At 42.6% G+C, this 144,179-nt stretch overlaps 2 protein-coding genes across 6 annotated transcripts; one reads left to right on the forward strand and one right to left on the reverse strand.

Annotated features, from left to right (window-relative positions):
• The first annotated feature begins 10,630 nt into the window (after positions 1-10,630).
• On the forward strand, positions 10,631-70,021 carry CCDC186 (coiled-coil domain containing 186). 4 transcript variants are annotated; one of them, XM_073354304.1, is made up of 17 exons: positions 10,631-10,770; positions 11,343-11,437; positions 33,141-33,855; positions 36,443-36,569; positions 39,942-40,070; positions 41,102-41,314; positions 43,320-43,439; positions 44,908-45,033; positions 45,394-45,492; positions 46,398-46,484; positions 49,468-49,610; positions 56,447-56,702; positions 57,830-58,019; positions 59,481-59,561; positions 60,910-61,120; positions 63,797-64,016; positions 65,857-70,021. In XM_073354304.1, the coding sequence occupies exons 3-17, from the start codon at positions 33,158-33,160 to the stop codon at positions 65,938-65,940; spliced, it is 2,784 nt and encodes a 927-aa protein (XP_073210405.1). In that variant the 5' UTR covers positions 10,631-10,770; positions 11,343-11,437; positions 33,141-33,157; the 3' UTR covers positions 65,941-70,021. The 4 variants fall into 4 exon arrangements, with proteins under 4 accessions (XP_073210405.1, XP_073210404.1, XP_073210407.1 ...); XM_073354303.1 differs by lacking the exon at positions 11,343-11,437; XM_073354306.1 differs by lacking the exon at positions 11,343-11,437 and having other exon boundaries at positions 44,908-45,012.
• Positions 70,022-105,943: 35,922 nt separating this feature from the next.
• Positions 105,944-116,676, reverse strand: ADRB1 (adrenoceptor beta 1). Of its 2 annotated transcripts, none has more exons than XM_073354309.1 (2): positions 115,252-116,676; positions 105,944-106,357 (listed from the first exon to the last, which is right to left on the reverse strand). In XM_073354309.1, exons 1-2 carry the CDS (start codon positions 116,545-116,547, stop codon positions 106,349-106,351), a joined length of 1,305 nt encoding a protein of 434 aa, XP_073210410.1. In that variant the 5' UTR covers positions 116,548-116,676; the 3' UTR covers positions 105,944-106,348. The 2 variants fall into 2 exon arrangements, with proteins under 2 accessions (XP_073210410.1, XP_073210409.1); XM_073354308.1 differs by lacking the exon at positions 105,944-106,357 and adding an exon at positions 112,586-113,526.
• Between the last annotated feature and the right edge of the window lie 27,503 nt (positions 116,677-144,179).

Consider the following 144,179-nt stretch of genomic DNA (forward strand, 5'->3'; position numbering starts at 1 on the left):
TGACCTGGTGCCGAAATAGGGATACGTGTGTGTGAGACGCTCTGTACCTCGGGGGAACACCCTGCACCCCCATGTTCATCCTTATAATATGATTGTGTGGTATCCAATGCAAAGTTTGTCATGTTGGGTGTCTTCAGAAGGGTCATGATGCACTGAGCATTGTTGTTATAGTAAATGTTATAGGTTGTAATTTCATGTATATAGTTCTGAGAGTGAAAATGTGTCCTCATGGCTTAAAACAAGCCCAGGCAAAACTCTCCAGGAGCAGAAGGGCAGTTCACACCTCATCAGGGCATGTATGGGACAAACCTAGCCTAGTCTCACAGGAACAAAGGACACTGGCCTAGGCAGCAACAAAGGATCTATATTGGACTTTTGAGTGAGTAGCCCCCCTTCCCTCGGTCAGTGGGGGAGCAAAGCCAAGAGGGAAGAAAGAACATGATAAAAGAGAGAGACATTTGCCACGCTCTCTCTCTTCCACTTCCATCTACAGACACCACCACCAAGTGACTGAAGCACTGATCAAAGGGGAGAGCCTGGCTGAAGGGCAACCAGCCACCCTGTGGTGAGAAGCATCTAAATGTGTAAGGGTATTGAAAGTGTTAAGCTCAGTTTAGAATGCGTTTTGCTTTTATTTCTTTTGACCAAATCTGACTTCTTGTGCTTTTACTTATAATCACTTAAAATCTATCTTTTGTAGTTAATAAATGTGTTTGTTTATTCCACCTGAAGCAGTGCGTTTGGTTTGAAGCGTGTCAGAGACTCCCGTTGGGATAACAAGCCTGGTACATATCAATTTCTTTGTTAAATTGACGAACTCATATAAGCTTGCAGCATCCAGCAGGCATAACTGGACACTGCAAGACAGAGGTTCCTAGGTTTGTGTCTGGGACTGGAGATATTGGCTAGTGTCATTCGGTTGCACAATCCAAGCAGCAACTGGCCAAAAGGGCTCAGTCACATAGCTGGGAGCAGCTTACATGCTAGAGGCTGTGCGTGAACAGCCCAGGAGTGGTGATTCTCACAGCAGAGCAGGGTAATGCTGGCTCCCAGAGTCGAGGATTGGAGTAACCTAGCAGATCACTGGTCCAGATAACACCAGGGGAAAGTCAGTGTGCCATCTGTCGCCCCATCGCAGTTCAGGAGCCCCATTGCTGCAAAACCATCCACTATGTCCTGCACATTGCCCAGAGTCACAGTCCTTCGTAGCAGCTGCACAAACACCGTGCACGCTTGCATCACGGCAACCCCCAGGGTAGATTTCCCAACTCCAAATTGATTCCGAATTTATCGCTTTCACACAGCAATCACCACTCACTCACCACTGTCAGTGCAGCTCTCATTTTGGTGTCACTGAGCTGGAGGGTAGGGGTGAGCTCCACACACACATCCAGGAATGTGGCCTTGTGCATCCGAAACTTCTGCAGCCACTGCTCATCATTCCATATCTGCATAGTGATGTGATCCCCCACCAGTCAGTGCTTCTTTCTCGGGCCCAAAGCCGGCACTTCACTGTCTGCAGCTGTTCCGTGAATGATAACAACAACCAGGAATTGTTTCTGTCTATGCCTCACATCAAGGTAGCCGACAAAGAATTGTCATGTTCCCTGCGGCCCCTCTGGTGGCTCTGCAGATACTGCAGGATTAGGCACCCATGCTCACAAAGCTCATCACAATAATGCAGAGGTGTGCAGGAGCCAAGCTTCTCACACAGATGACGGACCTTTGGGTTTGCAAGGCTTTCGAAAAGAGGCGCAAAACATTATGGGATGCAGATAAAATTATGGGATGGAGAAAACTGCATCATGGGACATTGAAATCAGTGACTCCTGTGCAACTCATTTCCCCCCATAAGGGATTGCAAACCCTTCCCAAAACAGCCTGTGCCATGGGCAGCTGGTGACCTGGCCACCGGGGAGGGTAACCCCCGGTCCCTCCCCTTGTGCCCGAGGCCCCGCCTCTCCCTTTCTGCCCCATCTCCCTCCCCTTCTACCTCCCCCTCCTCCACAGGAGCCCAAAGCACCCCCACCGCAGCCCCCCAGCCCTGCAGCGGATGGGCGAGGGGGGGGCAAGGCCCCAGCCCCAGTGCACCACAGCTTCAGCACCCACAGCTCCTGGGCAGCGCAGCCATTTTGCCCCCAGCCCCAGGTGCCTGGGCAGAGTGGCTGCCGAGCCCCGGGGGTCCAGGCGACCCAGTAGCCACACCCCAGCCCCGGGGCTCCAGGCAGCCCACCCCAGAGTGCTGGGCAGGCGGTGCGGCCCAGCACCAGCCACCGGGCAGCCCTGTGTCCCTGCTAGATTGTGGCAAGTCGTACAGTGGGATGGCTACCCACGGTGCACTGCTCTCTGCATCAATGCAAGCACTCATAGTGAAGACATGCACCGCCGACACAGAATGAGTAATGTGGACATGCAAAAGCAATTTTATTACTGCGGTGGCTATGCGTAGATGTAAGTTAAGTCAGCTTAATTTTGTAATGTAGACTTACCCCGAGTCACCGCTGCTGGTAAACTGATATTATCTTTTTGAAGGAAGGTTATTACAAAAGGTAACCTTATTTAATCAGAGCTGGAATCTGCATAGTCCTACTATAGAGCTGTGGCAGTGAGCTATAGGCAGTTGCTGCCATGGTCTCTGCAGTGGATTCAGTGCTGCATCACTATGAACTCTTTCTGCTCTATGAAAGAGGGACCAGCAGACCAGTCAGAGATAATTTAATGTCACCTTCTAATTTTCAGCACTCTGTTTATGTCTGCCACTCCTAAGTTTAGGAGCTGAAACTGAATTGTCTTTATTTTCAATGAGAGTCTGGTTGTCAGGGCACCAATTAAACAATACATTAATCATGCTCCATTTGTTCAGCAAAATTATTGCAGTTGTTTTCACTCTGTCCCTCCAGAACATTAACTGAGTTCTATGAAGGCTAAGGACATTCACTAGCTTCACTATTAGCCACACAATGTGCCGTTGGGATCACACTCGGCTGCGAATGGAAGATCAAAGTGATTACTTTTTCTCAGATGTTGGCTGCGGAGAACTTTTGTACCCATTTCCCCTCAGGCATTAGATTTCAGTTGAATCTATAAAAGTTGCCGTCTTGCTCAGAACATGTTTGGGCAACTTTGGGTTTCTTCTTAAATTGGATTTAATTGGCTACACTCCACAGCTGGTAACCCTGTCAGCCGCCGGGGCTAAATGTTACATTTCAGCAGCAGACTGCATGCAAGGGTGTTCCAATAACTAGTATTTTGTCTGATAGCACCAATAAAATTAAGTGTCTGTCAGCATTTCAGCTGCCAACCTCATTTTATATGAATTCAGAACTTTGCTGTAAAAATGTGTTTGCAACATGAAACTTAGGACACAGCGTCTTGACCTAGGAGCACATTTTGTTCTGAAACGTTTTAAACAGATTTTGCACCGTGCGCTAGAAAACGGTGCTGCTTTGTCTTCTATTTTCAATTCATTTCCTCTCTTTTCCCCCTTTCCTTTGTTCTTTTCCCCTTTCTTTTACTATGCAGTATTATTTTTTTTTATTTCAGCTCAGTTTTTGTTTCCCCTTCCTCTGTCTACACAAGATAAGGTTGTACCCGTTTTCCAGCCCCACTGCAGCTTTGCAACGATGGTAGTGTTAATGAAGAAAGGCTGCAGGTGTTTTCAGCACAGTGTCCTGAAATCCAGGTCTACACACAGTTCTAAGAATGCTTCAGCCTGGTCTACTTTAGTGTTTACACCCTTCTTTTTATGTGGCACTCTTCACCATAGTATCTGAGCACCTCGCAGTCATTAATAGATTTTACCCTCACAATACCCCTGTGAGATAGGGAGGTATAATCCCCCTTTTACAGATAGGGGATTGAGGAACAGGCTGAATTAAGTGATTTGCCTAAAGTCACAGGAAGTCTGTGGCTGAGCCAGAAATTGAACCCAGGTCTTCTGAGTCCTAGTGCAATGTCTGTTCCCCTAGTACAGACATTCTTCCTTCACCTCAATGCTCCTATCACCAGTAGATGGCAAGATCCAGTGGTGACTCTGTGGGAGCTCAGAGAAGAAAAAGCTTGTGCTGGTAAACTTCTCCCTGGGAGGGTTGATCCAATGCCATGTCTCAATCAATTTACTCATCAGTAAAATAGTGAAAATACTGCTCGATAGTTCAAGAAGGGTTTTGTTACTTATGCTACACTACAAATAAAAGGTGTCTTCTTAACTTGGGTTAGCTAAATCCATATTAGTAGGGTGACCAGATAGCAACTGTGAAAAAACAGGACACGGGGTGGGGGATTAGAGGTGCCTATATAAGAAAATGTCCCAAAAAATGGGACTGTCCCTATAAAAACAGGACATCTGGTCACCCTACATATTCGCTAACCCAGGAATGGTGGCAAAGACATATCAACTTAGCTTATAACTTAGGTTAGTAGCTTGAGTACAACCCAAGGCTGCCCTGTAGGTCTCAATGAGTTAAAAGCTATTTTAACCTGAGTAAGTTAAACCAGGTTACATAATCTAAGTTAAGAACACACCTTTTTTTTTTTTTTTTTTGCAGTGTAGACATATTCCTATTTGTAATGTACTCTGAGTTCCTCTGATAGAAAGGTCTATAGCAATGCAACATATCATTATGTTTTTAGGTAAAGAATGGAATTATTGTGTAAACATCTTTTTGGCTTGCCCCCTCCCCTTTTTTGTTTCCATTTGATAATAAAACAATACCCCTAAGCCAAAATCAGCATCATCCAAAAATGATTAAGGGATAAATCCTGCCCCCTTCTCTGCAATGCACAGGGCCCTTGTCTGCTGCAGAACAGATGTGGTTCCATTGTACAGGGAGAGAGCACATGAGTCTTTTACACTGTAAATTCTCTGATTCAGGGATTGTCTCTATAACTGTTTGTACAGCACCAAGCATAAGCAGTGCTATCGTATAAATGTTTATTAATAATAATAACACCCTATTGTCCCCTAATCTAAGGTTCTCACAGGTGATTTGGGAGTTATTCTAGCCCTAAGGCTGTAGTAGAAGCCAGAGAGAGCAGATAGGATAGGAAGAGAATCCTTTCTGCCCATTAATCCTACAAGCTGCCTTAGTGTGTGCCATCAGTAAAGGGTCCTAAAATAATTTTGTTTTAAATATCCTTACTGATGTTACAAATGGATCTTGGGATTATTGCAATTTAATAATTTAGGCAAATATTCTCCATTCCTAAACTAAAGGCACTGACATCCCAGTGAGGGCAGCATTGAGAGAGGAGTGAGAAGCAGAACTTAAAGGAGCATTTCCTGGTTTCTAGAAGCTTGTGGGTGGAGTTTCTTATAAAGCCAACGTTCATTTCAGGGATCTGTAAGGAGACCTTTATGGAGCATTTTGTGGTTTTCTAACATTTGAGCTGGGTGTTTTGAAATCCCACTTTCCAGAAAAATGTGGGGAGGAAAAAAATCCTGTTCTACCACAGGTTTCAGAGTAGCAGCCGTGTTAGTCTGTATTCGCATCCGATGAAGTGAGCTGTAGCTCACAAAAGCTTATGCTCAAATAAATTTGTTAGTCTCTAAGGTGCCACAAGTACTCCTTTTCTTTTTGTTCTACCACAGTAACTTTAAGTCCACCCTAATTAATTTTTTTAAAGACTATGTATATGGTACATTTAATTCCAAAGATTCCTAAAATTGTTCATTTCAGCTTTGAATTACAGGAGCTGAAGAGAACCACTGACTTCATAGGTATATAAAAAAGCAAAGGAACTATCTGTTTTCCTACTGTAACATTTAAGAAATGGATTGTTTTTCCAGCAGAGAAGAAGCAATTGCTTCTTCTGCCAGCTTCTCTGTTATGGTAAACATAGGTATTTTCCCTTAGGTAGTCAGCCAAGGTAGGTTTTTCAATTTATGTCTTCTTATAATTAATAAGTGCCATTTGTGTAGTTCCTTGCATTCCAAAAGGCTTTGTGGACCATATGAGAATCCTTTTACCTGCTACTGAAATGCAATGCAGACACATTTAGGACTGAATGCCAAAGCCATTTTATCGATCTATCTGCTAACCTAGGATCCTATCTCTGATCTTACACCAGTGTAAATTCACTGGATGAAATTCTAGCCCCCCTGAAATCTGTGGCACGCTGTCATTGACTTCAATAGGGCCAGGATTTCACCCACTAACTTCAACTGATTTACACTTAATTGGCATCAATGTGTGAATCAGGCCTAGAGACCTGTGAGTGCATGGGGACTGATTGTGGGGAGTGGATATAATTCTCTTTTAAGGTGAGGATAAGCTACTTTTATTATTTATTACTTAGGCGCTGATCCTGCAAGGACCTCTGCATGGGTGCCTGTGTAGCACCACATCTAAGTAAATGAGGGTCTGCTCATGCAGAGCTTCTTGCAAGACTGGGGCTTTATACAACACAATACATGTATCACTTGCCCAAAAAATACAAGTTAAAATGGGGGAAAAGGAAATAATGATGTAACACAGAGGAGTCCTGGGAAGAGACTGATCTTTGTTTTTTAACCCCAGGCACCTGACGTGGGCTAGGACTACAAAAAGGTTATATATGCCAATAGCCACTGACCAGTTACAATTGGTACTTTGAAATACTACTTCTTTTTTTTTAAAGCCTTATGCAAAATTACTGTAAGTATGTATACCTATGTATGAACAATGTTATCAATGCTTGCTATTTGGTGCTTTTCCTAAAGCCCCCATTGCTTGAATAAAAATAATTGCATGAGAATCTCAGCTTTCTTTCTTTTTTTTTTTCCAAGTAAGTTTCTAGCCCTTATGGCTGCAGAGAAAATCTTGATAATGTGAAGTGAGTGTACCCTAAAGGCTCAGAAATCAGAAGGCAAATAAAAAGACTCCTGAATGGTTTAAAAAGCATGAGATTTTCTTTAAAAAATCATACAATCTTGTGATTTTTTTTTGAGCCCTGACTTACGGTTTTTAACGCTTGAAGTTGGCAATATTGTATACACACAGGTTTAACTTCCCATATGGGAGTAGTTCCAGAAAACCCAGCGTGACACTGGCAGACCAGGTGTCAGCTCATGCCAAAGCCCCAGGTCAATTCCCTTGTGTATTAGTATAGATCAAACTAATTGTTAAGTGTATATGAATGTATTTGGTTTTTAAATGTCTTGAAAACTAAGGGGATGTTACTTGCATTGTTTTCACTTATCTGTATCCTGTTATAATGTAATAGCAAACATTTACATTGTGTATACCCCTGTAACTAAATAACCCATCAAATGAGCCATCAAATGAGAAAAAAGCCTTTGAAATGCAAATGAAGAACTTTAACAGAAAAATGCAAATTTCAAAGCAAGTGGTCACTGTGAATGATGATCGGCGGTCAAAGACTCAAAATAGGCAGTCAACATTCCTCACTCTCCCTCATCAAAGGAAAAGCCCATGTGGGTAGTGACACTGTCAGCTTGTTTTCTGTGAGAAGAAGCTATATGAATGGATTAAAGGAAAGATCCCACATCTCTGGATTGTTTGGATTCTGACAGGCAGAATGACTGAACGAGGAGACACATCCCCAGAGTTATTCTGGGTAGCCCTTAGAGACTTTTGGGAAACTGGCAGTTTATTACATTGCTGCTACTATTTGGAATTACAAACTGTGACTCACCTGTGCCTATATTTTACCTGCTTTAACTTCGCAATAAAGCTCACTTCCTTTTCTTAGCTAATAAATCTTTAGTTTACTATAGAATTGGCTGCCAGTGTTGTCTTTGGTGTAAGAGCTAGAGTACAGTTGATCTGGGGTAAGTTACTGGTTCCTTGGGACTGGAAGCAACCTAAATGTTATGTGATCTTTGGTGTAAGTGACCATTTATCACTTAGTCCAATTTGTCTGGATGGCAGGATAGAGTGGAGCAGGGGTCAGCAGCCTTTGAGAAGTGGTGTGTCAAGTCTTCATTAATTTAAGGTTTTGCATGCCAGTAATAAATTTTACATTTACAGGGGCCCCCAATGGAACCCCAGATTGGCAGTGGGCTGAGCAGGGCCCGCAGCCAGGACCCCAACCGCAGGCGGCTGGAACCCCAGACCAGCAGTGAGGTAAGCAGGGCCAGCAGCTGGTATCCCAGGTCGGCAGCAGGCTGAGCGGGGCCGATGGCCGGGACCCCAGCTGGCAAGCAGCCGGCATCCGGAACCCCAAACCATCAGTGAGCTGAGCTGGGTGGCAGACAGAACCCCAGACCAGCAGCAGCTCACCTGCTGCTGGTCTGGGGTTCTGGCAGCTCCTGCCAGCTGGTGTCCCAGCCGCCAGCCCCGCTCAGTCCTCTGTCGGCCTGGGGTTCCGTTCACTCAGGCCAGCAGTGGGGCTGAGTGGGGCCGGCACCCTGGCTGGCAAGGGGCCAGCAGCCGGAACTCCAGACCATCAGCAGGCTGAGCGGGGCCGGCAGACAGAACCCCAGACCGGCGGTGGACTGGGGTTCCCTCTGCTGGCTCCTGCCAGCCGGCAGCCGGGACCCAGGCTGGCAGCAGCGTGCCAGTAAAAATTGGCTCACGTGCTGCCTTTGGCATGCGTGCCACAGGTTGCCGACCCCTGGACTGGAGCATCTAAGGGGACTGTCTGTGATGCCATGGTAAGAATGGTATGGTGATCCAGTTCACATTTGGTACTGGCTTGGTGAAATCTAATTATAGAACATACCACCAGTTTGGGGTGTCTTTCCTGTTTTCTGACAGTCTTCCTTGAGCTGAGCCACTCCAAACAGCCTGACACCAGCAGAACTATTTACATTTTCTAAAATTATTCACAAGACAGTGCAGGTTTGGGGGCATAGTATACATGTGTCTCTATATACATATATAGAGGAACCATCAACATGTGAACATCCTAACTAGCCTTAAGTATCTGCATGATATTATATTTTTAAGCTTTGTCCATCTCTCCCTCTATTTCTACCCAATTGTTGCTACCACTAGTTGAGTCTTTGTCTGTATTTTAGGTCCTGATACTGCAAACATTTACACACATGCTTAAGTTTACCCAGTGGAACTACGTAAGTGCATAAAATCAAGCAAGTGTGCCAGCATTCGAGCCCTTGACTAGAAGCCCTTTGAGTCCCTGGGTCCACATCCCTTTTTATTTTCTGATATCTCTCTGTATGGTGTTAGCTCAATTTTGAGCACTGAGTGTATACATAATATAAAAATAATAATCATAACATGAAGAAAAGATAAGACAGGGAGGCTGAGGACTGAAGGCAAGATGATCATACAGGCACTTGGGAAGCTAATGGAGGTGACTTGACGGGTAAGTTTAATGTTTTAGTTATAGAATATATGTATTTTTTTTTTAAATTCCGGGTACAAGTTGCAACCCTAAGAAGGTGAGTATTCCTTGAAGTCAGCATGATCACTCTTTAATTAAGATTTGCAGGTTTGGAATCTTTGTAAGCTTGATTATAAATAATTAAAAATTGGTGGTTAGGGCACCAATCTAGGACTTGGGAGACCTGGGTTAAAGTCCCTGCTTTACTATCTGGGCAACTCACTTAGCCTTTCTCTGCCTCAGTTATCTATCTATGAAATGGGGATAACAATATTTCTCCATCTCACAGAGGTGTTGTAAGGATTAATTAATTAAAAATCGTGAAGTGCTTTGAGATCTACTGATCTATATAAGAGCCAGGTATTATTATTCTACCTAATTTCAGAATGGCTATTAAACCTCATGCTTCAGGGCCCAAGCCAATCTCTAATCGTAAGACACAAGGTATGGGTATGGGACAGGTTTTTCCACATCTGCCTACTGCAGGGTTTTTACACCTTCCTCCGAAGCACCTAGCACAGGCCACTATTGGAAATAGAGTATTGGACTAGACTTTAGGTCTGATGTAGTCTGGCAATTCCTACGTTCCTAATACATTTTGTATACTTTTTAGGCCCCGATTCCGCAAATTACTTTGTATCTGCCCAACTCTGAAGTCAATGGGCTTACTTATAGTTAGGTGTACGCTTAAGTAGTTTGCTGAAGAGGGGCCTTAGTTTTCACGAGTGCACATTGGGACTGTGAGATCACATAAACTAATAATGCAGTAAAGGCCCCTGGAGATACTAAACAGCAATAACAAATAATGCAGCAAAGGAGTAGGAAGAAGGCTTGGTCTACACGGCCAACTTATGTCAGTGTAACTGCGTCACTCAGATTTTCCACACCCCTGCACAACCGAGTTACACTGACCTAACTCCCAGGGCAGCCAGCCCTGTGTTGACAGGAGAGCTCCTCCCACACCTACTGCCTGGGGGGGGGGGGGGGGGGCTAAACTACACTGACGGGAGAAGCAATCCTGTAGCGCCCTGTGAGTGTAGACGAGCCCCGGGTGGGAGCTGTGGTCCCTCCTCCAGGAGGGCCTGGAGCAGGTGCCAGTGGGAGGCATCCCTCCGTCGGATTCCTGCCGCCCTTCATCATCCTCATCACTGCTAGCGTCGGGCCTTGTGAGTAAGAGACGGGGAAGCGCCGTGCAAAAAAGGTGGGGCAGGGACACAGGAGAAGCCTTTCCGCACCGGCAACAAGCGCCTCCCCCGCCCGCCCGAGCCACACAGGCCGGGCCCGCTGCGGGCAGAGCGCCAGCGCCAGCCCCGCCTCCCGCCCACCCGAGGCGGGCGGGCCGTCTGCGGCCGCCATCTTTGTTGATGTGTCAGCGCCCAGCTGCGGCCGGGAGCTGCCGCAGGAGGAGGAACAACGCGGGGGCCCCCGCCGCGGCCATGGAGGCGCTGCCGCCGCTCTGGCTCCCACCCTCCTAACAAGCGGGTAAGAGGCCGCTGGCGGGGGACCGGGAGGCTGTGGCCGGGGTCAGTGGGACTGCGGCAGGGAGGGTGGAAGCGGGGGTTGGCTCGGTGCATTTCAGCCCCCTGTGCCCCTGCCCAGCTCTCTCCGTCGGGTGCCGGCCCTGGCTGATCGCGACCCCCGCGTTCGACTTGCTTCGCTAGTTCGCCTCCCTAGTTTGCTGCTGAAGAGTTTTAACCCCTGATGCTTAGGACGCTATCCTCCCCCCCCGCCCGGAAGAGTTCGCTGGGGAAGCCTGGTGTGGACAAGGGAGCTAGGATCATGCTGATGGTTTATGGTTGTCCCCCTTCTCTTGTCTAAAGATCTCGCAGCACTTTATGGCCAGGCTGGTTATTGACGTTCCCCTTCTGCCTGGGAGTTAGGGAATCCTTACTGTAGCCACTGATCCAGGGGCGCACGCAAACAGAGGCCCCAAGTGACGGAGGAAGAGAGGACCCAGGAGTCCTGACTTTCTTGCCAGTCAGCGTTCTAGAGCTGCCTCCCTAGGTGTTAAGGTGACACAAGTACTTTTCTTTTCTTTTTCTTTTCTTTAATAGGATCGTCACCGATGATCCTGGTGTGCAGCTGCCTGCTGGGTTGTCTGACAGTTTAGTGCTTTTATTTCCTTCTCCAAAGTACCAAAAGTGATTAGGTAATAAAACTCTAAGGAGCTTTGGTGTTTCTCTAAACACTGGTTTCAGAGTAGCAGCCGTGTTAGTCTGTATTCGCAAAAGAAAAGGAGGCCTTGTGGCACCTTAGAGACTAACAAAATAAATGGACACAAATCAGATGTCAAGAATTATAACATTCAAAAACCAGTTGGAGAACACTTCAGTCTCTTCGGTCACTCGATTACAGACCTAAAAGTTGCAATTCCTCAACAAAAAAACTTCAAAAACAGACTCCAAGGAGAGACTGCTGAATTGGAATTAATTTGCAAACTGGATACAATTAACTTAGGCTTGAATAGAGGCTGGGAGTGGATGGGTCATTACACAAAGGAAAACTATTCCCCCCCCACCCCCCTTCCTCAGATGTTCTTGTCAACTGCTGGAAATGGCCCACCTTGAGTATCACTGCAAAAGGTGTCCTCGTTCTCCCCCCCCCCCCCAGCCGCTGGTAATAGCTCACCGTGTTTCATCTTTTCTATGTATATAAATCGCCACACTGTATTTTCCACTGAATGCATCCGATGAAGTGAGCTGTAGCTCACGAAAGCTTATGCTCAAATACATTTGTTAGTCTCTAAGGTGCCACAAGTACTCCTGTTCTTTCTCTAAATACTGAGAGCCAGAGCTGCCCCTAAATGTACATTGAAAACTAATAATAAAACAGCAAGATTTAATGATTGCTTTAATAATAATAAAATATTAACTGTGGTTATTCTGTACAGTGGAAACTACAGCAGACAAAATTTACTTTAGGCTTTTGTGTGTGGTCTTTTCAATTGCTAGTTGCTATGAGATTTCAATGAATCTGTTGCAAAGGAATCCAGGTGCAGGTAGCTGTAGTTGGAGTGACATCAGTAACTTGTGGCCTCTGTGGGAAAGGGTCAAGTTTAGGAGAGGGAAAAAAGCAAAATGAAATTGAATACAAGGAGGTTAAAGTCTTGACTAGGCAGCTTTATACCATCTCCTCATTCAGAAGCTTTAAAGTGTCTAGCTCCTGCTGTGTATCATCTGATTTTCCCCCCTCATATTTGTTTTTTTCCCCCCTCTGTGGAAAGTATTGATTATATTTTTACTGTCCTAATGCATAGAGTGTACAAAGCCTTCCCATTGTTTCTGCGGTTTGTGCTTCTATTATACACTTGCGGTTTTTGTGGTAAAACTATGTGAAGGCTATGGAATAGCTGACATGAAGGGATTTTTTTTTTAACCTTGCAAGATTACTGCAGTACAATATGTATTTTCAGCTTTTATTTATAAGAGCTGTCTGAAGTTCCAGGTTTAAAAATGGGAGGTTTTACAGCAACTCAGGCAAGAAGAAAAATTCTGTTTGCGTAGTCCATATTTTTAGCTCTGATCCTGAGAAAGCAATCTTCACTGGTGGATCCTTTAAACCCACACAGAGTTCCAGGAACCTCAGAGAGACATTTTGAAGATCTGGGCAGGTTGTGTTGCAGGATTGATTTTACACATGAAGATCCCAATCTGCCCTTTTATTTCTTTTTAATACAGTACTCTTATTTTTGTTGTTTACTTTTTCTTCTAGTAGAATTTCCTTTATGAAAGGTAAAATAATACAGTATAATACTAATAATGCAGCACCCATTAAAAAAATCCGAAAGTGCTTCATAATATCAAATTTACAGATACTAACTTTAAAGGGACATTATCCAGGTGAAATCTAGTTGGCTTCATCAAAATAAAATAATTTTTAAAAAGTAGTTTCATTTCCTTTGAGTCTTCCCTGCTAACTTCTTGGATAGAATATAGTCACAATTTCCTGCTTTATTTAAAAAAACGTATATTTCTGTGCTGTTGCTCTCTGGAAGACTCTCATGAACAGGGGAAACTGATAAACTGACTCTTCATGGGAAACAGTGAAACTGGCTATGCAGAAGTGTGGACAAATGTGCACTCAGTAGTGGCTTTTAAAATGTAAAATCTCATGTGCTCGTGGGAATTAGGATCACGTTTTCCTTCATAGGTTCGTATAGTTCCTAACTCCTGGGAGCACATGAGATTTATATTTGAAAAGTTAACATTAAAAGAATATTGTGTGCCCACTATACTTCTCATCTTTAACAGACCTCTATTAATGAATTTACCTTTAAAGCTTATTCACTCATCTGGGTCTCCTGAGCACTGATATTTTGGTCCCATCCGCACTTTTAAAAGTTTGCAGGGGGACCTTGTTGTAATATAGAAATGCTCCAGCACAGTAACACATGAGTCTGACTGATCAGTATATATGGAACAGTACCATATTTCAGCTGTTCTTTAACTTTGGATTTGCAGGGTTGTAGCAACTTTTGGAAACTCCTTTAATTAAAAACCCATTTTAGTTCACACTGGCTCAACCCATGACTTAGTTTTCAATTTGGTCTGCAGACCTCTGGGAGTCTGCAGCCTATGTCCAAGATTTCTGCACTTCCGTTCAAAATTTTTTAGGGGTCTGCAAATGAAAAAAGGTTGAAAACCACTGACGTAGCCAACTCAGGGTGCTACAGTGTTTTAACTAGCAATGGTCTGGGGGAGCTCTCATATAGACAGGTTACTAGGAGTTAATTGGCACTTCAGCAGGCAAGTCATCCACCCCTGCCCAGAGCGGGTCTGGATGACGTGGTAGCTAAGATGCTGCTACTGCAGCAAGGCTACACTAGGGCTGTTGCCAGTGGAGCTGCACTGGTTTGAGACGTGGGTGGCTGAACAGTACAGAAACAACCGGGTTTAGTTAGGAATGTGTCAGTTTAGCTAGGAGGGTGCTAAGTCTTTTCTACACTGGGAAAATTATGAAATATGTTTCTGCACTGCTGCAGCTCCCCCAATGAAGGATTATTTATCTGCTTGTCCCTCCCCTCCCCTTCCTTTTGTTAGCAAGCCCTTAGAGCTTAAAGGCTGTTTTAAAACCCTGTGTAAAGATTACTGGTTTTGGGCCCCAGGCCAGCCCCATTGCTGGGACTGTAGGATTCCGCCTTCCCCTCCCCCCGACAATTATGAATAGATCCACTTTGACCATCGCATGTACAGTAACCTTGGAACCAGACAGACTAAATATTAACAGACTCTGGTTGCCCAGTGACTTGCATTGTAATTGTAACAAATCTAGCCCCAGTGGTAAACCTAACCATGTTCAAGTTTTATCTTCAAGTTGAGCTGTGATTGGTTTCACTGCCAAAACATCAATCAGATCACAATATGAAGTCTTTGCAGGATACGGGGAAAAACTCAGAGGTACTTCAAAGGAATCATGTAAAAAATACATACTAAGGTAATGCACAAGGTGTGACACAAGCAAAGAAAACCCAGTTAAAACAGCATATCTTGTTTTCCAATTCCTTTAGAGTGAGTCATAGTGGTTTGAAGATATACAGTCCTGAGTTTTGCACCTCAGTGCTGAAATGGAGCAACCTGCAACCATTAAATATATATAAATAGCATTAAAAACAATTAAATAAAATGATAGTCTGATACTCTAAATTTCCTTGCTTTTATGTACTCTGCCAGTCTACCTTTATCCCTCCCATCTCCTGAAGCTTAGTGCTCATAACACAGTGAGGCTTTGTCTACACTGGGTCAGAGAGCTGTGTCAATTTACACTTGTGTTTAGAGCACTGTTACAGCCTTAATACACCGTAGACTTTTCCATTCCTGTTACAAACAGATTTGTGCCCTGACCACGGCTGCAATCCTCTTTGACTTTCCCTGCGTAGACAGGCAGCCTGGAACACAGTTTGGTTCTACCTCCATGAGCCAAGTAAGCGATGTTTGAAGTAACTATGATTAGGACTAGTGTCTTATAGTAGCAATTTTTGAGAAATCTCCTACTTCTGCCCTACCACTGAAGGGAGTGCTAGTGTAGATAGAGCTCAGGTGGTTTTACTGCCATGTTGCCTAGACCTGCACTGTCTAAATAGTAGTAATGGTAATAAACTACTTGTCTCAGTCAAACAGGGAAATAGAAAGTTATACTATATTAAGTAAAGACCTTTAAAACACAGATTTTAAACATGGTTTAGTTCAAGCCAAACCATGTTAGAAACCATCTTATCTGTAACCATGTTGAGCCATGTTTGAGTTGAGCTTTTTTTAAGCACTTTTCCTTAATGGTGCTTAAACACATGTATACCAGCACTGAGAGGCATATTCTACTCCTGTTGCGTGCACAGAACGTATCATTCTTATCTTATTTAGTAGTACACAGAACTAAAGTACAACTTTTTTTTACATGGTGTCTTCTATCCGTACTTTGTTCTGAAACAGTGGAATGGAACTTAGTACAGGATTGCTGGCTTTATGTTGGAAATCAGCAAGCAAAGTGAACACCGCCAAGTGGTACAATAATATGATCAAACTAGCTGTCCTAGAAAGAATTGCTTGCAGTACAAGAGGCAGCAGAAACAATTTCTTTATTTTAAACACACAGGTTCTCAGACTGCTGTTCGTGGACCCATGACTGGTAGCTAGTTGATCAGAGTTGTCTCTCTATCTTGTTTCAAGCTTTTAAATTCCATTAAAACATCACTAAAATACATTAAACACTTTCCCCATATTATCCTTCTGTGTGAGCAATCACTATAGTTGCCACAGGGATGTTACACAATTAGGGCTAGGAATAAGTGGTCCATTCAATTTTTGAGTGAGCAGGAGAAGTGGTCCATGTGGTTATAAATGGGAAAGAATAATCATGGGGAAATTCTGCCCCCCCCCCAAAAAAATTCTGCACACAATACAGTATTTTAAAACTTTACATTTTTTTTGTCAAAATAACACTATATATAATCACTCTAGTTTCAATTATTTTTATAATTTATTTAAAAATAAAGTCAGAAACTGTGTCTGTAACAATACAGACACACACAAAATTTTCCCCCCAGGAGTAGAGAGTTAAAACAACCCAGTTCCTGTTTCTCTGCTACCTCTCCCCTGGAGTCCAGCTCAGGGCCCAGACATCTCTCCAGATTCCACCCCACTCAGACACTCACCCCCCCCCCCCCCAGAGCCCACCTATGGGCCCCTTCTCCCCAGGCCAGATACTTGCATGCACCCCCTACACCCCTAGAGACCAGGGACCCAGAGGGAGAAACAGCCTGATCCTATTGGGATCCAGGCTTGTGTGCAGTTTCCTGCACGCTTCCTCCTGGGCGTGCCAGGAACTGCAGCTGCCCAGAACCCTTGCTGCTCTTTCCTCCTTCCCCTGGTAGTGTCTTCTATTTGTGAGCTGGGCTCTGCTGGGTCCAGTGGCCCCTAGTGGCGGCCATCAGCTCAGCAGCTCAGTTCTGGAGGTGCGGGGAGTAAATTCTGCACAGAACATTAATTTCTGTGCAAATTCTGCAGTGGTGCAGAATTCCCCCCAGCAGTAAAAGGAGGAGTGCATGAGATTCTCTGTATTATTAAGCTGTCCATGCTACAAAATGATTGGTCTCTAGATCTTTATGATTTAATGAAGTTCTCAGTCAGAAATGGGTGGCTCAATTATATCTATAATAAAATATTGTGCATTATTAGGTTAGCATATTTTATTATCTCTGGGTATGTTTGGAATTCATTATATTTGCTATAGAGTTAACAACTATTGTGATAAGAAAAGGAGTACTTGTGGCACCTTAGAGACTAACAAATTTATTTTATTGTGAGCTTTCGTGATGCATCCGATGAAGTGATATGTAGCTCATGAAAGATTATGCTCCAATAAATTTGATAGTCTCGAAGGTGCCACAAGTTCCCCTTTTCTTTTTGCGAATACAGACTAACATGGCTGCTATTCTGAAAACTATTGTGATATCATTGGTCGCTGCATAATTTGGGTCACAGCAACTGATCTGCACTAGCATTATTACAGAGTAGGGTTTTGTGCTTGTTTTATAAAGGGCAGAAGTTTGTGTGTGTGTGAGAGGAGGGAATCTTGAACCTATAAGGGAAATTTTAGACTGACAGAACATAATTTCCCCAAGATGACAATTGGCTAGAATCCTAGGAAACTATACTGGTAAAAAGGCAGTTACTGCTATAACTTAGGTATCTCTCTGGAATCATTCATCTATCTTACTAACCAAAATCAGTGTTGAGACTGGAGCAGATGCAAAAGTGCATGATTTTGCTGCTGAAAACATGCAGAAAATTGAGTCATCGAGCTGATGGGAGTTCCTGGCCAGTCTAGACACAGAGTTTATTGGTATGATAGTTAACAAGGTTACTGAAGACAGAAGCCGGTCTAACTTTTGAAAAGCCAGTTGGCAATCGAGCAAAACTCTCCTTGACTCTGACTGTCAATTTACTTACACTTCTGTAACCTCATTGCTATTTGGTGTTTATCACTGCTACAACCACAATGATGCCTATCCGAGTCACTGACTCAATTCCATCTTATCTGAAAGTATCCCTTTTTACTCCCCTCTTTTCTAATATTGCACAGTCCTTTGCCCTGGCCTCCCTGAGTCCCATCTCTCCAGATTGCACCTGCCCTTTCACATGTACCAAAAATCCCATGATTATATGAGCATCATCCTCAAACAGCACCCACTGGTCCAATATTCATTTAAGGATCTGATTCCAACCCTCCCTTTGTTGTTAAAATCCTCCATAGACTTTCTGTAACTGACTTCATGGACCTTTGTTTCTTCTTTTGAACTTCTAGCAGCAATCTCTCTTCTGTCACTCTGCACATGCTCTGACCATAATTGTCAACTCTGTAGCGTATATATAACTAGCAGCAAGCATACTAGAGAGAATAAAATATGCTAACCTAATAAAGCACAATATTAATTATAGCCATAACTGATGGACCTGTATGAGAGGCAGCTCCTCTTTATTTCTTGTCATGTAGAACACAATTTCTTTATTTCTCCAGTTAATTGATTCCCCATCTCCTTATGAATCTTGGTTGAAAATACATTTTTCTCACTTGCCTTTACTGCTTAAATTCTCTCTCATTTACTTCTGGTAGTATTGTTTAATTCAATAAAGTGTATTGTGATGCAGCTTGTATGAAAGACACCATGCAAATTAAAGATGTGTTGTATTATTGACTTGGAAATAGAACAGGAAATCTAGTTGTCTTGATCTATGCAATGAACATAAAACAGTAACTGAAGATATCCTGTTCTATTAAAAAATCTACCCTCCCCCTCTCCAGACTGGTGGAACGACTGAAGTACAAAGACGTGTTCAGTCCTTTTACTTTCAGCTGAGTAAATGCTTTGAGATTTGAGTAACAACATAGCTGTCATATAATCCAAGCTGCAAGAGCTCTCTGTTCAATTTTAATTGTTAGACTGTACTATGTGTACAGTACATGTGTCATAAAGCGTGCTCTGATGACAAATGCATATCTATACATTTCCTAGACACTGACTGGGCATGCTGACCTATTTCTTTCCCTAATTAAATGATTATAGTTAGTGACCTTAGCCCATGAGACCCATGGTTTTAAATTAAAGTTGAATTTTTTTTTACCACAAATCACATAATTATAAAAATTCAGAATATTTTGTAGTATCAAATCATTATTCCTTTAATACTACCCTAGTGTAAAACTGTGTGATGAAGTGTAGACCATGCCACATTGCATCATGTGGATTTGTTTTTCTAGTAGTTAGTAACTAAGTAGTTAGTAACTATTGAATTAGTAACAAAGTAGTTTCCTTTCAGAGTAACAGCCGTGTTAGTCTGTATTCGCAAAAAGAAAAGGAGTACTTGTGGCACCTTAGAGACTAACCAATTTATTAGAGCATGAGCTTTCGTGAGCTACAGCTCACTTCATCAGATGCATGCCGTGGAAACTGCAGCAGACTTTATATATATACAGAGAATATGAAAAAATACCTCCTCCCACCCCACTGTCCAGCTGGTAATAGCTTATCTAAAGTGATCATCAGGTGGGCCATTTCCAGCACAAATCCAGGTTTTCTCACCCTCCACCCCCCCCACACAAATTCACTCTCCTGCTGGTGATAGCCCATCCAAAGTGACAACTCTTTACACAATGTGCATGATAATAAAGTTGGTCCATTTCCTGCACAAATCCAGGTTCTCTCACCCCCTCATCCCCCTTCCCAAAAACCACACACACAAACTCACTATCCTGCTGGTAATAGCTCATCCAAAGTGACCATTCTCCCTACAATGTGCATAATTAAGGTGGGACATTTCCAGCACAAATCCAGGTTCTCTCACATCCCCCCCACCCCCATACACACACAAACTCACTCTCCTGCTGGTAATAGCTCATCCAAACTGACCACTCTCCAAGTTTAAATCCAAGTTAAACCAGAACATCTTGGGGGGTGGGGGGGTAGGAAAAAACAAGAGGAAATAGGCTACCTTGCATAATGACTTAGCCACTCCCAGTCTCTATTTAAGCCTAAATTAATAGTATCCAATTTGCAAATGAATTCCAATTCAGCAGTTTCTCGCTGGAGTCTGGATTTGAAGTTTTTTTGTTTTAAGATAGCGACCTTCATGTCTGTGATTGCGTGACCAGAGAGATTGAAGTGTTCTCCGACTGGTTTATGAATGTTATAATTCTTGACATCGATTTGTGTCCATTTATTCTTTTACGTAGAGACTGTCCAGTTTGACCAATGTACATGGCAGAGGGGCATTGCTGGCATATGATGGCATATATCACATTGGTGGATGTGCAGGTGAACGAGCCTCTGATAGTGTGCCTGATGTTATTAGGCCCTGTGATGGTGTCCCCTGAATAGATATGTGGGCACAATTGGCAACGGGCTTTGTTGCAAGGATAAGTTCCTGGGTTAGTGGGTCAGAGGCTCGTAGAACCTCTCCAGTCGGAGAACACTTCAATCTTGCACTATAAGGTGGGTAGAAAGCTGGCTAAATTGTCGGGCTCAACGGGTAGTGATCAATGGCTCCATGTCTAGTTGGCAGCCGGTATCAAGTGGAGTGCCCCAAGGGTCGGTCCTGGGGCCGGTTTTATTCAATATCTTCATAAATGATCTGGAGGATGGTGTGGATTGCACTCTCAGCAAATTTGCGGATGATACTAAACTGGGAGGAGTGGTAGATACGCTGGAGGGGAGGGATAGGATACAGAAGGACCTAGACCAATTGGAAGATTGGGCCAAAAGGAATCTGATGAGGTTCAATAAGGATAAGTGCAGGGTCCTGCACTTAGGACGGAAGAACCCAATGCACAGCTACAGACTAGGGACCGAATGGCTAGGCAGCAGTTCTGCAGAAAAGGACCTAGGGGTGACAGTGGACGAGAAGCTGGATATGAGTCAGCAGTGTGCCCTTGTTGCCAAGAAGGCCAATGGCATTTTGGGATGTATAAGTAGGGGCATAGCGAGCAGATCGAGGGACGTGATCGTTCCCCTCTATTCGACATTGGTGAGGCCTCATCTGGAGTACTGAGTCCAGTTTTGGGCCCCACACTTCAAGAAGGATGTGGATAAATTGGAGAGAGTCCAACGAAGGGCAACAAAAATGATTAGGGGACTGGAACACATGAGTTATGAGGAGAGGCTGAGGGAGCTGGGATTGTTTAGCCTGCAGAAGAGAAGAATGAGGGGGGATTTGATAGCTGCTTTCAACTACCTGAAAGGGGGTTCCAAAGAGGATGGCTCTAGACTGTTCTCAATGGTAGCAGATGACAGAACGAGGAGTAATGGTCTCAAGTTGCAGTGGGGGAGGTTTAGATTGGATATTAGGAAAAACTTTTTCACTAAGAGGGTGGTGAAACACTGGAATGCGTTACCTAGGGAGGTGGTAGAATCTCCTTCCTTAGAGGTTTTTAAGGTCAGGCTTGACAAAGCCCTGGCTGGGATGATTTAACTGGGAATTGGTCCTGCTTTGAGCAGGGGGTTGGACTAGATGACCTTCTGGGGTCCCTTCCAACCCTGATATTCTATGATTCTCTCTGGTCACGCAATCACAGACATGAAGGTCGCTATCTTAAAACAAAAAAACTTCAAATCCAGACTCCAGCGAGAAACTGCTGAATTGGAATTCATTTGCAAATTGGATACTATTAATTTAGGCTTAAATAGAGACTGGGAGTGGCTAAGTCATTATGCAAGGTAGCCTATTTCCTCTTGTTTTTTCCTACCCCCCCCCCACCCCCCAAGATGTTCTGGTTTAACTTGGATTTAAACTTGGAGAGTGGTCAGTTTGGATGAGCTATTACCAGCAGGAGAGTGAGTTTGTGTGTGTATGGGGGTGGGGGGGATGTGAGAGAACCTGGATTTGTGCTGGAAATGTCCCACCTTAATTATGCACATTGTAGGGAGAATGGTCACTTTGGATGAGCTATTACCAGCAGGATAGTGAGTTTGTTTGTGTGGTTTTTGGGAAGGGGGGTGAGGGGGTGAGAGAACCTGGATTTGTGCAGGAAATGGACCAACTTTATTATCATGCACATTGTGTAAAGAGTTGTCACTTTGGATGGGCTATCACCAGCAGGAGAGTGAATTTGTGTGGGGGGGTGGAGGGTGAGAAAACCTGGATTTGTGCTGGAAATGGCCCACCTGATGATCACTTTAGATAAGCTATTACCAGCTGGACAATGGGGTGGGAGGAGGTATTTTTTCATATTCTCTGTATATATATAAAGTCTGCTGCAGTTTCCACGGCATGCATCTGATGAAGTGAGCTGTAGCTCACGAAAGCTCATGCTCAAATAAATTGGTTAGTCTCTAAGGTGCCACAAGTACTCCTTTTCTTTTTGCGAAAGTAGTTTCCTTGTTTCTGTCAGTTGTCAGGTTCTTGATACGTCTTGTAATGCAGTTTTTGTGTATTGTAGTAGAGTAACTTTTTAAAAGGTAGTGGAAAATATATTTTTAATTTTACAGTAAGGTGTTTATAACAGGATGGTGTAAAGGACATGGAATGATATTCGGTACTATGGTATTACTAGGAGAAAATTTCTACATAGGGCTAATTTATCTGAACAGTTATGGGCTTGCTAATAATACTTAGTGCTGTTAATGAAGGTCTTTGCACATAATCATTTCCAGTCTTATTTTGAATATTCTATGTTGAATTTTGTATGTTCAGCAAGAAAATTCTAAACAATCTTATACACTTTGAATACTTTCCATCCAATTAATCTTAACAGTTAACGCTTTTTTTTTTTTCAAATAAACAAATCCTTCACCCTATTCTATATTACAATGACTAAAGTATCTTGTCATTTGTTAGTATTTCCATTTGGAGTAGGGGGTTTGATTAAATCAGTTGTACTCAAGATTTTTATTGCTCAAAACCCTTGAACGCAAAAACAGCTTTATAAATAATCCCATAGATACTTGTCCACGTTTTTATTTCTGGTAATCTAGAGGAGTTGGAAACTTCATTGATAGGTTTTTCCTGGTGATGGAAGCTGTAGTGTAGACAGGTCATAGGAGTTGGATGATCTGATGTGGTAAATACGTGAACCCTGTCTACCCTACAACATCCACTCTAGATTGTACTGCAGCAGAAAAATGTTTACAAATGTTCCCAGTGATCACTGTTGTTTCATTAGCTTTAACAATTGTTTCCTTGGCAAAAAAGTGCTTTTATATAGGGGCCCATTTGTGCAGATCATCTTACAGGATTGAGGCCTAATATCAGAATGGAAGAAACAAGTGAGTGTAGCAAATGATAGGGAAAAAGAAGGTGGGAAGAAAGTAAAGGGTTAATTATAGCAATAAGACCAGTTATTCAGTTTAGGCATGTGCACATCGTAATGGGACAAAAAATGATTCATAAAATAATTTATAACTGGCGCTTGTTGCAGACATCACAGTAAAGAATAATTTTAAGGAGAGTTTGCAGGTTCATATAGATTTATAAAACTGACATATTTTAACATGAGTTTTGGAGAATTAAGTCAGTAAATGTACAGATAAAATATTTTCTAAGTGGAATAATATCTTGATAACATTCAAAGTGTAGCTTGCAGACATAGATAAACTACGTTCCATTTTAACAAAAAGAGGCTGAATTTCAGCTGAGGATGCACTTGGAATCTTGTGACCTGACTTTCAGAGGTACCGAGCAACCATAACACACAGTGAAGTCAATGGGAGCACTGGGTGCTTAGTACTTTTGAAAATCAGGCCACTTTGTTCTTTTCCCTAATTAACAAAGGTGACGTATAACAGGTGGAGCAGAATCGGTCAAACACATCTACTTATGCTTCATAGCAATCCTCAATTTGTGGGTGGAGTTCGTTCTCTCTCTGTCCCTGTCTCTCTCTTTTTTTTTTTTTTTTAATTTGGAGTAGGAAATTGTGTTGCAACACCATATGACCCGTAACCATGAGTTTTCAAAGTAAGCGCAGTAATACATGCAATTTACTCCAGGAAATAGAAGTCATATTGCTTATATTTGCTAATGGAAGAGTCAGGAAAAGCCATGAATTCTTTCTTGTAGCATCTCTGATTCTAGATGCCTTGTACTTTTCATGGGAAAAAAAATCTTCATTTATCACCCTACAGCCCACTAGCAATCATGGTTGTCTAGATTTATTAGATTTTATTAGAATTGTTTTTAAAAGTATGGTTAAGAAAATTTGTTATTTGGGGGGGTTGGACCAGTTGCCCACAGCTGATTTCCTGTAAGAGTGAAACCAGTGACAATTGGTTTCAGCTGCTTTGAAGGGTGTACTAGTCCTGTAGTACTGTGTCAAAAGCAACAATGCTGAAAAAATAAAGAGAACTGTACCATGTCCTACACGTAATGCAGCTGATTTTCCTTCTTGATTCAAGTTTGCCATTTGGCTTCCGGACCAACTTCTGGAAGTCCCATCCAAAGCAGAATTTTACCATTAATTTTACATCACAAGCCTGCCTTAAAGAATGAGTAACTTTTATTTTTGTTGGTGTGGTACAGTACTTGATATGTAGAGATTACCAAGAATATCTAATAAAAGAAATCATGCAACCCATGCTCAAAAAGGGACTCTGGCTTCTGTTCTTCAGCTCAGTAAGGCTAGGTCTACGCTAGAATTTCTTTATATTTCCTTCTACCGCTGTTGCAGCTCTGTCAGTAATAGTAACAGTTGGAAGTATGAACCAGGCACAGGTCTTTTAACCACCTTGTTTAACCACTAAGGGCTGATGATATACTTTTTGTAACTTATCCCAGTATAGTTTGTTTCCCTTTCCGTATGGGGATGGCTGTATCAATATAAAAGTGTTTTATGTGATAACTACATCCATGCTGTGGCGGGGAGGGTTTGTAAAAGTTTCAGTTCACTGGTGTTCTTAAAGTGGTACAACTCGTGTGGTTAGACAATTGTGCTCTGGATTCAGCTTCGACAGTATTTGACTGATATGCAGGTCTCATGCACCCAACATCTTTGAGTACCATTCGTAATTCACATAAGCAGCGTGAAGATGCTATTCTTTCCCTCTTGGCGATATGGGGAAAGGTGAATAACAATAACCTTATTATTGGGTTCTGCTGGCTGTGTCCTGATGAGCAGTGTTATGAGTGAGTGTTATGCAGACCAGATGAGCGTTACTGGAGTTGGAGGAGCAAATGGACCTGACTTTTATGCGTGCCACTAATTCCTTGCACATAAAGGAGAGGAAGTCTGCACCACATAGCACAGACAACCAGTTCTTTTCTGTGGAGCAGACAGCTGCCCCACAACCCTGGCCACTAATTATAGAGAAAGAGAAGAAAAAGTAGATCTTTCTTCCACTCATTAGTAGGAGGGAGAGGAAGAGAAAAACAGAGGGGTAAAACCCCATTTTTTCCAGATGCCAGTAGAGGGGAAGGACCCTACCAACCAGGAGGGAGAGAAGATTAATAGTCCCCTCTCCTGGTGACCAGCAGAGCAAGCTACACATTAATTCACTTTTATCTATTGTATGTGCAATTCAGGTTTTAAAAATATCTCTTATAGTCTGTCCTCTAATTTTTGAGCTTGTGGGGTTAGCAATATGGAGGATTAGTGGAAGTTGCAGAGCATTTGAAGGATTACTGCTTAGAGGTGTTTGCTTTGATATTCTATGATGAATTTCAAGGAAAATGACCTTGACAAAATACAACCTATAAAAGCTACAGGAGCAGTAATAGTACAGGAAGATTTCTAGGTTGTTGGTCAACACAGGTTTGAGGAGGGACCATGAATATAAAGAAAGATTCTAAATAGTTTAAGGACTTTGCTGTTTAAAATTGGAAGGTATAAATGAGTCCCTCTGAAGAAATCTTGAGGTAAGGTGTGGTCTACGCACCGTTTTTGTACCGCTTTAACTATTTTGGTTAAATTTTTGTTGAAATAGTTATCAGTACAGTCCTTAGGGTAGATGCAGGTGTTCCTGTACAGAGCATCTTTATACTGGTATGATTTTATCCATGCTGGGGAGAGTTGTACCACTTTAATCACACCTAGTTAAAACAGTACAATTTATATTTAGACAAGGACTAAGAGTTTCACATGAAAATTGCGAACCGTCTGCTTTATTGCCATATCTAGAGTGAATAGAATATATGGAAGGGTAGCAGGGGGTGGCATGTGTTTCTTGAGGAGTAGGACATTAATATTTCACTTCCTGTAAGAGGTGTCTCGATACTTTCACATCTCCAGAGTTTGAAAGAATATTGTATTTTAGCTGACCTGTGCTCTGAAGTCTGTCTGGTGGTTGCATGATGGGCTAATACATTTAGCAAGTTGACATTTGGTGACAAAGAATTGAAAATAATCTTTACTTTACCACTGCAAGTTAAAGTTGAATCTCTCCAGCCTAGTATGTCATGCATTATTGTGGTTCTAGACTAATAAATTAATCAGAAGTTTAATTTGAAAACATTTTAAAACAAATGCTATCTGCATCATCTAGTCTTCAGTGAGTGAATTTCCTTAAGCTTATTATTTTCTGCAGAGACTTGCAAAATATTTTTTAGTTTAAGTGTGATCACAGATACTCTCCTCTTGTAGTAATTCAGCATGATAAACTTATTACTGTACTATGATCAGTCTCATGGTTGTGCATGCATGTAACTTACTCTTGTGCTCTTCTTTACAATTTAATTTTTCACCACAAAATAACATTAAAAATCAGTGTCTGACAGACATTGTTTTAAAAAACCCACCAAATCCTCTGCTTATTACATTTCTTAAAGTGAAGTTAACAGAGGGCTGTATAATTGGTTGTCAGTTTGCAAGAGTATGGGAGTGAACCCTGGATAAGAACCAGAGTTGAATAATTACCTTGGGGTAGATCAGACATAAACGGATAAACAAGGTAAGGGTTTGATTCTGCAGCCCAACATGAGTCACTTTGCAGATTGGATCCATACTGTGCGGATCAGGCCCCTACTTCGTTAAATGATTCCAATAAATATATTAAACTTCTTCAAAAAATTCCCATGTGGATTTGAGGGCACTTCAATCTCGGCAAAAGTGCTCTGGGTCAGACAAAAGACTAGCAGAAAAATAAATATTTTTACTTAAGTATTTTCTAAATTGACACCTTCAACTTGGAAATGATCTTGTCTGAAATTTTATGCTTGGTAAAGGCCATGGTCCTGCAAATGCACAGATGCTTAACTTTTAAAGATACCGATAGTCTCATTAACTGTGGACGCAGGGCCATAGTTACAACACACCTGTAAGATTACTGACACTGAAAGACACTAGCAAAACACTTCTTTTCAGTTTGTATCATCAACTTCACTGTTTTTCCCTTTATATAGTCAGTTTCTTGCTTGCTGAAAAGACTGTGATAAACATTAAAGAGGGAGCTGAAAAACCCTTAAACTTTTTTTAAAGGAAACGTAAAAAAAAAAATATATACACTCTGCAAAAGGCAAAAAATGCATTATTTAAATATTCATTTCCAAAATATTTAAGTTGACAGTGTCCCTTTAAAAGTTTTCCAGCTGAAGATCAAAACATGACCCTAAGATTTTAAACCAGTTTACTCTGAATATTGTGTCAAATGCTGAATCATAAGAGGCTATATAAGTGGTAATCATAATATTAGTCTATATTTTTATGATCCAATTTACAAGGAAATAATGAAAAACAAGGTTCCTCTTCATCAACCTTCAGAGCAGAATTAATAACACACATCCTTCAGCTTTCTAAGACCTTGTCATTGGCTAGACCCATCTTCCCTCCACCCACTTCCAGGTCTGCTTTTCCCCTAACATTCCTACAGCAGATTTCAGAGTAACAGCCGTGTTAGTCTGTATTCGCAAAAAGAAAAGGAGTACTTGTGGCACCTTAGAGACTAACCAATTTATTTGAGCATGAGCTTTCGTGAGCTACAGCTCACTTCATCGGATGCATACCGTGGAAACTGCAGCAGACTTTATATATACACAGAGAATATGAAACAATACCTCCTCCCACCCCACTGTCCTGCTGGTAATAGCTTATCTAAAGTGATCATCAGGTGGGCCATTTCCAGCACAAATCCAGGTTTTCTCACCCTCCACCCCCCCCACACAAATTCACTCTCCTGTTGGTGATAGCCCATCCAAAGTGACAACTCTTTACACAATGTGCATGATAATCAAGTTGGGCTATTTCCTGCACAAATCCAGGTTTTCTCACATCCCCCCACCCCCATACACACACAAACTCACTCTCCTGCTCATCCAAACTGACCACTCTCCAAGTTTAAATCCAAGTTAAACCAGAACATCTGGGGGGGGGGGGGGGTAGGAAAAAACAAGAGGAAACAGGCTACCTTGCATAATGATTTAGCCACTCCCAGTCTCTATTTAAGCCTAAATTAATAGTATCCAATTTGCAAATGAAATCCAATTCAGCAGTTTCTCGCTGGAGTCTGGATTTGAAGTTTTTTTTTGTTTTAAGATAGCAACCTTCATGTCTGTGATTGCGTGACCAGAGAGATTGAAGTGTTCTCTGACTGGTTTATGAATGTTATAATTCTTGACATCTGATTTGTGTCCATTTATTCTTTTACGTAGAGACTGTCCAGTTTGACCAATGTACATGGCTATTACCAGCAGGACAGTGGGGTGGGAGGAGGTATTGTTTCATATTCTCTGTGTATATATAAAGTCTGCTGCAGTTTCCACGGTATGCATCCGATGAAGTGAGCTGTAGCTCACGAAAGCTCATGCTCAAATAAATTGGTTAGTCTCTAAGGTGCCACAAGTACTCATTTTCTTATTCCTACAGCAGAGTGTGTCATGAATGCCAAAAAAGTGTTACTCATTTTAGCAGGCAGCACAGAACTTATAAACATAGGGACGATTCTTGTCTCGTGGGTATATTGCTGTGTATATTGAAAAATTCAGTCCTGCACACACTCGTGTAGCAGAAATGCATATGGACCAATTTATCAGAAAAGACATCAATGAAATACAGGACTCAGTGTAAACCCCCAAAATGCTAAATCTAAACCATGAGATTAAACCAAATTAGTACCTCTTTTCCTCCCCTTGCTTCCCACTCTTCGTATGTGCAAACTGTTCAGATGTCATTGTCCTCCTGGCTGCCCTCACCACGTTGCTCCTGCTGGCACATTTTACTTTGAAGGATGATACCTGGGATTACTATCAGTAACAAAAATTGTTACATTCTTGCCAGTGCCATCCTCTGGTACTAACAAAACAAAACCAAAAAAAACCTACGTCTTCCACCTGCTGCAACTATAGTTTTACTCCCTCAAAGCACAAAGGCAATATTTAAAACATATCTGAATTGTGCTGCCCCGCAAAATTAAATTTTAAAGTTTTGGAAATACCGTCAAGTGACAGAGGAAAAATATTTGCAAGTCATCTCTGGTGCATGCAAAATATGTTGTAGCATTCCCACCAAAGTAGTAGTTTGCAACACTGAGTTAGTAGTGTTACCAACCCTCTCAGTGGTGTTTTTTTTTCCCCTTAAAGCTCAAGCTCCTGGAATCATGTGGTGATGAGACTCTCTGCTTTCATTTATACAAAATAAGCCAGTTTCTAGTCCTCATACTTAGAGAGAAAAGCTTGGAATGTGAACCCTAAAAACTCAAAAACCAGAAAGCAAAATGTAAACTTAAAAATGATGAAATCATGATTTTGAAGGCCTGACTCATGGTTTTTGACTGCTTGGATTTGGGAATACAGAGTTAGTACTTATGGCTATGCTATTGTCTGTCAGTATGATGGAGAGAGGGGTGTTTTACTCCTATGCAAATCTTATTCATTCTCTCTCTTGTCCTGTGCTGAACTGGTGACTATTACCTTATAGCAGGGCTATGGTTTTGAAGTGGAAGGCTTAGACTTGTCTGCACTCCACGTACCACCTATTTTTTTTTAATTTTTTTTTTTTTTTGGTAATTTGTGTCTGAAACTCTCATTTGGTCTGTTTACATCAAGTCTGGTTGAACTGTGTCCATGCAATGCCTCCCCCCGGACCCCCCCATGCAGCTCATTTGAAACCACATTTGTGTATCCCCACCATCCATGCTGCTTAATCCTGTATGGGCTGCGGCACAGAGGCAAAAGTGCTGGGAGGTTATGCATGGAAAGCGAAATGTTGAGAGAATGCACTTTGGAATGCCCTATGCTGTAGAGAACTGGGAGGAAGGAGAACTGGTCAAACTAGTGGTACAGGCATGCTTGGAGGGTTCTGCCAGAGCACCCAAGTGTCATGGACTAGTTACAGGATCTAGGTATCTGGCAAAGTCAAAACATGGTTAGCTGCCATGGTTACTAATAGACTTAATCATGTTGTGTGCTGACGCCAACTAGAGATTAACCACGCCACTTTCTTACACCGTATACAAATAAATGCCACCTCCATCGCTGTCGATAAAATATTTTATCTTGTCATAAGCTTGTGTCAGTGTTCTGTTTTTCCATAACCACGCTGACATCTGACAACCTACGTTAGGGCACAGTAGAAAGCATCATAGATATTAGCCAAAATGTCAGGTTTGATTTAACAAAATTGCTACTGCTAGGCTAAGTTTTATTGAAATTTTACAAACTGCATCATTACCAACACACTTTAGTTGATAAAATGGTGACTATCTCTTACCTTAATTTATAAGACCTGTAGCAAGCAATTGCTTGAATAATTGAAAGAATATCTGGTGTATTCTGCCGTATGCATGTTCGAATTTGTTGTCTTGTTCTATTCATTTGCAAAGGCTATTTTACATAAATAGCAAAATAGAGCTGGGAGGGTCATCCATGCTTATGTAAACATATTGGATGAAAGTTTCTGATATGAAGCTCAGCAGTGAAATGATGAAAAATGTTGACATTTGTTTCTATTTAAATGTTAGCAGTTGAAATGGAAAAAATTAGTTATCACATCCTATTGGGGTCTATTGATTCCACATTCATCTTGGGCTTTCTCACAGGTCACTTGCTAGTTTGAACTAGAATAAGTGCCGGATACTCTGAAACTTGAGGTCTTTAAATCAACATTTGAGGACTAAAGTAACTGAGCCAGAGGTTGTGGGCCTATTGCAGGGGTGGGTGGGTGAGGTTCTGTGGCATGTGATGTTAAGGAGGTCAGACTGGATGATCGTGATGGTCCTTTCTGGCCTGAAAGTCTGTGACTCTGAGACCTGGGTCAAGGTAGGGCAGTAAAACTCCTTATGTAGACTGTTATTTTGGTATGACTTCCTTTTTTAGGCCTGGTCTAATCTACCAAGTTAGATTCACGCAAGGCGACTTATGTCAACCTATTTGTGCATATGTCTATGCTCAAATTTGTCTTTTGCTGATATAAACGCCTTGCTACAGTGATGCAGTAACATCACCTCCCCAAACAGTGTTGAGGCATGGTCAACCTACTGAGGTCAATGTAATGTGAGCGTAGACACTGTGTGACCAATGTTGACCATAACAGTCCTCCAGCAGTTGTCCCACAGTGCCTGACGGTGACCGCTCTGGCTACAGTTGTGAACACCAGTGCCCAGGGTCATGGAGGTCAGAAGTCACTTCCCCCACACGTTGTTTATTTTTTAAATACTTTTTCCTGATTGCCCACCTAAGTGAGCGCACCTAGCAGCTCTCCCTTGTTGTGAGCAACTGTCCATGCCAGTTACATGCTCTAGATGTGCAGTTGCCTGGAGTAGACAGAAGTATTGGGTCCCCTGGGTCTCTGGGGAGACAAGACTGTGCAGACATAGCTGCAGCCCAGTTGCAGAAATGTGAACATCTATGAAGAGATTGCATAGGGGATCCTGGTGGAAGAATACAACAGGAATCAGCCCCAGTGCTGTGTGAAAGCAAAGGAGATGCAGCAGGCATAGTTCACTCTTTCATAGTGCAGACTACATGGTAATAGTGGCTTGTACGCCACCTCCATTCAGTCGTGACTGCACAGACTATATCCCTGCCTGCTTCCGATGATTTAATCTTCAGCAGCTCCAGAGCATTGCATCTTGTGTTGAAAGTGACGAGAGGAAAGTGTTTTGCGTCTCTTTTAAAGGGTCTGAGAAGTGAGTTGTCCTTTTTGAAAAAAGCTGATCGTTGTTGTCTTCAGTATATCTTTTCTCCTATGTGTTCTGTTCCTGTAACTTGCTATTCTCCTCAGGCTTCCCTATCTATGTTGTCCAGGCATCTGATGCTCTCCTGGTGTGCTCCTCCTCTGATATTGTCTCTGTCTGCCTCTCTTTCCACTCCCCTGTACGTTTTCCTGTTGTTGGTGGCTGGCAGCTCCCATGCAGCTACTGGCTTCCATCCCTGGGTAGTGTTCCTGTCTCCTCCTAGTAGAGACAGCTGGGCAGGTGGCTCCTCATTGTTTCCAGCTGCATTTACATATTATAGTGGAAAGCATTAATGGTGGCTGTGGATCACAGACCTGTTAAAGTTGATGGGTATATTAAGCACCCTTAATTCAAGCTAAAAGAGAAACCAATTAGATGTCCCTTTGTTTAGTGATAGCTGAAGCCATACAAGCTACTGCTCAAGGTGCTGGCCAGCATGGCAAGGGCTGAAGAGAAGCTACCCATGTGTAGCCTAAGGGGATTCCTTGGAGACTGACTGACTGAAAATCCAGTAGCTGGGCATTGATCAGTTGTAGCTCCATGTGGGGAAGAAGGTGAAAGGAACCACTCCAGTTTTCTGGGTCTAGAGACCTCCATACATACTCAAGGGTCACAACAAGCAAAGAACTGATCAGTCAGTACTTGGTGATGAGAAACTAGTGTACGTATGTGCGCTCACTGAGTGTGGAGGAGGAAAAACCTGTGGACCCCCTGAAGGATTGTTATGAATGACTGGTGGTTTCCACTCTATAGCAAGAGACCTTGTACTCTAAGGCATCATTGTTGTGAGTCTTTGAATCATCTTCATTGGCAAGCTTAAAATGAAACCTTTACAGTATTTTATTCTTTGAAAGCATTGTTTCTGCTATTTTTATCTGAAAGTAGCAGGAAGTGCTTGGTTTTTGTTTTTTAAAAACACAGTAGAATTAACAAAACATTTGCCACCTCTACAGTTTCCTCCCTTCAGACTGCAAGAGTTACTGAAAGGGAGAAAAAAAACCCTCTACTACATAAAAATTAAGTTAAATTTCAGTGTCTGGTATCCTCCCCCCGTCCCCTGAACTTCTTTTTTTAAGTAAGAGATTTATAATTGTTGGAACAGTGAATGTTCAAATGTTTAGCAGACAAAAACATTGGCTAACCATTGGCAATGTAAACAAAATTATTCTCCTTCCTCCAGTATCTGAACTTCTAACCAAGTATTTTTTCCTCTCCCCCGTTTTAATCTTGACTTCTTGAATGTAATATATTGTCCAAATTCTCTTTCTAGATTCCTAAAACGGAAGGATGGAAGAGTGTTTACCGGAAATACAGAGCATACTGAAGCCAGTCAATCTATCAAAGGAAGACAATACACCTTCCGGCTCATCAAGTAATGAGAGCACAAGCAAGACTTCTGAAGTGAAGGACTGCTCAGATGTTGGTTATACTGGTGATGAGGATTCCAGCTTGGAAAGGGAACCTAAATTGTTGGCATCAAACTACAATGTACCAACTATTGATGTAAGAGGGGATGGAGCCATAAGTGAAGCACAGGAGCTGCAGCTTTCACCTGATTGTAGTGGAGGCGGGGATTCCTGTGCTAATACATGTTCTGAAAGGCAAGTAGAAGACTCTGTGAATGCAGAACACTTGCCTGGTGAAGATTTTGAACAACAGGTTTCAAAAAGTAATGGCACAGAACAATCCCTAATGGAAATCCTGCAGGAGCTAAGGGAGGAGTGTGACTTTACGAAAAAATCTAGCAATAGAATCTATTCTGAAAGCCCTTATGACACAGACTGCACCAAGAAACTTATTTCCACAATACAACAATCATCATCACAGGAGGCTTTGCTAGAAGAAATAGAATCTGAACTGTTAGCTACAGATTTTACAAAAGAGCGTAAGCTCCCAAATGGAATGAGGAAGGGTGAACATGCCTTAGCGACTTTTGAAAAATGTGTGCAAGATAAATACGTCCAACAGGAGCAAACGATAAAGAAGTGAGTATCTAGATTAACCTCAGGACAAATAAGTATGTGCAACAGTATCCTTACTTGTATATTGTGGAGTTACAACTTCCATGTTGTGCAACATATGTGATCTTAGTTGTTGCTGTTAACCCTGTCATGATTTTGGCTTATATTAGCTCTTTTTAAAGATGTTGTGTAAATGAGGTTTTTTATTTATTTTACAAACTCTATAATCATTCTAAATTTAATTTACAAATTTATACAATGAGTATACATAGACCTCTAACTTCTTGTTGAATGTGGCATGAACTGAACAGACATTTGCTAATCCTTAATCTGAAATCCTTGGTGAGTTAGCCTACATTAGTTAGAATTCCTTGTTAACTCCATCAAAGTACTGGTGACATGAATCCTTTGTCAAATATGATAAATTAATCCACTCTAATTTTTATTCAGTTTCATGCTTATATCTCCTCCAGAAGAATTTCATCAGCTGTCCCAATTGTTAAACCAGTTATGATTGTTAAATTAAAGTTTCCTCTGCCAGTTTTTGAGATGGCCAAGTTTGGATTTTAAAAAGAAGGCTTGAAAAGAAAATCTTTAATTCAGTTCTCATAAAAGTATGAAGCAATTAAGGGATTTTATTTTTATGCATACATCTTCAAGCATCAAATAACATTGAAATAACATCTGGTAACACAGTAATAAGTTACAGGAAAGCTTTTGAAATTCATAATTTACTGTATATATACAAAGTTTGCTACAAGAAATTTTTGTACTCGAATTGTTAACTCAGTTTTACTGAACGAAGATTGTTCAAACACTCTTTCAGCTCACTGCTTGAGTTCTTGGTTCTCGTTTTATCTTTCATATTGCTTTCTCTGTATAACATGAGGGGCATTTGGTCACTGGAAAAACCTAACCTTCCACTTTAAACTCTTTTTTCTGCTGACAGGGCTGGAAGTGAAAGTGGCTTTTATTTATATGTCTCTGTATTTTTTGTGTTAACTTCTTGTGGGAGGAACTGTGATACCACAGTAATGGATGACCACATTAAAAAAAAAAAATCTTCCAGAGAGAACTTCCCGTTCAAAGCATGGGATTCTGGAGAGATCTGCTATGATTTTGGTAATCTTGCTATCAGAAAACATACTAAGTGTAAAAAAACGGTGACTTTGTGAGTCTGGCATGTGTACATTATGCATAAAGCCGTTACAAAGAATTTGGGAGTGTTTTGGGGAGTGGGAGTTGAAGGCAGTGGGTGTCTAGATGGTAGTAATTCCATGGTATTGTGTACAAACCAGTTAGCTGGGTTTTACCTGTTTGTTTACTGTGCCCCTCATTTGTAAATACTTGATTGTAGCAGATCAGTCTTGTGTACTGATCACTGTCTTAGAGATGCAGACAAACCAGTACTGCTGCTACTTCTGCCTTTTATACCCTTTCCAAAACAGTGAGCCCTGCAACTCCCTCCACTCCCCTAAGTGCCTTGAAGTTAGCTAACCTGTTTAGGTGTTTCTGAAAATCCCCCTTGGTGCCTGTCTGCATCTTTAGACTCCTAAGTACTTTGTAAATTGGGCCCTAAGGCACTTTTGAAAACTTTACCCCTGAGTTTTAGGTATAACTGTCTTCTGTATCACTTCTGGAATGCTGCAGTATGTAGCCATAATCATCAGCACAAATATGCTATCATTTAGGCTACAGCTTTGATTCAGCCTTCAAACTGTTATACTGTAAAGCAGAGGCTCTCAATCTTTCCAGACTACTGTACCCCTTTCAGGAGTCTGATTTGTCTTGTGTACCCCCACGTTACACCTCACTTGAACTACTTGCTTACAAAATCAGACCTAAAAATACAAGTGTCAGAGCACAGTATTACTGAAACATTGCTTACTTTCTCATTTTTACCATAGACTTAGAAAATAAATGAATTTGAATATAAATATTGTACTTACATTTCAGAGTATAGTCTATAGAGCAGTATAAACAAGTCATTGTCTGTATGAAATTTTAGTTTGTACTGACTTTGCTAGTGCTTTTTATGTAATCCGTTGTAAAACTAGGCACATATTTAGATGAGTTGATGTGCCCCCTGGAAGACCTCTGCATACCCCCAGGGGTACATGTACACCTCTTTGAGAACCACTACTGTAAAGGAACAAACTATTTTAAAACATTTGAACTACCTACAGGTGGGGGAGAGAAGATGATCTTGTGGTTAAGGGACCTGACTGGGTGCAATTTCTTGCTGTGTTGTAGGCTTCCTGTGTGACCTTGGGCAAGTCACATCACTCTGCACAACCGTAAAATGAAGATAATATCTGTATGTTTACAAATGGTTGTGACTTTACACTTACGTGTTGGAAGTACTCTAGTGTCATGGTGATGGAGACCATGCAAGTAATCACTTACATTAGTGCCAGCCACATTGTTAGTGTCACGTCAATTGCTGCAGTGTAGCTAAGGCTCTGTCTGCAGTTTTGTAAAAGCCTTGCCTATAGGGGTGTGCAACAAAGCTGTTTTGGGTTGAAAAGTACCAGTGCCCAATTGCTTGGATCACTTTTCCTTGTCTTCCACACAGACAACAAAGCAAAGCAATTTTATTTCATCTTTACAGATTGATTAAAGAAAACAAAAAGCATCAGGAACTGATTTTGGATATTTGTTCAGAAAAGGACAAGTTAAAAGATGAATTGAAAAAACGAACAGAAACAGAAAAGCAGCACCTCAACATTATTAAACAGGTACAAATAACAAAAGAGCTGACTACGCTGTCTAACCTCTCATTGGCATGTACGTTTAACTGCCACTGATGTTAGTTGGAGTTTCTAGCCGGCATTGTGTGTGTGCGCGCGAGGGAGGGAACAAACTCCCAATGCTAATGTAGCCTAGGCATTTGTTGACTCATTCTTCCATCCCACAAAGCCTTATTAGTTTGTTGAAAGCATTTACTGCCATCTTTGGCCTCGAACCACTGAACTGTTAAGCCTGTAGAAGTCTAATGAAGTCCATGGGAGTTCCTCATGCTCAGCATCTCTGGGTGCTGGGCTCCTTGGGCCCAATCCTGTAAATGCCTTCAGTTCCCATTTGACGATGGCTGGATGACTAAACGTTAGCAACAGGAGTCCTACTCAAATTGCAAAACGCAACCTTGGCATGCACTGTATACTGCAAAAAGACAAGGAGGACTTGTGACACCGTAGAGACTAACCCATTTATTTGAGCATGAGCTTTCGTGAGCTACAGCTCACTGCATTAGATGCACACTGTGGGAAACCACAGTATTTTCCGCAGTTTTCCACAGTGTGCATCCGATGCAGTGAGCTGTAGCTCACGAAAGCTCATGCTCAGATAAATGGGTTAGTCTCTAAGGTGCCAGAAGTCCTCCTTTTCTTTTTGCGAATACAGACTAACACGGCTGTTACTCTGAAACTGTATACTGCATTTATCTGAAAATTATATAGCCATTTGGGCCTGCCAATTTTCTGTAGCGGATGTGTCATGTGTGAGGCCACCTTTAAAGGTTATATATTTGTTTAAATACTGTACTATATACAAATTGCCAGCTACAGATAACTGTATATAAACCCAAGATTGAGGGCTAAAGTTACAACTGAATCTGGGAATGCTGCTGCTGTTGACCACTTAAGGCAGGGGTTCTCAAACTTCATTGCATTGTGACCCCCTTCGGACAATAAAAATTACTACATGACTCCAGGAGGGGGTACCAAAGCCGGGGCCAGAGCTGAAGCCCAGTGACTTCAGCTCCAGGCAGGGGGCCTGTCACCTGAATCGTTATACCCAGGGCTGAAGCCCTCAGGCTTTGGTCCTGGACCTAAGCAAGTCTAAGACAGCCCTGGCAACACCATTAAAACGGGGTCGGGACCCACAGTTGGACCACTGACTTAAGGCATTGTTGCAATTGGTGATGTTAGAAGAATCTTAACATATATTAAAGAGTTGCACTCCCTTTTGGGACCAGTTATTGTGTGTACATAGACAAAAGGGGAATTTTCTACAGATGTCTCCACAAATAACTTACAGAGAGTCAGAAGAGATGTAAACAGTAATCTGTCCTCTTTCCTTTTTGTTAGTGAAAATGAAAAGAAACCCCTAAAGTTGAGAGACTAATTAGAAAAAGAGAAAAAATCTCTGATATATAAATATACTCTAGAATAGACACACTCTTCAAAAGAATGCTATTTAGGTATATATGTTCCATATAGATAATTATAAGAACAAATAATGTGTGGTACTTCAAGTTACTGTATATGACCCAGGCATTTTCAATATAATAGTTATTGAGAATTGTCACAAACCAAAGAAACGTACACTTGGTGTTTACTGGCACAAAATATCACTAGCGTGGCATCCTTTTGAATGTTATTACACGTTTATAGGATTATTTTGCTAGTGCTACTGCTGTAAGGGTTGTTCAGGCCTGTGTTTATAACTTGACATTGAACTTGTTCTGTGGTGAAATAGTGTCCCAACTAATTTTTATATTTTAAAATCAATTTTAATGTTTTAGTCATGCCATAGATCTGATTATTAATTTCTGTGCCACACAGATTGGCAGGAGACATTCTCAAGTGCTGCGTCAAAGATTTATACAGTACTTGAATGCATTGAGGGTACAGAAGCTTTGTCTGCTTTCTGTGTATCTCAAAGCTTTTTTGAAAGTACATAGCATGGTTGGAATTGACATTTAAAAAACATTACAAGTTGAATGGAAACAAACGTCTGTATAAACCAATAAATGCAGCTCACTCACTGTCCCTTGCTCATATTCCCCAATATCACTCAGTGATTGCATGAGTATCTTGGATTTGCTATGTGACATTTCATACCATATGGGCTGTGATGGAAAGTGCTAATGATAAGTGGGCCTTTCTGTTACTACTGTTTAATTCCATTTGTCAGTTAAGTCAGACCTTTAACACTTTTAATATTGCACACTTTGGGATGATTACAGAAGAGATTACTTTAAAGAAGTTATTCAAGTAGCTTTTTGATATTGCATCTTGAAATGGAACTTGGCAGCAACTAGATTCATGGGTTGCAATAACAGATTTAGGGATGGTTTTTTGTAGTTGTTGCTCAATGAATTTGTATACACGAAGTCCTTAGATAAGTATTTCCTTAGCTTGTCTGACGTTCAGCAGAGTAAAATCATACGGCTGTAAAATGTGTTCACAACCGCAAGCAAAACCTGCTACCGTATATGCATGCTTACACAAGTGTATTAAGTTTGTTTGTGTTTGTTTTTCATGCTCACAGCTTTAGAGGGCAGGATCAAATCCTTGATGTGGTGACAAAACTGTCTTGTCTTATTCTTGCCTTTTGGACATGTATATCTTTATAGGCAACTGCATAAAAATGTAGGACGTAATGCCGAGCTCTCAGTTTTTATTCTGTCCTTGCTCAGTGAAACATTACCTAAGCAAAGAAAGCATTTATAACAGGGGTGGCCAAACTTACTCATCCTCTGAGCCACATATGACAATCTTCAGAATCTTCAGGGGGCACACCTGCCAGAACGCGGGTCTTTAGCCCCACTCCTGCTGAAGCCCTGAGCCCCAATAGACACACCCTGTGGGGCTGAAGCCCCAAGACCCCCCCCTCCGTTGGACAGAAGCCCCTACCCTACCACCCCTCTGCAAGGAAGAGGTCCCGAGCTCCCCCCTGCAGTCTGGTAGGTGGAGACTGGTCAGGGGATGAAGTTGTGGGGACGGGTTCCGCGCACCGTACTTCAGCTGTAAAAGAGCCACATGTGGATCACGAGCCACGGTTTGGCCACCCCTGGTTTATAAGAACCTCAAAATTTGACCTATTTCTCTTTACCTTTTCACATAGTAATTTATTCTAGTCCAGAGGTTATGCTTAGTGTGATGCAATCAGCCCTTGACAGATGATGATCTCAGTTCCTTTCATCTTTAGTACTGTAATACAAAAGCTGGGCTGTTACTAGTGAATGTTGCAGTTTGATTAGAGTTTGGCAAGTGCAGTACATATTTTAAAAATGCTGTAACATCTAATTTGTAAGAAATAATTGTACAAAACTTGATAGAATCTTTACTGACTTCTATAATTATCTGCTAATGTTTTCTTTACAGTTAGAATCAAGAATAGAAGAGCTTAAAAAAGAAGTTAAAACTGCTAAAGACAAACTTGTAACACAAGATGCTGCAGTCAAAAATACTATTCAGCAATTGCATAAAGAGATGGCATTTCGTATGGACCAGGTAATTTTGAATTCCTTTGAAGTTTTAATAATTAAATCTCTCATTAAAGAATTAGCTTGCTGTAGGAAACATTCAGCAGCCTGAGCATTGCAGTCAGTAGATATGTTGAAAATTGATACACCAAGGCTTCCAAACTTTTTTTTTAATTAATAGGATTCAATTATTCATGCATTTTGATGGTTAGTGAGCTTTCAAGTATTTGTAACCTTTTGTAGAGCCACTAACACTCACATATGCTTTGTCTGGCCACGCTCTTTCATTTGTGTATTTATATGTAAAATAATAAACCCTGGAATGATTGTTTCCCTGTAAATTTTAATTTGATCAACATTTACATTGGTTTTGAATGGAGGGAGAAGTCCACAATTATGCAGGCTTACCAGTGAAATCTGATCTTTTCAAGCACAATTAAAATGATACAAAGAAATAATATTTTCACCTCATTTTATGTTGCTGGAAGGTCATCTGTTTTCTTCCTTAAGATTTAGCCAAGTCAGATGCTTTCTCTGTGTTACAAGAATTTTAGAACATAATTTTTGTTTTCCTTAATGAAACAATATTAGCAATATCTGGACCACAAAGTCTCTATGTGAGAAATGATGTACAGCTGAATAGTAATTGTTAAATTATTTAGTGGAGGGACAATAACTGGGGAATGGAACTGGATATCTGCAAAAATATTTTTCCACTTAGGAGTTATCAAGTGTATATTCTCCATTTTGGAGTCATCAAATACATTCCAACTGCACCGGCCTGCTGATTATGCAGCTGAAGTAAAATATTTAGCTTTTAGCTTGCAAATACTTAAACACATCAGTTACAACTCTGAGTAGTCCCATTTAAATCAGCAGGACTGCTCATGGTAGTAATGTTAAGCCAGTGCGTACCTTGCTTGCAGAATTGGGGACTTTAAGACTTGCCTTCAGTTATGTTTTAATTACTGTGTTGGAGTACTGTGAGTATCCATTGTTCATGTATAAAAACTATCATCAGTGAAATGTAAACTTACGGCTGAATTTAAATTTTTAAAGGCAAACAAGAAATGTGAAGAGGCACGCCAAGAAAAGGAGACTATGGTGATGAAGTATGTTCGAGGAGAAAAAGAGTCTCTAGATCTCCGAAAGGAAAAGGAGTTACTGGAGAGAAGACTAAGAGATGCAAATAAAGAAATTGAAAAGCACGTGAATAAAATCAAACAACTTTCTCAGGAAAAAGGAAGATTGCACCAGCTCTATGAAACCAAGGTACTTTTAAAGAAATGGTTAAAAGCACTATTTAAATAATCAGGAAAACACTTATGTGTCACCTTTCATTTAATAATTGTGATATCTTATTACGTTCCCTTTTACTGTGTGGCTGCGAAAGACCCATTTTATGTCAATATATTATTTTTGGGAGTGGAGGGGAATGAGATTTTATTGTCATCTTCCTGAGATTCCTATGTGTTCTTCTGAACTGAAGTTTGTAGCATGCTAACAGCACAATTTTCTTTTTGCAGCCATTATATTGTAGATCGTCACTTCTATTACAAACAGTGAAGATTTACAAACACTGTAGAATTTTGTTATATACTTTTTTTTCTTCCCTTGTGGCTGTCCATACTGGATTTTTAAAATAGGCTGAGCCATCAAAGCCTGCACTCCTTTTTGGAAGTCAGTAAGAGCTCTACACATGTTGCAAGAACTGTATCAGGCCCTTTCCCTTGTACTCTTCCACAGGATTGTTTGACTGACTGAATTTTGAGGCATCTGTGCAGATATGTTCCTTAAGTACTAAGGTTCAGCAAATGCTCATCACAAGTGCAGTGTCAAGGCAAGAGACACACATTTAAACTACCAGCGGTCTAAAAATTTTGAAATGTAATAATTGTTTAAATTAATGGGAAAAAAAACAAACAACCTGATTTTATGCTCATGAAAGATCCAATATTCTCCCCAAAACGGAGAGGGTTCAGACTACTCTGATGGATTTGATCATGATCATTGCTCCAAGTGATCATTACTTACAAGAGGAAGAAGATCAAAAGAACCATCTTATTGAAACTTGAGAACTTTGGTTCCTGGAGCATAGTTTTTATGTATGTCATTGCCATTCCTGCTCCTAAGAATTAAGCAGATTGGAATGGACAGTGTGACCTGTTCAGGTCAGCAAAACAAAACGTAGCTGGTAGGTCTAACTTCTAGCTTAACGGTCAGGACAACATTGCTTGGAGACTTATATTAGAGTGATTCTGCTGCCCTCACATGGTGCTTTTGTAAACCTGTTTTTAGTTTAGATCTGTTATTTCAGAAATATTATTTGGCTGCTGGGATTGTATTATAATGCACGGGTTTTTTAATTGCAAATATTAGTTTGTAGCTGTTGGTATCTAAGGTTATCTCAGTAATATGCTTTGCTGATTAATACCATTCGATGTTCACTTGAAGAAAAATAGAGTGGTGGTTTGTGTGGTGTACATTTTTTTGGCCAACAATCACTGTTGCCCTTCACCTTGTGTAGTCATTTACATCAGTGCAAAATGTGTCAAACAATAGCAGTGTGATTTGATAGTGTTTTACACCCACTTTGCACTGATGTAAACAACTATATTTAGGTGCAGCCTAACGATACCTGACCTATTATAACTGGCACCTATCTAGGCAGTTGTCCTCTCATTATTTGAACAATTTACACTTCTTTCCAATAATTGTCCATTTAGTCAAATATCCAATGTACACAATGCTTCTGTCAGAGTACCCACAGAAGTCAGTAAACCTCACATTTTCTGCTATATCCTCCTACAATTTGACCCCCTTCCCCAAACCTGCATCTTTCCCTTAAGCCTGCAAAAGGAAAAAGGGGCTTTGCCACTTGTCCAGAAGATCAGTATGTCTAATCTGTCATGGATCTATGCAATTCCAGACAAAAAAGTCCTTCTGGAAAACAGTCTGCTAGAAACTGTCTCAGAATTAATCAAGGTTGCTTCAGATAGAATCTCTCCTCTGATCACAAATGTGGCAACAACACACATGGACAGAGAGGCAGTGTCTTACTGGGGGCCCATAGACCTAGACAGTTAAGGCTTTAAGACCCAGTCCTGTAAACCTTTAGCGTGGCTAACAGTATGCAGCTTTTTGCAGGTTTGGGGCCTTGTAGATGAAATCTATTTGTCACTCATGTATGAGGCTAATTCTATAGCTGTATAAAAATTGGGATTTAAAATCAATAAAATGTAATCTGTGGATGTTTTTGTTTGTTCCTTTTTTTTAGGAAGGTGAAGCCACTAGATTCAACAGAGAAATAGAAAAATTGAAAGAAGAAATCAATTCTCATATCATCAAAGTAAAATGGGCCCAAAACAAATTGAAAACTGAAATGGATTCACACAAGGTTAGTAAAGCAATACCATGAAGTAAGATCATAATGAGTCCAATATAGTTGCTATGCCATTTTCTTGCTTAGTAGCACTAAAATGATTAAAAAATCATTGTTTACTTTTTAACTTGATGGATTTTGGAATAGTACTTTAAAGATAGTGATATTGAAGTGGAAAATGTGAAAGGATGGATAGAATATATCAGTGTTTCTCAACCTGGGATGGATTTAGGGTGTAAGTGCAGGGCCAGTGTTCGGGGGGGGCAAGCAAGGCAATTGCGTGGGGCCTCACGCCGCAGGGGGTCCCGCAAAGCTAAGTTACATGCTTCAGTCCCAGGCAGCGGGGCTCGGGCTTCGGCTTAAGCCCACCACCCAGGGCTGAAGCATCTAACTTAGCTTTGCAGGGCTCCCTGTGGTGTGGGGCCCTGGGCAGTTGCCCTGCTTGCCATTCCCTCATGCTGGCCCTGAGTATTAATTATTTACTTCATTATATTTAAGGTAAGGGGTTACAATTTTTTCAAGTCTTAATAGTGAGGTCACTTTTTTAATTTTATTTTATTTATTTTTAAATCCGAGGGGGTTCGCCAGCACAAAAGATTGAGAAACACTGGAATATATCCAGGGTGATTTCTGCTTTACTCTGATTTGCAAGAGTGCTTTTAATTCAGTCTGTCGTAACACAGTGTGAATGACACATCCTACAATCCTCGCTAAGAATTTCTTCTCTTGCTTCTCCTGAACAAGTCAGTTCAGACTGTGTGCACAGTCTAAATCACAAACAGTAACAGTCTGATTTAGGGTGACCAGGCAGCAAGTATGAAAAATCGGGACAGAGTGTGGGGGGGTAATAGGTGCCCATTTAAGAAAAAGCCCCGAATATTGGGCTGTCCCTATAAAATCGGGACAGCTGGTCACTCTAGTCTGATTGGAAAAGAGGAAAGCAACTGGACATGGTTCCTTGCACTTGGTTCTCTTTAAATATGTATATTGCAAAAACAGAGAGAGCTGAATTACCACAAGGACAGAGAGATGACCACTAGATCCTCGCTCATAAGAGCTTACAACTGTGATAGGACGAAACACATTGCTGTGATTGAACAGTAAAGTTTTCAGTTACATGATTTTTTGTGTGGAGATAATGAGTCAGCCACTACAGGCCACTTTGTTTTTTCAGTGCTACCAAAGGGAGCCTTCAATGTGGCTCATGGAAATATGGCTACAGGAACACAGTGGTAAAAGCAGATTTTCCCTTGAAGTTTTTGAGTTGTGGTGTTGCCATTCTGGAGAGCCATAAACAGATGATTTAACAGTTGGTGGTGCAGCACTTTCTAAGCAAATATTATGATTCTCAATAAAATCATTAGTCGGAAACTCTATTAGAATTGAAAACATTTTGCTGATAACTCCCTTTTCCCTGCTAATTCAAAATCTTGCTCTGTGACACTCTGTAGGTTCAAATAGTTATTCATGGTTTATTTTCTAGGAAACCAAAGATAAACTCAAAGATGCAACCACAAAGTTAACTCAAGCAAAAGAGGAGGGAGACCAAATACGGAAAAACTGCCAAGAAATGATAAAAACATACCAAGTAGGCATACTTTCTCATGAGGTGAAATTAACATGTTTAACATCTGATTTTTTGTTTCTTATTTTCATCTTAAATTGTAATAAAGTGAAAAATTATTGCATGCATGCATGCCACGTGAGATGTTATGCCATTAAATGTATAAATGTCAATGATTAGAGATAAATAAAAAAAATTAGGGAAAAAGTGAGATCTTGAGTCCAGTTTCATTTGAGTGCAATGTGTTTTTATATGTTCAAAACTACTATATATGGTGGTACAAATTACAGATAGTGATAAGAATGTGTGTCTTCTGTGTTCATAAAATAGGTAAAGAGTTTTTCTTTTAAAAAAGCTCTATAATTAAAATGCTCCCTTTTTTTTAATTTCTTCCAAATCAACTAGGAGTCAGAAGAAATTAAATCAAATGAATTGGATGCAAAGCTCCGAGTAACAAAGGGCGAACTAGAAAAACAAATGCAGGAAAAGTCTGAGCAGCTGGAGGTAAACTGTTGTTGTTGTTATAGGCAGTATGACTAGGATCTGTTAATACTAGAGTACACTCCCTTTCAGAACCTGGCATTAAACCTAGGATTCCACGGGCCTTGTCTACACTTACTGGGGATTGACGCTGCTGCGATCGATGCAGCGGGGGGTTGATATAGCAGGACTAGTTAAGACCCATTAAATCGACTGCAGAGAGCTCTCTGGTCGACTCCAGTACTGCACTGGAACGAGAAGATTAAGGTAAATCGATGGGAGACTGTCTCCTGTCGATGCAGCATGGTGTAGATACCGCAGTAGGTCGACCTAAGCTATGTCAACTGTAGCTATGTTATTCATGTAGCTGGAGTAGCATAACTTAGGTTGACTTACCACAGTATTGTAGACAAGGCCTGAGTCTTAACATTCCTTTTCTGTCTAACAAATAGCTATGGAGCCCTCTGGCAAAATGTCTCATCCCCCTCTAGTGGCAGGTTGACCAAGCCTAACTACTTTCAGCTGCTACCATTTACTGTTAGCTCAAGTGGTAGAGGTCTGTTTGTGGATGAAGATATCCCTGTGCTATTTGATGATCCATCTTGGAGTTCAATGTGATTCAACATGATGAAACATCTGGGGTTTTTTTAGTTTGCCTTTTGAAAAAACCCTAAGAAATTACATCCCCAAAAAATTATGTTAAGAGCACATTAAGGTTGCAAAGTTAAGCACATGTATTATGATGCAGTCATTAGTTACATGATCACATACTATATCTTGCACAGGACTCTGGGCTGATATTTATTAAACCCAGGCAGTTAGGCAGGCAGCAAATAAGTTCTCTATTGGTGGGTGTAGTCTTACAGTGGATGAGGGGATCCTGTGCCTCCTAAAATGACAGTGTTCTGATGCTTTGTCCCTTTAAAAAGGTACACTATGCCAAAATAAAAGAACTGGAGGACCTGAAGAGAACATTTAAAGAGGGTATGGATGAGCTGCGTACACTAAGAACAAAGGTAACTAAAGAGTTCTCTCTTGCCATGAGACTGAAGGTGGAACATAAGGATTTTGAAAACAGATCCTATTGTATCTGGCTAGTTTACATAAAGAGCAAGAATAATCGTGATCTGGTATAGAGATTTGTCAGCATGAATTCAGGATGGCTGCATTACTCCTAAGCATCTGTCATGGAGGTTGTGGAAGACACAGATTCCATGACTTCCTGCGACCTCCATGACTTCTGCAGTGGCCAGTGTGGCTGACCACAGGGTCACCCAAGCAGCTGGCCCTGGGACCAGATGCTCAGGCGGCCCTGGGAACAGCCACACCAGCTGCTGTTGGAGCAGCTCTGCAGCCAGCTGCTCGGGCAGCCCACAGCCAGTCACACCAGAAGCCCCGGGGCCAGCCGCACCGGCCACTACTCTGGCAGCCTCAGGCAGCTGGCCTCGGGGACCACCGGAGCAGCAGTCTTGGGGGCGGCGGGAGCTGCTGCAGCTTGGTGGCTCCCAGCAGCAGTCCTAGGGTGGCCAGAGCAGAGGTTGGCCCAGGAGCTCCCCCATCCCTCCCCTGGCGGGCGGAGCAGCGGCTGGCTCCCTGGGATCCCCTGCCAGAAAGGGAGTGGAGCAAGTTCTTACCTTTCTGCTGCTGGATGTGGTTACTATCTCAGTTTCCCCTTCTGGAGCTGTCTCATTACTTTAGAAGGCATAGCTCTCTGGGGGGACATAAAAGTCCATCCTTTCTGGGGTATCCTGAATCCCAGATCAACAAGTAGCCACCTGGCCACAAGAGTTCATTAAGCAAATTTCCTCCTGATTATGTTCCATCGACCATAGTCTGTTTCAAAAACATAAAAGGTTCCAAATATCTGAAATAGCTGAAGATCTGGCCAGAGGCTACATGATAACAGGCTGTCTCACCTGGGAAAACCTAACAAATTTCCCCATCTAGATTTCATGGGGAACAGATGACATGGATGAGGCTTCCTCCCTCCCCAACTGGGGCCCTGGAAAGGGAGCAAGTACTTGCCCTGTGCTTGCCACAAACACGGCTCAAATGCCCAAGCTCGCTCATTTCACCCAGTGGGGAAAAAACAACAACTCCAAACAAAGCCCAAGCCCAAAAATAAATGAACTCTATGTCCAGGGTTTCTTCTTGGGTAGTATTAGTCACTTCATAAGTTTTTGTCCTGGAGAGACCCATGAACAGCCACAGTTCTTCTCAAAGTTTCCCCCTACTATCAGGAAGACAAGGGTTTATAGAGTAGCCTTCTTTCCCAGCATGCCTTGCTGCCCAGGTTAGACTAGAGGCTGTTTTTAAAAGAAAAGGAGTACTTGTGGCACCGTAGAGACTAACCAATTTATCTGAGCATAAGCTGTAGCTCACGAAAGCTCATGCTCAAATAAATTGGTTAGTCTCTAAGGTGCCACAAGTACTCCTTTTCTTTTTGCGAATACAGACTAACACTGCTGTTACTCTGAAACCTGTTTTTAAAAGGCCTGTGTACCACATTTCAGGAGGATAGAACATAAGAATGGCCATACTGGGTCAGACCAGTGATCCATCTAGCTTAGTATCCTGTCTTCTGACAGTTGCCAGTGCCAGGTGCTTCAGAGAGAATGAACACAGCAGTCAACCATCAAATGATCCATCCCTTGTCTCCCATTCCCAGATTCTGGCAATCAGAGGCTAGGGACACTCAGAGCTTGGCGTGGTATCCCTGAGCCATTGGTGGACCTATTAGCCAAGATGGTATCTTCTTTGAATTTATCTAATTCTTCTTTGTATCCCGTTATACTTTTGGCCTTGACAACATTCTCTGACAATGAGTTCCACAGGTTGTCTGTGCATTGTGTGAAGAAATACTTCCTTTAGTTTGTTTTAAACCTGCCGCCTGTTAATTAATTGGGTGAGCCTTGGTTCTTGTGTTATGTGAAGGAGTAAATAACACTTCCTTATTCACTTTCTCCACACCAGTCACGATTTTATAGACCTCTGTCATGTCCCTTCTTAATTGTCTTTTCCAAGCTGAACAGTCCCAGTCATTTTAATCTCTCCTCACATGGAAGCTGTTCCAGACCCTTAATAATTTTTGTTGCCTTTCTCTGGATCTTTTCCAATTCTAATATATCATTTTTGAGATGGGGTGACCAGAACTGCACATAGTATGCAAGGTGTGGGCCTGCCATGGATTTATACAGTCGGCAATATAATTTTTTCTCTTAGGAACCATCAGGAAAGGGATAGATAATAACATTGTGTTGGCTTTTTTGACAGCAACTGCGTGTTGAGCACATGTTTTCAGAGTACTATCCATGTCCATGGTGGGGCTGTTTCTGTATGTACCTCTAACTGCAATATTCTGATCATTGCACATAGATTTTTTCCTAGTGGAGGTGGCCCAGAGGTGTTCTGACAGCACAGTATATTGCCATGCAAGAGATCAGAGTACAGCTGCATTTTCAGAGCGTACTAGAGGCTGCACACTAGGCCTCTGAGAGCTCGTGAAGAAATGCCACACATCACTGATGAGCAGCCCATCTATCAATCTGTTGGCCAGCTCAAGAGCAGCATGGACTAGCTCTGTAGGCAGAAGCATTCAGTTCTTAGACAGAAGCATGGGTGAGCATGATGAGGGTTGGTTGTGGTAACTGTAGGAAGATGAAACTGCAGCTTGGCTTTGGTCCACCCATACGTGTGGGTTTATGAATCTTTTGGAGGGGGATGGTATTATCCCTCTTAAAGCTTGTACGACTTGACTATTTTTAGAAGCTAATTCTTATAGTTGTTTTGTTTTTTTTATGTGACTGAACTGTTCTCTGTTTTAGCTTTTGATCTGTGAAATAGTTTGCATCTGATTTTATACATTGCTCAAAAACAGGGAGGGAGTACTACCGTAACTGTGGTTAGAGCTTTAGACCTATTGGATGAAACATACTATCCTCTGAAGTTTGGCAGGAAAATAACCAATTTACAATTAAGATTATGTTCTTTTGCACTTAGGTAAAGTGTCTGGAGGATGAACGGTTGAGAACAGAAGATGAATTATCAAAGTACAAAGAAATTATTAATCGGCAGAAGGCCGAGATTCAGAATTTACTGGATAGAGTGAAAATTGTAGATAAGCTGCAGGAGCAACATCAAAGGTATAAACTAAAGGTTTTAAAGAATTTATTTGATTATATAGATTTATGTTTTGGGCCTGGAGCATTTCTATGCTTTAAAAGTATTGCTGCCTTTACAATGTATTGGACCTCAGAGAATCTGTATCCTCTCTCGGCTGTGGCGTGTTCCTCATAGAACCTTTCTAAATTATTTAGTCTTACAGGCACCCAAGAGCAATACTTTGAAACCTGACAGTTCTAGGGTTAACTGATAGCTGTAACGAATTACCTTTGAAATAGTACGGGGCAAAACTTAATCTCTGTGGTAACTCCATTGACTTTGGTAGTATTCCAATAGGGATGAATTCAGTCACTGGTCCCTAATCATTTCACTAGATTTCAGTAGAAGTGACAGATATGGTGTACGGTGGATGGTAATAGGTTGTGTCACACCGGTTTTTACTGATCGATGCTCGTTCTACTGCTGACTCTGGACAACCTCCATTCAAGGAAATCAGCCAATGCTCATTTTATTGAAGGGATGAGAGAAATGGAGCTAGTGTCCCCAGTGTTTTGGAGATAGGGAGGGGAGAGGTTGCTGAGCTGGGAAGATCAGCCCTCTCTGAATGTGATGGATACATTCAAGTATTACAAAAATACAAACTTAACAAATCTTCTTTAACATATGGTGCATTAAATATTATTAACTAATACTTATGAGCATTTGTGTCACTAAAAACCGTAGCATCTGTTCAGCTGTAACAAATGCCATTGCTTCAAGGAAGTGAAGGAGCAGACAAGCTGATTCTCCCTTCACTTGCACCAGTTTGACAGTGGTGTAGTTTATTTAATTGCCATGTAGCTAATACAGATTTACACCCAGTGATGAGCTGCCAGAAGTTCAAGAACCGGTTCCTTCACTCGCTCTGGGTCTTCAATGGCACGTCCTTCAGTCCCTCCGGGTCTTTGGCAGCACTGAAGGACCTCCTGCTGAAACGCCCCCGAAGACCTGAAGCGAGTGAAGGACCCACCGCCGAAGTGCTGCTGGGTCAGTAAAAATTCACATGGGAGCCTCCACAGCTGAAAGCTCCGGCAGGACGGACAGGACGATCCCGCGGGCCACATCCTGTCCATCCCACCTGAGCTTCCCCACCCCTTTAACAACCGGTTCTAAACCGGCTTCAAAATTGAACAACCGGTTCCAGCTCACCACTGTTTACAGCCCTGTAAGTTAGAGGAGACTGTGGCTCATGGACATTCCAGAGCAATGTCAGAGCATAATCCTATTTCTATATGGTACATGTGAACTAGAGCAAAAACACATACTATCCATTTTCATGGATTCTGACAATGTTGCATTGGAGGCAGATGACCATCGTTTAAACAAACGCCCACATGTGCCTGTGGAATTTGTAAGCAATTTTCATTTGAGGTTGAACAGCATTTAATCAATTATCTGCTTTCCTTATGGTTTATACAACTAAACGTTTTCAGTTCCTTATATCAACCTTGGCTCCTATTAACATCATGGCATCAATCTTTTCGAGAAAACTGCAGTCAATCAGACGACACCTTGATCAATATCAGTTACTCATCAACTACAGGAGGGCTAATACATTTTCCTCCTCTGATGATGATGATTGAACAAATATTTGACTAGGAATTTCATTAGGTTGGGTGGGAGGGAGAATGGAAAGCGGGGCTTTCTAATTCTTTGCATTTTAATTTACATTAATAATGTACTATCCCAGGGGAGGAAAAGCCACACACTAAAAGAAATATCTCTGTCAAAATAACTACGTTTCCAGAGACTCCGCCTACATGGCACAAAGTGGAGGTTTAGCAGCTTCATTGCTGCCTTCCACCACAGGGTCCCTTTTATAACTACACAGGGCAAAATACACGTTGGTCGGTGCTGTTAGTGCTTGGTCTCGAAGAGGCCAACCCTGCAGTGACAGCAATTGGAGGTGGATGGCCAGTTGCAGTATAGGGGACATCTGCTATTATAAAAGTAGCTAGAGAAAGCTGTAGCCTTGCTCTGAATTTTCTTTTAGTCACCTTTTCCGGTGTATGTCTGAATGGAGGTTGTATAACCACTGCTCTGTTTTGAAAGGATAGTGTTCTAAATAACACTTGCATATTCTGTATAATGAAGTTGCTGGATGCAGGGTATTCTACCCTAACATGCCCAAACTGCGTCATGATTTGTTTGTTTGTTGTTAAGCGTAGTGAAACAACACAGTTCGAAATGTGCAATGGGAAAACAGCCTCTCCCAAAGAGTATGGGATGAACTGGAAATATAAATGGGGTTATTGTAAGGAAAATAGCTGACATCAACCCAGAGTACTGCTGTAATTCATTGTATGTTTTTCTAAAAGGGCAAACAGTATATTTGGCTGTATTCACATGGAAGAGAATGAGACAAAGGAGGGAATAAACGATTAACATTCCCTAGCTGGAATACAATACCAGCCATACTTTTGTGGCCACCAAACCAGCAACATGCTACCAGTCACCATACTATGGCCATAGAGAGGGAGCAGCTTATAGCAATGTGGATAATGCCAGGTGTCAGCTATATAGTTTTATAAGAGTTGGGCTTCATTTTCAAAATTATGAATAGGTGTGGAGAATGCATTTGAGTGCATCCAAAAATGGATAAGCATGTTAGCCTAGTGATTTTATTTCTTCTTTAAATGCAATGTGACTTGAACATCTTAAAGTAACCTGCAGAAAAATTTTTAAAAATGGGTTTGCACCTTTTTTACTGTTTTATGTGATATAAGAAGTGCATGTAACTTGGTTTGGGTTTTGACTTGCTCTTTTCTCCCTTAGTGGGGAGAGAGGTGGTATTTTTACATTAGTTCAGGTCATGTCCAGGCTAGATTTCTCTCTAGTGGCTGGAGGACTCGTGAAATAATATCACAAATGCAACTCCGAGGGGAAAGGGATATTTAGTATGTTCCTAAAATTTGGTTTTGGCATCACTTTAGCTCCAATGTCTAACAGGTCATCTTCACTGAAGATTCAGCATCATGCCCCTTCCATTTAAAGTGTGATTGCACGCAATACACATGACCTACTCAAGGGAAGGGATGGGGAGGACAGTGAAGTTCTCCAGAAAAGGCAAGAAAGAGCAAACGTGACATCATTCATATTTCTATGGTACAAAACAAAACAAACTTTAAAAAATACGCTAAACAAACAAAAATAAAATAAAGAAGTGCAACCCCATTTAAAAAATATCTTTTTGAGGTGTCCTTTGACATTGTGGCTTAGATGCCAGTCTCCTTTTGGGATTCTCATGAACATTTGTATGTTGTAACCTTAGATCTAGTTTTGAAGAACTGACAAAAAAATCACAAATTTTGTTTAGTCTGGTATTATAAGAAAACCAGCACAGGCAGGGAGCGTTCCTTAATGCTGAGATCCAGTTCCTGGGGCAGGGAGAAGGAAACCAGTACTCTGCTGCAGAAGTCTCGTGTTCTCATTGTCTCAGTGCCAACCTCCTCCCTACGAGGAAAGGCCTTTAGTACTCTCGTGCTTGAGGAAGTCTTCATTGAGTATGGTGGAGGTTTCTTCCCTTCTTTTTGTAAGGGAAGTATGTGCTGCTGACTGATGAGAAATGTGCCCTAGTAACCCAGAAAGACAACTCTGCCTTGTTTGAGGTAGCGACATCAGAAGTAGAGGTCATTTTACATTAAGATTCCATTTATAAATACTTTTAAGTATAGTACATACTGGAGTAATGTGTGTCATAGGTGGCTTTATAAATGCATCAGTAGAAGGTATTAGATAGTTATAAGCACCCTGGTGGACTCTAAAACAGTCTGACAATTAAGCATGTATTAACACATCTAATCATTCATTAACCTTCTGTAAACTATTTATAAATCAAACGTTTGTAGAAAATGTGATCAGAATAGAAAAGTGACTTCTGTGAGAAAGCAAAGGTGTTTCTATTAAATATACCTCTTAAGAGCAAGGTTTTTTTATCTCCTTTATTAAAGAAGTTATCAATTACGTCAGGATGATCTAGTGCTGTGACTTTTTTCTCTGTGGAGGTTAACTGGAATTTGGAAACTCTTGACTAATCTACCTGATGAAAGGAAAACTGTCTGCTTTGAAAAATCATAATTCACTATTAGATTTTTCCTTTAGTTGGGATTAGAATGAAATGAAATACTTGACCACGTAATAGTCAGTGACCTAAAATTAGGTCTGTCCTAATGAAGAGAACAGCCTATGTCTTAACTAGGTTATTGTGGAGGATTGTTATGTAATAGCTGGGTCTAAAAGAATTGTCAAATACCATATGAACGTGTGGCAACAAATCACTTAGGCAGGTTTAGGGTGTATTTGTGGTAACAAAAAAAGCATGAAAAGATTAGGGGTTTTTATTTACTGAGGATGCATTTATGTAGTAACTAATATTTTCCCAAAAGGTTGTTATGAAAGTTTGTGAAGAAGTTTTGTTACCCATTGATTACAAAGTAATGTGAGACACAATGGATTATACGGACATGGCAGGCAAAGTATTAAATTGATATAAATCAGAATGGCCCTGTTCCTAATACACGTTTTCTGCTTCCATAAAGAGAGAGTGTGAAAACATTCCTGTAGAAAATTCAAGCTCGTTAACTGGGAAAGGCTGGCAAAAGTAGTACCTTATAGGGCTAATGCTGCAAGTTGCTAAATGCCTCCTGCAAAATTCTAAGTGGTTTCACTTCATATTGACTTTAGATCAAGCCCTGTGACTTCATACAAGTTTTCAAATTAATCTTCTCATGCACTCCTTTTTATTAATGGCGAGTGGTGAATACTCAACCATCTAGCACAGTCAAGGAGCATATTGTAGTTGACATCTTAATTACAAACGAAAATTAAAGAAAAATACACCACACTATAGTCCCCAAAGACTGTAAAGTTAAGTCCAATAAATTGGTTAGAATTGAATTGAGCTACAAAATTTGGATCCAGATTTTTTTGAATCCATCTTTCCAGACTTCACAAGGTGCTCAGATCTGGGATTTTGGCCTAGTCTTTATAGAAAATAGGGGTCAGTTGCAAACCTTGGATCTGAATTCAGATTCTAAATCTCCCCAAAGTTTGGGGTGTCCTGCTCTGAAGTTTTGGTTTAGATATGGGCATGCAAACCTGGCCGTGCTGTGGCCCCTCAGAATAGACAAGGCTAGTCATGGGAGCTAGGCTAGGGGCCATAGAGAATGCACTGGATTCGTCTTATCTTCCAGGCATCCTCCACCACGTTACAAATGGAGCCTTTGCGGTACTTTGAAACTGGTAGAACACTTTGGCAGGGGGAGGCAGCCACTTGAACTCATGGGGGTGAATCCCCCATCAGGGTCGACTCAGTATTGTAACAGTATTACTATTATAAAATGGAATTTTCAAATTTATATAGCTTTCAGACTCTTCTATTTACTAGTCATTATTAGGGATATGATACTGCTGAGGGCATTCTGTGCCAAACAATTAAAAATTCTGCACCAAAAACATAAAACATTCTGTGCACAATATTTTAAAATTCTTCAAGTTTTATTTGCTAATAATTAAATGCAGAGGCTCCAGCATGGCAGTGGAGAGCAAAGGCCGCTGGCTGCACGAAGATGGGAGATCATCTTGCAGCCTCCCCAGCACCCACCCCGGGGACACGGACTCAGTGGTGAGGCTGTGCCCAACACTGACACAGCACAAGGCCTGGGCCTGCCCCAAATACACCCTGGGGCCCTGGCCCTCTGCGCCAGGCGCACCAGGTGTGGGGCAGGCAGGCTCAATCAGGCAGGATCTAAGTGTGGAGCGGCTCAGTGTGGGGGGATGCCACTGTGTAGCGAGAGGATTCTGTGGGACAATCTGGATGCAGGCAGCTCAGTGGGGAGTCAAGCTGTGGGGGAATCTGGATGCACAGAGGCTCATTGGGGGGGGTTTCCAAGTGCAGGTGCAATGGGACTCTGCAGGGGCTTCCAGGAGAAAGTGGTTGGGGCTCAGTGGATGGGTCTGGGTATCTCAGCAGGGGAGTCTGGATGTGGAGGCTCAGGGGGGTGGGGCTCGCCAGGGTGGGGCTTTGAGTGCAGGGAGCTCAGTGCGGGGTGGTCTGGGTGCAAGGGGCTCCAGATGCAGGGCTGAGGTTCAGTAGGGTGGAGTTAGAGTATGGAGGGCTAAAGGGGTTTTGGGTGTACGGGGTGAGGGTTGGCAGGGGTGTCTGGGTATGGGAGGTCTGGATGCACAGGGGTTGGGAAGATGGGGGAGCAGCTCCCTGTACAGTGATCCCTCCCCCTGCAGCTGAGGAGTAATGGGGGCAGGAAGCAGGGGAGGATGCTGAGCTTTCTGCAGCTGGGGGAGGTTTCTGGGGATGGGTCTGACACAGGCCTAGTTACTCCTTGCAGGGGAAGAGGAAGTCCCATCCCCACCTGCCTCCACTCCAGCAGTGACTAGCAGCTGATCCCGGCTCAGGGTAGGAACCACTGGCTGGGGTGCCCTAAACTTGTGGTGATTTACCTCTCCGCCAGCTGCTCCGGGTGCCTTAAATGATGTACCTGCGTAGCTAGGGAGTGGTGCGCGACTGCTCTTTCAGCTTCCCTTTGCTTCCCTGTCAGAAAGTCATTCTTCTGCAGGGAAGCAAAGAAATTTGTGCGGGACGTGAATTCTGTGGACGTGCAGGGGCACAGAATTCCCTCAGCAGTAATATGATTGGGATCACTAACAGCTTGGAGGTAAGAAATATCTTTCAGATGTTGTTACAGATATGAAATGGATTGAAGTTTGAAAGCTATTTCGTATCTGTGATAAATATTTAGTATTTTCACATTTGATATATGTTTTAGGGGTGACTTGAGGTTAAATACATTTGTTTTGGTAGAGATGAACAAGAAATCGACACCTTGAAGGAAGAACTGGACAGTCTGAACTCTCTGATTACTGATCTCCAAAAGGACATTGAAGGCAGTCGGAAAAGAGAATCTGAGCTGCTTGTATTCACTGAAAAGCTAACGAGTAAGAATGCACAGCTGCAGTCTGAAACCAACTTCTTACAGACCCAGCTCGATAAGCTTACCTACAGTGAAAGAGAGTTACAGAGTCAGCTGGAACATGTGAGACAGACTAAAGATGATCTGGTGAGTACAACATGCAGATGGATTTTGTACTAATAGGTTATCTGATCAGGGCTGGATTAATGCAAAGGCTCTAAGGTCTGTGCCAAGGCTCCAGCTCGTGGAGTGTCATCTTGAGTGCAGAATTTCAGTTTTCATTTAAAAGTTAGTTGCTAGCCCTTGCAGTTGTGAATAAAAGCTTGGAAATGTGATCTGAATGTAACCAAAAAGTTCTTCCTGAGCCTGTAGACTCCATAGAACCATAGCTTTGACGTGTGAACTGCCCTATATGTGTCAATGGAAGATCCAGTGCTCTGGGAGAGGGACCCTGTTGCTTCTCCTGTCTCTCTAGGAGGCAAGAGTTGACTTCAGGCTCCGTCATTTAGGTAGATGAAGGATGGGATCTCAGCACAGAATTAGGGCAGTGGGGGTGGAGTCATAGCAGGAGGCCAATGTCATGGCATGCCTAGGGCCCAGGACTGCCTTAATTCAGTTTTATACCCATCAGGATTTAACTCAGATGTGAAACTGACTCTGCAAACCATTCATGTTTAAAGAACTTGTTTGTTATATAGGAGACTAGAATTATTTTAGGCTGCTCCCATTGTCCAGAGGTACTCCTGTAATATTTAACAGTGTAATTTAAATAGGCCCACTCTGACTTCAGTAGGACTACTCACTTTTAGTGTAGGCATTTGCAGGATTGTAGCTTGATTTTGTGTATCAAGTGTGCCACAACTGGAGGTCCTTTCATAAAATGACTTTTTAAAATCAACCTGGAGCAGCCTTTGTGCTTGTATCTGTATGCTCCCATCAGTTGTAAGAATAATTTTGTGGCTATAATAAAAATTATTACTAATAGCCGCCTCATGGTTCTATTTTACTGTGTGCAGATATATTTTGAAAAGTTACAAACTGGATTATTTTTAGAGTTTAAATCTTATTCTGTACTGTGCTAAATTCTGGAATAAGTAGTACACCCTGTTTACTGCCTTGGGCTATCCCACACTGGTGGTATTTGGCTTAATTAATGGTTCATAAAATGATGTGAAATTCTCAGATGAAGGGCAGGTGCAAAGTGGTGGTGATGTTGACGTTAAGCAGATGGTTATGCCTAGTGATTTTAGATGGTTTTTTTATTGTAAATTCAGGCAAAAAAACTGCAAAAGGAGGAAGAGCTACATAAACATGAAGTCCAGACACTGCAGACAGACTTGGCTTCTCAACAGAAAGAACTAACAGCACTGAACACCCAAGTAGATGAATTAAAAGACGAGTTGGTTACTCAAAAGCGTAAACATGTGGCAAATCTTAAAGACCTCACCAAGCAACTTCAGCAAGGTGAACCCCCCCCAAATTAGTCTTGTGTCTACTAGAGTAGTTGTTCTCAACCAGGTGTCTGGGGGCCCCTTGGAGGGACCACGAGAAGGTTTCAGGGGTCCACCAACCAGGGCCAGTGTTAGACTCGCTGGAGCCCAGGGCAGAAAGCCGAAACACCACTTTATGGGGCTGGAGCCCAGGACCCTGAGCCCTGCCACCCGGGTCTGAAGACAAAGCCTGAGCAACTTAGCTTCGCAGGGCCCCCTGTGGCGTGCGACCCCAGGCAATTGTCTTGCTTGCTACCTCTGAATGCCAGCCCTGGCTTTTATATGCAGAAAACTAGTTGTTGTGGTACAGGTGGGCCGTAGAGTTCGTATAGCATGTTGGGGTGGGGGAGCTCAGAAAAGATTGAGAACCCCTGCACTAGAGTGTACTAACATACTCCTCCTCACGCCCTGCATATGCAGCTAGAGAAGGATTCCTGCCTGCATCCATATAGTCTGTTAGGGTGCAATCCTTGCAGGCCTTCTTTTTATCAAATCGGAGATCGAATCTCATAGGCAGTAAATTGCATGTTACGTGTGTGATTTTCAAATGCTGACTTGATTAAAATAGAAGTACTGGAAGGGATCTACACATTCTTGGTATTCAGCTAAAAGGATATTCTATGAATCAAATGGCATGGGACAATTGAGACTTCATCCATGGTAACCAGATACATGTGATTCCTTATCATTACACAGAAGGCTATTCAAGACACATCAGAAGCTTTCTAAATGCCAACTGTAGCCAGAATTATTGTTGGTGGCATTTGTAATTTAATTTTAAGGAAGTGCTTCATCTGTTTAAATATATATATATTCATACAGAGACTGATTATTAATTTTGTACTTTCAGGAAGCTAACATTAATAATTCAAAAGTGCATGTGCTCTGAATTTAGAGTGCAGTTTGGCTTAATGAGGTGTTTGGAATTTATGTGAAAACATAACTCTTATGTACTATTCATATATTGGGAGAGGAAGTTCTGTTTACCTTCTTATACAGGTATGAACACATGTGCTCATACTTCTTCTCCCAGCACTATTCAACATCTGGGCACAGCCACTGTAGTGATAGCAGTCACGGAATAACTGATTTCCACAGAGCAGGGCTGTGTTATGTCATTCATTAGCTATTTAAATAGCATGCCATATCAATAATAAAGCATGGCTTAAATAGTAGTCTCAAGACAACCCAGTGCATGGAGTTACCTCTTCACTTGAGGACTGATCCAAAGCCCATGGATTTCAGTGGGCATTAGACCAAGCACTTAGTGATGTTCACATGGTTTGTTAGTCTGTAGTATTCTCACATGTATGATTTGGCAATTAAAGAAAATTGTCTCAGTTCCTGGTGGATTGGGGTGGTGTGTATGTGCGGGTTCCATTTTCTTAGGATTTTTTTTCACATTTTGGTAACCCTCCTCATGTTTTCTTGTTAGCACGAAGGAAATTGGATCAGATTGAAAATGGCGGCTGTGATAAAGAAGTTAGCAGTATGGGGAGTCGTTCCAGCTCATCAGGTAATGTAACAAATAACAGTTCTGCCTTTACTGTTCAGTTTTAATAACTCAAACCTATTTTACTGCCACAGATTTAGGGTGTTTGTGTTTTAAATAGTTATTAGTTATTTCTGTAGGTTATGTACTTCTGAGCAATGCTTTTGTTAACACTTCAACAAAACTTTCTCCTGTAGAACACCAAGACTTATGGAATATCGTCAGTCTTGGTAGCGAAAGTCCTGGAGTCTGTTTTAGTTTGCTATCCCCCTTTTCTTTTTTAGTTTTGAGATACATAGACCTGATAACTGCAGTGTTTGCCCAGTAATCCTTAACTGAGAATCAATTTATGTATAACCGAGTAAAAGGAATATCTTTTTCATGTTGCAAAGTCTGGGGAATTCATTGAGGTTCAGGAACTTATTATAGATATAGGGGTCTCAGGCCTAATAATGGCACTTGTTAATATAATTGTAGCCACGTGTTCTTATTATAGACAGTCTAGCTTTTTTACTCCTATCTTTTTGAACTTGCTGCTTTTATGTTCAGAGGTACCTTAGATGACACTTAAATGTAGCCAAAGGCAAAGCAAAAATCAGTAGTTGTCTCCATTATTGTTTAATTAAATTGCACTAATTGACAGTTGGCACTGTGTAACGGGTAAATCAATGGGCATATTTACAGGCACCAGTGTGCTTGTCAAATTTATTCCTTTATTGTTCTACCATGAAGAAAAATGTTTGTTTTTTCTGCTGTATCATTGGCATTTATTTACCTGATCGATATCACATAATTTTAAATTAGGTTAATTTATATCAAAGTTGATGCACCTTTAGTCCATAAGGTTGTGTTTGAGATATGTAGCCCTTTCTTTTCTCTTCGTAATCCCTCTCCATCCCCGTCACTTTTAAAGTTGCTTCCAGAGCTGCTCGGTCCTTCTCCTGCCATCAACCCTGCAGCACTCTTGTATTTAATAGTTTCACTGGTCTAGCTGTAGTTTTTTGGTAAAGGTTTAACTATATCCATGTAGAACATAATACAATTAAGTTGATCCAACTCTCTAGCGTGGGCAGTTATATCAGTATAAAGGTTCTTGTACAGAAATAGGCTATAAACTGATGGAAGCACCTTTATTCCGCGATAGCTGTGTTTACACTGAGGGGTTTACCATTGTCTGAACCTATATAGTGAAAATGGTACTGTAGTTACGTGCAGCTACTCCAGGAGTAGCTAAATGAGATCAATATTTTATGAAGAAAATATTTGGGCACAGTCTGGAGCTATTGATTTTGTGATGAGATGGACTGGCTTACTTGGCAAGAAGTACTTCATTATAACATACACAGTTCTAAACAACGTCACTGTTTGGTAGGGTCCCTTAACGCACGAAGCAGCAACGAAGATCGCTCGCCTGAGAATACTGGATCTTCAGGAGCTGCCGATAGCTTCCCAGAAGTGGACAAGGCTGTCCTGATTGAGAGAATAGTAAGACTACAGAAGGCTCATGCTCGGAAAAATGAAAAGATGGAGTTCATGGAGGATCACATTAAGCAACTGGTGGAGGAAATCCGGAAAAAAACCAAGTATGTATGATATTTGGATCACATAGTGTTGGCTCTCAATGACTGTCCTGCACTGGAACACACTCTCTTACATAACACACACAATGTTAACTTGAGATAGAAAAATGTTAAATGATAAAACATCTGCAACCACAGCAGACCTCAGATTTTAATGTCCACCTTATTTTCTGTGAACAGTTACTAGACTATGCAGCACCAAGTGGAAGGCCCTGGATCTGTGGCTTAGTCCCCTTTGCTCTTTGAACTTGTCAGGAGCTGTCAGTGCTGCAGGTTCTCACCCTGTCAACAGTGCCTCCGCTTTAACAGCGACTCCCTCTGGCTGTTTGAGGTGTGACATTGGTATAGAGTCAAGTTCTTCTCTCTCTCAAAAAAATGTTTTGTGGTGCATCGTTTCTATGCTGAGAGGTCCTCTGTTGATACAGAGTCTAGTATAATTCCTGATGGGAGCCTTTAGGTGCAACTAGAATACAAATAATAAATGATGATTGATGCCTACTGTAATAAAATATCTGAGCCAAAGCCTGTCCATCTTTAGTATACGATATAAGATTTCTCTTCTCCATGCTGTGCAGGCTATGGGATTTCCTGTCATTTAGCCTACTGGCTAGGTTCCTGTCTAAGGTCTGCTCGTTCAGTATTGCTGGGGGTCATAAGGAAGAAGTTGGAGTATACTCTGTTTTGAAGGAATGTTGTTTGTATTAAATCTAACCATTACCACATGCAGTCCTCTCTTATGGTGATGCCATCTCATGAGACGGTCTCTCATAAAAGATCGTGAGCTCCCTGGGGTAGGGACCCTCTGTAGTGCCAGTAGAGTGCCTTGTAACGCAGGGCCTTGATCCCTCACTGGGTTCCTTAGGATCTACTACAACAGAAATGCTCAACAAGCGGTCTCATTCAGACTGTGACAAAGCCAGACAACTACTGATAACTTTGGCACTTCAAAAACATACTAAAAACAAGTAATGTGTTTGGTGTCTCATGTATGAAAACACAGGCTGTTCTGAAAAGCAGCATGATTTAAAAGTGACTAATTAGAAAAAAAAAAAAAACTTTCAGAAACCTAATGCAATTTTCTAACTCTCAGTAATTACTGCCTTTCATGTAAATTGAATGAGTGCAGATTCATTCTGTGCACGATGGACAGTGCTCACCCAATAAGCAGCTACTCGGTATTTTGCTTTATCCTCTCTGTTCAATGAGTGCCCCAAGGCCTTATTTACTGTACCCTATTTAAACCCTGCTCTGAGGACAGAATTGTTCATTTTCCTCATGAGCTTTTCTATGGGGTTCATCTCAACAGTAGCTGAATACTTCATAAACCTCAATAAGTGTATTTTTACAATATCCCTGTGAGGAGAAGGGATATTATCCCCCTTTTACAGATGGAAATTGAGGCACAGAGTAAGGTTGAAAGTGTCTACCAGTCTTAGTGTCCAATTTGAAAAATCAGACCCTAGTGTTTGAGTACTTAGCATTATACAGCACTTTGTACATTCAAAGCACAGCTACTAGTGACTTCAGTTGCAGCAGTGAGTGCTCAACATTTCTGCAAATCAAATTCAAAGGTTTCACATAAAGCATCCAGGAAATAAGGATCACACAGTTAGTAATGGTCTGTGAAAAGTGTGATTAAGTGATTTGCCCACCATCACAAAAGAACTCTGTGGCAGAGGTAGGGATAGAATCCAGTTATCCAAGGATAGCATCCAGCTGCCTTACCTATGACACCATTCTTTATCTTCCTGTCATCCCTTGCCTCATTCACTGCTCACCTTCCAACTTCACCAGATGACAGGGGTCTCTTTAATTACACAATTCTTATTCATCTCCAGAACATCCACCCTGTGCACGCAATGAGGCAGGGGACTATAGAAGAAAGTCGTATGTGATCATGTAATTAAAGACTACATTATAATGCAGAAGGGGTTGAATTAAATTTGCACAGGCTTGCAACTTTTTGGGATCTGTGACTTGTACTTTTGAGTCACTCAGATGCTTTGCAAAATCCCACCCTTGAATATTTCTGCTAACAAAACTGACATTTTTTCTGGAAATGCTTTGGATTCTAGTCAGACTACATCATAAGGTTCTGTCTCCAAGAACTGTTACAGTTGCAATTCACACCCTTTTATTATTTATTTGCTTTTCTCTAGCATCTGGATGTCCCACTCATGGACTGGGACCTCATTGTGCTAGGTGCTGTACAAATATAAAAAACAAAGATGGTCCCTTCCCTAAGGAGCTTAGTCCTTTGCTAAAGCGGTGGCCTTCAGTACCAGGGTTGGTTTTTGTCACTAAGTGTGTTTTTGGGGTGAAATCCCAACCCCACTGAAGTCAGTAAAAGCTTTGCTTTTGACTTAAATGAGAGTTAAAGATTTCCAGGGTCCACCCAGAAGGAGAGACCAAGGGTGAAATCCTATTTTGGGTGGTGATTGCTGTTAATATGTGAAAAAGGAGATGAATCTGTGTGTGGCAAGAAATGGCTTCAGCCATCTCCCTGTCTGAATACACCCCTCTAAGCCTTGGAGCTTTTGTATCAGGTTTTTGCTCTTGACATCATGCATGTGAAGATCTGTTTTGTTGTAACCTGAATATAGTATATATACCTCCCGCAAAGAATCCTGAACCATAACTCAACACCTGAAGTTTCACTTGGATTTCTCTTTTTTCCAGAATTATTCAGAGTTACATTTTGCGGGAAGAAGCTGGCACACTGTCCTCAGAAGCCTCGGACTTTAACAAAGTCCATTTGAGCAGGCGCGGTGGCATCATGGCATCCCTGTATACATCGCATCCCGCAGACAGTGGGCTCACATTAGAACTCTCTCTGGAGATAAACAGGAAGCTACAGGCTGTGCTAGAGGATACTTTATTAAAGAATATTACACTTAAAGTGAGTACCTATGGTAGCCTTTCATTCTATGAGTCAAATTTTTTTTGCTCTTCTCAAATAAATACTGCCCTGAACACACAACTACCAAAGAAGAGGTCTCTCTAGAGATCATCATCATAGTTTGTCTTGGAACATTGACAGTGAGAGAGAGCAAAAATATGCTCAAAAGACAGACGTTCTGATTTCTGTACAAGTTGGAATTTTGTGTGTGTGTATTTCTTAAAATGGGGATGATTCTTCTACCACTAGGCTCATGATTAACAGTTAGTAAGGAATGTATCTACTGTAACTCCTCACTTAAAGTATCAGAGGGGTAGCCGTGTTAGTCTGGATCTGTAAAAGCAGCAAAGAGTCCTGTGGCACCTTATAGACTAACAGACGTATTGGAGCATAAGCTCTTGTGGGTGAATATCCACTTCGTCAGATGCATGTAGTGGAAATTTCCAGAGGCAGGTATAAATATGCAAGCACTTAAAGTCATCCCAGTTAACATTGTTACGTTGCTGATCAATTAGGAAACATGCTCTTTTAAAGTTGTGCAGTGGTCCCTTATAACGTTGTTTGGCAGCCACCTGCTTTGTCCACTGCTTGCAGAAAGAGCAGCCCGTTGCAGCAAACTGGTGGGGGCTTGGAACCAGGGTGGACTGGCAGCCCCCCTATCAGCTCCCTTAAGTTCCCTGTGTGGCAGCGGCCCAGCAGGCTATCAGTTGTCAGCAGTTCAGCTGTCCCTCCTAGGGTGACCAGATGTCCTGACTTTATAGGGACAGTCCCGATTTTTGGGTCTTTTCTTATATAGGCTCTTATTACCCACAATCCCGTCCTGATTTTTCAAACTTGCTGTCTGGTCACCCTAGTCTCTCCCCCCGACTGCCATGTGCTGCTCCTGCCCCTCTGCCTTGGAGCTGCTCCTGGGAGCCTCCTGCTTGCTATACAAGGGGGGTGGAAAAGAGGGGGCTAATGTCAGGGTGTTCCCCTGCACTCCACTTACCCCATCTCCATAGAACAGGTGGGTGGACATGACAAGGCTCAGGACGGAGGGAGGCTTGCTGGCAGCAGCAGTTGTCTCAACTTGCTGATCTACTTAAAAGGGCAATGTACTTAAAGTGTGGACAGCATACTTAAAGGGGCAATGCACATCTCTGTCTGCCATGCTGTCTCCCCTCCCTCCATTTGTGCTGCCTTGTAGAGCGTGAGGCTACATTAACAACGTGTTAACCCTTGAGGGCTCAACTGAGTGCTAGTTCATCATTTAGCAGTAAGGCATTCCCTGGGAAATATCCCACCCTCTGACTTCACCACCTCAATCAAGCTTCACAATCATTGCTGTGTACTGTATTAAATTTTGTTTAAAACTTAATAGTCTTTTGTCTGGTGAAAAAAATTTCCCTGGAACCTAATGTAAACCCCTCCTCCCCCCCCAATTTACATTAATTCTTATGGGGAAATTGGATTTGCTTAACATCGTTTGCTTAAGGTTGCATTTTTCAGGAACTTTTGCATTTTTTACTACAACGTTAAGCGAGGAGTTACTGTATAAGCTGCTCTCTGATTCCATGTCTATCTTTATATATTGATTAGTTTTGAACTGAAGCAGTATACCTTTTCAGCATGCTCAATAGAATCCTAAAATCTATAAGAAAGATACTGTCCTTTAGAGCATCACATTCACTATTAATGTGGGGAGAGAAGGGTTGCTCCCCCGCCTTTTCACTGCCAAGTAAGCATGCTATTTTCAGGTAGCAATCCACTCATATTGATGGCAAGTGGTAATTTAAATTCAGTATTGTATGGTGCATCTACTGATGTTTTCCTCTTATTGTTCCCTTCTCTTTGTTCAAAGGAAAATCTGCAGACACTAGGAACAGAAATAGAACGGCTTATTAAGCACCAGCATGAACTGGAACGGAGGATGAAGCAAGTGTAACAAACTATGGAACAGTCAGAACAAAGAAACAGGTGCTGCAGACTGCCATTTTGAAGTTTCTCCTGTAAACCGAGTGTCAACCAATGGCAGGGCCTAATCCTGCAGACCTTTAACCACACAAATTGTCCTTCTGGACGGGAGAGGCTCTGTAGGATCAGGTGTGAAGGGTGTTTTGCCTCAGCCATTGATGAACTTTACTGTAGGCTACGTTCTTAGAACTCTTCTTTGAAATTAAGGCATCCAGATGCTTTGCGGTGTGCACTACATGTAGAGTACATTTCAGTGAGATTTTAATTTCTGCACTGTGCAATTAAGCAGCCTGCTAATGATAAAGCTTGCAGGGGAGAAAAATTGATTTGCTGTGGAACATATCCAGTGCTACTGAGCTTCCAGGGCTTCCAGAATCTTCTTCCCTACTCTAAGTGTTTGATATATTTAAGTTGATCAAGCAATTAACATATGCATGGGAAAGGGGCTTTATAATTAACTTTTGTAAAAATAATTAAGGACATGATGCATATTTTACCACTGGACAAAAACTTAATGGCTTACCTAGAAACTGAATATGAATTGACTTTTGTGGGGGGTAGGTAAACTAGCAAGAAATTAGAATGAGAAACTTCTGCTGCTGATACTAGGCATTTTCAGCTATATCAGACTGTATCAGCTCACCAAGTCTTTCATAAAATCCACATCTCTGGACATATGAATCTGAATAACTTTGAACTCAGGTAGATTTTGTAAAATAAGTTTGATTTTCAATATAAATTAACACAACTTTTAATGTGTGTGAGTTAAGTTGTCCATTATTCATATACATACTCCCTTATTCCAAGACATTCCAATCTGTTAAAAAAACAAAACCCTCCCCCCATTATGTTTAGTCATCTTAATTGTAAGTATAGCCCAGCTAGTAAAACTGACCGTAAGGTATATTTAAACGGTGAATTGAAATTTATTGGTGGAACTGTAGAAGCTGAACAAACATCACACTCTACTTTACTAATGTGAATTAGTCTGTCAAAATGACTTAACTGTGACCATCATTTGAAATGTCAGGTGATATCTCCACCCTTCATTCAAAGTGATGGGGAAGTAACAAGAATGGTGTCACCTCGAGGCTGAGTCACAGTATTTTCTACAGTGTAATATTAGAAAAAGGTAACAGATGGACTGGAATGGTTCCACTCCTACAGTAAATGCGTATTTTGTTGAATTAGTGCCCATGTAACTAAAATGCCTGAGTCAGACCAGTTCATCTTGTAAATATATTTAGGGTTTATACTGTATTTATTAAATATTTGCACTTCCTATTCTCATGAAAAGTATTTAGTGCACATGTACACTCCACAATTTAATATTACCCGTTTTAATTTGAAAGGCCACTTAAAAACTTTATTGCAGTGTTGTCTATTAATCTTTTAAATGTTTCTATACCTCCTCACCTCCTACCCCCTTACTTCATGTGCAAACCGAGCTGTAATCTGTAAACACAGGGTAAAAGTTACCAAGGGATCTAAGTTATGTAGGTGCCTATGTATTGTCAAAAGCCCTTAAATCACTTTAACCCTTCTGAAAGTTTTATCCATGAGTGCTTAACTTGGTCTATGAGAATTCTGATTCAGTGAGATTTATTCCTACATGTAAAGTTAAGCAAGGTATGTAAGTGTTTGTAGGATCAAGGCCTGGTCTGCTTAGAGTTCCTTATGAGTCCTGAATAACTGTCATCTTTACTTTTTTTTTTTGAGCATTTATTTGGAAGAAGGTAAAAACTATTGATTCAAAACTTGGAGTTGGGGAAAATGTGCCCCAACTGTGGCTCTCAACCTTAGTTGTTTTTTTTAAATACTTTTTTTTCAAGATCTAAGAACAAATGAGGCCAGTGATGGAAAGCTTAGCCAGCCTGGATCAGGCTTACCTCTCCTTCATTAAGTGAGTAGGAAACTTTGTTAACCTCTGAAGGAGAAAATCCTAGTTCCATTGATTTCAATGGGCATTGTGCCAGTGAGTGAAATTCTGGCCCCTCTTGAAGTCAGTGGACTAGTAAGTGTGTCTGACTGAATTAGACCCCACGGCAGAACAAAGTTTTCAGGAACAACGGTCACATCTCCAAACAACAAAAGTTCTCATACCTACATGTACCAGATCTGTTTTCATGCTTTGAAAAAAATAAACTGAATGTTTCCACTGTTTAATCTGAAACCAAGCTTGCTATTTGCTGGAGTATTTAATATTAATGTAACCTTTTAGTGTGGTGTTCTGCAGCTGTTTAATGTGAACGTAGAAAAGAAATGTGATGCAGATGGGATAAGTGCAATGATATTGTGGAAATTCTTACTGCTTTATGGCATTGTGTCATTCCAGCTCTTAAATGATTTTAGAGCACGCTGTTATCCTCTTGTCTTGCTGAAAGGTGCTGCTTCCTCTGTGTTAAACACTCACATTCACAGGGTTTTTTCCCTTGGTTGTATAAATTGTATATGTAGTGGCCATGACATCCTAGTGTTCATTATATTCTAGTCAGATGTTTTGTATAGGCTTTTTCTTTAAAGTCCCTGCCACAGCCAGAAATGGCACTCCAGTATTTACGTTGGTGCCTATACACGTCTTTGCCATCATACTTTTGACATGATGCAGATTGTTGTAGGAATAATTTGTTAGTAGTTTTGCTTGACTGTACAGATGTCAGTTTTCTCATATAGAAGATGATGCTGCAAATTAAGAGAAGCTTGTATTTTCCTCATGAATATTCTTGTCTGACTCCTATGCTAGTGTTTTCATGGTATACTGCAAGGATTGGAATGATTTCTTTGGTGGAGGTAAAACATTTTTGTTAACAGCCTCTTCTCAAGGGGAATAGCTTTAAATCAAAGTGAAATCCAGCCCTCTATGGAATCAGCACAAGGCCTGTGCAACAATTGTATCCAGTTGATCCTTGTTTGGGGAACTGGAGTGTTGCATCAGCTTTGTGCTGGCTGCTGCAGTGATAAGTATCAGCCAGGCTCTCAAAGATGGAAGGAGGGATTTTTTTTTAAATAAATTCAGTATGTTGAATTCTAGGAAGTATAGTAGGCTAGTGTTTTCAGAAGGAGAGACAGGCTATTAGGTGCCCACTGTCCAGTGAAATTTAGTGGTACTAGGTAGTTAGCTGCCTCAAGTTTCTTCTGAAAATACTTATCTAAACCTTTTGCTAGTTGCACGTATGGGCTGAAGGAGAATTTGCAATTTTTTTTTTTTTTTGGCAACACATCCCACCATCCAGGTGGATTGTGGTTTCAGGTCCTAAAGAAAATTGCTTCTGGCTGCCTAGCTGTGGTGGTCTTTCCACACCATGGAAAATCCTATTCCAGATTAGGAAGTCAGGCCCATGTATCTGAATGGCACCCTGTATGCCAGACATCAGTTATCCTTTCCCTTTTAAATCCACTTAAGTGTATGCAAGTTTTTTTTGTGAACAGACTTTTCTAGAAAACAATGGGATATGGTTTATTTTCCCAAAATATTTTTTGCTCTGCAGTTGCTTACTGATCTTTGCTTGTTGCTGGCAACATGCTGAAAAAAGTAACTTTTGAAACTGGTTCGGCACAGCAGTAGAATTGCTGTGTTCTTATCTAAAACTTTATACCCACTACTTACTTTAGGAGCAGCAAGGCAGTTCAGCTGTACAGGTGTCTCCATAAACTGTCAATAGCAGCCACTACTTTTGACTTTTTTTTAAAACTTGACACATGACTATGCTATTAACTATTAGTAACAGTAGGTGGCGTAAGAAATCAACCTTTTCATGCCCATCAAAAAGATAGCTGAAAATGTTGCCAAATAAAGAATTTTCAGTTATGATACAAAATGATCTAGTTATTAGATTCCCCCCAAGGGTTTTATTTACTTACCCATTCTCTGTTGATGGTGATGATGTTCAATCTTCCAATATGTACATATGTGTATTGACAAAGATACTTTGACTATTGATTTGATTGTTAATTTTGTAGATACATTTCTGTATAAAATGAAGTTTTTCAAGACATGACTATACATTATGTATATAGTGTACTTTGAAATAATAAACATGAAAATATCTGAATGCTTGTTTTCACATGTCACATCTGGGAAATACTTGGTATGAGGAAGGCTTAAGGCCCAGATTCTCAGAAAGGGGAGGCTCCCCAATTCCAGTCTTTGCTTTTGTTGCATGTTTCTTTATAAGATGTGAAACTTTGAGTAACATTTTGGTGATGGAACCTATGATATGGATGAGAGTTCAAGTTGTGCAGGAGAATCTAAACATGGTTTTAAATCAAGTGATTTTTGGATATCTGAGACTCATATGCCCAGAGCACAGATATTTCCAATTACATCTTAATTTAAGGGTGTGGGGGAGTGTGTATTTGGAGCTCGGACAGTTATATGGTTACAGAAGGCTGTATTTTGTACCTCCCTGCAGCACCTCTGGTATCCTTTTTATTTACATGTGGCTTATTAATATCACCTAGCTGTTATAGCTCCTATATTTCGGAGAGGCCATGCAATACCCCTTGCAAGAGGTAGCCCACATCCTGGGCCATGCCCAGTTCCTTTTCTCCAGCGTGGGAGTGTAAATCTGCCCAAAATGGGTAACTGATGACATGAGTTGAGAACAAAAATGATGAATGACCCAAGGGACATGGAAAGAAATTACTGAATTGCTGGGAGCCTAGGTAACAAACAAGAGAATTGCTGATCTTTAAGTATAATTTGGATTGCATTGCTATTACTGAACCTGGGGAGGATTACTGGTACCACTGAATGTTTAAAAAAAAAATCAATGGTTGTATCTTATTTTAGGCAGGATTGAGTGGGCAAAACGGGAGGAGAAGCAGCACTCTGTCAAAAATGGCATTAGCTGTTTCCAAGTCACTGACAAGCATTCAAAACCACTTTCTTCCAAGGTTAAGGATGAATGTCCTAAGAGATAAAGCTCAAGATGTGGTATTAGTGTCTGCTATGGACCACCAAATCATAGTTCAGAAAGGATGACTGCCTCCTTACACACCTATCTGTAACATGAATGATCACAAGAGGGGACTTCAAATGAAGTGACTTATGGTGGAGGTCTCATGCTGCCAGTACTAAAGACATCCTTGGAATTTGTAAACATAGATGACAACTTCCTAACTCAAGAAGTGTTGTAGACAACATGAGGGAATTCTGTAGTAGACCTTGTTCTAAGACATATAAAGAGGAACTGATCACCCAACTAGAAATGAACCATAGCTTTGGTACAAGTGATCATGACTTGGTCATGCAAGCAGACTAGAGTCCAGACCAGTAATTCACACACACACGCTGCTTTAATAGGGCCAATTTCACAAAACTTAATTATGAGCCAAATGAACTAGGAGGAATTTTAAATAAAAAGTGAATGAGAATTCTCAATTATCTAAGAACTTACTAGATGCTCAAAAAAGCCACAATTCCACAAATGTCATACTGGTTAAAAAAAACCACCTGGTTTAGAGGCAAAGTGAATGCGATCAAACAATTTAAAAACAACAAAATGAAAGAGGGGAAGTTGATAGTGAATATAAATCAGAAGTTAGGAATTGTAGAAAATAGGGGAAGTCAAAAGACAGGGAGAAATCTATGGCCAGCAGAACTGAGGAAAAGAGGTGGGTTTTTTTGTTTAACATACATTAGGAACAAAAAATCCTGACAGTGGTATTGGTCCATTACTTTATGGAAATGGTAGACTCATCAATAATACAGAAAAAGCAGATGTATTCAATAACTCTGTTCTGTATTTGGGGGGGGGGAAAGTATATAGCTTCATCATATGGTGAAGATAATTCTTTCCATTCCACTAGAATCTCTGAACAGTGTGAGACAAGCTATTAAAATTTATATTTTAAAAAAGTCCGGATAAATTGCATCTAAGTTTAAAAAACTGGCTGAGGAAGTTGCTGGATGCTGTTGATGCTGATTTTCAATAAGTCTTGACACACTGGGGAAGTTCCGAAGAAAGCTAATCTTGTGCCAATATTTCAAAAGGCTAAAACAGGATGACCTGGGTAAGTATAGGGCTGTCAACCTGACAATCAATCCCAGGCAATATAATGGAGTGGTTTATATGGGGCTTGATTAATAAAGAATCAATATAATTAATGCAAAACATGGGCTTATGGTGACTTCTGCAAGACATTTGACTTGGTACCATATCATATTTGGATTAAAAAACTAGAATATAAAATTAACATAGCACACATTAAAAGGATTAACTGGCTACTTGCTCAAAATGTCTCGAAATGGAAATGGAAAATACTCATTGAGTGGCTGTGTTTCCCGTAGGAATCTGGTTTTGACCTTACACTAAAACATTATCAGTGACCTGGAAGAAAGTAATCACTGAAAGTCTGCAGTGGTCACAAAAGTTGGAGGAACAGTAAATAATGAAGGAGACAGGTCACTGATTCAGATAATCTAAATCAGTTGGTAAATTAGGAGCAAGCAAACAAAAGGGTTAATACCACTAAATGTAAACATACACATCTAGGAACAAAGAACGTAGGCCATACTTACAGGATGAGGGACTAGCCTGGGAAGCAGTGGCTGAGAAACATTTGGGGGTGGAAGAGGCTAATCAACTCAACATGAGCTTCTACTATGACACTGCAGCTAAAAGAGCAAATGAGATCCTGGGATGCATAAACAGGGGAATCTTGAGTAGTGGTAGAGATGTTATGTTACTTGTCCAGCACTAGTGGAATGATTGCTGGAAAACTAATGTCCAATTTCTACTGTATATAATAATTCAAGTAGGATGTTGATAACTTGGAGAGGGTTCAGCAAAGAGCCATGAAAATGATTAAAGGATTAGAAAACATGCTTTAGAGAAACTCAAAGAGCTTAATCTGTTTAGTTTAACAAAGAGAAGGTTAAGGGATGACTTTATTACAGTTTATCAGTAGCTACATAGGAACAAACAGTTAATAATGGGCTCTTCACTCTAATGGAGAAAGTAGTAACACCATCCAATGGTTTGAAGTTGAAGCTAGATAAATTCAGATTGGAAATAAGATGTAAATTACTAAATGGTGAGTAATTAATCCCTGGGAGAATTTACCAAGGGTCATGGTGGATTCTCCATCACTGAATTTTTTAAAATTAAGATTGGATGTTTCTCTAAAAGGTATGATCTCAGAATTACGTGGAGGAAGTTCTATGGCCTGTAGTGTACAGGCGGTCAGACTGGATGATCAAAATGGTCCTTCTGGCCTTGGAATCTACGAATCTACAATGGTGATGAGGTGTCATTTCCTGGGGCAACATCTGAAACTGAGTACTTAAACTATACAATAGAGAATATTTTAACAAGAGAAATTAGACCTAACAATGGTTTTATACCCTAATCTGTTCATAAGCGATCAGAACAAGTCCAAATATGAACCCAGACAACTAGTATCTAGGATTATAAAATTGAATAAAGAAATGGGGATGAGTTGGCATATATTTAACTGCTTGCCTGTCTAGAAAGTTAGTGGTCAGATTAAATGCTCCAGTGCCAATAGTTTCTAATTAACCCTTGTTACGGAAGCAGAGACTGGGCCTGGTAAGTCTGGTTACTGTAAGTAGAACTTGCTCTTGCACTGCATAAGCAAAAGATGGCAGTACTTCATTGTGATTGGTTTTACTGTTAGTGCAAGTGTATCTGCAGTATACAATTTCAGAATTGTGTACATTCTGTATTGTACTTTAAACTTTTGAAAGCCAGAGTCAGATTTTTTCCCCCCATCCTATAACTGGCAGTAGATCTGATCTATGGTGAGCTTTTGTACTATTTTGACTATAGTGTTGTAGCCATGTTAGTCCCAGGATACGAGAGAGACCAATGGAAGTTGATCCATAAAAAGGCATTCCCTTCACCCACTCTCTCTTTATTATAATCAGCTCCAACAACTGGGCCTTGCCATTAAAATATCCTTTTTCCTCCAATACAAACTTGGAAATCCAATATTCATTAACATGGGCCAGATCAATTGCTGCTGTCAGATTATTGTAAGAACAGCATCTTAACAGATCAGCTGCTTTTGTAAGTACATGCCATAACTGCTTCCTTTCCGACAGCGAGGTGAATACAGCAGAGCCAATGGAGCAGTAGGAGAGCAAACTGGGTTCCATTTTGCCTCACTTCCCAACCAAAATGGTCAACCTAAGGGCTGGATTCTGCCCACAGATCTACAGGAATTGATTAAATCATAAGATGGGGGCTGGAGTTTGAGACGTATTTTATTAGCTCAGATTTTATTGCTTCTGAAATGATGGCAGATGACAAAGGTCCATTTCTATTCCCAATGGAATTAATGGCAAACTCCGACTGGTTTCAATAGGAACAGGATAAGGATCTGAAGCAGAACATTTTCTTACTGTCAGCTCTATAGACTAGCTCAGTCTAGCTGTGTTCTTTTTGCCTCTTACATCCCCTCCACCAGTCCGAAGGACACTGCACAAGCCATGTTGCCAAAGTAAGATGTTTCAGGTATTCTGTATGTGGATTCATTTTTCACTAACCTCCTAGAATGTTCTGGACCTTTGTAGAATCTTGTGGAACCTTTGAGACTTTCTGTAAATACGGATTCACAGATCCTAGCACGCAAATTTATCATCTTATATGACAGATATAAATCTTGCTACATATGCAATAAAAATAAGTTAATTAAAAGTTTAACAAATGGGGGAGGATGCCAAAGATGCTCCTTGCCAGGGGCGCCATTTGGTCTAGGGCTGGCCCTGACAGTAGCAGCGTAACTGAGCAGGGAAGCCAGTTCTCCAATACTAATCCTCGGTCTGCCACTTGCTATGCAATGTTTGGCAAGTAATAGCTCACCCCGTTCTACACATAAGGGAGAAGGGACGGACACATTCCTGCTTTAAAGGGATATTGTAAGGCTGTGTTTGTAAAGAGTTTTAAAGGTGTAAAGCGGTAGATAAGTACTCAGTCTTAAACTGATATTAAACTATTGGTAATAAATATGGAATTTATTAGAATTCCAGTTACTTTTCCGGCTAGAACCACATTCTAATGGCGCACAGCCCGGGGAGACTGAAAAGCTCTAGACATTATCTTTTCCTTGTTTTCAGAGGTTTGTTTTTACAAAGTAGAACTTGGGGGGGGGGAGGGGGAGGAGACTTTCATACATAAGTGGGTAACAGTTATACCAGAGCATCTCTGAACAACTTCTCCTCAGCTGATGTGTAAATACTATATACGTCTTTCAGTATGTTTATGAATGTTCTGGTCTGCTGGGTGCTACATAAATTGGGAAGTCTTAATTGAGTAAGGTAGCTTAAACACGCTAATATTCCTATTTAAATCAGTGGGGCTACTCACATGCTTCTATGGTGAGGCACATGCTTAAGTACCTTGCTGAATCAGGGTTGTACCTGGAAAACGCGATTAGTTGGGGCCTGAAGGTACATGAATTATTTATGACATTCTGTATTCCTGGGACTTCTTTAAAGCAAGGGAAAAAATCATTACAAGATTAGAACTAACTAAAGTAAGGAAATTCTGAACTAAATTTCATTCTTAATTTAGACTATTGACAAGAGGTTAGACAGGCACAGTGGTTGGAGCAGATAGTTCAGGGGACTGATAATGGAATATAGAGCCTTTCCCCTCCAGCTCACTTTTGATTTTAACCGTGGCCAGGTTATCTGAAGTTGTTCCCTTCAGACAGCTGTTCACTGGCTTGTATTAAGCTGTTGGTCTCATCTCATTCTATTGATTACAATTGATGACAAAAAATACCTATCAAAACTGGCAATAAAATTACCCCAGTAGATGGTTTTTGGAAGGGGTTTAAAGGATTGAATCAGTATGAAGGGTAGCAATATTCAGACCTGACCTATTAGAGAAAGTAATTAAAAAGAAAGTGACTGTTTTCTTGTAAGAATCTGTAGGACAAGCCAGGAGAAATTTCTCTCCACTCTGCTGTGCAGAGTGGAACTGGAGTGGTTTTGTATCAAAATGAGCCCAAATTCAAGCAGCCATTTCAAAGGTGAGACATGTAGTCGGATACATACTTCAGTCAATCTGGGTCTAATTGGCAGTGGGGCTGAGTACTTAGGAATTTGGTGACAATGATAGTTGCAAGCCCTCTTGTTTTCCTCTAGCCCCCATTATCACAGCACCTTTTTAATCTGGGTCACAGCCCCAGTGTGTGTTTCCACTGCCATGAAGTCAAAACAGAAGTTTTGCATATGTAAGGACTGAAGGCATGGGTGGCAGGTATCAAAGGTCATGGCAGGCTAAGCCTCCCCTGACCCAGGCTGTGGCTCCTCCCTCCCTTCCTCTCCCCGGAAGCCAGTGGGGGGCTCAGGTCAAGCCAGCAGCCTGAAGCTTGGGCCAGCTGGCAGCCAGGATGGCACTGGGGGGGGCTAGCTTGGCTAGGGCAGGCAGGCCGGGGCTCCTTTGGCCATGGGGGGGCATGGGCAGAATGGGTGGGGCCAGTGGCCTACCCTCCCCAACGGAAGGGTTCACCTGCTGCCCATGACTAGAGGATCCAGGCCCTGGTGCGGGGGGGGGAGGGAAAACCAGCAGGATAGACAACTAGAGAGGACTTGGAGAAACCATACACGTAGGGAGTTGTTTCAGAATGGTAGCCATGTGTCAAACATACAGCTGAAGGTAGCATAAAATCCCTCCTTTACCTGTAAGGGATTAAGAAGCTCCAATAACCTGTTTGGCACCTGACCAAAAGGACAAATAAGAGAAGATACTTTCCAACCTGTGGGGGAACGTTTTGTTCTGGGCTGTCTTGTTGTTCTCTGGGACAAAGGGCAGGAAAAATACATCTCTTAAAGCCATATCCGAAATAAGCATCTAAGATTACAAATTGTAAGTAATAGCAAGGAAATGCATTAGGTTATCTTTTGTTTTAGCTTGTGACTTTTCCCTGGGCTAAGAGGGAGCTTTATTCCTTTTTTTGTAACTTTAAAGTTTTGCCTAGAGGGGAATCCTCTGCGTTTTAAATCTTATTACCCTGTAAAATTACCTTCCATCCCAATTTTACAGAGGAGCTGCTTGTACTTTCTTTATTAGAAAGTTCTGTTTTTAAGAACCTGAGTGGTTTTTAGTGTTCTACAAACCCAAAGGTCTGGTCTGTGCTCACCCTGTTTACCTATTTGGTTGGTATATTATTCTCAAGCCTCCCCAGGAAAGGGGGTGAAGGGGCTTGGGGGGATATTTTGGGGAAAACAGGAACTCCAAGTGGTCCTTTTTCTGAATCTTTGTGTAATTCACTTGGTGGTGGCAGCGATACTGTCCAAGGACAAGGAAGAATTTGTGCCTTGGGGAAGTTAACCTAAGCTGGTAGAAATAAGGTTAGGGGGTCTTTCATGTGGTCCCCACATCTGTACCCTAGAGTTCAGAGGGGGGAGGGAGCCCTGACACTGTGTTAGTCTGTATTAGCAAAAACAACAAGGAGTCCTTGTGGCACCTTAGAGACTAAAATTTATTCGGGCATAAGCTTTCATGGGCTATAACCCACTTCATCAGATGCATGGAGTGAAAAATACAGTAAGCAGTATATATATTACAGCACATTAAAAGATGGGAGTTGCCTTACCAAGTGGGAGGTCAGTGCTAATGAGGCTAATTCAATTAAGGTGGAAGTGGCCTATTCTCAACAGTTGGACAAGAAGGAGTGAATATCAGAGGGAAGATTACTTTTTGTAGTGGCCCATCCACTCCCTGTCTTCATTCAGGCCTAGTTGTGTGGAAATACTCTGCAATTCTGAAGCCTTGGTCCGAAGTACACAGAAGGAACAGCCACATGCACGCCTGTAGCACACAAGGCTCTTAAATAAGCAAGCATGGATAAAAATAGGTTAGCTGAATTGGTTTTTGACAAACGGAGATAGACCTTCCAACCACTTCCTGGAAAAATCGTAACGTTCACCTTAAACCAGGGGTCTCAAACTCAATTTACTTTAGGGTCGGTGCCAGTCCACAAATCCTCCCAGCGGGCCAATAATGTCACTCCTGCTGCTCAGAACCTGCCCACCAAAACTCCCCCTCCCCACCTGCCTAAGGCTCTGGAAGTTCGGGTGGGGAAGGAGGTGCAGGCTCTGGGAGGGGGTCAGGCGCTGCTGCCCCTGCAGCTTCCCATTGGCCGCAGGGGCGCTCGGGGCACGGGCGGTATGTGGAGGCAAAGCCTTGCCCCACCCTGGGGCTGCAGGGAGGGGCTGGCAGACACATGGAGTGAGCAGGCAGAAGCCACTCAGCTCCACTGTGCTGCCGGTGGTGGGCAGGGCCCCAAGCAATTGTAAATCATGCGCGGGGGGGGGGCACAACCAGGGGCGGCAGGCGGGGCTAAGGAAGACACCCAGCCCCAAAATTGCTGGAGCCCTGTGGGCCACATTGAGGAAGTTCTTGGGCCACAGATGGTCCGTGGGCCGTGAGTTTGAGACCCCTGCCTTAAACTGAGTTTTCCTTGTTTCTTCTGGGAAAACTGAAGCTTGCAGGACCAAGGGGTGATGAACTGGTAAATAAGCCAGTAAGCAAAACTACCAGATTACATTTTTATGAGAGGATGTTAAAACCATTTCCTTCTCTCAGGTTCTCACTTTTGTTTTCCAAGACTGCTCTCTCACTGAAGCACCATTCAGTTGTGACTTTAGCACAGCTTTTGACATGGTCTCCCACAGTAGTCTCGCCAGCAAGTTAAAGAAGTATGGGCTGGATGAATGGACTATAAAGTGGATAGAAAGCTGGCTAGATTGTCGGGCTCATCAATGGCTCCATGTCTAGTTGGCAGCCGGTATCAAGTGAAGTGCCCCAAGTGTTGGTCCTTGGGCTGGTTTTGTTCAATATCTTCATAAAATGATCTGGAGGATGGTGTGGATTGCACCCTCAGCAAGTTTGCAGATGATGCTAAACTGGGAGGAGTGGTAGATACGCTGGAGGGTAGGGATAGGATACAGAGGGACCTAGACAAATTAGAGGATTGGGCCAAAAGAAATCTGATGAGGTTCAACAAGGACAAGTGCAGAGTCCTGCACTTAGGACGGAAGAATCCCATGCACCGCTACAGACTAGGGACCAAATGGCTAGGCAGCAGTTCTGCAGAAAAGGACCTAGGGGTTACGGTGGACAAGAAGCTGGATATGAGTCAACACAGTGTGCCCTTGTTGCCAAGAAGGCCAATGGCATTTTGGGCTGTATAAGTAGGGGCATTGCCAGCAGATCATGCTCCCCTCTATTCGACATTGGTGAGGCCTCATCTGGAGTACTGTGTCCAGTTTTGGGCCCCACACTACAAGAAGGATGTGGAAAAATTGGAAAGAGTCCAGCGGAGGGCAACAAATGATTAGGGGACTGGAACACATGACTTATGAGGAGAGGCTGAGGGAACTGGGATTGTTTAGTCTGCGGAAGAGAAGAATGAAGGGGGGGGGGGATTTGATAGCTGCTTTCAACTATCTGAAAGGGGGTTCCAAAGAGGATGGATCTAAACTGTTCTCAGTGCTGCAGATGACAGAACAAGGAGTAATAGTCTCAAGTTGCAGTGGGGGAGGTTTAGGTTGGATATTAGGAAAAACTTTTTCACTACGAGGGTGGTGAAACACTGGAATGCGTTACCTAGGGAGGTGGTGGAATCTCCTTCTTTAGAAGTTTTTAAGGTCAGGCTTCACAAAGCCCTGGCTGGGATGATTTAGTTGGAGATTGGTCCTACTTTGTGCAGGGGGTTGGACTAGATGACCTCCTGAGGTGTCTTCCAACCCTGATATTCTATGCTTCTAAGATGGATTATGTCTAGTTTCTTTGCTTGAAAAAAAATAAATAAGAACTCCCGTATGGAGGGTACTGCTCATTTGCTGATACCATTATTATGGTGGAGGTTACCTGGCTCTCAGCAAGCATCTCTCATCTCCGGGCAATCACAAATCTCATTGAAGCAGATGGGTGAGCTAGCTGCTTTCCATTCAGGTAAAACCAGGGAACAATGACATGCTCCTTTGTTTGATGAGAGCTGAAACAGTGGAAGCCACCACCCAAGGACTAGACTATACGCAAGGCTTGGGCAGTGGCTGAGCCATGCAGGTAGAGGGGTTTTCCTGGGAACAGATAAACACAGGAGCTGAGGGATTAGTTGGTGGAGTTGCATGTCTGTGTTAGAAGCAAGGAGTAAGCTAGCAAACAGTGAGAAAACTACTGGTAGTATGTCCTTGAGAGGTAGCTCAGAAAGTGTTTTGGGCAAATTGTTGGTTGGAAGGACAGGCTCTGAATGTAAGCAAGGAACCTGCCTCCTATTTGCTCCTACTGTGTTCTAGGAAATAGGACTTGGCACATTCTTGCAAATGAACAGGACTGCACCAATCCTTTTTTGTTCTTTCAAAAGTTTACAAAATGGCCATTGACTTAATATAGCTTTGAAACTTTTCTATGCAGAACAAAAATGCTGCTTTTAACAATCTTACTTTAAATGAAACAAGCAGAGAAACAGTTTCCTTAGTTTGTCAAATCTCTTTTTAAACTTTCCCTTTAATTTTTTAGTACTGTAGTTCATGTTCAACACCATACTGTATTTGCTTTTTCCTTTTTTTGGTCTCCACTGCGGTCTGTTTGCATACTGCTGGTTCTAAATGAGGTGCGTGGTTGACTGATCAGTTTATAACTCTGCAGTTCTACTGCATCAGATCTGACAAGATGAACTAATTTTGAGATAGGTAGTAGAGGTGAGATACATGAACTCAAATGACAACGCTCAGAGCCCTCACCAATTCTACCAGGAGCTGTAAACACATCCAAATGAAGATCATGAGTGGAGCAGACAGAATTTCCTGAATAGCAGAGAAAGCATGATAAATAAAAAAGGGGGAAAATATACACCAAACTTTTGGGAAAAGGCAAGTGCACAAATACAAAACAGAGGAGACAAACAAAACATGGATATTGTGGAGAAAGTCATAATGGAACCACATATGTAATAATTGTGGGGTCATATGTAATAATGGTGGCAAGGAAAAAAAGATATGTCTAAACTTCCAGACAATAAAAGCGGAGAGGCAGGGAAAAATCTAAAATTCAATAAAACCCAAATGAAGTGGTTATTGCTCTCCAGTCCAAGGCAAATTTCAGCAAAGCATTTAAGCACGTTTAGTCCCATGGATGTCAGTGGGACACCTCACACGTTGAGTGCTTTGCTGAATTGTCTCATCCTGCATGTCATTTTTGTTTTACTGCAGTACTGTGGGCAGGCTTGGGGGGTGGGGAGACTGCACAAAGGCCTCAGAGACCTGTTTCATGGAATCATCGAAGATTAGGGTTGGCAGAGACCTCAGGAGGTCATCTAGTCCAACCCCCCCACTCAAAGCAGGACCAACCCCAATTAAATCATCCCAGCCAGGGCTTTGTCAAGCTGGGCCTTAAAAGCCTCTACTAATGGAGATTCCACCACCTCCCTACGTAACCCATTCCAGGGCTTCACCACCCTCCTAGTGAAATAGTGTTTCCTGATATCCAACCTAGACCTCCCGCACTGCAACTTGAGACCATTGCTTCTTGTTCTGTCATATGCCACCAAAGAAAAAAGCCTTGCTCCATCCTCTTTGGAACCTTTCCGGTGCTAATCCCTGATTACTAGACCTGCTCTCTTGCCTTTTGTTGCAGAGAGAAGCCCCTTGCTGTCCTGTTCTGCTGGTCATGAAATATTTTCTATCCAACTGCTGTCTTTTTGGCAGCCTCTTGTTTTCTTCTTTGTCATGAGGGTGGTGATTAAAGGGACTCTTCCCAAGTATTACTTTTACTGTGCTCTTTGCAAAGGGGTGGCGATTAGGAATATTATTCATAATTTAGCAGGAGGAAGTGACCCCCAGAGGTTGAGGTGGGGAGGATGATGATCTCATTCTTTCCACAGACCCAAGCCTAGGCAGTCACACCTACTTTCCTCATTTTCAAAGCTCCTAGTAGGCCAGAGTGACCATGTCATCCTGAACTGACCAACAGACAGGAATTTGCATTTATTAAATTAAACATGTTGTTTAAGGGGCACTGGTGGCAAAAGAACCCCCAGGTTCCATCCCCCACTTCTTCCCATTGTACATGAGCAAAACTGATGCCATGAGAATGTCAGAATTATATCCTTCACAATGTTTATGTTGGCCTCTGAGATCATAGACAACCATGTCATGTTCTAGTTGTCATGGGGAGGCACCTTTGTTTTTGCTGTTGAACAGCAGCAGAGTTCTAGGAATTACCGCTATTAAAGCTGTATCCTGCCTTTAGCAATGGCCTATCTCTAATGCATTCTCCAGAGGAAGTAAAAAAAGTCTCACGTGATGCACCTGTAAGGTAGAGGAGTCGAGGAGCAAGTGTACTACAGGGGCCAGGAAAGAATTTTTGACCCAAGAGATTTTATTGTCCATGCTCAGATAAAGGTTAAGCCATAAACCAGTTCTGGACCAGTCCCCAAACTTTTTGGAAGTCCAGCTCCAGCTACAATCCTGATTCTGAGCTAGGGGACTCACGCCTATCTATCTCAGAACTTGATGCACATATCCCCGCAACCAAGACCCAACAGTGAGTCAGTGGGGAGTTTTGCCATTGACTTCTGTTGGCCAAGCTTCCACCCCCAATGTTTTTTAAATATCACAGGGACCCTCATTCCCAGTACCAATGTGCTTCCATAAACCCTATGGATCAACTCCAGAATTCATTTTAGACACAAAGCTGGCTACAAGTTGTTCGTACCCTTGTAGTAAGAGTCCTATAGATTTTAATAGCAATGGAACGGAGCAGCCTATAGGCATTTAAAGAATTGTATAAAAGTTACTAAAGCCCCAAAGGGTTTAGAGAATTCTCTTCTTGTTGGGGCTCTGTAAGAATTTACAAATCTTCCCAAAGAGGCTAGAGAAAAAGACATTTCCTATTAGATTCCATAGAGCTTTTCTGTAATTGTTGCATCATAGTTCCTAGGTCTCAGGACCTTAAGAGGACAATAACCCCTATTTTAATAGTTATTGCTCTACAAACGTAGAGGTCACTTGTTCCTATGTGTTTTGCTGGGAAAAGGAGAACTAGGAGGTGGAAGATCATTGTGATTTAGCACAGCCTACAAAGCCTTTATACACAAGCTTATTGTAATTTAAGTCCTCAGGACCCCAAAATGCATTACAAGGATAGGCATTTTGTGCAGAAGATAATATTGGATTGTACAGTGCTTCTAAAGAGGTGGTATTTGTACAAGCATAGGAAATCTTTTAAAGAGGACCATGCATTAGTGAGTAGTTTCCAGCTAGCAAAAGCCAGCATAGTGTGTTGTGAGCCTGAGGAAGGACAGAAGTTGCTACATGCAGTCAGGAAGTTAACTGAGAAGAAAGAGCTTCAGAGGGGTAGCCGTGTTAGTTCGGATCTGTAAAAGCGCAAAGAGTCCTGTGACACCTTATAGACTAACAGACTTATTGGAGCACGAGCTTTCGTGGCTGAATACCCACTTTGTCGGATGCTTAGCCGCTTCCTGAGAAGACCGACCATTTGTAGCACTCTGCAGGCCCTGATTCTGATTTATGCCAAAGTTTCACACAGGTGAAACTTCAGTTACTTTAAATGCATTATATTTGAGTTGGTGAGAGAGGAGAAGCAGGCCTTTTATCTTTTTCAGCACTAGTACTTAGAGATGGACGCTAACTCTGTTGGTCTTCCAAAGTTTGGGGAAGAGGTCTACAGGGATGGGGAGTTAAGAAGGAATTTAAGTCCAAATCAACCCCTGGTTGGGGTTTTGCCAAACCCTGTCTCTTCAGAGCTTGGGTTTTTACAAAACTCAAACTCATTTTAACAAAATTCCAAAGATACGTTGTTCCCTTGGGATCAAGGGACAAACCTAGCAGACACACAGACCCAGGAAACAAGCCTGGCTGGGGTTGCCAGAGCAAAATTCTCACAAGCAGCAACTGCACCCTGGCTGTCAATCATCCTGTCAGATAGGGCTGGGTTTCTTACTTTAATTCCTTTCAGTACTGATCACAATAGAGATAATTCAATTATTCAAGGAATTTGCAGTGGGACAGATTTAAATATTAAAGGAATACTAATTCAGAAAACAGGAGTCCGGTGGCACCTTGAAGACTAACAGATTTATTTGGGCATAAGCTTCCATGGGTAAAAAACCATTTCTTCAGATGCAACTGAAGTGCATCTGAAGAAGTGTTTTTTTACCCACGAAAGCTTATGCCCAAATAAATCTGTTAGTCTTTAAGGTGCCACCGGACTCCTCATTCTTTTGTGGATACAGACTAACACGGCTACCCCTCTGATACTTGACACTAATTCAGAGTATCTCATGGATAGTCTAGGTTGCTCTGATCAATTCTCCAGTCAATGGTAATCAATAGGCCACATTTCCAAAGAGGTGATGGAGATTTCATGTATTTGAAATACAAAACCTAAGCACAGTATATGCCAAGGATCATGCCACCCTATAGGATGTTTCTATTAGCTTCTACAGTCTGTGTAATAAAACAAGTCATTACTGTTCATATCAATCCACTGGGAAATCCCACATCATTGGAGGAACTTTACAGAAAGACTACTAGAAAAACAGGGCCAACTCAGAACAGGGATCAATTAATCAATGTATTTGTATGTTGAATTTCACCCAGTATTCACTCTATAGCTTCTCAGTCCCAAAACTGGCCTCAGTGAACTCAGAGGGAGCTAGCTGTTACTCTGCCAATTAGTGGGGGCAGGATTGCCCCATTGTGACCTGCAGGTATGAGAGCAGGGTCCAGTGTTGTGACTTTTTACATCCCTATTAAATCTAAAGTTACTTTGCATAAGTAAAACTCCAGGATCAAGCCTTGAAGTGCTGCCTCTCGTGAATGAGGAAAAGAAAGCAAGATCTATCATCTACGCACTGTGTTCTAGTCTAGTCTGTACACAGGAAAAGGTTACTCTGACATACAACCACAAGGCACAATTCATTCATGCATCATAGTCCCATGGAGGTAAAGCTCTGTGCCTACAGGATGTATTCCTATGGCTAACTGTAAAGTTATAGCTACTGCACTGGCAGCACGTTTGCAGGGAGTCTGAGCCACTTTGGTCACATGATTACAAAGTTGCTGGGTCAAATATGTATTTGATATTTCACATTTCGGATTCCTTGATTACTTGCTTTAAATGAGTCATTAAGCAAATCTCAGACTGTTTAAAAATAGTTACTTGCCTCATAAGGCATTAGTGTCGTACTGTCGACTGCAAAACATTCTGCACTTCCAAAAAAGAGTGAAAAATTAGAGTGCGCTTTCACACATCATTACTTCTCATGGTTAGAGCTGGAGAGCTCATTCCAAACCTATCATGTCAATACAGCACAGTTTGGAAGCCCAACAAGCAACATCTTATTCTTGTTATTTCTTAGCACAGCAGGTTCTCAAAGCATTGTCCCATGCACAATAGCAACTGCAGTGGCCGTTCAGTCTGTTTCCTAAAATAAAAACCACATTTATGTATTTGATTTCTGGAGTACCACACTGGCTTAGCCATAGCAGCCTTAGGCATCCGGACGTCAGTTAAGAAGGTCACATGCAAACGTTTAAAGAGCCCGTGTAATCCAGTTAACCAGACCACAATCCACAGTCAATCCGTATCAGCAGGGCTAGACAGCAATAAATCCCCCAGCATCCCTGATAGACTCCCTTCTTCCACCTGCTCTCAGGGAATGAGAGGACTTGTGAGGTTAGCAGAGATGCCATGCAAGACTGCTTGACTTCTACAGCAATATGCGTTAGGTCAGTAGTAGTCATCTAGCGTTATAGGAAGGCAGGGTAGTCTTGGTGGTTCCCTGGGCCAACACTTAAAGTCATTTTAGACACTCCATCTATGTTGAAGTGCAGGCTTCACAGCACTGAACAATTTAAAGAACTACATTCTGGAACTGATGCTTTGAATTCACGCTGCTATTAACATTCTCCATGAAGGATTACCGACACTGTAGGTACAAAACTCCTCTGCTAACATTACTGTGAGGGGAGGGACTGCATCCTCACCTCAGTCAACTCTATTACAATTGACTGAAGTGGAGTCTGATTCTATGCCCAAGTGACATCTGTAGGTCCTGATGGGACCTTGCATTGCTCAGCAAGTGCCTAGCACCACACAGAGCGAAAACCTGGCCCTGTTGACTTTTGGGCCATGATTTCATTTTAACGAGCATCACCGCTGTTAAAGATCCATCAACATATCAGTCATAAAGCCCCGTCTCTTGGGATTGATAATAATTCAGATGAATATTTGCTGTGGATCGAATCATGGCAATACAAGGGATGTGCCCAGAAAGGATTCATTGTTACAGTAAAGAGTAACCAATGGTTCTTCTATTTTTCGTAAAAGGAATGCAAAAGAGTGTCCAAGTTTACAAGCTTTAAATGCCTGCTTGAATGCCAGACAAAGAAATAGTTTTGTATGGGAAGTGACTCTTCAGGCCAAACTTAATATGATTCTCCCCATCACCACCACCGTTCAAAATTGATCTTCTAAAAATATTTAACTTTAAAGTATGGCTTTTGTTCATGAAGGATACATTTTCCGTAATATCTGCACTATTCAGAAAGATGTTTTGTTTGTTCATCTGGGATGGAGGAGGCCCAGACTACAGCAGCACCACAGGAGAACTGGCTGCTGGCAGCTTTGGGCAGTAGACCGTGCGCCACCCCCCACCACTGCAGTCGTGAGCTATACTAGCAACAGGAGGGGAGGAGCAGACTTGACCCCTCCCCGCCTCCAATAGCTGAGAAGCAGCAGCCAGTTATCCCCAAGACCAGGAAGCTCATGGCCATTGCACCCAGAGGCAGTGGTGGCCACATAGGGGGCTGGTGGTCAAGATGGATGGACGCATCCATCCGCCAACCTGACATGATGTCCCAGCAGGTGTGCTTCCTGTTTGCAGCTTGCATCCAAGGGTTTACGGAAAGGTTGCTGAGGCTCATCTGTCTGACCACTACCCCATGCTGCTCAGGGCACTAATGATACCATGTGGGCACTGAGGATACCACCAGGTATGACCCTGAGCAAAATCAGCAGAGACTACAGGGCCCTGGGAGCAGGGTTGTGTATGCAGCTATCCTCCCAGTTGAGGTTAAAGACCCAGGACAGGAACATGTGCATCCTGGAGACAAATTCATGGCTGGCACAGATAGTTTCGATAGGAGGGCTTCTGCTTCCTTAACCATGGGATGCTGTTCCAGGAAAGAGGACTACTGGCTAGAGGTGGGACCTGAGAGTCCTTCCTTGAATGGGAGATGGAGATCTAGGCAGGAGAATGCTTGTGTGTTGCAGGTGGCTAGGCACAATAACCTTCTCTAGAGACTTGCAGCAGCCTGGAATAAATAACCCTATGCTAAGATACATTATTTCTACAGCACTCAAGTGTGCTTAGTACTTTGCAGAACAAGTGAAAAAAGAAAGGTTTGTACCCTAGGGAACTCACAATGATACATGAGGAGATGCTCCTGGGCAAATCAATAGCAACTGGGTTTGAACCACAGCACCTCTGGATCTAAAATGTGGAGCCTCTACTGACTAACCTAGAGAACCCACCTCCCTTAACTCACAGGCTGTAGACTCATAAGCCTCTCTGGGTAGGTCTACACAACCAGCAGCAGCAAGCTTAGGTCAACAGACTCGGACTCAGGCTACTGCACTTAAAATAGCTATGTAGACAGCAGTTATGTTGGGACTGAGCCTAGAGATTGGGCTCTGAAGCACACACCCCTCGCTAAGCTTCAGAGCCTAAGCCACATCTACCCAGCTATTTTTACCGCTGTCCAGTGAGCCCAAGTCTGCCACCCCAGGCTCAGAGGATTGCTGCTGTGTAGACATACCCTCGGAGATGTCCTAGCCACTCGCGTGAGACGAGGCACACCACTACATTAACAGGTCTGGTTCTGTTCAATATCTTCATCAATGATTTAGATAATGGCATAGAGAGTACACTTATAAGGCTTGCGGATGACACCAACCTGGGAGGGGTTGCAAGTGTTTTGGAGGATAGGGTTAAAATTCAAAATGATCTGGACAAACTGGAGAAATGGTCTGAAGTAAACAGGATGAAATTCAATAAGGACAAATGCAAAGTACTCCACTTAGGAAGGAACAATCAGTGGCACACATACAAAATGGGAAATGACTGCCTAGGAAGGAGTACTGCAGAAAGGGATCTGAGGGTCACAGTGGATCACAAGCTAAATATGAGCCAGCGTAACGCTGTTGCAAAAAAGCCAAAAAATAAAAACCAAAAACATTCTGGGATGTCTTAGCAGAAGCGTTGTAAGCAAGACACAAGAAGTAATTCTTTAGCTCTACTCCACGCTGATTAGGCCTCCTACTGGAGTATTGTGTCTAATTCTGGGCACCACATTTCAGGAAAGATGTGGACAACTTGGAGAAAATCCAGAGAAGAGCAACAAAAATTATTAAAGGTCTAGAAACCATGAACTAAGAGGCAAGATTGGAAAAAACAACTGGGTGTGTTTAGTCTGGAGAAAAGACGACAGAGGGGACATAACAGTTTTCAAGTACATAAAAGATTGTTACAAGGAGGGAGAAAAATTGTTGTTCTTAACCTCTGAGGTTAGGACAAGAAGCAATGGGCTTAAATTGCAGCCAAGGTGGTTTATGTTGAACATTAGGAAAAACTTCCTTACTGTCAGGGTGGTTAAGCACTGGAATTGCCTACGGAGATTCCACAATCTCCATAATTGGAGATTAAGAGCAGGTTAGACAAAAACTTGTCAGGGATGGTCTAGATAATACTTAGTCCTACCATGAGTGCAGGGGACCTCTTGAGGTCCCTTCCAGTCCTACGATTCTATGTTAGAAGGACTTGGCTTTGCAAACGCTGCCAACAAAAATAGGCCTTAAGGGTCTGATCCATCTCTGACTGAAATCAATAGCTAAACTCCCATTGATTTAAAATAAAAAAAAAAAAAATCAAGCTTCATGCACAGTGCTAGCAGGACTGGGCTTTAGCAAAGGACTTTAGTGATGGCAAATGATGTGACTATAACAAGGGGTGAAAGAAGATGATTTGCAATAATTGGCTCCTGCTGTTAAGTTCAGACATGTGAACACCCTGAGGGTAACTAACTGTAGCTTCTTACAAATGAGAACTCATTTTTGTAGGCAAGATCATAGATGTGAATTTTTAGGAGGCTCAAAGCCACCCCAGTTCAGCAAGACACCTGGACACATGCTTAATTCAGTTGCCTGGTTTCAGAAAAGCATCCTTAATCCCACAGTATTCTTGTCAGCAAGTTAAGGAAGTATGGGCTGGATGAATGCACTATAAGGTGGGTAGAAAGCTGGCTAGATTGTCGGGCTCAACGGGTAGTGATCAATGGCTCCATGTCTAGTTGGCAGCCGGTATCAAGTGGAGTGCCCCAAGGGTCGGTCCTGGGGCCGGTTTTGTTCAATATCTTCATAAATGATCTGGAGGATGGTGTGGATTGCACTCTCAGCAAATTTGCAGATGATACTAAACTGGGAGGAGTGGTAGATAAGCTGGAGGGGAGGGATAGGATACAGAAGGACCTAGACAAATTGGAGGATTGGGCCAAAAGAAATCTGATGAGGTTCAATAAGGATAAGTGCAGGGTCCTGCACTTAGGACGGAAGAACCCAATGCACAGCTACAGACTAGGGACCGAATGGCTAGGCAGCAGTTCTGCGGAAAAGGACCTAGGGGTGACAGTGGACGAGAAGCTGGATACGAGTCAGCAGTGTGCCCTTGTTGCCAAGAAGGCCAATGGCATTTTGGGATGTATAAGTAGGGGCATAGCGAGCAGATCGAGGGACGTGATCGTTCCCCTCTATTCGACATTGGTGAGGCCTCATCTGGAGTACTGTGTCCAGTTTTGGGCCCCACACTTCAAGAAGGATGTGGATAAATTGGAGAGAGTCCAGCGAAGGGCAACAAAAATGATTAGGGGACTAGAACACATGAGTTATGCGGAGAGGCTGAGGGAGCTGGGATTGTTTAGCCTGCAGAAGAGAAGAATGAGGGGGGATTTGATAGCTGCTTTCAACTACCTGAAAGGGGGTTCCAAAGAGGATGGCTCTAGACTGTTCTCAATGGTAGCAGATGACAGAACGAGGAGTAATGGTCTCAAGTTGCAGTGGGGAAGGTTTAGATTGGATATTAGGAAAAACTTTTTCACTAAGAGGGTGGTGAAACACTGGAATGCGTTACCTAGGGAGGTGGTAGAATCTCCTTCCTTAGAGGTTTTTAAGGTCAGGCTTGACAAAGCCCTGGCTGGGATGATTTAACTGGGAATTGGTCCTGCTTTGAGCAGGGGGTTGGACTAGATGACCTACTGGGGTCCCTTCCAACCCTGATATTCTATGATTCTACAACATGCTTTCCTAAATTGGAACCACCAGGAGGTAAACATGTGGTTTGGTGATCAGGGAAGGGCTTAAGTGCTTTGCTGAACCAGGTCCCAAGTGAGTAGCATTATCTAAACAGGAGTAGGCTCATGAAGGTGTTCTAATGTGGGCTTCCACTGACATGACAAGCGCACAATAGGTCTATTGTCTGCTAATAGCTAATTGTGTACATTTAGGTACAACAGTTCTTAGCTGAAATATGACAAGCTTAACAATTTTGAAGTTTGTTACATAATAACTGGAAGCATCAGAGATAGTATCAGGCTTGCTGGCAGAGATCTAGACAATGAGCCACTCCTGTAGGCAGCGGTCTTCTTGTAGACTAGGGTTGCCAACTTTAATTGCACAAAACAATACATTAGCCCTGCGCCTTCCCTGAGGCCCTGCCCCTGCTCCGCCCCTTCCTGAGGCCCTGTCCCCGCTCACTACATTCCCCCTCCCTCGCTGGTTCGCTCTCCCCACCCTCACCTCACTTTCACTGGGCTGGGGTGCAGGAGGGGGTGAGGGCTCTAGCTGCTGGTGTGGGAGGGGGCTCCAGGCTGGGGCAGGGAGTTGGGGTGCAGGAGGGCTCCGGCTGGGTGTGAGGGATTCATAATGTGGGAGTGGGCTGCAGGTTGAGGCAGGGGGTTGAGTTGTGGTAGGGGGTACAGGCTCAGGGGTGGGGCCAGGGATAAGGGGTTTGCGGTGCAGAAGGGGGCTCCAGGCTGGGGGATAGGGCCAAGGGATTCAGAGTGTGGGAGGGGGTTGTGAGTTGAGTCAGGGAGTTGGAGTGCAGGCGGGGTACAGGCTCTGGGTGGGCTCAGGGCTGGGGCAGAAGATTGGGACTGGACTGACCTTGAGCGGCTCCCAGTCAGTGGTGCAGTGGGCCTAAGGCAGGCTCTCTGCCTCTGCCCCGGAAGCGGCCAGCAGGTCCAGCTCCTATGCAGGGGAGCCAGGAGGCTCTACGTGCTGCTCTTGCCCACAGGCACTGCCCCCTAACTCCCACTGGGCACAGTTCCCAGCCAATGGGAGTGCAGAGCCGGTGCTTGGGCAGGGCAGGTCATGGAGCCCCATGGGCCCCCTGCCTGGGAGCAGGATCTACTGGCCGTTTCCGGGGTGCAGCATGGAGCCAGGACAGGCAGGGAGCCTGCCTTAGTCCTGCAGCACCACCAACCGGACTTTTAACGGCCTGCTCGGCAGTGCTGACTGGAGCTGCCAGGGTCCCTTTATAACCGGGTGTTCTGTTCGAGAACCAGGACACCTGGCAACCCTATGGTAGACCAGTGCCAGCAAGCTAGTCTTGTTTTTCTTAATCTCTCTCTAAGAAAGCCACTAGGATGGTTATAGTCAAAGTCAGTATTGCATTACTTCGTTGACATGACTAAGTATTATTAAATGGAACTATGTGGATAGCACTGGTTTGGAACTGAAGCAAATGTTTACAAAACAGTGCATCAGTACTTTAAGAATGAACATAGATATTTACATCACAGACTCTGGTGTGTGCTCTAGAGTCCCCAGTCTGTTGTGTCAACTCTCATACGCCTGCAGGAGGTATTTGGGAAGAAAAAAATATCACCATTATACTAAGTCAAAGCAAGTCCGCTGAATTCGTTTAATCGGCCTCCATTTCAATGTTCTAACTAGAACCACCTAGAATGTGGCTAGCCGGGCTATAAGATATTATGGAATTGAGGAAATGATTATTACTCACTGCAAGAGTTGTTTTCCTGAGCGAGTTTAGTGTGTTGGTGAAAGTTATCAGCAAAGTGAGCTTAGAACATGAAGGCCTCCATGCACAGAACAGGAGGAATAGGGAGAAGTGATATTCAGTGATTTGAGTGCTGACGTGGGGGATCTTGGTTCAGTTCTGTGCTTTGACTTCTCCTTTGTCCCACTGGAAATCTTTTAGTCTCTGTGCATCAGTGGAGAAAACACCACGTCCCCCTCTCACAAGGGTGTTGTGAAATTCCGTGCTATCACTGATTGTGTGGTGCTCAGATACAGATGGGGCCACACCAGGGCCATAGCTAGAACAGGTTAAGCAAGATACATCTCACACTGAAACGCAGGGTAATTTATCTTGACCTGTCTAAGCCTACCAGCAAACACTGATTTGTGCCAGCTGTGGTGGCAGCAGTCCTTCTGATGAGATGCCTGTCCAAAAACTATGCAGACAATCAAGGCTGTTTCTGTAAGCCACCACTTCTAGCACAGGCTGGATACAAAGCAGCAGCGTAGAGGTGAAATGACTATCGTGCACATCCACCATGTGATATATGCCATCATGTGCCAGCAATGCCCCTCTGCCATGTACATTGGTCAAACTGGACAGTCTCTACGTAAAAGAATAAATGGACACAAATCGGATGTCAAGAATTATAACATTAAAAAACCAGTCGGAGAACACTTCAATCTCTTGGTCACTCGATTACAGACCTAAAAGTGGCAATTCTTCAACAAAAAAACTCCAAAAACAGACTCTAACGAGAGACTGCTGAATTGGAATTAATTTGCAAACTGGACACCATTAACTTAGGCTTGAATAAAGACTGGGAGTGCATGTGTCATTACACAAAGTAAAACAATTTCCACATGTTTATCCCCCCTCTCCCGCACACGTTCTTGTGAACTGCTGGAAATGGCCCACCTTGATTATCACTGCAAAAGGTCCTGTCCCCCCCCAGCCCCTGCTCGTAATAGCTCACCTTACCTGATCACTCTAGTTACAGTGTGTATGGTAACACCCGTTGTTTCACGTTCTCTGTGTATATAAAATCTCCCCACTGTATTTTCCACTGAATGCATCTGATGAAGTGAGCTGTAGCTCACAAAAATTTATTAGAGCATAAGCTTGTTAGTCTAAGGTGCCACAAGTCCTCCTTTTCTTTTTAATGGCCCACTGAAAGTCTTCGGACCTACTTAGACCACAAACACTGCAGCAATGTAATCAAACACTTTCAGGTCATGAATGAGAGTGAACACAAGAACACTCAAGCCACACAAAGGAAGTCTTTTGTAGCGCTAGATCACATTTCACTAGAGTTACAAAATACATTTTGAAACAACACAGGTGTGTTTATTTTTTTCCTTTGTAGGACTTTGACTCTAAGATCTCAAATTCTAAAACAGGACTCTAAAATCCTTGTCTTCCTTGTACGAAATAGCCTCCTGAATTAGGTTTCAGTTTTGACTTACCTTGTGTCTAAGAGGACATGAAGGCTTGGTCTAAAGAGACAGTTTCTGCACCATAAGGGTTGGGCAGTTTCTTGGAAAATGCCTTATCGGTGTCACTGCAAGCTGGAAGGGGATTAGGGGCTTGTTAATGCTCTCTAATCTAGCTGCACTTCCCCCACCCCCATTCCTATACAAATGCGATATTGGCCTATGAAACAAACAATATACTATTTCTTAATTTCAATGAGAGTTAATATTATTCCATACCAGGTTGTCAGACTGAGATGGCTGCAGAACCACAGAGTTGGGAAAAGCTTAATTACTTGTGATACTCCTGTACTCCAGCCTGAACAGACTCCTGAACCTAACGTGAGAAACTGTGTAAAGGGAACATGGGAAAGCGCGCTCGTCAGCATTATATCCATTATTTCCTGCCAAAAAAAGTTATATTTCCTCCATCTTGCTAATGGAAAAAAGAATTGTTTGCAGTGGTTCAAAGAGATACGCAGCTAGGAGTAACAAGATAAAGCTGGACAAAGGAAAGTTTAGCGTGACTAGCAAAGAAAAATGCTCTAATGGCAATGAGGACCTATTAGACAGTGAAGTAGTCTTCCAAGAGAACGGTGGAAGTGTATTAATCAGGAGTGGATTAGAGTGAGACTGGACAATGTTACAAAACCTTTGGTAAGGGACAATGCTGTGGGAGGTGGGGGGGGGGGCGGCAGGGATGGCCAACCTTTGAAGTCGCACCAAGCCAGAATGGGCTGGCGCATCATATCAGCCCTTTTCTGGTGGCCCTATCAGTGTCTGCAGAACTTTAGCATTCAACTGGATACTTGCATTGCTGGCCCTTCTGGTTGAGAAAGTTCTCGCTATGAACAGATGCAGTGCTAACTTTGAGAGTCTGCAGACAGACCGATGGAAGATGTTTGAAGTGCCCTCGCTTGTGTCAATTTGGTGTTTACTCTTAATCTTAACGAGGACGCTTTAAATGCCAGGATTGTTTACTATTTCATTGCTTGACATTTTAGCAACTGTCCTTTCTGTCTTTTCTATTTGCAACTTCTATGATAGTTAAAGTGAACTGTCCTACAGTAGCAATCATTGTGGAAGTGTTATTTCCATCTTATACATGTGTGGAAGCTCAATGGAGCATGGTTTTTCATATTAAAAATGAATCTATATTTCCCTCCCACAAGTTACTTGATCCCGTATGATAAGCAAGATAAGGGGATGACCCAGCTAGAAAGCCTGTTTACTGCAAAATGCCAACCGCCCACCCTCTCCCCTCTGCTGCCAAAAATTAAGGCAGATTGTTAAACAAATCAAGAGTCTACATTATAGTCAAGTGCCCATAGCCATCTCTGGTAACTTATCCTTGTAAATCATTCACTTATATAGTGATCATGTTTGCTCAATGTCAATGATAGAAATGGACCATGACCAAGAAAAACAGAGTAGGATTATCCCATGGCACCTGTTTCCACCAAAAATATTGTAATGAGCTGGCTGGTTAAGGCAACATCCTCTAGTGTGCTCTCACTGTCATCATGGAAACGCCTTCGGCTCAGGGTCCTTCAACCCTACTTCCTCTTCTGTTACACCTGCTGCTTCCAACGTATTTCCAGCTGCTTTGCCAGAAACCCAAGATCCAGCAGTGACTGAGTCTGGTCATCTCAGTTGCTGGCACCAGGAGTTGTGCATCTCAGACATGCGCTGTTGCTAGGTTGACTTTTCCTAACCAAAGAGGTGAAGAGCGGGGAGCCCCAGAATAATTCCTAGTGCTCATTAAAGGTGCCAGGTGAACAACCTTGAAGATTGAAGTCCTCTTGTTAGCCATGAAACATTTTCATTTCAGCAAGTGAAATCTTTCCCACACGACCCACTCAGTGGTGTCCACATGGGACCACCTCTGGGAATAAGGTTAGGTCAGTTTTCACAAGCCACTGAGCTTGTTGAGAGCACCATTGGAATTGTAATGTGGGCCAGCAAACATGTGTAAGTATATAGACTATCGATACATTATTAGGAAAAAGTCTTCTTTCCCCAAAGAGGCGGATGGCCTCCATTTGGGTTGGTAGACCAAGAGTTGAGCTAGGGACCTGCAGAATTAAGAAACCAGGGTTGCTTCAGCCTCAAAGTCAAGCCTCTCTAGCTGCAGCCTAAAATTTCCTCTATAGATTGAGCACAGAGGGTATGTCTACACAACTGGACACTGTTGGCTGGCCCATACCAGCCCACTTGGGCTTGTGGGGCTGTTTCACTGCTGTGTAGATGTCTGGTCTTGGGCTGGAGCCTGGGATCTAGGACCCTGCAAGGTGGAAGGGTCCCCGAGCTCAGACTCCAGCCCAAGCCCGGAAGTCTACACAGAAGATATACCCAGAGTGGAACCTGTAGCACACTCAGTGGATTACATTAATGCATTGTTTTCAGTGCAGCAAATGCATGTCCAATTGGATGACATGCAACAACCATGTTCAAATCAGGCATCAGTGAGTAGCCAGGTGGCTTTACAGCTAGGATGGCGATAGAGAGCAAGTATTCTGGGAGCACAGTGAAAGCAGACAATCTGCCCCTATGCTCTTTCTAGGCATGGTGGTTCCATACTGCTCCCAATGGAAGTCACTTTAACTCCAGCTACCCCTGTGAGTTAGATATGTTGTCCCATTCTCTTTTACAGACTGAGAAGATACAGAGGTGAAGCAGAACCAAGAATAAAAGCTAGGTCTCCTAGAGTTTCAGCCACTAGATCACACTCCCTCTTCCAGCAGGATTGCACGGTTTGAGTAACAAATCCCTATAGCTACAGAACAACTATTTCAATACTGGAATGCAGTGTTAAACTAAACACAAAACAGCAACAAATTCAGGACAAACAGTACAGAAATTGGGGTGGGGGAAAATGAAAATAGCTCTTAAGCTTCTAAGGAATGTCTCAAAACATTCGTGGGGTTAGGTTTCTACTGGGACAAAACATTTTTGTCACATCTGCTAGTGAGCGGTTTTGTACAGGCCAAGACTTCAACTGCTTTTCATTTTAAGCCTGAAGAAGGTCTTCGAGGAATACAGACAGAGGCTATAGGATTTGTAAGGAGCTTTACAATCTTTTATCACAATATAGATGTAGTTAGTGTGATTGGGTCTAATTCTTACAACTGAGAGTGGGAAGAGGAGTGATTCCATCCAATACAATGGAATAACACCAATGTGAAACTAGTGTAAATGAAAGCAAAATGTGGCTCATTGGCAGTTTGTGGAAGAAAGTTTGTTAAAGAAAAACGTATCTTATTTTTTATGTACACCAACATCTTGTTGCTGTTGACTAAAATCAACTGGGCTGAGTGCTGTTTGGTTGCCTAAGGATCACCAAACAGTAGTAACTTTAAATCACTATCAGCTTGGGCAGGATTTGAACCTACCAGCTGTTTTGTTGTTATTGTTTTTTTAAGATTAAACTGGAACTTTGGCTACTGACAGTTTATGCTTTTTTTGGAAGATTGCTTCTGGAGCTTCTTTACTTCACACTTGATGATCCTGTTCCTCATTTTCTAAGGCAGTTACCAAACGCTAACCCTGCCGCTTCCCCACTGCGACTCAGCTTTACTGTAAATCAGTGGCCTTTGGGGAAATATTCACCCTAGTTATTTCTGGCAAAAATGTTGACATAATGACTGGATCAGAGACTATTTTTGAGCCAGCTCCACATCAGAGTAAGAATTTGGCTGCAGCCCTGATACCAAATACAAAGTGTGGAACAGACTCTTGATGAGCCTGAATAGCAAACTGTCTGAATTCTGCACTTGAGTAATTATACAATCCTTTTGCATGGCCAAGACACTGAGCTGTGAACCTTTAAACTGCTGAAGTTGATCACTCTTGAAAATCCTGGGTGGCCTAGACCCAATAAAAGCATGGCAAACTCACTGGTGAGGTGATGTTGGATTCAACGTCAGACACTTTAAAGGGCTTGGTTTTCAGGAAAGGCCAAAGCACCTGCCCTTTGAAAAGAGTCAGGCCCCTTTAAAGCAACTCAGGCAGGACACACACAAAAACAACTCACTGGCCACTTCAGAAAATATATCAATGTATCTATCTTCACCCTCACTTTTTAAAGTATCTTACGAGACACCACATGTCCTTAAAGCACTTCAAGAAGGGACAAATACCTAGCTCTTATTTAAGGCTTTTCCTCAGTAGAGCTCACTGACTCTCTCTTTTTTTTTAAATACTTTATCATTATACTTATTTTACAGATGGGGAAACTGAGGCAGATATGAAGTGACTTGCCCAAGGATACCCAGCAGGCCATTGGCAGAGCCAGAAATAGCCCTCTAGTTTCCTGAGTCCCAGTCCAGTGCTCCTTCCACTAGGCATATTTCAGTTAGGGGCTATGACCGTATTGTTGGGCTCCCCCCCCACACTGATATAGAATAGTGGAAATTCAGGGATCTGAAGTTTTAGACCTGGACGCGTCAGCCTTTGAACTTCACTCATAAGTGACTGGACCCTTTATTTATTCAGCCTTTTTTATTTATCACTTTATGAAAACAAACTTCATCCTTCTCTAGAAGGAAATAGATATGACCCTACCAGGGTGCTGCATCTATGAACCAGATGGCTGTTTTTCCACACATCCTGAATGGAGAAGACTGGCAATGATACAATGTCACAACAACATCCTTACAGGCTGCAAGCAGGTTGTAAATCAAGCTGCTAGTCAGATCTGCCACTCCCGTGTACATACAGATGCTGTCTTGTAAGAGGCAGTGGGCCAGACAGATGACCTTGAAAAGCAGGCCAAAATAGAAAGATTATGGAAAACTTGTTTGAGAGATCTTCATTCCACATGTACTATCACATGTGGGAAGGGTTAGAATTTCAGTGGCAAGGAGTCCTGTGGTGACATGTGTAAGATAGGACTAGTGATGTCTGGAACTCAAAAGATTTTTGTTCCGTTTGGCTAAGCTGTTAAAAATTAAGATGCATTTCTGAAGCTTATATGAATGGCCTGAACCTCCTGGGTCTGAAAAGCAGGCTGGCCCAGGTCCATTTGTCATCAGAACCAGGAAGTACAAAAGTGCCTGTGGGAAAGAAAAGATTACCAGCAACAGCTTTAACTGCTCTTACTAAGCCTCAAATATTCAGCTGCAGTCACATTTCAGTTCTGCCTGAAGGTTTGGGGGTTGGCTTCTTATTGTATTCCAAATAGGTTGCCACTCTACGGCGATACCCTGAACTTTGTATCCTTAGTGGTCTATAGATTTTGAGCCAGTTGAATTGCATTGTTAATATACAGTAGAATCTCAGAGTTACAAACACCAGAGTTACAAACTGACCCGGTCAACCAACATTCCTCATCTGGGACCGGAAGTACACAATCAGGCAGCAGCAGAAAAACAAAAAAAAAACAAAAAAAAAAAACCACAAAACAAAACAAAAAACCCACCCATGCAAATACAGTACAATACAGTGTTAAACGTAAACTCCTAACAATATAAAGGGAAAGTTTTAAAAAAAAGATTTGACAAGGTAAGGAAACTGTTGCTGCTTTTCACCATCTTAATTTAAATGACACAAGCGCAGAATTTTTGTTCTGCGTAGTAAAGTTTCAAAACTGCCTTAAGTCAATGTTCAGCTGTAAACTTTTGAAAGAACCACGTAACATTTTGTTCAGAGTTACAAATATTTCAGCTATGAACAACCTCTGTTCTTGAGAGGTTCGGAACTCTGAGGTTCTACTGTAGTTGGTTTAATAACTACATTAACAATATAGTTAATTGGTGCCGCCTCAAGTGGGAGTATATAACTTACCTTTAAACCAATATAACTACATCCACACGAAGGGAAGGCACTAGTTTATCAGTTTTAAACTAGTGCCATTAAATCAGTACAAAAAACAACCTTGTTTAGATAAGGCCTTAATCTGAAGTAAGATCTTCCTCAGTTACCCAGAGCCCTGGAGGTTTGATGGCAGACACACCCAACAACTTTAATCCTTGAACAGAGGTTATCCAGGTTTTCAGCCGTAGGCACAGGAAGTAGAGGTGTAGGGAGTGCTGCAGCACCCTCAAGTTTTGTGCCCGGTGTCCCAGCCACCAGCCCTGCGCCCCTGCCCACTCAGGGTCCTGGCCGCTGGGCCCGCTGCCGGCCCCAGCGCTAGGGGCAGTAGAGGGGCACAGACAGGGGTAAGGGGGGGTGCAGCTCAGCACCCCCACTCCAAAAACTGTTCCAGCACCACTGTTTTCATCCAGAACCCACATACAAGACACGTTCCACAAACAAAATTGGAGCTTGTACAGTGGACAGAGCAATCACATGTGACTGCATGCCAGCAGAATACTTGCCAGCCCATTCACTGTCCTTTTCCAGACATTCTAATGTTTGGGTTCTATAGGGGACATCAAAGTGATCGCAACAAGATCCCTTCTATCTTATGTTCCTTTAGACTGTTTTTCATGCAAGTTTCACATTTAAAAAAACCCAGCACTGAAAGCTCAAATCCAGGGGGCTTATAAAGCCCACAGGAAGGGAGTCCTGCTCTTACAGATCCTATGAGCCCCTCCAAACCCAGAACCCCTTCCCACACCTCAAACCCCTCATTCCTAGCCCCAGAGCCTGCACCCCCAGCCCAGAGCACTCTCCCACACCCTAAACCCTTCATTCCCAACCCCACCCCAGAGCCCTCACCCCCATTCCCCAATCCTCTGCCCCAGCCCTGAGCCCCTCGCACACCTCAAAACCCTCAGCCCCAGCTCTGCTGGGTCACAGGCATCAACAAGTTTCTTCAACTGGGTCCCCAGGAAAAAAGTTTGAAAAACCACTGCATTAAGGAACACACATATTGTTTCTACACCTTAGTCCAACACAGAGTCAAAAATGAGGCCTTAACCTAGGCCAAAACAAAAGACCAAAGAAACCTTTACTTACCTAGCAAGGTGAGAAGTTCCCTCTGTGCCTGGTGATTACTTCCACTTCCTCTCAGAGCCCCTCCCCTGACTTCCTGTGCCTTCTAATAATAGCCCTGCTCTAAGGACCCACTAGTTAACCCCTGTCTTGCCTACCCCGGTTAGGTGTTTATATGAGAAAGCTCTTTATATTACATAGCTTTGCAATAATTCCCCCACTAACACCCCCCCCCCACCTCCCCAATACCAAACACTAAACTGCATTGCTCAATGAGGCCAATAACACAAACCTGGAGTTTGTAGGCCAAGACCTTCTGGAGATGTAATAGGAATATTTTTAACAAGTCAAATACAAAGATGTTTTCAAACACCGCAAATGTAAATGACTTTTCTGAAGTTTGTTTTCAAACTTCCTAGAACAATTCTGTCCTGGTATGAGATGTGGCAGACAAACTCTCTTTGGCAGGGAATGAAAATTGAAAAATAGGAAACTAACTTCAACATTAACTATGGAGTGTTATTGATGCTATATTAAATAAAATAAAAGACTACATAGAAAGGCGTAAATTACCCTGTCAAACTTCAGAGGGTTAACCTGGCAAACTTTCTTCTGTCAATCAGAGTGGCGTCCCTGTTGCCATCCAAAGTTAAAACAGAAGAGGTGAAAACGGATACTTCACCTACTAGTTTAGGAATACTAAACAGTGTAAGAAGAGAGCCAGGAAATGAAAGATAAAGAGTCATCAGCATTTTCTTATCTCTAATGAATGGGAGCAGTGCAGAAAACAATGCAAATCCCTTGCTTCTGTGTTCCCTCTAGAAGAATTACAGGCACATAACTGTTCTGTTCATTATTTTCTTTCTTATTTGATGCTAAATAAGTCATTGAACTTTGCCATGTGAACTATCCACTTTTTTTATTACCAGGGCAAAAAGAAATCCCTCTCCTCGAGAGGTTTTCACTTTTCCACCAGATTTTATACAATAATGTTTGGAATAGATGAGTAAAAAACAACAACCTGTGTTTCAAAACTGCCTGAGCAATACAAATAATGGTTATTTTTCTCTTGCAAAGTTCAAAATTGAAGAAAAGAAGCCATGATGAGTTCAGAGAATCGTTGTTCTACTTCCAGAGGTTTTATCTGCGGAGTCAGGCATTCTGATAGACAGGACAGAGGTCACTGAGAGGATTATCTCCCTGAAGTGTTAATGGCATGCATCTGACAATATCAAACATTTAATTTACGAGGTGCCTTGTAACGTAAAGACAAAGCATCTGATTTAAGTCCGGCCAATTTTAAAATGAAGATATATTAATTATGGATACATACAGACTTCATACATTTATCTACCCAAAGGGGATGTTTACTAAAAATTGTGTACTGATGGAACTGTTACATAATATATTAATGGAAGCAACACCTCACTGAAATGATTTCAGTCTTTTTATCACTGCATTCTTTACTGGTGAATAAGTGTTAACACTACTCTGGCTTCTGCTTCCCCCAAAGCTGATTTCAATATGTAAAATTGTGAATGCGTTACATATTGCTATCAGTTCATCAATGCTGTAATGGACACACTGGTATTTGTGAAAACAGCCTAACTGTCAGATGGAAATAATTCTCAAAGTTTTGCATTGCTCATTGTTTTCAAATTACCTTAGCTAAGCCTCAGTGTGTCATGTTGCCCTCTAGTGGCTGGAGGATAACAGCCTACTACTGTGACCAGATAACAGATTTACTCCTTCTATTCAAATGGTAACTCGCTGAGGAATAATTATACAGGTAATAATAATAATAATACATAAATGGTGCTTTTCATATGTAACTCTCCAAGCACGCGGCAAAGGTACATATTATTTTTTTCACTTTACAGATGCGCAGAGAGGGTGCCTAACATGCCCAAGGTCTGACAGTAAATCAGTGACAACTGGGAGTAGAACTCAGACCTCCTGAGGTCACCCTAGCTACTGGACCCCCTTGCCTGTGTCTGCTTTCTTATGTACCTTATGCAATCCCTACTCACTCAGAATTTTTGTTGGGTCAAATTCTGCACAGATTTGTATTTGTATTCAGTGGAATCATGGAGGGTTTATGTCGGCGCAGAATTTGGCCCAATGGCGTTTTTGCTTTTATCTCTTTAAGGTGACAGAAACGACTGTTGCCAATGTACACGGAGAACAATACCATATACTGAGTATCTCATCAAACCAGGGGCTGGCTAGACTGGAGTTTTTGCTCCTATTTTAATTTGAGTTAACTGATTGCCAACCAACTTGAGTTACCTTAGCTAACATATTTGTCGAAAACACTCTACAAATGTCAGTGGTTTACTCCAGAGCACAGCATCTGTGGATTGGCTAGACGAACATTTATAAATATCCTAGCTACCTTGGGTTAATTGGCAATCAACTCAAGTTCAAACAGGAACAAAAATCTCTACTCTGTGTCTAGACGCACCCTATAAAGCGTGAACCAGTATTACAACTCCTCTTGCATTAGTTATTATTACTAGGAGCTGTACTGCAGCAATGCCTAGGAGACCCATCATGCTGAGTATTCTATAAACACAGAGGGTATGTCTACACGTCAAGTGGGAGGTGTAAATTTCAGCCCAAGCAGACATATCCATGCTAGCGTTGATTGAGCGATCGTGCCAAAATTAAGAATGTAAATGTGGCAGTGCGAGGGGCTAGCCCCTGAGTACATGCCTAGCATCTCAGATGGGTACATACATGGGGCAGCTAGACCCTCCTGCTGCTCACACACAGCAGCTACACTCTAGTTTTTTTGTGCTCCTAGCTAGATCAGAACTAGTGCAGGTCTGTCTCCTCAAGCTGGTAATTATCCCTCCAGCTCAAAGTGTAGATGTACCCAGAAATAGACAGTCCCTGCTCCAAAAGCCTTTCCTTGATCTATTTTAGGTCATTCTATTGTCACAAGTATCATAATATCTGAGCACCTCACTCTCTTTAATATATTTATCCTCACAATGCCTCTATGAGGTAGAGCAGTGCCATATCCCCATTTTACAGACGTGGAACGGAGGCATGGAGAGGCAGAGACTGTGTCTATACTGCACAATTAACCCAGGTGATTTGTCCTTGGGTCTGAGCATCCAGGAGGTTAACCTAATCCACCTGTGAGCATCCTCCACAGACAAGCCCTACCCGTATTACTGTGCCCTCACGGTTTCTGCACTCACCGGTGTGTATCTGGGAGCATATCCCTTGGTTCTCAGGGATGACCCTATCTAGTATTCTTTCCCCATCACTTGTGTCAACTGTGGGAGAACTTGTCTGTCCTTCTGTGGGAGGGGCATTGGAGGACTATCAGTACGTGTGTGATTTAGCCTGCATTCCAACTGCAGAGGGGACGGGTTCCAGCCCAAGTTTAACCAGAGCCTATGCTCTAATCTAAATCCCCAGTTTAAGGACCTCCAAACCCAGGTGAGAGGTTTTTATGTGTGGATGGTAGGAGAGGTAAAGACAAGTAACAGCCTGGGTTCACTGTGCTGTCTGGATATACCCTAGTGATTTCCCTGAGGTCACGCCGGAAGTCTGTAGTAAAGCTGGGACTTGACCCCTGCTCTCCCATGTTTTGGCTAAATAGAAAATAGACAGACAATCTAAATAGACAAGGCAATGAAAGAGAAACAAAGAGGTGAAGGGTTTGTCCAAGGTCATAAAGCAGGTTCCTGATGTAGCAAGGAAGGGAATACAGGTCTCCTGGTGCCTGGTCCAGGGCCTTAGCATCTAGCTCACATTGCCTTGTGTTACACATAGCTGCCATTTAAAGAACTCATCTTTAAACTAGTTTTGTCTCGCTAAACAACAACATGATTTCACTAATATTTTAAAACAAGCTTCCCAAGTGAATATTTAGGGAATAGGACCAAACCAAACCAAATCAAACCCAACCCTTTGGATGTCTGCAGGTGTTAGACAATGGAAGCTTTGTGGGACTTCTCCAAAGTTACCTGCACCACGGCGAGAGGGAAGTACTTTTGTTTATAACATACAATTGTGGTTTTATTAATCCTATATTATGGGAGTGGCTTGTCAAATACCTTTGCCTTCCAATTGTCCCCTAAAGACCAGATCCTCAGCTGCTTCAGATCTGGTCCTATGATTCTGCGTATCTTAATCCCTCTTTCACAAGGACAAATTCTTCATCAAAGGACGATTCAATGTCCATCAGCTAGGGAAAAACAGGAAAAGACTAACAGGGCCAAAGCAATGGACTTCCTGGGGTTGTCCCATCTATGTATGGAAGCCAGGCTACCCAGGGCCATGGAGTTTGCCCCTCTATTCTTCCCAAGATCCTCTGATGATGGAGGCCAGCCCAAGTGCAGTTGGTGTGGCAGGCTTCCTATCTACCACCTAGAGAGGCAAGGGTGAAGCAGAGGATAAAGCCCCTTCCTCGAACATCTAGAACCAGCAATACCCCATACTCCCACCAGGTCCCAGGCAGACCGGCGTAATCTCCGCAGAGCTGTGTCGGATGGGAAGGGTGACTGAGCTGAGGGTAGCAGAACACTAGAGTGTGCCCCTACCAGCCAGCTCTACAACTCTTGATATGGAGATGCTTAGTTTGTTACTTGTCTTCCAGGACAGTGGTTGACCTCTGCTGGGTGGGGCTCAGCCTGCCACAGAGATAGTATCTGCTACAGCCTGCAGCCTCTGTTGCTCAGAAGTGCAAGAATATACCATCTTGGGCTGGACCTGGGCCTGGAGGGCTCAAAGATGCTCATTATGTATTGCCATACATTGGGCCTGATTCTGCTCCTGTGAATGACAAACTATGATAGACTTCACTGGGAGCAGGATCTGGCCAAGGGCACACCCTTTTGCACCTGATTTCACAAATTCTTGGACAATCCATACCTAGAGTTTAAAATAACAGGACAGATGCTGATTGTTACACAACAGCTCTTATGACTACTTAAAATGTGTTTATAAGGATTAACAATTATATAATGACTGCCCAAGTGTTACAAACAATAATCGTTAAACCTCAGCTATATCCCAAACAATAAATTAAATGACAGTTTGGTTCGTTACCAACTGTGGGTGAGCTGAAATGGCTCTGCACAGATGGGCAATTAGAAGTGAGGTAGAGGGACCTGAATGCAAAACCTTGGGAGCATTAGTGCTACCAGCCTTAGTGCCAGTCATTCCAAGGGGGTGTAGAATGGGAACCTGGGTCCAGAGCCTCAAAGGTAATTGGGATCCTAACTTTACATTAATTTCAATGGCTGTTAGGAGCCTAGATACCTTTGAGGCTGTGGGCCCGGGCTGCATTCTTTACCAGCTGATGGAAGGAAGCTGGCAGGGTGGGGGCAGAAAAGAGCACATTATACACCCCAAAAAGGAAGTGTAGAGGGTACTTCTTTGGGCACTAACTGTGCATTCCACAGACAGAACTGTAACCATAGACTGGTACTGACACCCTGTCCTCAGCATGACTGGGGTTTGCAGAGCCAAACTACCTTCAGAAATATACATCGAACTTTCGCTGCCTTTAGGAACTTGGGGGTGTGACTGAGGGGCAGAACTGGGTCCATTAGGTATATTTAGAAACCTTCATCTAAAGCATCACACTTGGTTCCATGCCAGAAAGTCTCATTTGGGTTTTCTTGGACTGTCTTGTTCTTAAAAGAAGCATTGTGATATTGACAACACTGATAATCTGCTGTAGTCAGCTGTTTTTGTTGTTTTCCCTTTAATTTTTTGTGACATTCATCCCCCCTTGAATAACTATCATAGCAGGAGCATTACCAGATTGTACTTTAAAAAAAGCAAGTGAAAAGTAATTGCTTTAACATATGACTCCTGGTGACTCCTGTTGACATTCCTGGCACTATACCGTGTCTTTCTGGTATTTTCACAGCATATTCTGTCTGCCAGAAGGATATCTTAGAGTCTTCAGTGTGCCTGAAAGTGAAATAAAAATAATACTCACTGCTCCACCAAAGTGACTTGTTTTAACTCTTCACATTTAAAGGAGACACTGGTTACTGTCATTCTGTAGTTAGATTGTAAGCTTTCTGGGCCAGGGACTGTCTTTTTATTATATGTACCTACAATGCCTACCTTACTCCCTAGGCTTGAAAGCCTGAGCTCCACCCAGTGCTCCAACCTCCATGCTGCTATTTTTAACTTGCTAGCTCAAGCTCTGTTAGCATGCGGCTGTCTACCCAGGCAGGAAGGCTCACTCCCAGCTGCAGTACAGATGTATCCTCGAGGGACAGATTTTTAAAGGGATTTAGGTGCCTAAAGATGCAGATTGGGGGGATTTACAGAACCGCAGGTTAGGCACCTAGTCCCATTTTGTCTCTCTCAGTATGTCTACACTGCAGAGAAACCCCTGTGGCTGGGTTGTGCCAGCTGACCCTGGCTCTGGCTCCCAGGGCTCAGGGGCTGTTCCATTGCAGTGTGGACTTTCCAGATCCTGCAGCCAGATCTCTGGGACCTTCCCACCTGCCAGGGTCCTAGATCCTGGGCTCCAGCCCAAGTCTGGAAGTCTACACTGCAGTTAAACAGCCCGTTAGCCTGAGCCAGCTAGCATGGGCCATCTGCAGGTGTCTAGTTGCTGTGTTGACATATCCAGTGAGGACTGTAGTGTTGGGTCCAACATAGTGGATCAAGAGAAAAGAAAAAAGGTTGTCCCATGTCCTTATGTCTCGGGTGCACAGATGCCATGATGAAGGCAGGATTGTGTTGCTGTTTTCTGTGTCACATTGTAAACTCTTTGAGGACAGGACTCTCGTCTTACTTGTTTTGAAAAATGTTGGGTCTGTTCGAATAGAACTGAATGGCAGCCCTCCATCTCGGAAGATGGTGGATGAATACCCAAAGCATGTGAGTGGCTAACAAGCCCACTTCTTAAGTGACTGTCTTTGCCACAGACAGTGCAGGCGTAAGGTGCAGGGCCAGAGGATAAAGCTGGCCTGGTGGGCTTTCCTCTTCGCTCGCTACAGTTCTAGGTACATAATTATTAACAATGAGTATCAAATTAGAAATGTGCCTAAACCAACCCCCTGGATCTGAGCCTCCCAAAGCTCTGCCAATGTTCAGATCCCAAGTCAGACTCTGCAGGCGGGTCTAGCTGTAAAACTTATTATGGCCAAAGAGCTAGCTAGCCACAATGCTGGTTTGCAAAGTGAATCTGTATGTTCAGTTGTCAGTTAAATAATGTGAACCAGGAACATGTGTGAGAGATTACATGACAAACCCAAACATGATACAATTCTAGGCAGGCCCAATTCTGCTGCTTATGTTAGCAGTAAGTAGCAATAACTCCTAGGAGTCATACAAAAGTACCTGATTCTCACCTGCCCTGTAACCTGTGTAATCATTTATACCTGGCAAAGCAGGTGTAAAACATTAGCTGGTCAGAATTCTCCACTGAGTTACACTGGCCGCATCACTTATACATCCTCATTGCACAGGTATAAATGACAACACAAGGCGAAAGGCACTGGAGAATTGGGCCCATTCACTTTAGCGGGACTGTGCAAAGTGACAGGTTTCAGGGTAGCAGCCGTGTTAGTCTGTATCCACAAAAAGAAAAGGAGGACCTGTGGCACCTTAGAGACTAACAAATTTATTTGAGCATAAGCTTTTGTGAGCTACAGCTCACTTAATGGCTTCAGAGTCAGGCCCAGTATGAGGTATTATCTAACTCCCATGAAATTCAATAGAAAGACTCCCTTAAGTTGCATGAGCCACACTTGCTTTTAGGAGGAACAATGTAAATATCCAGAGGCAGTGGAAATTAAAGGCTTTGTTGAAACAGTTTGCCTAATTGCTACTCTGAAACAAGCTCCAGTGATTTACGCTAGCTGAGGATCTGGCTCAAATATTTTTCTTTCAATGTGCATTAGAGGTGGGGAACATTTAAGAAGTGTTGGAGTTTGCTCCAACTGTTTATCTCCTTATGGAAAAGTGCTTAATCGGCCTAGAGAATATAGAAGGGATAAAATTCTCTAGGTTTTTAGAGTCATTTCTGTTGAAGGCTATTTTATTTCTATTGAGTAGCTGACAGATTCATTCCTATTAAAAACTATTGGACTTTTTCATAAGGGGCATTATGTTGGAAAGAAAATGTAACATCCAGCCCTGTTGGTTCCCCCTCCGGCTTTGCCACCAGATATCATCTTGTTTATTCTTTTTTCCCCCACTCTGTCACTTTCTCTGACAGTTTAGCATGGCTATTACTGTTTAGGCTAAATGGACATCTAAGTAAAAAAAAAATGGATCTGTTGTGTAAGGCAATCATAGCAATTCTACTGTTGATCTTATGTTATCCATGATTATTTACAGAAAGACAAAGAATACTTACTTCCTCCTTAGCCATTTTGGAATTTGGCACCCTCTGAATGTGAATCAGTGATGCATATGAAAAACAATCCTGTGGGACAGTGTGCTTGACCTTATTTCAGCAGCTTGCATTACTGTTTTTTCAATCAAACCAAAAACTTTGACCGATGGGAGTGAAACCGAAATCAATCTCTTTGGTCACTCGATTACACCTAAAAGTGGCAATTCTTCAACAAAAAGACTTCAAAAACAGACTCCAAGGAGAGACTGCTGAATTGGAATTAATTTGAAAACTGGATACAATTAACTTAGACTTGAATAAAGACTGGGAGTGGATGGGTCATGACACAAGGTAAAACTATTTCCCCATGTTTATTTCCTGCACCCCCACCCCCGCTGTTCCTCAAACATTCTTGTCAACTGCTGGAAATGGCCCACCTTGATATCACTTCAAAAGGTTCCCCCCCCCCCCAGCCCCGCTCTCCTGCTGGTAATAGCTCACCTTTCCTGATTACTCTCAATAACACCCATTGTTTCATATTCTCGGCGTATATAAATCTCCCCACTGTATTTTCCACTGAATGCATCCGATGAAGTGAGCTGTAGCCCACAAAAGCTTATGCTCAAATACATTGGTTAGTCTCTAAGGTGCCACAAGTCCTCCTGTTCTTGTTGCGAAATAACATGGAGGGCGTGTGTATGTGTGCATGGGAATTAACTTCACGCCAGCTGCTGATGTGGCTAATGTAGCAGAACTATTTTAAGTATAATCCTTCAAACCGAACATGTCTTCCCCTTTCTGAATAGTACAAAGCTGGCTGCTAGTCAAAGGATAATTATTTTCCATCATATCACCTAACAGAAACTAACAAACAAAACACCCATTATTTGATGTATACAGCACTAACCGTGGTTTAGCAGTTAACATTTTCCTTGAATGCTTTTAATGGGACTAATTGCTCCAGCTTCATTAGTAAATGTCAATTATTGCTGGTGACAATGGACCTTTCTGGAGCCGTTGCTTAGTAGCTCTCATAAAAGATTAGATTATAAGGGCCAAATTCTGACTCCAGTGGCATATCACAAGCATAGCTGAGGATAGAATTTGGCTTGAAGAATGTCTGTGCTGTTAGTTCATGACTGTACCGTTTCCATCACTGATATATTACAGGGGAAGAAGTAAGTACGTTCCACCACATGGGAAATAATAAATTAGGAAAGTGTGCAGAGCAGGGGAGGTTTGCACAATAACAGCTTAAAAGTTATTAATAAAATTTCAACTTCAGATAAGGCTTGGAAAAAAAAGATAAGAAAGTTGTCTTCTATATTTGAATACACTTGCATGCCAAATGACAGAGATGGTGTTTGCAACAGAAATAGTGCATGCTATCAGAAACAAACTACTTATCATGCTGAATTCCTTGTACGTTGTGGGCGATGTAAAGATGTAATTCTAAGCATTTTAGGCCACACTTACTGAACCAGATTTAGTTAGTTGCAATTTTTGCTTACTAATGGCTCATGCTGGTACTAGACCTATATGTAATCCATGGATGAAAGTGCAATATAGGTGCACACTTTGAGCCAGATTTGTAAAGATATTTGGGTGCCCAAAGATGCAGATAGGTGCCTAGTGGAATTTTCAAGATTGGCTAGGCACCTAACTCCCATTGGCACCTATGAACTTTTGAAAATTCCATTAGATGCCTATCTTTAGGCACTTGACTACTTTTAAAAAATCCAACTCCTCTCCTAACTTGTCTGCAGTGCTGGATTCACAAGAAATGCAGGATCTGGTTTCCTTATGCTTTTTACCTGCAAAAAGCAGCTACACTGAAGCCCAAATCTCCAAACCCATATGCCTAAAGTTAGGCTCCTAGATTTACATGTACATGCCTATAGAGAAGTAGCTTAATTTTCAAAAATACTGAGCTCCCAAGGAAGTCAATGGGGGCTACAGGCTCTTAGCATCTTTGGCAAACAGGCCACTTCTATTTTAGTGCCTAAAGTTTAGAAGCCTGTTTAGACATCCTGGCCCAACAATTTGAGCCATAATGCATGCAGTCTGTACTCTTACAGTAGATTTTCTGTTTTATCTGCTTCTCCCTTCCCTTCAGGTCTCTAGTCTTCTGTTACTTAACTGTTCGGTGCAAGTGTGTGTGTGGCTGCGAGTCTAATGTTTGTACTCTCCTAGTGCAGCTCCTACTGTTAATCCCTGTCTGGTTTTCTTCAAAGAAATGTCATTATGGATGTTTGACTCATTGCCTCCGGAGTAACTCAGCTGTGCTGTAACTCTTCGCAGAGCATATTCCTGCTTTAATACTAAGAACAGGCTGTACCAAGACAGCAATCCATAGTCTTCCCTTCTTCACACACATGCACACCATATGACTTGCTCGGCCTCTAAGGTGCTGCTGCCTTTTTTACACTGGATGAGGTGAGGCATGTATCAGCCATTCAGATTGCGGGATGGATTATCTTTATTGACTGTTTAATCCTTCAGCCAATTAGAGACCTTCCAATTTTCAAAACTGCAGTATCTACCTATAGCCTATCTATCAGGTCATTTCTGATTGTCCAAAACACAATGACCAAATCCTGATCACTTTACTCACACAGGTGGTCCCATTGAAGTCCATGGGCACCATTCATCCTACATGTAACTCCAGTGACTTTGAGGGTGTTACATTAATCAAGGATGAGTGTGGCCCAGTGTATTTTCCCAGGGAGAGCGAGCTGAGCAGGTTTTGGTCCTAAAGCTGATCTAAGGCCCCCAGTTCAGCAAAGCACTTCATCATGCGCTTAACTTTAAGTGCATGAGCAGACTCATTGACTTCAGTGAGATCACTGGCGTGCGTAAAGTTAAGCATGTGCTAAACTGCTTTTGCTGGATCAAGGTTGAAGTCCATTAGACTCAATCTTTTCTGGCGTCGTAGAGTAGCAAATCGTCACTCTACTGCCTCCATCATGTATAAAATCATCACATCCTATATTAGTCAGCTGGAGTCAAATTTTGCCCTCAGTTACACCTCTGCAATTCTACTGACTTATCTGGAATAGTAGGGGTACAACTGAAGGCAGAATTGAATTCTTGGATTTAAATAGATGTCATTGGACCATGACGATAGAACGTATGTTTCATCTGGCAGCTGACCTGGCTTCACTTTGGCATTTAGCCCATTTCACTTGTTACGGGGGAATTATTAACTGCAGTTCAAGCCTGAACCCCAATGAAATCAATGGCAAAACTACCTTCTAAAGGCCCTTCAATTTGGTCCTGCATAAAAAAGCATTATCTTCTTGTAATATTAAGAGCACTTTGAATAAAAGATCGTTCCTGAAATTTTAAACATTAGGGCTTGGCTTGTTTCCAAAAGAACTGACTTTCACAAACGTTCTCCCAGGGAGGTTGCTGATTGCTAACTTCACTATTCCTCGGAGCGTTAGAGCACTAAAGACAGCCTCACTTTTACTCTGCACATCACAGGACAGAGGTGCTTTACAATATCGAGCAGTCTGTCTTTTTGTTGCTCTATTTGCCACAGCAGTTTCTAGTAATTAACTATTTATTCAGCTACCTGAATGAAATGCACCATTATGAAACAATGTAAAAAATGTGGCATTATGACGGAGTTCTACGTTCAAGACGCACATGAAAGATCTGAATCTGCCACCTTCCCCCTCTCAGCACAGCTGTGCTCATATGCAGAGTTCTGCCGAAGTTCACAGAGATACCAGCGTGACTAGGACACTACTCAATGTGCGTAAGGGTAGCAGAACCTGGCCCCAAATGAATCCACTACTAAGAGTAACATACCATCACAAAATAAGGGCCACATACGCTTTGCTTTATTCACAATATATAATTGTTTAAGCTACAGAAAGTTTTTTTTTTTTTAAACCAGTCACCTAACTTGTGTGATATAGGACCTGATCCAAAGCCCATGGAAGTCAACAGAAAAGATCCCCACTAACTTCAGTAGTCTTTAGATCTGATTCACTGAGTTGAAACCACTTAGGGGGCCTGATCCTGCAACCATTAAAGACAAGGGAAATACTCCCATTGATTCCAGTGTGTGAAGCGTCAAACTCATTGTGAATTTTGCTTGAAAGTGTTTTTACAATGCAGCAGAACAAAAGTCCGGAATTGTTTCAGATCATTACAGCCTGAAAATTATATCTCCAGTTAGATACCCTGAACTCAGTGGAGACCTCCATAGACTTCAGTGGGAATAGGTTCTGGCCCATATAGAATAGGGACTTGACCCTGCTCTCTCTGAAGTCAATGGCAAAAGTCCTTGAGAGTTCAGTGACACAGGATCAGACCCCATCCGTGTGAAGTGAAATTATTCTAAGAGTATCATTGACTTTATGATGGAGTACAATGCATAAGTTTCTATTAGACAGAGAATTTTCAGCTTTCAAACAAAATAGAATGAAATAGTTTTGTACTTCTAAATAGTAGGTATCCTGACTCCCAGTCCAGTACACTTAACAATAAAGATTGGTATAGCTAAGTAGGCATCATTAAAGAAAACGAATGTTTTCAAAATTAGGCTGGAAACACCTTGTTTTGGCCATTAGTTTAAGAGAAGTAGGCAGCTCTCACTGTAACAGGAACACAACCTTATTTGGTCTAGAAAGGTTTTTTTTTTTGTTTTCTTTTTTACAATATTGTGTCAGGAAAAGCCATTAGACAGGACTGTATCGTTAACCTGATCCACATTTCCGAGCAAAACAAACTCTGTCCTTTCCAGTCTAGCCGGGGACCGCTTCTGAACCTATAGAGAAACACTGAACGTAACTTGCTTGTGATGCAATGACATTTATTGCACATTGACTGATCACTTACACAGTAGTAAATTGCACCAGAGTATAAATACGTTATAAAACACACACACACACACACACAGAGATGGGAAAATGGAAATGACACACAAGTGCTAAAACAACAGCAGATTCATGTGGGCACTTGGACATAAAAAATAAAAATAAAAAGGACCCTTAAGATACTTTAATTTATAATATAGATACATGTACAGTACCTTGATAAAGTAATATTAAAAAAGTAACTCTCAGTAAAATCGTAACATAGCAGACAAGAACAGAAATAGATCTGGGGTTTGACGTTATTTAACCCCCGTTTTATTTGTAATTTGACTTCTTGTGCAAGTAACATCTTTAATTCACTTTACAATTCTTGACAGGTTTCAGAGTAGCAGCCGTGTTAGTCTGTATTCGCAAAAAGAAAAGGAGGACTTGTGGCACTTTAGAGGCTAACAAATTTATTTGAGCATAAGCTTTTGTGAGCTACAGCTCACTAGCTCACGAGAGCTTATGCTCAAATAAATTTGTTAGTCTCTAAGGTGCCACAAGTCCTCCTCTTTTTATAATTCTTGACACTGTGCAAAAAATGGCTATGTTGCCGTTTTTTAAAAATGTGCAGTAATTTTTTTGATACAAGGAATTCATTTTTACTGTTCATCTGTAATTACAATGAACAAACTGCAGAAGGCTCAATGACTGGGGTGGGTTTTTTTTAGAAAATACTAATAGTGATACATAAATAAGCTGTTTAATATAAACACGTCTTTTTCATTTCCCCTGTACAATATGCACAGTTTGAGGTAGAAGTTTCTCAGCCTGATTGCTATTGTCTGGCAAGGGAAGATAAGCACAAAAAGTCACTAGTTTGCTGGTGCTGAAGAAAAAAGCAGAAGAGGTTTGTTCAAAATACAAGTATATCAATGTTCAACACTATGTATTTTTTATTCTTATCTGCTTTAGATAATGGGGGAGCCCAGCTACCAAGAGCTTAAAATAAAACTCATCAGAACACAAACACACTTTCAAAAGTGACTTTTAGCCATATGCAAAAGTGCTGAACACCTGCAATTCTCACGGACTTCAGTGAGATTTTTCGGCAGCCAGCACTTATTAAAATGAGGCTCTTTTCCTCCATGCGGGGCTACTGCTGCAGCTCCCAGAAGTAAGGACAGGGACAGCCGATAGTCCTAACTTTTGAAGCAAGGTTAATAACAGCTTGACCCTGCCAACGCTGATGGCAACGGCAAATTTCCAATACTTCAGTGTTTCAGGATCAGGCCCCTCTGCAACTGGAGCCCTCAGAAAAACGTAACCTATTTTCTTATTTCCTTTTCAAATTATTTTCCCTAACTGCCAACATTGAACTCCCCACAAAAAGATAATAATAATCCAAATGGGTTTGAGACAGTTTTTGTTAATTTCCTTTGTTCAGTGGTCAGTGGCCTCCCATTTCCTTTAGCTTTAGATGAGGTATGCTGCATACAAGTTCACCTGCTTTTAATTTTAAGTAAACACAGATTCTCTCCACAGCAAGAGATCAGTTTGGTCTGGTGTTTATTAACCAGACTCCTGGTGGCTTTTTCCTCCTTTTTATTTCCCTTCCTGTCTTTCTTTATGCTCAGTGTCCAGTTCACACAACCCTCTGCCCCACAAACCCGACATACACCCTATCCTTATACCTTGGATTCCGAATAGGAAATTTTGCTATTCCTCTCCTCCAGGCTGGAGTCACTGCCTCCCTGTGTGCCCCCATTGCAATCGGACCACGTCCCTCCGAGGCTGCGCTCTGGGGTGCCCAAAGTATTGATGAAGCTCCCTGCATACCGGGAGAGCTCCCCAGCACTAGCGTGCAACCTCCTGTCAGCTTTCCTGGGGCAGCAGAGCAGCCTCTTGAAGGCCTTGCGGAAGTCAGGGCTGCGGCAATAGATGATGGGGTTGAAAGCCGAGTTGGTATAGCCCAGCCAGTTGAAGAAGACGAAGAGCTGGTCTGGCACCAGGTCCCTGTTGAAGACCTTGACCACATTGACCAGGAAGAAGGGGAGCCAGCAGAGGGTGAAGACACCCATGATGATGCCCAAGGTCTTGAGGGCTTTTTGCTCCTTCAAGGCCAGGATCCTGGAGGTCCTTCTCCTACTGGCCCTGCCATTGCCCAGGATGGGCTGATGGTGGGATTGGGCCTGAGCAGGAGGCTGGGGGTGGCTGCAATAGAACCTGCCCTCGCACCTATCTATCTTCCTCATCTGTTCCTTGGCCTCCCGGTAGACTCTGATGTACACGAAGATCATGATGAGCAGGGGGATGTAGAAGGAGATAATGGAGGAGGCGATGGCATAGGCCCTGTTGGTGACGAAGTCACAGCAGCTGGGGTCCTGGTAGCAATCCAGAGCCTGGGGATCTCCATCCCGCCACCAATGCATCATGATGGGGAGGAAGGAGACCAGGGCGGAGATGGCCCAGACGGTGCAGATGATGCCCTTGGCCCGGCCCTTGGTCATGAGGCTCTGGTAGCGGAAAGGCGAGGTGATGGCCAGGTAGCGGTCGATGGCGATGACGCACAGGGTCTCGATGCTGGCCGTCACGCACAGCACGTCCAGCGAGGTCCAGCACTCGCACAGGAAGGAGCCCCAGAGCCAGCGGCCCTGCACCACCAGCGTGGCCCCGAAGGGCACCACCAGCGAGCCCATCACCAGGTCGGCGCAGGCCAGCGAGGTGATGAAGAGGTTGGTGAGGGTCTGCAGCCGCTGCGTGCGCCCGATGGCCGCGATCACCAGCCCGTTGCCCACCACGATCAGCAGCACCATCACGGCCATCAGCATGCCCATGCCCACCGCCCACTGGTGGGAGGGCAGCTCCAGGGGCAGCTGCCTGCTGCCCGGCGGGTAGGGCAGGGTGGAGGCGCTGCTGGGGGGCACGGGCGGCGGGGAGCTGGACCGGTTGGGGGGGTTGCAAAATGGGGCGAGCCAGCCGTCTCCCATGGCTGGGGCGGCTCAGGGCAGCCGGCTGCGGAGCCGGGCTGGCGGCATGAAGGCGAGGCGAGGCGAGGCGAGGCGGGGGCGCGCTCCCTGCAGCCGCCGCCGGAGCGATCTCCCGGCCGCCGCCGCCGCTCCGGGGCTGCAGCGTGGTTCCCAGCGCCCCGCGGCGGGCTCCGGCGCCCCGCGCCCCGCCCCGGCCCCGGCGCGTCACGGGCCGCGCAGCCAATGGCGTGGGGGCAGCGGCCACACCCCCCCCGCCCCGCCCCGCGGCTGCAGCCCCCGGGCTGGGCTTGGAGCGGCCGCGAGAGCCTCCGCCCGCCGGGGCTCGCTGCCGAGCTCGCGCCCGCCCCCTCGCCCCGGGGCCCCCGCCGGAGGCAGCGCGCGGCGGGCGGGCGGGCTTGGGGCGTGTCGGACGGCGCCGGTTGCCAGCCGGACGCGGTGCCGCTGGCGGCAGCTTGGTGCCGCGATTTCCCCCCCTCTTGTCCCGCGCTCCGCTCTGGTGAGCCCAGCGCGGTGGGTCCCGCCAGGGGCAGGCGGACCCGGGCCGCGGCACCCGCAGTCCCAGCCAGCGAATTGGGGTGCGGGAATGTGGTAACCGGAGCAGGGAAGGCTGCGGGCCGGCGTTTCACGTGCAAAGGAAGGGAGGCGTGAATAAAGGATCCGTGTTTAATTAGCGGGCGTCCGCTCCCGCGCTGCAGACTCGAACCAGTGACAGGAGCGTAATTCAGTAGCCGAACTCAGCAGCCCCTTCGCCTGGTTTTATGGCTTTGTGTGAAACCCGGCTGGAAGAAAAGTGCTGCCCGTTTTTAGCTACAACACACCAGGGGTTAGAGCCTCATGATCAGGGGGCTGGGCATGACTTAGGAGGAGAGGCTGAGGGAACTGGGCTTGTTTAGTCTGCAGAAGAGAAGAGTGAGGGGGGGATTTGATAGCAGCCTTCAATTCCTGAAGGGGGGGTCCCAAAGAGGGTGGAGCTCAGCTGTTCTCAGTGGTGGCAGATGACAGAACAAGAAGCAGTGGTCTCAAACAAGAGATTGGACTTCTACTTAGAGTGCTTCCGCCCACGTACACGGGCTGAAATTGTGGAAAAGCAGCATCACTTGCCCCATAACCTCAGCAGTGCAGAACACAATGTCATCCACAGCCTCAGAAACAACTCTGACATCATAATCAAAACGGCTGACAAAGGAGGTGCTGTCGTCATCATGAATAGGTTGGAATAAGAACAGGAGGCTGCTCTGCAGCTCTCCAACACCACTTTCTACAAGCCACTGTCCTCTGAGGGTTACCAAAAGAAACTACAGCATTTGCTCAAGAAACTCCCTGGAAAAGCACAAGATCAAATCCGCACGGACACACGCCTGGGACCCCGACCAGGGGTATTCTATCTGCTACCCAAGATCCATAAACCTGGAAATCCTGGACACCCCATCATCTCAGGCATTGGCACCCTGACAGCAGGATTGTCTGGCTACTTAGACTCCCTCCTCAGGCCCTACGCTACCAGCACTCCCAGCTACCTTCGAGACACCACTGACTTCCTGAGGAAATAACAATCCATCGGTGATCTTCCTGAAAACACCATCCTGGCCTCTATGGATGTAGAAGCCCTCTACACCAACATTCCACACAAAGACGGACTACAAGCCGTCATGAATAGTATCCCCGATAATGTCACGGCAAACCTGGTGGCTGAACTTTGTGACTTTGTCCTCACCCATAACTATTTCACAATTGGGGACAATGTATACCTTCAAATCAGCTGCGCTGCTATGGGTACCCGCATGGCTCCACAGTATGCCAACATTTTTATGGCTGACTTAGAACAACGCTTCCTCAGCTCTCGTCCCCTAATGCCCCTACTCTACTTGCGCTACATTGATCTTCATCATCTGGACCCATGGAAAAGAAGCCGTTGAGGAATTCCACCATGATTTCAACAGTTTCCATCCCACCATCAACCTCAGCCTGGACCAGTCCACACAAGAGATCCACTTCCTGGACACTACAGTGCTAATAAGTGATGGTCACATAAACACCACAACTACAATACCCACCTGCGGAAGTGAAGAAACAGATTGATAGAGCCAGAAGAGTTCCCAGAAGTCACCTACTACAGGACAGGCCTAACAAAGAAAATAACAGAATGCCACTAGCCATCACCTTCAGCCCCCAACTAAAACCCCTCCAACGCATTATTAAGGATCTACAACCTATCCTAAAGGATGACCCAACACTCTCACAAATCTTGGGAGACAAGCCAGTCCTTGCCTACAGACAGGCCCCCAACTTGAAGCAAATACTCACCAACAACCACATACCACACAACAGAACCACTAACCCAGGAACCTATCCTTGCAACAAAGCCCGTTGCCAACTGTGCCCACATATCTATTCAGGGGACACCATCACAGGGCCTAATAACATCAGCCGCACTATCAGAGGCTCGTTCACCTGCACATCCACCAATGTGATATATGCCATCATGTGCCAGCAATGCCCCTCTGCCATGTACATTGGTCAAACTGGACAGTCTCTACGTAAAAGAATAAATGGACACAAATCAGATGTCAAGAATTATAACATTCATAAACCAGTCGGAGAACACTTCAATCTCTCTGGTCACGCAATTACAGACATGAAGGTCGCTATTTTACAACAAAAAAACTTCAAATCCAGACTCCAGTGAGAAACTGCTGAATTGGAATACATTTGCAAATTGGATACTATTAATTTAGGCTTAAATAGAGACTGGGAGTGGCTAAGTCATTATGCAAGGTAGCCTATTTCCCCTTGTTTTTTCCTACCTCCCCCCCCCCTCAGACGTTCTGGTTAAACTTGGATTTATGCTGGAAATGACCCGCCTTGATTATCATACACATTGTAAGGAGAGAGGTCAGTTTGGATGAGCTATTACCAGCAGGAGAGTGAGTTTGTGTGTGTGTGGGGGGGGGGGTGTTTGAGAAGACCTGGATTTGTGCTGGAAATGGCCCACCTTGATTATCATGCACATTGTAGGGAGAGTGGTCACTTTGGATAAGCTATTACCAGCAGGAGAGTGAGTTTGTGTGTGTGGCTTTTGGAAAGGGGGGGGGGGGTGAGAAAACCTGGATTTGTGCTGGAAATGGCCCACCTTGATTATCATACACATTGTAAGGAGAGTGATCACTTTAGATAAGCTATTACCAGCAGGAGAGTGGGGAGGGAGGAGGTATTGTTTCATGGTCTCTGTGTATATAATGTCTTCTGCCGTTTCCACAATATGCATCCGATGAAGTGAGCTGTAGCTCACGAAAGCTCATGCTCAAATAAATTGGTTAGTCTCTAAGGTGCCACAAGTCCTCCTTTTCTTTTTGCGAATACAGACTAACACGGCTGTTACTCTGAGACCTAAAAGTTGTAATTCTTCAACAAAAAAACTTCAAAAACAGACTCCAAGGAGAGACTGCTGAATTGGAATTAATTAACTTAGGCTTGAATAAAGACTGGGAGTGGATGTGTCATTGCACAAAGTAAAACTATTTCCCCATGTTTATTCTCCCGCCCCCCCCGCCCCCCCACTGTTCCTCACATGTTCTTGTCAACTGCTGGAAATGGCGCACCTTGATTATCACTACAAAAGGTCCCCACGCCTGCTGTCCTGCTCGTAATAGCTCACCTTACCTGATCTCTCTTGTTACAGTGTGTATGGTAACACCCATTGTTTCATGTTCTCTATGTATATAAAATCTCCCCACTGTATTTTCCACTGCATGCATCCGATGAGGTGAGCTGTAGTTCATGAAAGCTTATGCTCAGATAAATTTGTTAGGTGCCACAAGTACTCCTTTTCTTTTTGCTGATACAGACTAACATGGCTGCTACTCTGAAAGTTGCAGTGGGGAGGTCTAGGTTGGATATTAGGAAACACTATTTCATTAGGAGGGTGGTGAAGCACTGGAATGGATTATCTAGGGAGGTGGTGGAATCTCCAGCCTTAGAGGTTTTTAAGGCCCAGCTTGACAAAGCCCTGGCTGGGATGATTTAGTTGGTTTTGCCCCTGCTTTGAGCAGGGGGTTGGACTAGCTGACCCCCTGAGGTCTCTTCCAATCTTAATCGTCTATGATTCTATGAGTAAACATGTATTAAAACAAAATGTTCACTCTGGACGTTGGACCTGATCCAAACTCCACAGAAGTCAGTGAGAGACTTTCCATTGTGTTCTTTGTGCTTTGGGTCTAGTCCTTTATCACTTACCACCCAAGTACTGAGTTGAGTGGTCTCTAATTCCCCTGGAATGGCTGATATCATCAACACCTAAAGCTGCAGCAGGAATGCAGTTCCCTCCACTGTTTTTACTTTTAAGTGATGGCACTAACCCTTGCGGAGGAAACACAGACCTCAGAATCTGTGTCTCACTGCTCCTGCCGTGGGCTGGCTGCACTTTGCACATTTTAGTATTAAATATCTTGTCAGTGCTCTGGAAATGTAGCTCACTGTGCGTGTCAAGTATTCTCATCATTAAATAATAATAAAACCCTTTGCTAAGAACAGAGATCCTTTTGTCTCCCCCAAATATTTTATTTTGATTTTTGTTTTAAGTGACAAATACGGCAGGAGCAAAGTACAAAATAACAAATAGGGAGCAATCCGCCCAGCCAAGGCAGATGTATCAAAGACCTTTCAAATCTGTGCAATTTATGCTGTTCTGCAACACACTGTGACTAAGATGGTACAGCACCACTGCTTCACATTAGCCCTCAGAACAGCAACAGGGAGGGCAGGCTGGCATGGGATGGAGGGTCTGAATACAAAGGTTTGCTCACCTGGTTGCTATAGCCTGCGGTGACTGTGTCAGTGTCCTGTTGCCTGGTGTGTGGTAGGAGATGGTGCTGTACTTTCCAAGCCCTGCATAGCTCTCCATCACAAGTCCTGTTTATTTTGGCTTTGTGCAGGGCTCCCCTATTCAATCCCTGTATCATTCCTAAGCCTGGGTGTTGGAAGGCTTGGGTTCTATTTCTAGAGCCCTGCGCGGATACAAAATTTGTATCCCATCCGATCCGCAAACACGGTCTGTGGATATCCACATCCGTGGATATAAAGCGGATACCTAGAGATTTGCAGGGCTCTATTTCTGGCTTTGCTCTGGTGCTTTGGGCAAGTCTCTCTGTGCCTGTTACCCCAGCCATAACATGGAGCTAATAGTATCACTGAGATGCACAGGTGAAATAAGATACAACTGCTTGCTACGCTTCTTCTTTATTAATAATCACTACACCAGTTTACATGTGTGGTATGTGTGTTATCCCAGTGAGAGAATATCTGGATAACAGATTATATACAAACTCCAGTCTTGTTCACAGCACATCCCCTGCAACTGCTACTACTATCCCAACTCATTGGACTCATTGGGCCTGAGTCTCATTTATATGTACACCCCTTTACACTGCTTTGATGTTGAAAAATAGCCTGAAAAGGGGGGTAAATATTATTTACTTCTCCTTGAAGTCTCCTTGGCACTGCAGCACAGTGGAAATGAGAATCAGGCCTATTTGGTTTTTTTAATCACCAGTGTGTATTACATTATTACGTGGAAAAAGAAAAGGAGGACTTGTGGCACCTTAGAGACTAACAAATGTATTTGAGCATGAGCTTAGCTCACGAAAGCTCATGCTCAAATAAACTGGTTAGTCTCTAAGGTGCCACAAGCACTCCTTTTCTTTTTGCGGATACAGACTAACACGGCTGCTACTCTGAAACCTGTCATTATTACTTGGGACTTTTACACTTTACTCCACTCAGCACGGGAGCAATTGGAGTCTTTATTTTTCCCCATTTCTATTTATTCAGCTAAGGTTGTGTCGTTCTTCGAGCTCAGCCATTAAAAATCCCCTCCAGGCTTAGGCGTGGTTACAACCTGGGGGTGAATTATTTATGTATTTATTTACACGCTATTTAACCCTGACTAAACGGCCAGGCCAGCTCAGACCTGCCCACTACTCCCCAGTTCTCCTGTAATCTTTGGCTTGCTGCTCAGCCAGCCCAGCTCTGGGCCTTGCGGGGTGGAGGGAGCGCCATACGCCAAATGCAGAGCAAATAGCTTCAGAAAGGATCATGGCTAACCACCCGTGACAAGTTTCTGCTCATCTGTGTCAGGAGACAAGGAAGGTCAGTAACTGCCAATCCATTCCCTCCCTGCCTCTTCCCCTCTCCTCCACCCATCACCCCCATAATTACAGGAATAGTTGGTGCCCGCCTGTCCTCCTGAGTCCCAATAGCAGGAAGAGCCCATTACAGTGGGAGATAAGGATGAAGTTCTTCTGTAAACATGACCTGCAAAGGGTTTTATTGTTAACTGGTGAGTTAATCCTAGCAAGCTATGTGCTGACTGCCACAAACAGCGAGGATTCAGCATATCAGTCCGTCTGTTTAGGTTCCCTGAAACCAGGCTGGCTGGATCCCCTTTCAAAACTATCCCACAATCTAGAAGCATATCTAAGGAGGTCATTGTCATATTGTCTGAGCACCTCACAAACACAGATGAATTTAGCCTCATGCATGGATTGTCCCTGTTTTACAAGTGGGGAAAGCATGATGCAGAGGGGTTAAAGCCAAATATTTCAGTTTCCCGTAATTTTGGCCCAGCCTGTGACACCTGGGATGTGATTTCCAAAGGGGCTGGACATCTGCAGCTCCCATTTACTTCATGGGAGTTGTGGGTGCTCAGCCCTTTAGAAAAGCAGGCCCTAGATGTCGCAAGTTAAACACTCACCTATTGAGATATCCCAAAGTAGTGGACAGGATAGAAATGATAATGAGCTGGCCAAGATCACACGGGCAGGGATACAGCCTAGATCTCCTGGCTGCCACTCCTGTGCTTTAGGTACACAAGACACTCATCCACCCACCTCTCATTCATACTCATTGTCCTGATGGTACCTTTATATCACTAATAAACTACCTTACCTGACTAGTCAAATACTAATTATTATTATAATCCTTTGCCATTCTATATGTCTTAGATGCTTTGCAAAGGTAGGTAAGTTCAAGGCCCAGAGAGATTAAGTGACTTGCCAAAGGCCACACAATAAGTCAGAAGGTCTATAGTTCCTTGGGGTTTCCTGGGATCTTTGTTGTGCCAGCAGGCATAATTCTGGAATGTCACATGAGAACTGGAGCCAGCATAGCTTTGGGGTTGTCTCAAAAGGAAAAACCAAAGGTACATTTAGAATTTATGTGCTGGCCAGCCCTCTGCCCCTTGCTCTTTAGAGCATTTTGCTGATAACTGGAGGGTTAACTCGTTTTCAGAATGATACCTTTGCAGGTCACCTTTAACTCTAAATTTCCTGGCTTTTGTGAGTTTCAGACGAGATGCTTAGCATGATTTTAATATAGCTCTTTGTGTGCAAATTATTTAAGGATGTCAGGTCAAGTGGAGTGAGTTCAAAACTCTTGGATGGATTGTTTCTGCCTGCACTTCAGGTCATAGTTTTTAATGCATAGCTAATCTATTTTTTTCTGGAAGTATTTTTTTTTTAAAATAATTAGGGGGGTCAGTTCTAGCAACACACCCATTGCACAGTGGATAACAAATGGACCCCGAGGGAATATAAAATGGAATTTCAATTGAGGGACTCTGTTCACACAAACTATATGAGTGAAGGTTGAATGTCCCAGGAATTGCAGTAGACTGTATATTCTGGGCCTGGATCTCCTGAGCTGCTCTGCAGAGTGTTCCATTGACTTCAATGGGGGCTTCAAGTAGGTGCATGATGATTCACATGGAGCAGCTTACAGGATTGTATACAAATGTCTATATTCACAATTGCTGCTTAATAAACTAGTAAAACAGATATTCAATGGGAGGGAGAAACCTAGAGAAAATATGGTCAGGTACCACTCGGGGTGAGCATGATGCAAGCATCTAGGTAGATGGAAGTGATGCTGAAAGAGACCAAAGAGATGTTGAAAATTAGATATGAGTTTGCAATGACATTTGCGGCTAGGATACATAGAGACATGACACCATGAAGGAGGGAGGTAACAGCTCCTTTCTATTGACTTGATCCTTCACCTGCTGAAGTCAGCAGGTGTTTTAATGCAATGAGGTCAGGATTAGTCCATTCAATATGTAGCTTGTAATGGATGAAAAGGCTCTCACTGACTGTGTTAAGAGCCAGTCTTGCTTACCCCAAAAGTTCAAAAAATCATGAATTAGATCCCCCAAATCATGTGATCGGACCCCAAATAATGAGATTTTAAAAACAGATTATCTTGTGATTTTGGTCTGTCTTTTGTTTTTATTATTTTCTCCTCCCCCTTCCTGTGTGTATGTTGGACACTTACCAGCGCTCCCACATTTATTAAGTAAGGTGACTCTCATCCTCACTGCAGGAGCTCTCACTAGCTCACTTTTTAAATCTAAATTTGGGAATGGGCGTGTGTTGGGGGTCACCCTTCAAGTAGTAACTGAGACCGGTGGAAGCCAGAGTGTGACTGGAGTGTTTCTAAATGTTAGTTTGCCGGGGTCAGAGCTGCTGGACCAGCACTGATGCTATAACCAGACACTCAGGGTGTGACCTACATGCTGGTAGGATGTTTGTGAGCAGCCCAGATTGCGGGGGAGCTACAATCATCAGAGCAGAGTGAGGCACCTAAGGTTATAGGGCACGTGGTGACACAATCCTCACAGGTCGGGATTGGACCCTAGAATGTGACGGGAAGTCCTATGGCCTGTGATATACCAGGGTTCCTTCTGGCCTTGGAATCTCTGAATTGGGGATCAGTAGGAGTTGGGGATCAGACCCTTATTGGTTTTCGTCTGACTCTGGAGGATAAAATTTCTGTCCAGACAAACTCAACATATATCTGTCATTCACTCTTCTTTCTTGCTACTTCTAAATCCTTCTAAATGTATCATACTTCTGATAAACCATTTCACACAGGTTGCCTAAACATTTCCAGCAAAATCAGAAATATCCCAAAAGGCCTTCGATACAAAGTAATCAGACTTCACCCTATCAAGTCTGTCCCAGTGAAAGACTGCCACTTGCTTGACTGTATCCATATGGTTAGACATTTGTTACTAGAGAAATGGCAACATGGTGGAATGTTGCCAGAAGATCCACATCTATTATATTTTTAAAATAAATAGTTCTGCTTTTCTTGACGATTATTTTCCATAAATGCCTCAGCTTCATTTTGGCATTTCTCTAGCAGCAGGAGGCGGTTATCCTGTGACAACATGCAATTCCATTGACATTATCTCTTGATTATACATGACAACGTGCCAGATACTGCACATGGTTGTTCTGTGTCAAACAATGCAATGAAAATATAAAACAAATGTGTTAAATAACAGAAGGGGCCGGTTGCACAATAGTACACATTCAGGAGATGACACCACAAAAACAGAGATAAACTGCCACATCTTGTATGTGATTTCAATGGAGTTATCACTTTGAGTTTGACTGGATGGGCCCAGTCCTGTGAGATACTGAGCACTTATCAACTCTTATTGACTTCAGAGCCGAGAGTGCTTAGTATCTGTGGGATCAGGTCCTAAAAAAGCAAAATTAACCTGGCGATGTCCACACACACACACACATGCCTTGACTATAGTAAAAAAACAAAAAACCCTGCTTCAATATTCTCTAATAATGCAGCTGTTTTCTTACTAAAAGCAGTTTTTAATTACACCTGTTAGCAGGCAAATAGCTGGTTGAAAAATTTTTGACAATTTTTTTTCCCTGCCAGAAAATGCCATATATCAAAATCAAAATGTTTTGCAGAACCTTATCAGTTTTTACAAAATTATCCGGTCAGCTCAGAGTCAGTCTTTCTTTTGCTCAATCTCTTCTGTTGAAGCTGTTCCACTAAGTATAAATAATTAGATAGTCTTTGGGCCAGAAAGAGAGAGGGAGGGAGACTGACTATAGCTTGATGGTTAGTAGTTGTGGGCTCTTCTACTTGAGAATTTCTTCGGTAACATAATAATTAATTTATTAATGGTTCCCACATTTATATTTTAATACTTTCCAGGGCCTCTAGGCTCTTTCAAAGTTCTCTGCACAAGACAGGTGCCCACTATCAATCTATGCTTGATTTATAATTTATAATCAATCTGGTGCTTGATTTATAAGCTGAATACCTATTTGCTCAAATCTTACGTTTCCACCCATCACATTAAGAAAAACAGATCTTAAAATGCAAACAGGAAACTGACAAAATGAGGTGGCTGGTTTTAGTTAAAGAGCTGATGTGGGGGTTGTGATGTTGTTGTTTATGTCTTCAAAGAAAGCTCCCCTAATGGCGGGTTTTGTGTCTGCCCTTTGCTCTTTACAGTCACTGAAGTGCCAAGTGTAACCCTGCTCAAACCCTGCCAGAACTATGTCATGGTAAGGAAAGAAAAATGGAGGCCTCACCATTCTGAATCAGACCAATGCTCATTTATAGTATCCTGACTTATGCTAGGTGCTTTGGAGGAAAGTGTTGGACAAATTGTTACCTAATCCCTCTTTTTGCTACTTCTGGGCTAGATGCTGCCGTCTTACTCCCCTTAAAAAGTGCCTTACTGAAGCCACAGCTGAACCAGGGGAGGATAAATCCACCCCTCAGACAGGGCCAGGGCATGCGGTTGCTGCGGCCTATGGTATGAACTGGCTGCCAACTCTCCGCACCCTTTGCTGACGCCCCTGGATCTGCAGGTGTCCTGCCCCTGCCCCATCCCGTCACTGCCTTCCTTGCACTCCAGATGAGGCAAGCACGGAGGGCCCTGCTGCAGCACACTGGAGAGTGGCGGCATTCCTATGTACCAGCGCTACGCGTGGACTACTCAGCAGTGCAGTCAGCGCGGGGGGGCTAAGTGGCGCCGTGGGCTTTGTACTAAACCCTCGGCCGTCCAGGCTGCCCACCCATGGCATAGCTGGGAGTGTAAATTTGGGTGGGCCCTGACTTTCGGGCACGCTGCCTTCTGCATGGGGGAGGGCCCAGGCCCTGCGCTTCCTGCATGGGGCGGTGGTTCCCATTGCATCCTTTCCAATCCTCTCCAACCCACCCCCTACCCGCATGTTAGCAGCCTGATGGTATGGCCGGGCGAAAGGGGGTGGGGCAGCTGGCGCACTAATGTGTGTCCTTTGCCGCTTCACTGTGTGTGGCTGCTGTATGCCAGGGTGTGCTCCTGCTCAGATTTGGGTGGGCCTGGATGCTAAGTGGGTGGCCCACCCACGGCTACGCCCCTGCTGTGCACCTGGTTTGGCGAGCTCTGACACCAGAGATGGTAACTTAAATGGCAACATGTAATTCTCTCCACTCCTGTTCGTTTGATCAGAAGCAGCCAGCTGCACTGGGCTGGGTTCAAGATTGTGTCCCCTGCCCTGAAACGTTAGCAACATTGACATCAGACACAGGACACTGGACCAATGCTCTGATGCATTATGGTAAATCGTATACTCCTATGGGACACAGCTCCTTAAAAGCAGCTCACAGGAATCCTACAGCACCTCTTTAACATATAGATGGACTTTCTGGTCAAAATCAGAGAGAGAAGAAGGACTTAAATGCGGGTCTCCCATCCCATGTGAGTGCTCTAAACACTGGATATTGCTCTCTCTCTCACACTCGCTTGCTCGCTCTTGCTCTCTCTCATTTTGGGGGAAAAATTTCTAAAGGACTCCATTTTCTGCATCAGAACAAAATCAGATTTTGAAACCTAGCCTAGTTACAACCCTGTCTAAAGTAGCTAGAAGTCTGCTGACTCACTGTGACAAGAGCAGCTCATTACCTATCCTGAGGAGATAAAGGAGGTGGGAATGACTCTCTAGCACAGGGGTGGCCAACCTGTGGGGACGGAGCCACGTGCGGCTCTTCAGAGGTTAATATGCGGCTCCTTGCATAGGCGCTGACTCTGGGGCTGGAGCTACAGCCATTAACTTTCCAGTGTGCCAGGGGGGTGCTCACTGCTCAACACCTGCTCTTCCCCAGGTCCTGCCCCCACTCCACCCCTTCCCGAAGGCCCCTGCCCCTTCCCCCGAGCCTGCCATGCGCTCACTGTTCCCCCTGCACCAGCCTCCTGTGTCACGTGAAACAGCTGATTGCAGCAGGCGGGAGGTGCTGACTGGCAGGGCTGCCGGTGGGCAGGAGGTGCTGCGGGCTGGAGCAGGGGGGAGCTGACGGGGGGCTGCTGATGGGGGGCTGTATTACTGTGACTCTTTGGCAATATACACTGGTAAATTCTGGCTCCTTCTCAGGCTCAGGTTGGCCACCCGTGCTCTAGAAAGAAGGAACGAGCATAGAGGATGCTCTCATGGGAAAGTTTAGGCACAGTCAGGCCAAAGGAGTAATCTTAGCCTAAGATTTGTGTTGTGTGGTATCTTTATGAATTTGAAGCCAAAGCCCAGGAAGGGGGTGGAGTGAATTTGGACACTAACTGGGGTTCCCTGAACTCCATTAAGAACAGTTATGGAGTCAGCCTGTTCTGAGTGCCTATTTGGGATTCACAACCCGAAGATCCCTTCGTTCCCTGAGTAATTCTGAGCTCAGGACTCTGTTTCTCCTGCGTTATTTCAGCACTGTTGTTCTTTATGATGCCACTAGCTATTTGTAGGGAAATGCAGAATACTGAACTCAGGGCTTGTGTGGTGGGGCAGCTCCCTGCCCCAGTCAAGAAGGCGTTAAAGAGCTCCTCTGGGCCAATCAGCCCCAACCCACTGCATCTGTAAGGCTTGGTAGTCCGAGAGAAGAGTGGGTCCGTAAAAGGGAGGATCCTGACTCAGGCTGGGTGGTTTTCAAGGGCATACAGAGCTAGTGCACAGAGCTCCTGGCCCGCAGGAAACACAGGGTGTTTGCTGGGGAAACTGCTTGAGAACACCAGCTCTCTGAAGAAATAGAGGGATAAACTTTTCTTTTAGGAGCCCTGGGACTTGGCCTTGGTTGTCTGGACACACAAAGGACAAGGAACCCAGATCTTCCTCCCAAGAGATCATGGTCTTTAGCCTGTGTGAGATTATTGGGGCCAACCCCTTTTCCTGGGCCAAGGAGGTATTTTGCCTTCTTCTTTTGGACTCCTCTACACTCCCATGACCAGGAAGAAGGCAGACTCTGTAAGAAGTCCAGCTGGAAGGCTGTACCCCAAGAGTGGAACCCAGATGATAGTCATGCTGCCATCCAAAGAAGGATGTCCAAGACAAGAGAGGTGCCCCTCTCATCCCAAGGGCGTGCCAAAGAGGTACAACCTGTCACAGCTTATTAGGCAAGCAAAAGATGGACTAGTTTTAGTTTTGAAACATGTCTATTTGTAGAGATGGATCTGTATTTGAACATCAATAAACTGTGGGAAAGCTCAGATTGGGAGCTAAATGTTGTGGCTCACACCCAAGTATACTTATTTGGCATTTTAGAAGTTTGTCTCTAAGGGAGTTACACAGATTTATTCCAGTGGAGGATCTAGCACAATCTTTTGATTGTTTTCAACATTGTCCCCCAAGAAAATGTCTGTAATTCACCTTTAAAGTGCCTAAGCTCTTCTGAAGTTCTCATTCTTGCCTCTTGGAGTGACCCTTTCAGGGGCGCAGTGCGTTAGAAGAACCGTTCCTGAACTGGAACACCGAGTGAGGAGGTGTTGCAGGACATGGAATGATTTTACAACTGTGGCTCACACAGTATGCAGAAAAGAACTCACTGCATCCAAAAGCAAGGCTGAAACTTATCTAGGAACAAACAGAGGCCTGGGCAATGTTTTGGGATGCACAGTGTCCTTTTCTAAGTGGTGTTTTTTGTAATTGTAATCAATATTATTGTTTTTGTTACACTCTGAATTAAAGAAACTTGGTTTTTGCCTCACTGTTGCATCAGTTGGCAAGTCCCTCCATTCCCTGCTAAAAAGGATGGCGTTAATAGTGGAACTCTACCATCTCGCATCTCATCCAGAAGGCTGCAAAAGTGCATAGAGACTCAAACTGAGAGAAGACTCTGAACAGAGTTCACCTATTTTATAGGGAATGGAAATTCTGTTCAGGGGGATGACAGAACATTTTACAGCATGTTAGAAAACTATATAACAGCCAACAACCCCCATACATAGGATCTCTGTTCATACAGAGAGTATAACCTAGTGATTAGAGCAGGTAACTTGTGACTAGCACTCCTGTGGGCTTCTATTCCCTGCTGTGTCAGATTCGCTGTGTGTCCTGGTGGAAGTCACTTACCTTCTCTGTGCCTTAATTTACCCTTCTGTATAATGGACATAAACTGATTTAAAGAGATGTTATGTTAATAAATCCATTGTAGGCTTTAGATAATCCTCTAAAAGCACTTGGAGATGTTTGGCTGAAAGGTGCTGTGAATACAAAGCAGTAGTATTTTGGTGTCAAGGAAAACACTATTTAATTAGTTCTTTGAAGTGAAGAAGCCATTCATTTTGTCTCTGTATAATGGAAAACTTACCGGGCCAAATTAATCCCTGTAGTAAATTGAGCTAATGAATTTATTAGATACCAATCCAGATGTTTTTAGGGCTATTACTAGTCCTACTGGATGCTTTAGGGCTAAATGCATGCTTGGTTCTGGTTAGCTGAAAGTCTGTTGTGGATGGCACATGTGAGTCCATCCAACATGGTTCTTATTGTGGAAAGCCCTGCCAAGATGGTTTTGATGCTTAGCCAATCTTTGCTGGGTGCCCTAGAGGTGTGGGAAACTGGTTCTGGGTTCTGACGAGTATGGAAATCTTGTTCCATGTTATTTCCACTGGGAGAAAAAGTCATTCCGGATACTGTTCAGGTAAAGAATGCCCGTCCTTGCTTGGGCCAGCTTATGGAAAGTCCCTTTGGGAAGGAGCTCTGGATTGCTAGAAGTATGTTCCACATGGTTTTCACATGGTTTAGAATGTGGAAAAGCTTGGTGGTTATCTTTCAGTGGTAGTGAAAGCTCTTTCCAAATGCCTTTGGGGATGTTGAAAGCTTGTTTCAGGTCTTTTCAAGCGGTGTGTCTTTCTCTGTATGTGTAACATGTTTTAATAGCTGTTAGGCCAGTTTCCCTTTCTTTGGTTCAGGAGATAAACAAGACTTGCTATTTCATAAGCAATAATGTTGCTGCTTGTTAGCATCCATGTGGAGCCCTTTTGTCATCTCTCACAACATTAACCTGTCATGCCACATACTAAAGGGCAGTATATTACCAGGTATTGAACAGAAGAAAACTAGTTAGATGTTGAGGGATATATCCTTCCACAAAATGTGTGGGGACCACAGACCGATTATATTGAGTGTAAATATCTAGAGATTCATAGATTCCAAGGCAAGAAGGCACCATCATGATCATCTGGTCTGACCTGCCTAGATAACACAGGTCATAGAACTTCTCCAAAATAATTCCTAGAGCACATCTTTTAGAAAAACATCCAGTCTTCATTTTAAAATTGCCAGTGATGGAGAATCCACCATGACCCTTGGTAATTGTTCCTTATTTCCAGTTTGAATTTGTCTAGCTCCAACTTCCAGCCCCTGGATCATGTTAGACCTTTGTGTGCTAGACTGAAGCATCCATTATCAACTATTTGTTCCCCATGTAGGCACTTATAGACTGTAATCAAGTCATCCCTTAATCTTCTGTTTGGTATGGGAAATAGATTGAGCTCCTTGAATCTGTCACTACAAGGCATGCTTTCTAATCTTTTAATCAGTCTCAGCATTCTTCCTGAATTGTGGAAGAATTGGACGCGGCATTCAAGCAGCAATTGCACCGTGCCCAACAAGTAACAACCTCTCTACTTCTACTCGAGAATCCCCTGCTTTTACAACCCAGGATTGCATTAGTCCTTTTGGCCACAGTGTACCGCTGGGCACTCCTATTTAGCTGTTTATCCACCATGACTCCCAAATCTTTTTCCCATTATATAGTTCCCCACCCCCACCCCCGTAAGTATGGCCTACATTCTTTGTTCCTAGGTGTATAAATTTCATTTAGCCGTATTAAAACACACATTGCTTGCTTGCACTCAACTTACCAAGTGATCCAGATTGCTCTGTATTACTGACCTGTCCTCTTCATCACTCACAACTCAATTTTTGTATCATCTGCAAATTTAATCAGTGGTGATTTTGTGTTTTCTTCCAGGTCACTGATAAAAATGTTAAAGAGCGCAGGGCCAAAACCCAATCCCTGCTGGAACCTACTAGACATATACATGCTTGAAGATGATTCCCCATTTACAATTATATTTTGAGACCTGTCAGATTTTTAATCCATTTAATATGTGCCATGTTAACTTTATATTCTAGTTTTTTAATCAAAATGTCATGTAGTATCAGGGCAAATGCTCTAAAGAAGTCTTAGTAAATTACATCAACGCTATTACCTTTATCAATCAAACTTGTAATTCCATCCACACACAAAAAATCTGGTTAGTCTGACAGGATCTATTTTCCATAAACCCATGTTGATTAGCATAAGGGGGATTATGTTGGATCATATTAAAGAAGTTCTGTATTAAAATCACATTTTGGTGGAGAATTGCGAAAGGGGGAATATTGGTAAAAAACCTCAGTTATTGTAAATATTGGTGTGCACACCGCCAGCTCTAGTGAGCTAGGCATTTCTATTAGGTTAACCAGACCTGCTGGCCTCCGAGAAGGTAGCAGGAAAAACAGATTAAACCAGACCTGCTGGCCTCTGAGAAGGTAGGAGGGGACCTGCTGGCCTCCGAGAAGGTAGTAGGGAAAACAGATTAAACCAGACCTGCTGGCCTCCGAGAAGGTAGCAGGGGACCTGCTGGCCTCCGAGAAGGTAGTAGGGAAAACAGATTAAACCAGACCTGCTGGCCTCCGAGAAGGTAGCAGGGGACCTGCTGGCCTCCGAGAAGGTAGCAGGGAAAACAGATTAAACTAGACCTGCTGGCCTCCGGGAAGGTAGCAGGGGACCTGCTGGCCTCCGAGAGGGTAGCAGGGAAGAACAGGTTAACTGGACCTGCTGGCCTCCGAGAAGGTAGCAGGGAGAAATAGGTTAACCAGACCTGCTGGCCTCTGAGAAGGTAGCAGGGAGAAATAGGTTAACTGGACCTGCTGGCCTCTGGGAGGGTAGCAGGGGACCTGCTGGCCTCCGGGAAGGTAGCAGGGGACCTGCTGGCCTCCGGGAAGGTAGCAGGGGAAAAACGCATAGATTAAGCTATGATTTCAGAATCTAGGCTGTGTCACTTGCTAAGTAATACCAGCAGTGACAAAGAGATTGAAATATCCATGTTAAGATGTTTAAAAGAAAACAGGGTAAGCCAGTACTAGAGGGAGGAATGGAGTCAGAAGGAACTCCAACCTCACCTTTTGTTAAAGAAATTACACTTTTTAAACAAATCCTTCAAAAATTTGGGCACAGTCCTTGGACTAAACAAGCCCTAGCTGATGTCTGCACTATTTCGGACCTAGAGGATAGATTGGCTCAGTATATCCTCATATACAAACCTTCTAGTGCTGCCAAAAGAGATGCAGCAGCAATTCGGTTGTTGTGGGAGGCATGTAAGGATTCTTCCCTCCGCTTGTCTTCATGTAAAGAGGAAAAGGCACAAATGGAAAAGGGAGCAGACAATTGGAAGGTGCTGGCTACAAATATCCAAAGCCAGCTGAAAATAGTGAAAGAGGCACTCCAGGAATACAAAAAGAGTGAAAAAGTTAACTCTGCAGAGGCTGGAGGGAGGCAGGTAAAGGGGGAGAAGGTCCTATGTACGGCACCCCCAGGCATAATTACAAAGAGAAAAGAGAGTAAAAAAAAAAAAAGTTAACTCTGCAGAGGCTGGAGGGAATTAAGCAGTTAAACTTTGTATTTCACCCAAACAACTTTTAACCGAAAATGTTAAAAAGGAAAAGTGTTAGAGAAAGAGCATTCTTGGTTTCTTTGCAGCCATTCTGAAAGAAAAATGGGCCCTTTTCCAAAGGAATGTCTGTAAATTAGCCAGGCAAAAATAAACTATCTGATTAAAATCATTTGACTGGACAATTTAGTCAAATTTGCTAAAAGAACATAAGAGGGTTCTATTGGAACTTAACCGCCTCAAATGTATAAAGGGAATGTAAGATGTAAAAAACAGAGCAGTGTGGAAGGGATGTTAAGGAAAAGAAAACGTGTATGTATCTGTCTGTGTGTGTGTAAATATGTAAAGTTCTAAGGACCAGTTAGTTTTGTTTTTGTTTTAAATAATGCCACTAAAAATCCATTTGACTCTTTAATTCAAAGTTGCAAAACTGACAGACCTTTTTGCTAGACACAGGTAATTAGTGTTGTTTGGCTTTGGGATTTGGCATTTAACCCTTAAAAGGTAACTCAATGCTTTACAAAATTTAAAATGTTTTTAAGTTGTGGCTGCAGCAGGGCAGTCAAAATCAGGAGAATATAAAAAAAAAATTTGGATTCTTTTTGTTTGTTTTTTGTTTGTTTGTTTTTGTAACAAAATAGCAGATGGGAGTTGTAGTAAAAAAAAAATTAAAAAAAGACAGTGCCTCTCTGAAGCAACAGCAGGGGTGAGGTGCACAAAACAAAAAGAAGCAATGTTAGAAACAGTGAGTCTTAAAATGGCTCTGTGTAATCAGACTGTCACTTTGATAAAGGTACATGAAAACTCTGTAAGCAACAAAAGAAATAGTGACACCTTATGTAAAAATGGATCTGGATAATGTTATAGAAGTTAAACTATGGAAGGAATGTGCATTTGCCCCAGAACATGTGCAGGGTATATTGTAGAAGGGGCAAAAGAAACGCAAACATACCATGCTACTTAATTAAAATGCTATTAGGGCTCCAAAGGGAGCCACAATAGGTTGGGTTTTCTTTTTCAGATTGCTGTGTGTTTTGGAAGCAGAAGTTAAAAGTAATCAAAACTCTGGTGAAAGTTGATTGTGTCCCTTTTAAAATAGAGTCTCTGAGCTGCTGATGGCTTTAAATCCAAAAGCAGGAAGTTTCTGTGAAAATGCAAATTACCTAAATGATAAAGGAAGGAAAGAACTAGCAGCACAAAGGAGCTGCAGATAAAGGACATACCTGGTCAGCAAACAAATTGTCTAAATAAAAGGCATGGGATAACAAGATAATTTTAATAAATTTAATGATAATAAGTATCCCTGTAACAACGTATAGTGTGTATGATTTTTGGAAAAATCCTTTAAGGTCGTATGGTAATGATGCTTCTCAGTTATTACTGTTAGGGGGCTTATTCCTTCACCCACTTACTTCCCTGGTCCTTCTCGCATGAACAGAGAGCAACAATACCCGAAGTCCAAAGGTGCAAACAATTCGATGTTTATTGGGGTGAACTTCCAGCAAGCATGATTCCAGTTTCCTTCCTTAGTATCCTCCTTCCCAGCTCTGACACCACAGAGCCTTACACCTATGTCCCTATTCCGATTCCTGCCCTTAGCCAAACATGATTCCAACTTCCTTACTCCCATTCCCTGTTCCCATTTCCCCCTTTAGCAAAACATGATTCCAATTTTCTTATCCCCATTCCCTGTTCCCATCTCCCCCTTTAGCAAAACATTATTCCAATTTTCTTACCCCCATTCCCTGTTCCCATCTCACACACCCATATGCCCACCCCCACCCACACCCCAGTCACTTCCTCATTGACTACAGATTATATAGTAAAACTTGAGTTCTGCTTAGCTATACCTTAACCAATCATTTTCCTGAAATTTAACTAACCAATCCTAACATATTGTAACATGATTATGTAACCAATTATATCCCACCACCTCAATTAGTTTACACCCAGCAAAATTAATTATACAGCAGACAGGAACAATCACAGAACCAGACAGAGATTATACAGACAAACAACAGCAAAGTGGGAACTATAATGACAAAACAATACAGAAGTGAGGATTTCACATCCCAGCTATTGATAAGTGAGTTCTTGCCAGACAGGATGCTATCAAACTAAGTTTCCTTTTACATTTTCTAGGCACTTCCCTTTCTCTGGAGGTGATAGGAATACAATCCTGTCCTGATAGTGCCTAACAGCCCAATAGCACCTTCTTTCAATGTGACTAGTTTGGAATGTGAGGATGTGACCGGTCGCTTCCCAGCTTATGGCTGCCTCTGCTGCTTAGCCAAAGGCCTTAGCCTAAGAACAGGGCCACAAACTGTCACAGTAAGAGAAGGCCCTTACACCAGCAGACAGTGATTTTGATTCTTTCTTTTATACCTCTATCACTAGCCAAGTGATAAGAATACACCTAAATTCTTAGAGTACAGGCCTTTGCAGACAGGCCTGAATATCTATATCCTAACAATTACCTGTAAATAAAACTTAAAGCTTAACACAGCAGGAAAAACATTATAAACTTGGTCTGCTGTATAAGAAGGAAAACTCAGGGATTTAATGACTAAACAGTGGGATAATTTCCCCATAACCCTTAAAAGATAAAAGCCATTGAAACCTGGCCTGCCTATAGGACAAAAACAGGAAAATATGGGGGCAATTTCTCTGTTTTGCCTGCAATCAGCAAGGGTATTTGTAAAAGAAATATTTTAAGCAATAATCTGCCACCCCAAAAGGGGTAGAAACATGTTCTTTTTGTCTTTCAGAAAATCAGGAAAAGCTGCCAGCTGAAAAGCAACCCAATACCATGAATCTACTGTCACAATAGAAATTGTGTTCTGTGTTCTATGTTTTGTCTTGTGTTTTGTGTTGTTGCTAGCACTGTTGTGTGTTTAAAAAAAAAATACTGAAGGCCTGCAGGAACTTAAAAATAAATTAAGCTTTCTGTCCCAGCTACAGGACAGCCTGATACAAAAACAAGTACATGCCAATGTAGACTTGGTCCAAATTGGTCTGGGTAACCTAAAAGGCCAATGGAATCTTTAGTAATGGCTTAATACTACCACATGGCTTATCCATAAGGAAAAAAAAAAAATTAGAAATAGGAAACTACACAGGCATAGCTATGGGATGCACTGAAATGCAGATACTTGCACTAGCTACTTTGGAACACAAAATGTTCTGGGTCATATTGGGAAATATTAAGGGTTTGATGCATTTGTTAAAAAAGAAAGAGATCATTGTTTGACACTTATCAATATGAATGGATGCAATATGTTTCCAGTATTGTAAACCAGACTTGTTAATGGGAGAAATTGTTGTCAAAATTGCACACCAACAGTCCCTGGAGGCAAAGGTATTGAAGGTTAACCCACTCCCCATATTACACATGGGATCCTTTTGGCTACCCTGGACCTTGAGCCAGTGGGCTGGGGAGGGAGGGAAGCTATTGGACACTAGAGGTTGTACCGAATGGACTCCTCAAAAGTGGGTGTGCCTCACCTTGCCTGTTGCCCCAGAACCTTGTAGTAAAGATACATCACTAGGATCATGTATGTGGCATGAATTGGAATCACAAACTCAAATTGTCTCACAGTACTTTCTCTTGAATAGGCTACATAGAAAGTGACACTGACAATTATAAATCTTAGTGTCAAAAGGGGGATTATGTTGGATCATATTAAAGAAGTTCTGTATTAAAATCACAAATGAGTTTGATTCCCCAGAGTTTAAATTCCAGGGTATTACTAATTAAGAGGTCTCTTGGTTTTTGGTACTGTTTCTCTCCCTCTATGTGTGAAACTTGCAAGCTGCTAACTGTGTTAGTACATTCTAAGACAGAGTCTATTCTCAAAGCAATTCACAAGAGAGAGAGACTCAAAGCAATACTCTAACAACAGAAACAGCACCCAGAGACTCCCCACCCTTTTGTTGTATTAACAATTGTGATTAAAATAGAGATAGAGGATGTATGTGGATGGATGCTTGGTGTGGATAATAACTGAATGATCAGGGAGGTGCCAGCCTAAGAATCCAGTGTCCATCGGCTGAAGAAGGCGTCAAGTGGAAATAACCAGACGCCCCCCCCCCCCCCAGAGGGCAGACTGGAATCCACCCAACAGCCTCAAGAATGGGAGAACCAAAGAACAAGATAACATCTTGGAGCCGTCAGGAATGTGCTATCTGCTGATTGATTCAGCAACAGCATGATGAAGCAATTCCCATAGACTGGCATAGGAAGAAATTCCTATAAAAATAGACTCTAAAAAGTGAGAACTTTGGGGTCTGATTCTGCAAACCAACTTCCAGGAGCATCAGATGAGCATCTGACAAGGCCCTGCTCCCTCCTCATGTCCAGGCCACCTGGCCAGTGGCTTGGCATGAGCAACTCTAAGGCTGGTAACTATGATAACAACCTTGCAGAACCTGTGTGTGTGTGTATGTTTGTATGAATGAATGTGTGAATAAATATGAGATTGAATGGAATGTTATAACTATAACTAACTGCTTACTATGATTCTTTCTGTATTCACAGTAAATGTGGTATTTTGCCTTTTTCCCTTTAATAAGATCCTGCTGGTTTTTATTTTATTGGTACAACACATGCTTGAAGATGATTCCCCATTTACAATTATATTTTGAGACCTGTCGGATTTTTAATCCATTTAATATGTGCCATGTTAACTTTATATTCTAGTTTTTTAATCAAAATGTCATGTAGTATCAGGGCAAATGCTCTAAAGAAGTCTTAGTAAATTACATCAACGCTATTACCTTTATCAATCAAACTTGTAATTCCATCCACACACAAAAAATCTGGTTAGTCTGACAGGATCTATTTTCCATAAACCCATGTTGATTAGCATTAATTATATTACCATCCTTTAATTCTTTTATTATTTAAGTCCTGTATCAGCTGCTCCATTATCTTGCCCAGGATCGATGTCAGACTGACAGACCAATAATTACCCAGGTCGTCCAGTTTACTCTTTTTAAATATTGGGACAACTTTAGTTTTCCTCTAGCCTTTCCTCTAGAACATTGGAACTTTCCTCTAGCCTAGAACACTGGAACTTTGTCAGTGTTCCAAGACTTATTGAAAATCAATATTAACAGTCCAGCAAGTTTCTCAGCCAGCTCTTTTGAAACTGTTGGATCAAAGTTATCTGGATTTGCTGATTTAAAAATATCTATTGTTAGTAGCTGGTGTTTAACATGCTCCCAAGATAGTGGTGGAATGTATAGTGTGACCTGAAAAGGGATGAAGCAGTAGGATCCATCAGTGTTAGATATGTGGCTTGTAGAGCCCCATAAGATTGCTGTTATTTAACCCAAAAAGCCAACAATTACCCTGAAAAATCCCAGCATGGAAATGTATGTGGAAATTTTGAGCTAATGTCAATTTCCTTCCTAATCTGATGATTCAAACCTATTCTCTTTGATAAATGTCTAATAACTTTTTAATCTGATGCTTCAGTGCTGGAAATGATTGAGAAATTTAAACCTCAGTGACATCACTTTAGATAACGTCTATAAATGCCATTGATTGAAAATTCATAGGGTTAAATTTCCAGGGAAATGCTCCTGAGTTGCATATGTCAATATAATGACAACATGAACGCAGCCCTGTCTCTTGATGAAATCAGCACTGCAATCAGTGCCATGCAGAACTGCAGGGCTCCTGGATCTGATCGCATTCCTGCAGAAATATTCAAGTGTGGAGGTGAGATCCTGCTGAGGCGACTACACGGGCTATTTCTCAATATATGGAGTCCTACCATCACTGTCACCATGTACAAGAGGAAAGGTGAAAAATCCAACTGTGGTAAGTATCGCTCTATCTTGTTACCTTCCATCATCAGAAAGGTTCTGGCTAGAATACTCTTTGATCATCTGATATGCAACATTGTTAATCACATGCTGCCAGCGTCACAGTGTGGTTCCAACATGGGGAACAGCAGACATGATATTTGTAGCCTGTCAGATGCAGGAAAAATGTAAAGAACAGCAACAAGACCTCTACACTAACTTTATCTGATGCCATCAGTAGACCTGGGCTTTGGCAATTACTACGTAAATTTGGTTGTCCAGAAAAATTCACCAACACTGTGAGGCGATTTCATGATGGAATGCTTGGATGAGTCTGTGTAGATGGTGTTCTGTCAGACCCATTTCTATCACTAATCATGTTATGCAGGGCTGCATAATTGGTCCACCCTTCTTCAATCTCTTTTGTGCAGTGATGCTTGATGAGGATACACAAGACCCAAATACCGGCATCAGCATATGTTTCTGATCCTCTGGGAAATTATTTATTCTCAGAAGGCTGTGATCTTCCACCAAGGTCTTTAAGGCAATTGTTCATGAGCTGCTGTATGCTGATGACTGTGCCCTACAGGCACTACTGTAGAAGAGACACGGTTGATTATGGTCAGATTCGCAGAGTGTGCAGAAAGGTATGGACTGACAATCAGTCTGAACAAGACAGTTATCAGCCTGCCCCAGGGGAACCTTACATGAAACCAGAAGTTGCCATCAGCAACCCACAGCTGAATGCTGTTACAGACTTCTGCTATCTTGACAACATATTGTCAAATGTTACTATAGCCAAGGAGCTGACAAGTCATATCAACAAAGCCGGTTCATCATTTGACAGACTACCAGGCAGAGTCTGGCAGCAATATGGCATTAAGCTTCAAACCAAGTTAAAAGGCTATAAAGCAGTTGTGCTGTGAAACATGTTGCATGGGTGTGAGACCTGGACCTGCTCCAGGCATCACATTAAGTTGCTAGATAAGTTCCATTTATGACACCTGCGTGCCATCACATGGCAGGATAAAGTGATCACTGATGAGGTTCTGGAAAGCAGTCACTCCGCAGGGATTGGAGCCAGGCTTGTCACATCACAGTTATGCTGGGCTAGTCTTATGTTAAGGGTGGATGACACCAGAATGCCAAACCAGTTGCTTTGTGGCGAACTGCACATGAGTTGGCCAGAAGAAACACTTCAGGGACTTTCTGAAGCATAACTTGAAACAGTGCAACACTGATGCTGACAGCTGGGAGTCGTCAGCAACAGATCACGCTGGCAAGCAGTAGTCAACGATTTGGTTTCCTAGTTCGAGATTCACCGCGTTACGGATCTGGAGGCACAGAGGCTGATTCATAAACCACAGTGGCCTCACAGGCACAGACCGTAATCTCTCTTGCCTCACTGAGCTACCAGAAAGGACTGCCACTTGTACATCGGCCTTTATTTCCCCAACGGTACTCACCAGACATAATACTGTCACCAGCGTCCTCTTCGGTCAGGAAGGACAAAAAAAATGTGGAACTATGAGTTACTGTGAATCTCTCTCTTCAAATGCTTTGCTCACGATTTCCTGCTAGTCTGTTTACTGAGGGTTATATTTGATAGTGACCATATGTAGAAAAAAATTGGGGAGGGGAGACTTTGTTTTATTTCTTATCTTTGGATTAAGGTGGCACAAAATTAAGATGTCAGCCACAAACCTCAGAACCAACTTTGACAAGATGCATAAATCAAAATGAAACGAATGGAAAGAGACAGGGTTTTCATGGTTCTGCATTATTGTACATTAACTAAAATGCAGCTATAATAGAATTGCTTTATCTCTGTCTGGTCTGCTAACGTAATTATTCACGCAAATTTAGGATGAAATTCACCCCTCTGCAGAGGGCCAGCACACAGTCTATGCACCCTTGACAGTTAAGTGAAAAATCTTGGCTCATCTGTAAGTAAGAACGCAGGATCACGCCCATAAATTGCAAAACTATTATTTAGAAGTGTGAGTAGAGCCATAAACACATGCCTTATCTCACCAGGCTTCCAGCAGCTGCTCAAACTCCAACTGTCCATGCAAGAGCCTCGCATTAAAAAAGGAGCAAATTTCTGAGATTCATCTCAACCAACAAGACTCCAAGTAATAAAGTGAAATGCTGTCAGGTTGTGCTGTGAAGGGACTAAAAATAACTGTAATAACATCACTGGCAAATCAGCTTATCAAAATTTCATTTGTTTGCCTGACTCTGAAGCAGCCACTGTAATAGAGAGAGCATTCCTATAATCCAAGAGCAAGAGTTTATTGCTATTCTGAATGAAAACCTCAGAGCCAAAAGTTTAATTTAGTGCACCTGCTCTGACTAGCCTTCCCTTTGCCAGAGAAAGATGCTCTGTATTAGCGGTCACTTGTAGCAATGGTGCTCTCTCTTCTGCATATGGCCCGCCAAGTGTTTTGCTTTGGTGAGTGTCTTAAACTGTCAGAAAAAACATACTGCACCACGAAGAAGTCATTTTAAAATCCATCGGTCTGTTTATCTATTTGGAATAATTGTATTCAGGCTGTTGCATACATTCATATAAGTACATAATAATTTAGGGCTGTCGATTAATCGCAGTTAACTCATGTGATTAACTAAAAAAAATTAATCACAATTGAAAAAATTAATTGCAATTAATCACACTGTTAAACAATAGAATACCAACTGAAATTTATTAAATATTTTGGATGTTTTTCTACATTTTCAGATATATCTATTTCAATTACAACACAGAATACAAAGTATACAGGCTCACTTTATATTATTTTTTATTACAAATACTTGCACTGTAAAAATGATAAACAAAAGAAATAGTATTTTTCTATTCACCTCATACAAGTACTGTAGTGCAATCTTTTTATCATGACAGTGCAACTTAAAAATGTAGATTTTCTTTGTTACATAACTTCACTCAAAAACAAAACAATGTAAAACTTTAGCGCCTACAAGTCCACTCAGTCCTTCTTCTTGTTCAGCCAATTGTTCAGAGAAACAGGTTTGTTTACATTTATGGGAGATAATGTTGCCCACTTCTTAATTACAATGCCACCTGAATGTGAGAATAGCACTGTTGTAGCTGGTGTTGCAAGATATTTATGTGCCAGATGCGCTAAAGATTCATATGCCTCTTCATGCTTTGGCCAGCATTCCAGAGGACATGCTTCCATGCTGATGACACTTGTTAAAAAAATAATGCGTTAATTAAATTTGTGACTGAACTCCTTGGGGAAGAATTGCATGTATCCTGCTCTGTTTTACCCGCATTCTGCCATATATTTCCTGTTATAGCAGTCTCGGATGATGATCCAGCACATGTTGTTTGTTTTAAGAACACTTTCACTGCAAATTTGACAAAATGCAAAGAAGGTACCAATGTGAAATTTCTAAAGACAGCTACAGCACTCAACCCAAGATTTCAGAATCTGAAGTGCCTTCCAAAACCTGAGAGGGATGAGGTGTGGAGCTTGCTTTCAGAAGTCTTAAAAAAGCAACACTGTCATGCGGAAACTACAGAACCTGAACCACCAAAAAAGAAATCAATCTTCTGCAGGTGGCATCTGACTCATGATGATGAAAATGAACATGCGTTGGTCTTCTCTGCTTTGGCTGGTTATCAAGCAAAACCCATCATCAGCATGGACGCATGTCCCCTGGAATGGTGGTTGCAGCATGAAGGGACATATGAATCTTTATTGCATCTGGCATGTAAATATCTTGCGACACTAACTACAACAGTGCCATGCAAATGCCTGTTCTCACTTTCAGGTGACACTGTAAACAAGAAGCGTGCAGCATTATCTCCTGAAAATGTAAACATACTTATTTGTCTGAGTGATTGGCTGGACAAGAAGTAGGACTGAGTGGACTTGTAGGCTCTAAAGTTTTACATTGTTTTATTTCTGAATGCAGGGTTTTTTTGTACATAATTCTACATTTGTAAGTACTACTTTCATGATAAAGAGATTGCACTACAGTACTTGTATTAGGTGAATTAAAAAATACTATTTCTTTTGTTTTT

This window comes from Lepidochelys kempii, chromosome 7, assembly GCF_965140285.1.
Source record: "Lepidochelys kempii isolate rLepKem1 chromosome 7, rLepKem1.hap1, whole genome shotgun sequence".
NCBI classification, from domain to species: domain Eukaryota; kingdom Metazoa; phylum Chordata; order Testudines; family Cheloniidae; genus Lepidochelys; species Lepidochelys kempii.

What these genes read in the sequence shown, in the direction of transcription:
- CCDC186 (XM_073354304.1), top strand. Translation starts at nt 33,158, where the DNA reads ATGGAAGAGTGTTTACCGGAAATACAGAGCATACTGAAGCCAGTCAAT. An exon ending in ACCTCAACATTATTAAACAG is followed by an intron (nt 36,570 to 39,941) that starts GTACAAATAACA and finishes TTTTCTTTACAG; the next exon opens with TTAGAATCAAGAATAGAAGA. An exon ending in TAGGCATACTTTCTCATGAG is followed by an intron (nt 45,034 to 45,393) that starts GTGAAATTAACA and finishes CAAATCAACTAG; the next exon opens with GAGTCAGAAGAAATTAAATC.
- ADRB1 (XM_073354308.1), bottom strand. Translation starts at nt 116,547, where the DNA reads ATGGGAGACGGCTGGCTCGCCCCATTTTGCAACCCCCCCAACCGGTCC. An exon ending in TTTCCTATTCGGAATCCAAG is followed by an intron (nt 113,527 to 115,251) that starts GTATAAGGATAG and finishes GTTTCTCTATAG; the next exon opens with GTTCAGAAGCGGTCCCCGGC.